General features: G+C 41.4%; 4 protein-coding genes across 6 annotated transcripts in view; 1 reads left to right on the forward strand and 3 right to left on the reverse strand.

The window, feature by feature from the left end:
* Nucleotides 1–5800, reverse strand: part of syt10 (synaptotagmin X) — an 8719-nt gene extending 2919 nt beyond the window's left edge. The window contains exons 1-3 of one of the 2 annotated variants that reach the window (XM_034526371.1): nt 5650–5800; nt 4563–4956; nt 1381–1942 (exon numbers count right to left, since the gene is read on the reverse strand). In XM_034526371.1, the coding sequence (XP_034382262.1) occupies nt 1381–1942; nt 4563–4956; nt 5650–5782 (1089 nt within the window). In that variant the 5' untranslated portion in view covers nt 5783–5800. Of the gene's footprint in view, nt 1–1380; nt 1943–4562; nt 4957–5634 lie in introns of both variants that reach the window. The other variant, XM_034526370.1, reaches the window with a different exon arrangement.
* Nucleotides 5801–39646: 33846 nt separating this feature from the next.
* On the forward strand, nt 39647–63862 carry ppfibp1a (PPFIA binding protein 1a). Of its 2 annotated transcripts, XM_034526774.1 has the most exons (26): nt 39718–39848; nt 47929–47998; nt 49230–49435; nt 51013–51093; nt 51927–52040; nt 52165–52275; nt 53419–53511; nt 54718–54835; nt 56129–56190; nt 56283–56349; nt 56975–57093; nt 57236–57309; nt 58068–58125; nt 58333–58477; nt 58602–58634; nt 59235–59370; nt 59462–59584; nt 59939–60089; nt 60611–60722; nt 60807–60895; nt 61044–61166; nt 61298–61423; nt 61734–61922; nt 62354–62512; nt 62623–62688; nt 62850–63862. In XM_034526774.1, the coding sequence occupies exons 2-26, from the start codon at nt 47935–47937 to the stop codon at nt 62925–62927; spliced, it is 2697 nt and encodes an 898-aa protein (XP_034382665.1). In that variant the 5' UTR covers nt 39718–39848; nt 47929–47934; the 3' UTR covers nt 62928–63862. The 2 variants fall into 2 exon arrangements, with proteins under 2 accessions (XP_034382666.1, XP_034382665.1); XM_034526775.1 differs by lacking the exon at nt 58602–58634 and having other exon boundaries at nt 39647–39848.
* A 653-nt stretch (nt 63863–64515) lies between these two features.
* On the reverse strand, nt 64516–67919 carry LOC117726460 (NADH-cytochrome b5 reductase 3). The gene is made up of 9 exons (XM_034526757.1): nt 67784–67919; nt 67370–67495; nt 67085–67157; nt 66614–66720; nt 66382–66511; nt 66194–66277; nt 65566–65651; nt 65353–65452; nt 64516–65048 (listed from the first exon to the last, which is right to left on the reverse strand). The coding sequence occupies exons 1-9, from the start codon at nt 67802–67804 to the stop codon at nt 64876–64878; spliced, it is 900 nt and encodes a 299-aa protein (XP_034382648.1). The 5' UTR covers nt 67805–67919; the 3' UTR covers nt 64516–64875.
* A 5074-nt stretch (nt 67920–72993) lies between these two features.
* syt1a (synaptotagmin Ia) lies at nt 72994–109477 on the reverse strand. Its single transcript, XM_034526334.1, has 8 exons — nt 109309–109477; nt 99387–99559; nt 95747–95872; nt 90492–90659; nt 88546–88713; nt 85209–85326; nt 76092–76225; nt 72994–73200 (listed from the first exon to the last, which is right to left on the reverse strand). Exons 1-8 carry the CDS (start codon nt 109475–109477, stop codon nt 72994–72996), a joined length of 1263 nt encoding a protein of 420 aa, XP_034382225.1.
* Nucleotides 109478–121896: the final 12419 nt, after the last annotated feature.

Consider the following 121896-nt stretch of genomic DNA (forward strand, 5'->3'; position numbering starts at 1 on the left):
CTGTCCACTGACGGTGGTCAGAGTGGTGATATGAAGATATTGATTGTCATAGAAACATTAAAAAAAGAACGCTCTCAGTGCCTTTTCGGGGAAACTCTGGGATGAAGCGCTTTTCTGCCAGAAAAAAGATGTTTTGAGAATACAGGCTCAAAGGGTTAATGTTGCAAGACTAAAACACGGACAACTTCCAGGCAAGATAACGTTGTGGTAGCGACCTGTCAATCACAAGGTTACCACACCCTAAAGCATACTCTGCTTTACCATCTATTTTAATCTAAGTGGGACCATAATTTACCAAATGAACACTGGAGCTCTAATGGCATGTGACAGAATACGTTCATCAACATTGGAAAGCGTGGGGATTGGATTAAGTGGAGTGGAGCTTGAGACGATCACTGCTCACGGCCGACCACCCAACCAGACCGTCTAGGGAGGAGCTCCGAGATGGAAGCTAACCCAGCTAGGACCTAAGGCTACTCCACTACCCAGCCTACTAAATTCACTTTTAGAGAAACTAAAACCCTTTAAAAAACATTTGAAAGACGATTGGCTAAATGTCTTAGCAGTTAGGTTTTTCGGCAGTAGAGTCTTCATATTATTGTAGTTGTTGGCACATGAAATTATAAATGGTGATTTTAAATATCAATCAAATGTATCACAAGTCAGCAGTGGAATTACTCCCTACATATGCCATACACACTTTCTCTCACACACTTAGTTGAGAACACAGATAATCATCTGTAGTCAGTCTGTGTGCAAAACTGAATATAAAGTTCTTCTGCTGCCTTTAATATAGTCGACAGAAGCGATTGTGACCTTGACAACGATGGCTCAGCGTTTATCGCAAATCAAAACATTCAGAAATTTATCAGAGGCACTGGATTAAACTGTGATGATGTAGAAGTGAAATGCATTCTGGGCTAAGTAACCATGTCATACTGTATGAGGGCAAACTATCTACAGTGCGCAATACCCTAAATATTGTTTGTGTAAATACTTATAAGCTTGAGGGTATGTTGCGGCAGTTCATAACACTTATGATCGGATCGTTTACTTCTGTTGCTATAAATATATCTCTGAGGAATACCCAGTAGTTTCTGGAAAATGTGTGTGGGTGTGAAATGCATTTCCCAAAGCCTTTTAATTATGCAATGTGTTCCACCGCCCATAATTCATGGAACGTTATTGATGGATTCTGGTTATTCATTTTTTCAAGTGATTCAGTGCAATACTGCAATGTGCAATGTTCAGACCTTTCCTAAAAATAGTACGAGTTCCCGGTTGACTCGGTGGCGGCAAAGACGTGCAACGTTTCTTACGTAGAAACAATGACCACGTGTGTGGGGATTTGTCAGTGTGTACGTGTGAACGCCAACTCACTGTAGTCGCTGCATGAATATCTTTCCACACTACGGCCTCCCGGGAAAGATCGGAGAGTTCAAAGAGGTTGTCCACCACCACCTCGCCGATCATATCGTGGCTGGTGAAGCGGTCGAAGTCGTAGACGCTGAAGTGCAGCTTGTGGTTGCAAATCTCATCGTACACCACGGGGAAACAGAAGGTCTCGTCAAACATGGGGTTCAGATTCTTGCGGTGGACGCGCGTCTGGAACTTCTTCTTCCTCTCCGGCAGCAGGTAGATCTTCACGTAGGGGTCGGAGGTGCCCGTGAAGTCTTTGGCAGGCAGCTCCAAGGCCTTGAGGATTCTCACCACCAGAGCTTGCTCCTCGTAGTCGTAACACAGCGAGAAGCTGAGCTTTCCGCAAGTCTCCACGGGCTCTCTGGTTCCATCCTCTGAGTCCACAGATTTCTGCTTGTAGAGTTCGGGCTTTATTCTTCCAATGCTCACTGTGGAAGACTGGCGGAGAGGCACCGTATCCATGTTGAAGTCAACGCTGGTGACATTCATCTGACGAGGCAGGTGGCGGCGGAATGAATTGTGCCTGTTGGAAAAGGGTAAAGGGCATTTGGTAAATGTCTCAAGTGTCAGTGTTATGCACAAGTGGCTTTGTTATGAGGAGGGTTAATGGTTTGTCAGGAGGGGGTTACTATCTGAAAAGCATCATGCATAATAATGAGGTGATCATGGAGCATGCATTGAGACGTTGATGTGTGGTAGATTAGCTCAAAAAAGCGTCTTACATAGTCAGGTAAGAAACGGACATATTCATTGAACAACAAAAGACCAAGACGACACTTACCTTGAGGCATAACTTAATTTGCCTACAATCTGTCATTTCGAGGACAACCCAAGGACACTGTGATCTACTAGAAAGTAAACTCAGCGTCCTTTCTCTTTTTTACTGAACAGTACCAGACAATAACATCACAAGTGGCCACATTTTCTTTCTTTGTCACCACTGACCATGTTTTTTTTTTTTGGGGGGGGGGGGGGGGGGGGGGGGGACAGCATCTGTAGCACCTGAATGCTGCAAATGTCTTTGAAGTTGACATTTTTTGGAGAAGAAAAACCCTGACGCCGTTTGGCTCGCCAATCTTGTCACCTAGCAACTGGCCCTCCTCCTTTCTGACAGTAAGACAAATCACAGCATTCTGACAGCCATGGCACAAATTATATGGCACCGGAATCACCGCTGAAGACCCAATATTCACAACACTTGAGTATTGTAAACAAGGCCAGTGTGTCGTCTAAGAGCGAGAACAAACCTAAAGCTAAAAGGAAAGATAATGCAAAACACATTGAATACTAACTGGACAGAGAATACTCGTAACTATTTGCATTTTGTGGTTATCGTCCTTTTAATCCACTCGAGGTTACACCAAATCCACTACTCACACCAGAGATAAAACCCTTATTTTATAGCTCTTTGTTAAAGTTATAAATATCATAAACAAAAAGGTTGGTGGCAATGCAAGTTTAGCAACATCTTCTTTCTTCCCCACATTCCTAACAATCAGAAAGTTACAAACACATCATTTTGTTTGCAATTTTCCAAAAAACAGATTCTACCTGTTCAAATTACAATATATATATATATATATATATATATATATATATATATATATATATATATATATATTTAAAAAAAAGAAATTGCTTGATATATGAATTCTCTTTATTTATGGATTATATTATATGTTTGGACATGTTGGGTAAGAATCTCCCATCATGATAATCATGCCCCCACTGTGATAAAGACATGTTGATTTAATTGGTTGCAGATCAAATCAAATGCCAAATACTTGCTGATTCCAGCTTCTTGCTTTTTTAAAATAGGCCTTAATTGCAGACCAATCATTGTCTTAATGGCCTGTCTGTAAATTAAACTGTCCGTACTTGCTAATAAATGGAACAACAAAAATTGCACAGTCGTCATAACGCCCTTTGCCTCACTCAGAGGCCATCCACGTCATAATCACACGACTTTCCGAGCAAAGGGAGTCAAGACGGCAGTATCGGGCGTTCCGCCCTCTGCAGCTCAGGTTCCCAACAGTTTCAAAGACATGTCAGAGAACCACAGTGACATTCAGGTAACGTAGAAAACATTGAAGGCTCACTCTAGAGACAGTGTCTGGTTTGAAACATGGCGGTGCGACACGGTGCAGTGGATGGACGTGAAGGGCTCATTCTAAGCTAACGAAAACACAATGATTCATAGTTCCATTATTATTATTCGTTATTATACAGTATATTTCCGCCGGTAAATCCCACTAAATCCTACACACTTGCCCTTTAAAATGAGATTGGCACTGAACCGGTGTTTGGGCTCGAGCTAAGAGCATATTGTCGCTGTTTTTGTCAATCAATCAAAAAGGAAACAATCAGCGATAATCAGGAATTACCGCCAAAGGAGTAGGCGGAAAGGATTAAAACAGTGGGCGTTGTAATCTTTAACCTGGCCTTTCTGCATCCCTCGTGGGTGTATAATTCATGAAGACCGTGGTCGCAATGTAATTGAATTAACGAGCCGAAACGACATACCGAAGCAATTGTCAATAATGGCTTCCTCTGAGAAACTGAGCGCAGCTGACTGGCGTCGCCTCACCAGAAAACCAACCCCTCCGCCATGACAGCTTCTAGCCCACAGCGGTGCTAATTATGGACGATCTAGTTTTAAACAGTGCTGGAAAACAAAGAGGAGCGTGAGCTGGTCGTTTTAATTACTGTGGTTCGCTTACCGCCGTTGCCGCATAAGCTCGACTCGCACATAGAATCAAGAGAGATTACAGGGTTTGAACTGCAGCGAGGAGATTTACTGGCTGGCTGATGTGCCAACAGGAGGCGATTGTTCTTTTTTCTTTTTTCATTTGAACCCTAAAACCTTTTTCTTCTGGTCAGACAGTGCAAGAGACATGCAATTCAACATGTGCCAGCGGTTCAAGGTCAGAGGATATAGCCCATGATGCTCTGCATGACACGTGCCAAACCACCTCAAGGAACGTGGCTGCACTGTGACGAACTGTCAGGACTTTTCTGTTTTTTTTTGTTTCATTGTGCTGGGGGGGACAAACCAGCAAATTATGTGCGTTCAGACATGCGATTGTATCGTAACTGTAAGCACCAGATGCGTGCGTGTAAATAGGGTGGTTCGTCTCAGGTACCTGGAGGAGGAGGTTGGCTCTGTGGTCTGCCTCTGGATCTTAGCCTGCTGGCTGAGCTTCTCCCTCAGGGCTGTTTGCACCTCGGCGGGGATGTCCGGAGACGTCTGGCTGATCTTCATGGCCGCCTCCAGGAGCTTGACAGTGCTCCGTCCGTTGGCCTTCACTTCCAGCGGCCGCTTTTTCTCCAACTCCGCCACTTTGCACTCGGGGACCGGCGGGGAGCTGGGTGGCGGCGCCTCGGGGAAACCCACGTGGGGGCCATTTTCGGCGTGCGCCGACAGAGCCTTGCTCCTCCAAATAGGCCAGCACAGCTTCCAAAAGACAAAGAGAGAGACTACCAACAGGGCGAGGCCACAGAAACCCACGACCACAGCAAGGAGACTAATAGAGATGTCTAGATGTAACCATGGAGAGACCCATAGAGGAGGACAGAGACACATAAGAAGGAGAAGGACAAGCAAGCGAGGGAGGGAGACAACATATGACGGACAAACATGCAAGGGGAGAAAGAGAAAAAAGGAGAGAAAGCCGGCTGTAAGAAAGAAGGGGCAGCATATGCACCTGTTTGATAAAGCAGGACAATATAAAGTCATGTATGGAGCCACAGCATTAAGAGAATCACATGATCAGGGACAGAAGTGAGGACAGAAAACACTCCCATCTGCTCCTGACATTTCCTTTTCTTGTGGATATTTAAACTTTGCACTGTGTATTGTTGTATCATATGTGCAAAGAAGCTGAATGCGCATGCAGCTTTTAAAAAAAAACGTGCACCTTTCAGATGGCCAACTGTCTGTTTTCCACCTGTTGCTATTCCACCAGTCTGGACTGAGCCGCAGCGAGATGCGTAACAGGTAGAGAAAGACTTCAACAGTTCAACCCGATACAACACACACACACACCTATATGAGCTGTAATACAGTTTCAACAAGTGAGAGATGGCTTCTTTTTTTCTTTCAAAAGCTGCAACAAGTCAATCTCTCTCTACCACGGAAACAAACGAAAGTGTATAAACTAAAGGGAATTAGGGGAAGAAAAGAAAGACTTTGTTTGTGTGTGTGGGGGCATTTACCTGCGTGTCCTTTACCTGGTATGTTGCTCTCCAGGGGAAATATGTCCGAACATTTCTCCGGGTCTACGTGTCCCGTGAGACAAAGGTCCGTAACGATTTGGAGAGCCCTTTGGCACAAGGTGATGCTGTCCTCCGTCCGGAGACTCATGTCTCCCCTGTTAAGCCATTGCACGCCGGGGGAGCCTGGAGGGCGGTGGTTCATTATATAGATATATATCTCTATATATAGATATATATGGATATTATTCGCCGCGGAATGCAGCCCGTCTGCGGGAGAGAGCAGTGAGGCGCGCGGCGTCCTGATCCATATCCAGCGCGCAGCGAGGAGCGACTGTGTTGGATGAACAGGCGGCGGGCTGCTGGAGTCCAACCCTCGGCTGCGTCCAACAGCCACGCGCATTAACACGCGAGTGAGTCCTGTTGGTTGGTGGCAGTCAGGGAACAACTTGTTCCAGTAACCACTAGAGTTCCTCGTGAGGGACTGGCGACCCCCGAGCGCGCGCGCACGTGTGTGTGTGTGTGTGCGTGTGTGTGTGTGTCCGCATTTCGTCCAACACATGCAGGTTTATAGATTCCAGGTCCTTCCCAAACCCCCTCCGGCTGGTCTTCGTCCCCTGTGACCCCGGACAGTGTAGACGAGATGAGGGATCATAGATGGATGGATGAATAGGTTTTATTTTATTAATTTTTTTATCCACGAAGATATTAGAAGCACGTACTTGTGTTAGTCCCTGTGACTCACATGGTGCTCAATTGGCCATCAGATCCCCAAATAGCCTAATTGATCCGATGTCAAAGAGCCACGTGATCACAGCTTTACGAAACATGGCTTTGATTATTCATAATGTGGCATTATGTGGTTTCAACAGGTGTCTTCAAAAACAGTTATAGACATGGTGCATTGCTTTAGAAGTGCATATCTAAATTACATTTAAAGCATATATTAAGTGTACGCATATATGCTTATGTGTATATGTTAACATGACGTACTTTCATATGCACATGTATATATATATTCAGACAAATGTAAAATCTTAAATATTGCAGTGAGTATAAGACAGGTTGCAATGCTGTTGTTATTACATGTCAGCTGTGACATGTCTAAATGAATTATTCAGTCTCAAAAGGACAATTTAAGAACAAAAAAAATAACGTTATCATTTTAAACCAATTATTACCGCTTTGGCAAATTTGGAGCTAACACCGTGTGTCATCTTTCACAGTTGCATAGCTAATACTATTTCTTTATTGCACATAACCGCAGATACATGTGATCATCTCTTAACCACTGATGTCAGTTTAAACTATAAAAGTAATCGAAGAACACATAATAAATCTGTGAATTATTACTATTGCATGTCATTATTTCAGGATGCTTTAATAATATATGTACAGGGAGAGGACTAAAATGTCTAATTTGCTTCCCAAATGAACACTATAGACAAGACACCAACAGAAGCTTTGTTAATGTGTCTCCATAAAACTACATTTACTTTATTCTCAACCACAAGATGTAAAAATATGCATAAAACCAGCGAGGAAGCCAGACATTCATAAAGTTCAAAGATCTTTCGATCTGTCACTACAAATGCGACATTGTTGCCTCCACTGCAGTACAACACTTATTCTTTCTATTTTCACTCAGTGCGTCTATCCTACCTTACAATCAATAGCAATGGGGGGGGGGGGGGAGGGGGGGGGGGGGGGGGGGGGGGGGGGGGGCACACCAAACTGTAGCCAAGGGAAACTGGAAATTGCTGTGAAAAAAGAACAACAGCTGCATTGAAAGAGATTCTTACTAACCTGGAAAGGACCCAAGAACATGAACCATGTGAGCATTCGCGTTTCCTTTTTTTTTTCATTATTCATGTCCTCATATTTGGCCAGCTCGTGATTTTGCATTTCTAAAGCTAATGTAAAACAAAAACGCGGATACTTCCACCTCATAAATGCACAAAAAATGGAAATTCTGTGAGTCTATGCTGTATGACCGTGCATATAAAGTGATATATTTATGAATGTTGAACATTTTAAATGAATGTCAAAGCATACTCTTATTAGGATAGTTTTTCTGCAGCTTTTCATTCACCAACTCATTTTGCACTACCAAATACATTACATATATCTGTCTTCAAGAAAAACATATTTTAGAAGAATCATGTCATACCTTTTACGTCCTGAGCCAGACGTACGGATATTCATGGTCTCCAGGGGATGAATCCTAATGACTTTTTGATCCCGTTTTGTCCTATAGCGCCACCGCGGGGTGGACATGTGTGATGTAGAGTGAAATATCTGAAATATCTCTACAGCTCGGACCCAAATGGCCACACATGCGTCGACATTCATGTCGCCGTTTGTTTCTTATTACCTCGTCATCCTAATGTTCAAAATGGTTCCCACTCTCCCAACATTCCTCCCGATGTTTCTCATTTTCTGAGCATCGGTCCCACATCCCAAAGCCAAACGCAGAGGGCTGTTTGGCAGACCTACAGGATTGGGAATTAACCCAACAGAAGGGCAAAATAATTAACTGCTGTTCTGATTGGAGTTGGCTCAGCAGACGAGATTCAATAACGCGCAATTGATATGACGATGTGCATACAGCCAGCAGTTTGGCAGTCCGGGCTGTGTGGACGATAATGTAATCATTTAATATGCAGAAGGACAATACACATCTGATTGGAAGCCACTTGTGGCATTTTGGAGTCATGGATCACTTGAATATCCCAAACGGACTCCATGCAAAACATTTCTTGGACCTTTTTTCAAGCGCTTTTGTGCATCTCTGGTCCTCCCGAGTGTTTTATTTCCCTTGGTGGTTTATTCCCAACTGCGACGTGAATCCATAAGAGGCCGTCTCCTAGACAACACTACATGTGTTGTCACTAAACTGTCTGGGAAATTGGCTTTGTGTCCAAGTTAATGTCCTCAGTTTATGTCCCGAGTTTCATTGTGAAGATAAATAAAGGCTGTGCGTTTGGTGGAGCCCGCTGGGTGGAAAATTAACTCCACTTTAAAACGCATTTTGTAAAGTTGTATATATATTGTTAACGGTTTCTAATTTGAAGGCTGAAAGAAAGGAGTACCGATGACGAAGGGCTAGTGTGTGATTATGGTAATGCTTGTAAACACAAAAGTAATCACTGCCCACGCTGAGTGGATTGCCCCATTGGTATTTTCCACCACACAAAGAGAAAGAAGCAGAAAATGTAAAACACCAACTGTGCATCTTTGCAACTTGAACTATTGAATGTGAATGTGAATTATCCCGTCTGGAGTGATTTATGTTATAATCACGTCTGCATTGAAGTGTTCTCAAACCTAGTTGGGTCAAGATAAACTATGGTAAAATGTTATGGTTTGTTCTTATTTTAGGATCTTTATACTCTGCTAAGAGCAACAAGACATTTAGGACGTAATTATCATGAGTGATGACAGATCAGCCGCGTTTATGGTTAATGTCTCTTTGAGTTATGGCAACTAAAACTACTGAAGTTTAGGGAAATATTGTGATTATTTTAAAAGTGATTGATTACTTTTGTCAGAAAATAGTGGAAAAAACGTCCAGGTGACGTTTTCGATTTGTCCGTCCGTCCGTCTTCTATCAACAATCAGATGACAACGAGAAGCATAACATCCTCACGTTTGAGCTTCCATTAACACGTGTTTGACGTTTTGAATTGAAACAACAGCTTCACATGAGTATGGAAAACACATCACAGACGTAAAAAAATAACTTAACAATCCTATGATCTTCTGGTCAAAAGTCCTGTGTTTGTTTCAGAGGTCAGAGGTCAGAGGTCGGGTTGGTTGGATGGATCAACAACATGGAAGACTTCAACCCAGAAGACCATTGCTCACAGTTTCTTGTTGATAGTCAATGGAGGTTTATTTTCATCACAATTGTTCCTTAACCATAAGTACTTATTTCGCCTCAAACCTTGGTCGTTTGATGCGGAGGATTTGTTTTTTTGCACACGATGCCAACACCACCTGAGACTGAAGATTTCTTTGCAGACAACTTCCAGAGAAAGTGTCTCTGGGAGTTGTGGCAGATAATTCTAATGTTAATCATCCTGCTGGATTCAAATGTGTTTATGAGAGTCGCTTTTGGGGCTTCAGTAGAGTATATTTTAGGCTAATCAGGCAATTGATTGAAAGTAATGCCGGCACCTCTTCATGACTCATGGATTAATACTTCTCTAAATCATTCGTCTCTGAATCTGAAATCATACGCCGGAGACGTCCTTTTATCATTCCAGAAGCAGATGACTGATTAGATAAACGTACTTGGACAATTTGTTAAATAATTAGTCCCTGAGAGACTAAGTGATCTTGTACAAATATTCAGAGATAACATGAATCAAAACACAGAGTTTTTATTAGTTTTAATATTGATATTGATTTTGTATCATCGGTGTGTATGCGTATCCATTATTTCCTATCCACGTATGATTCATTGTTTTATTCATCATCAAAAATGTAAATAGTTTTTCCGATATACACAATCCTCCAATGTGGAACATACAAAGAGTTATGTTTTGGAAAATTACTTTCCGAAAATTGTCGACGCTTTCAATGAGGACCAAACTCAAAATCCCCCCCCCCCCCACCGCCCAGGGTCGGAACACAGAGGACAATATTTCACGCAGTGATGCTGCCGGTAGAGACATATTTGTATAGTTTGTGAGTAAAACTGTTATGAAAAGGTTACATCTCTCTTTCTAAACTTTCGGTTGCGTTTCTGTCTGCCTGTTGCGCGAGGACAGCGTCTGAGAATGTCAAATGTCGTGGTAAATGTCACAGGAGTTGGCCGCCAAGATGGCGGTGTGAAAGTGACTGAGGGGGGACATAATGTTCGGAGTCTTCTGCTTGCGCAACAGGGTGAAACGGTCCAAGTTATATCAAGCTGAGCAAATATGAGAGGAAATATTGTTTGGGGCTTTAAAATCGTCTCTGTACGATACGCGCAGATCGTTTGGCCTCACGGTGTTGCGGCTTAGGAGAGAACCGCTTATCTAATCACCCACAATGCACTTCCTCAGGTCCTCAGCAAAACGTCGCGCTAAGTGTGTCGTGGATGTCGAGGCTTCTCGCTATATTTTCTTCCATTGGCTACAACTGTCAGTACGATACGGGCATCCAGGCTAACTCACGTGGCTCAAAGGTGGCTCAGATACGGACGTTAAAGACAAGAAACTGCTCATTTATCTGGCGACCATAACAGAATCTACCGACCCGAGTTAGCAGACCATCGGACATCGCATTCAAAGGAAGCTGTTCGTCATCCTCAGTGCTACGACGTCGAGCCGAGGAGCCTCGTGGAGACGCACGCGCTTTAGGAACACAGTCGGTTACACCGCCTGACATTAAGGAGCCCCGCCAGTAAGGAGTGATTTCATCATTTACATTCATGAGCGTGAAAAACATGGGTGGCTTCCACGGCGCTGCGCCGCTGCCTAAAACAAAAACAACCGCCAGCGAGCAACAACACCGAAATTGCAGCTGCCAATTGATTGATTTTGGAGACAGTGAAAGGATAATCAGAAATCTGAACGCCTCCGCACAACTCGGCGAAGAGAGACGGTCCTCAAGTGAACGTCGAGCACACTGATGTGTGGGGAGCAGAGGAGCACAAAAACATGTTTTTTTTTTTTACAAGTTGTGTTAGTTCAGCGCGATGTTTGTTTTCAGCATTTCTTAATTGGCCCCCTCCTGTGTCAAGCACAAAGACGTGTGAAGCTGGATTTATTTGTTACTTAACAGGACGCGGTGCGGGAAAATAAGATTATTAATTATTGTCACAACGCTTGAAGTATGTGGAGTGGCATTTAGTGGATTTGAAAGCCTTTAGCAACATGACGAGGGGATTATTTCCCTTTTGTGTTTACACAATCCAGAGAGCCGGCCCGGTCGATACATTTGTTTTAAATGAGAAGCCACTGAGCTGTTTAAACAACAAGACGCAGGGGGAGGGATAGCGCTTAGTCTCAAGCTAGAAGTGGAAGTTTATGTACATTAAACGGCTTTTATACAAGAAGGAAAACAACACGTGGTAATGCGGTGGACACTTAAGCCACTCTATGAAGCTACGTGAAGCTGTTGGCCCATCTTCACGAGCACGTTGTTAATATGAAAGTATTGATTATAGCTGCTGTAAACAGCAAAACATGGTCAAGTGTGGGAAGGAATATGTGTCCGTCCTCTCCATGATCCATTATTGTGTCATGGTGGAACGGAAATAAGCACAAATAGATAGATAACTAGATAGATAGATAGATAGATAGATACTTTATTAATCCCGCAGGGGAACATTTTTGACTGTACACTAAAATATTGTACTTAAATACAACTTTGAATATTACTTTACTTGAGTATTTCCAAGCTATGCTGCTTTATACTTCTGCTCCACTACACCTCAGAAGGAAATAGTTACTCTTCTAACGTGATTTGTGTGAGTACTAGACTGCTACAAACTATCTAAAACCGTCAATAATAAAAATGTCAATAATAAAAATGTCAATAATAAAAATGTCAAATAATACTAATGTACTTTTATTTGAGTAACATTTTGAATTCACAAGGACATAAAGGATCCGAGCACTTCCTCCACCGTAGTCCGTTGTATTAAAACATATAGAGTATTTAGGGTTTTCAGCTGTCAGTGAATCGACACCTAACATCACGGATGCAAAAGAGAATTAAATACATTTCATATTTGAAGAAACGAAACCAATTGTCAGATTTGCATTTAACCTGCTAAAAAGACGTCTTCACTTCCACCGCTCATGCAGCAGCTCTGATTTAATCGCCGGTTACCTAATGGTTCTTTGGTTTAATTAGGACATTGAAAGGTTAACTGGCAGGTTTGCGCCCACATCCACGCCAGTCTCTCACCGCTGTGCTCCTGTGACTCTGGAGGAAATATAGTTCCCCGTATATTTCCATATAGATAATGTGAGTTACCAAAAATACATTCACTGTCGCCTTGCACATTAATGCCTATAACGACGTATGAGTCACACCAGGTCTCTGTAGAGACACACTTTGTTGCACACACACACACACGCACACATGCACACACGCACGCACACACACACACACACACACACGCACACACACACACACATAGGATTAAATGTCATGTATTTAACTGATGCAATAAATAATCAAGCTCCTTTTTATTTTTTTATTTGATCATTAGGTATTTCTAGCATGCGACTTATTTGTATCTATGACATTAGAGAAGGGTTTTTTAAAAATCTTTTTTAACTTTTCTTTGTATTTGATGTTTGTTTTTCTCTCAGTAGATAACATGATATGTCTACCACAGTCTTATCAGTGAACTGAGATGTTGAAAATGGTTTATTATGGTAAATTATACCTGGTAAACATCAGGATGATGTCATTGTGAGCATGTTAGCATGCAGCCGTTAGCATTCAGCTAAGCTACGGCTTCAAAGAGCTGTGAGGGCGACTATAGATTCTTAGTCTTAGTCCTGTTTCATAATTCCACGTATACCTCGAGAGGTGATAGTGAGTCTCAAACCCCGATACTGCTGCAGTCACAGCGGCAGCAGGTGGTCCAACCTGTGTAGCAGCAGCCACATAAAGTGCATTGATCTGGCAGTTAATGCCCCAGTAAACATACACATGTGTCATGTAAACTACAATATAATATAGCAGTGTTATTTTGACCTGCTCCTAGAGGTTCAGTTTGGTTCAGTTGTGCGTTTTCATCACGTTTTGTATTTATTTCTTCATAACCGTTGACCGTAAATGTAGTTATGGACCATTAGTAGAGGTAAAGCTTAAAGAAAAAACATTTTTAAAAAGCCTTAAAGCACCCTGCTAGCCCAATGTTTAATGTAGATATTACATCAAAGTTGAGTTAAGTTGTTTCCTACCTCTCGCTACACTGATGACTAACTCATCCTTACTTACTTAAATCGATTGATGGAGAATAAAAATAAATAATTTTCAATCTTTATAAAGCTACATTTTATATAGAACACCCAGTATGAATTACTTCGGTGTCAATCTTGCCCTCTGTTTCATAATAGAGTGCACACGCACACACACACACACACACGCACACTCCCCCGGGGTGCGTGTCGACTGCTCACCCTGAGAGCGCCTCACTGGGATGTTCGGAACAATTACCTCTGCTTCGCTGCCACTCAGGACCCCTCAGGTGAAGTCATTATCTTAACCAGAGGCTGCTCACTACAGTCACAGTTAATTCACATTAACAGTGGAGCCGGGGCAACCAGGATCACCTGGATGAATGGCGCCAATTAGACTCATTACCGGACAAGGAATTCATTATTGTCTGTAGCACAGCGGCTTTTGGGAGGCTGTGTTATAAAAATGAAAGGTGATGTGGTTGGCGAGCGGTTTTAAGTAACCTTCTCATTCAAAGGCGTTATTTGATTGACTTGCGACTTCAAAACCTCTGGGGGGGGGGGGGAGCTATTCAACAAAAACACATATCTTGTAGCCCTGCGTGTGAGACCTCAACCACTTTTGACAACATGGCCGTTCATTTATATCGTGTTTTTTAATTATTAAATAGCTGCAGATTTGACACTGATTTGCGACTGTTTACGTCCCATGAGATACATCCTCAGTTCATCTATTATTATTAACCTTTAAGAAAGTAGCAAAGAGTCTGCAGCCATGATATCAACTTGTTTCTTTCCCTATGCTGCTGATCAGTTTCCCTTACTTTAATGTGACTTGTCCTACAGTATGTGTGCTGGGCTTAACGGTATTAGCAGTAAAGCCAATGTAGAAGCGCTTTAATCTTGCATTCTCTCTTCGGGCCATTAAGGGGCGACACCTCTGGCTGATTGTATAGAAGTCTGTGAGAAAATGACTCCACGTCTCCCTTGATTTATTACCTCGGTACATTTTTGTATTTTGTAAGTCTTCTTCAATACAGCGTGATGTTCATCTTGTAATTCATGGTCTCCATTTTAGAGCCTTTTTGCTTTTAATCTTCTCGGACTGATTTACTATACATTCACTTAGAAATGGCAGCGTCTGACCTGAGGACCCTGTGATTATGAGAATCAATGTGCCGTCTGCAGCCATATCTCTCTGATTAAATGCTCTGCAGCGAGGCCGAGTCCAAGTTTCAAGTGGCTATTCAAGTGTTTTTCACTTAACCCGTCGGAAAGAAAGAGAGCTTGTGTTCACTGCAGCTTCCGGAGTTTTGAAAGGAAACAAATTACGACTTTAGCTTTCTTCCTCAGTACATTTATCGTAAATAATGAACAAATGGAAAACTTTAGCATCTATATTAGTGGTCATTTGTAATAAAACCATACATGTTCTCCCCTCCCTGAAGCGTGTTCATTGCATCTCATGCGCGGCTGGTCATCTCCTCCACTCCTCTGTCCAGAGATTACTCCAGTGCTTGCATCCACAATTCAGTGGTGCTGGTCTTTGATTGAGCTGTTGTCATGGTTACCTGGATGTTCGACAGATACTGGGATGGACCGAAGAGATGCGCCCCGCCCACACACACAGACACTTTCTCGCAGAGCTATAATTAAACACAATTTAGAGCCGACTGGACAAACTCCTCTGGAAAATAAAACAATGGCATGCTAAAATAAATAGTGATACCGACCTCACAACAGCCAAAAGTGGCATTAATTGTACTCCCCCCCCCCCCCAAGGACAGTTAAAGTAATTTTAACACACACTGTTTCTCATACATTACGTGGAATGAATTAGGATCAGCTTGGGGTAAACATTGATGCTGTGAGCTGCTGCCACAACGTTCAATTATGATGTAAGTCACATTGTAGACATTTCAGAAGATGAACGACTTTATCTGATAATCCCCGAAAGAGAGAGAGAGAGAGAGCCGTGGGGTGGGCGGGGACATGACAATAAATTGTTCATTTGTTCGATGTGCTCCTTCCACAAATAGCTGAGAACAAATCTCCAGAGCAGACGAGACAGGAACACATAATCCCCGATAAAGTCACAAGGCCTTCGCAGACTTTATTTGAATCCTGAGGTACATTTGACAGAAATCGACAGCGCGGACACACAAACAAACAGTGCTGGAGAGATACTCATCGGCTATCTCTGACAGCACGCTACGAAGACCGGATGACCTATTCTTAAACCCTCGCCCACGCACATAATAGAACCATGAATGAAGCTTCCTCTGAAATACCCTTCCGTTTCTTTCTTTCTTCTTCTTCTTCTTCTGGTTCCCAAGGTTATTGAAGGAGATTTTGGTGTTCTAATTAAAAAGGCAAAGCTGAGATGCACAGCGGCGGTTACATAAGGGAGTTGACACTGTGTTACACAACACCTGTTGTGCAGAGTGCAGCACCTGCTGTGATGAACACACGCGATGTGAAAATCATCCTTTTTCACTCCACGAGTCCTGCAAAGAACTGCGGTCGATTGATCCGAGCTGTGCTTCTCGTATGTCTCGGCAAACTTTTTTTTAAATCAATTAATAAACCAAGCAATTTTTTAAAGCAAGGTTTATTTAATTTGCATTGAAATCATGAATTCCATCTTTTTATTCTATTTTCACAATGAAGTCTTCGCAAAAACAACTTTGTCTTAGATCATAAATCGAGCAAAGAACAAAAAAAAAATATATATATATATATATATATATATATATATATATATATATATATTTAAAAAAAAAACAACATCTTCATTTGTTTTCCATATTAACCTCGGACCCTGCATAAAATAATTTTCTCGTTACATTCTTGCAATTAAATACTGAAAAAGTCGCTTTGCTGCAGACTCCATATTTATGATCACTCGTTGGGTCTTATACCTCAAACACAACGTGAGAGCGCCTGTGAAACAACCCGGTTAAAGGGCACACCTGTCTTTCCGCGTTGATCCTATCGGGCCGTCTGCTCGCTGTGTATCGCAGAGCCTACAGAGATAGCGTGCCTATAGGGAGAAGCGGCTCATCAGCACATCACCTGGGACAAAAGGCCAAAGCAGGAGGACGGGATAACACTGTTGAGCAATCAACACTAACAGAGACACGCTTCAGTCTGGGTTTATCTCCTTTGCCTTATCGGACTGGGGGTTAATGGTTTTGGGGAATGGATGGGGCAGGGATGTGAAACCCGGCGCTGCGGGTTGTCGGGTTCTTGTTTATTTCACTTTCAGACTTTTTGCTGTTTTTGAAAGTAATTCAAACTGATCCTCCTTCATGACTCCGATTTACCACTACTCCATATTTTTTATCTTTATGCCTCTGCGACAGCCATCGCCAGATGAAATGTCTTTATATTTGCGCTCAGATCTAACTTGTTGGATATTACAAGTTTGCATCAGGTGAATGTGAACATGTGTCACTCCCTCGCCTCCCTTCCTTCCAGCATACTCAGCATTATTGTGGGGACCAGAAGACAAGAGGAGCCGAGAGGAGACGCTCTGCTCCTGGCCGAAGGAGGAGACGCTGCTTGCCAGGAGCTGAGCTGTCCTCCTCCTGCAGGTTGAAGGCTTCAGTGACGCCAGATCTTTCCGCGGTGGACTGCTCGCTGTTGGAGACCCTGCTGGCGTTTGAGCTGAAGGAGTTTCTGGTGAACCTGCATGATTTTGCCTTTTTTACGAGCATGTAGAATAACTATATAGCCAATTGTGTTGAGAAGACCAAAGGCTTTCCCCTTCCATAACCCAAACAGTTTGAATTGAAAGAACGACACATCAAGAAAACCTCCATTATTGGTGCGAATGGTATGACATTTCAGTCCAGCCCGCGAGCAATCAAGTGTAATCCCCACAAAAGAGTTCCATTACGCTTTCGAGAGCATTAATGAATAGTGGACTGCCTCGACCCTAAAATCCACCTGTGGGTGCACTTTGCTTCACTTTCTCACTCTGAAATTAAATGCGTTCACCTCAAATGTACACCAGTCCGATATGGAGCCACTTGGCAGATCTGTGCTGGTTTGCTAATGACTTGATGGCAGCAGAGGCCCCTCTGAGGCTCCCGTGGAGAGGCTGAGCACTTGAGAGATGTTCTGCTTCAGTAGTAACACCCGCCGGTGAAGAGAGGCTCCAACGACGGAGGGTTCCCGTGTTCGAGATTACCCTCTTGAAAGAATAAACCGTTAGAAAACACTGCACACAACAAGGTTTACTGACTCATAAAAATAAACTTTTCTGTCGGTCTGGCTATGAATACATCACTTTCCGACTGAATGCGCTTTCTTTGAATTTTACCTCAATTACGCGAAGTGCTCCTCACCTCCAGAACTCCTGAAGCCTCTCTGTGTGGTATTAACGAAAATAATGGCTTCAAACGGGTCTTTCAGATTACGTTTGCCAGCATTAGTGGTCGGTAATGCTCGCAGGTTTACACACGGCTGCACACACAGTGTCATAAAACAGGTAATAAATGACATTTGAAGCCTGCTTGCCTGCACGTGTGAATGATCATGCCTTCTTGTCAGATAGGTATGCAGAGCTATCAATTAAATATCTCATTAAACGTCTAATACGGCCCAGTGCAGGGATCCACAGAGGATCAAAGCATTTAGTCTCCTCATTAGACGCTCAAAATGACAATGTCTTTGCCTCTGGCCTTCGTAGTTGGACCTAGAAATAACCATCGGCATAGAAAAGTTCTCCACACACTATATTGATATAACTTTACTTTCCCTGCAATCCTGACTTTGAAAAGATTAATCTTTACCCACTCGGACAGTACACAAGCCGTGCCATCTGGAAGAGGGATTAAAACAAAATACAGTATCCATTTTCCCTTGTAAGCATCGTGACCCCGTTTTAATGTGTTCAAACCGCCACGTTACTCTGCCCGCACACACATGAAGCTTGATGGCTGCCTTTTTGGTGAGGTTCATAAAAAAACAAAAAAATATCGAGGCTGCAGCCGTATGCGTTGCTCGGGATCCTACATGTTTGCGTACATGTGTTCTCGCTCTGAGAGTTATATTGCCCCTTTAATGAAAAAAAAAAATGTCTTTGGCGACAGCTTTGTTGTGTTCAATTGACCCGGCTTAATGTTTTCATTGTCAGAATCTGCAGGTGGTATTTTTGACAGTGTGAAGCACCTGCAAGGCTCTTTCAGCTGGTGTCAGCCAAGTCTTTACACGTGTACTTTCATATCTTGAAATGGTTTATTTTCGTCTTCTTGTCGCCAAATTATATGTTTTGCACTGTTGCATGTGGTAAATGTGTAGTTGCCTCAAGTAAGTCAATAATAAATTCATCCAAGGGCAAAGGACAATGTTCCCAGAGTACGAAAGACATCGAATCAGCTGAAGTCAAGCTGAATGACTAAATGAATCACATTCAAGGTTCGTTTATTTACATTATTCAACACGTTGATGCGCAATGAAAAACATGACAAACAAAATCAAAAACAGTATTTTTCTATTATATTTGCACCATAAGGAATGCAAGCAGCAGCCACAGAAACAAATCTCTGGGCAGATAATACGGCCGACATCTTCACTTTAAAGATTCAACATGAGGAACACATTGTGCATCAACTTTGACTTGAGCACCAAGCATCATGGATGGAAACACAGAGTCCACCTCCTCTCGTCCCACCGGAGTCCACAACGTCATTAATACTCCAGTAATAACCCCCCGCACCCCCCAAAAAAAGGCCACAGCACCTACTAGCACCGCAGTTGCCATTCCTAAAGATCCTCACATACAATGCATTTTTATATGCGGTTATATTATTTCAGAAACAGAAACACTGCCAGAAGAAAAGTCAATTAGGATCTTCGTGGACAAGCAAATAAAATCCATTCCCGTGAATATGGTCATAGCTGTACGACGTAGTATAAACAATGAGAAAGATTTCATATGACGGGCGGACGGGTCAAACCAGGAGAGCGATGAAAAAGAAATCTCCATTTTACAAAATAAAGAAAGCCCTTCTCAATTATTATATATGTGGCGGTGTGTTGTATAGCTCATCTTCCCTGAAGCTCAAACCGCCCAATTACATTAAAAAAAATCGAATCATTCTTTCCGTCGTTTTGCGAAGGCCGCTCATTAATTCAGGTCGAAGAGGACGCCTCTGCTATATAAAAACACGCTGCGGAAAAGCACTGCCGTGTGAAGTGAAATCTCTTTAGACTGATGGAGACAGAGAGTCCACCTCGTTGCTGCATCATCTCCAAATACATACACGGATGAAACACTTCCAACAGTAACTTGTGCGTTTAATAAGAAAGCCCCCCCTCCACCCCTCCACATCTCTCCTAACCTTTACATCCAAATGCATTGCTTCCCTCCTGGCTTGCTGGGTGGTGCTCCTGCTGCCTTAAAGGTTAATAGATTTCTCCTCCCCCCCCCCGCACTGGAATGGGAGTCATCCTCATGTCGTATGCATGTCAAATTTGCAGTGAAAAGCTGTCTGGCATGTGTTTGACAGGAGATCGTGGCCTTCTCTTAGATTGACCCGTGAATGCTTTCCAAACATTTGGACATAATTCACCCCATGGACCGCACACTTTGTTGGCTAAATGTTGTGCAAAATACCCATTTTAAAAACCCAGAAGCCCCATTCCAGCTACTTTGGTGCATTTTGCTCACACTATACTTTGCTGGTTCGTAGCCGCGCTAGTTCGCAACCATGAAAGGACTCCCGCTGCTCAGGTGAACGCACGCCTCGGAGAGAAGAAAGGAACAAAAAAAGGATCGAGCTATCGGAAAAGGGGAAAGGTGAGAACCGACGGGGGGTGGAGGGGTGGGTGGGGGCGGGGGGGAAATAGATTTCTCTCAGGGAGACTGCAGCGCTGAGGATCATGCATCGCATGTTGCGTTACATAAGCATCTCGCCACGGCTAAAGGGAATGACGGACGTACACGGCGCGTGAATCTGAACTCAGGAAATCGGTAGTGACAAGGGTCGGAGCCACGAGGACATCTGGAAACCAGGCGGGAAAACATCATGGAGGGCTCGCTAGCAGCGAGATGCAACATGACAGATGAAATTAATTCATATCCACGACGGTCGGGCTTTCAAACGGTTCTAAACTGTCAATATTTGGTGGCGACGGCTGTATTCAGGTTGATTTTGACATGAATTTAAATGTTCAAACTGCATTCGTAAGTTAAACCTATACACTCATTATGCGTTTCCATAAAACATATATATATATATATATATATATATATATATATATATATAGAAAGATCGCAACGGCCTGGATTCGATCACTATAAAGCAAAACGATACTGTATTAAAAGACGTTAACCCTACACATTACACCACCTGTTTGTTTATGCACAGGTATTTAGTGATTCATCCATTAAGTCACATCACATGTCCGGGGAATGTTTTAGTTTAGGTGAGGATTATCTCAACCTGATGTTTCAAGCTTTTCAAGCTCTGTGAGAAAGTGTCTCAACGAATACCTCAAAGTAAGCTCCACATCTGCTCATTTACTGGAAATCTGGTTGTGGGTTTAGCCTCCAGCATTCCACCAAATGTTGTCAATTTGTATGAATGTGAAAAGATTTCAACTAAAACCTGCTTGTTGCTTTTATTCCCCGCTGCAGGGGAACCAGCTGCAATAAAATTCCTTCTCGACTTTGCCAAAGTGAGTAATGTGCATCCATCACCATGGTGCCGTCAGGTGTTAGGCAAAGCAGCTCCACGTCCTTCTGTCGTCCTCTGACGATCCGACCCGCTTCCTCCGCCTCATTATGTGTCATGAAGGAGGAGGACAGCCGCGTCGAACCATCACGGAGGCTGACGGCGAAGCGTCGATAATCAGGTAAACGTGATGTTCGGTAAAGGAAATGCAACTTAGAAGAAAGATCCGAACGAAACGCACAGAAATCCAATATTCAGTTGCTGCTGTCGAAGTAAATGTGTCCGAATGTGTTGTTAGCGGTTGGTACCTGTGATCAACTCACGACTCCCTGGTGAGCATCGTCAGCCATTTGGGCTCCACAGCTCCGTCTGATGAGTTAAGAGGCTGTGTTTGGAGGCTGCGCTGATTGACAAAATAATCAAACAATCCAGTTCTTCTTCTTTTAGATTGTACCATTAACGGGTCCTATTCTCTGAGGCCATTACCTCTGCACTGACTCACCTCTGATGACGAGCGCGTGACCAAGACAACCAGCAAATCGGTCTGTGGAAAGCGGGATACCTGCTGTTCTCCTTAAAGTTATAATTTTTTTTCATTACAATTTAAATTGAACTATTTAATAATATTAATAATAATAATAATAATAAGATACATCATTTAAAAAGTCCTTGTTGCTTTCTATTTATTATTTCTATTTCTATCTATATTTTAAAAGTTGGTATTGTTACTGCTCATGTTGGGTCTCTGTAAATTGTTTGGATATGTATATGTAAATAAATAAAATTGAACTATACTAAATTGGATTTGAGGGACTTGGGGATGTTGAAAATGCAGAACTGTCAGCATGCTGCCACCTGCTACTAGTTCATGTAAAAAAAATTAGATTAAAGTACTATAGTAACAAAACATATTGAATCGTAATTACATGATATGTATTATAAAGTACTAGTTGAAGGTTTGGTTCTTTTCCGTCCACAGAAAGCTACTTAAGGAAATAAACTGATAAAGATATATATATATATAATAAAGTATGAACGAGTATTTTCTATTACCTTAATAAAAGTCTTCACACATTTTTTTTAAACGGTCATAATTAGATTTTATTGTATTGCACTGATATCCATTTGACAAACATTAATTCCAACATTAATTCAATACCTTAATTTCTTAAAGGGAAGGGTTTGTTTTTGTCTCGTTGATGACTAATTTAGAAAACTGTAACGGTCAATTTAGTTCTTTTGTATTGAAATTGGATTTTTTGTTTTTCTTCTTGTGCAATCATATCATAACTTGTTGATCAGCATAAAGAGAATGAATTCATGCGAGTGCCAACCCGCTCTGATGGGAATAATGCACTGTTGATTTTTATTTTTTTTACCACAGCCAGAAACTCATTCATTAGCGACGGAGTCTTGGTCGATTCGATTCCTCAGCTCGGCACTCTCTCTTAACGTCGCGTTTCGTGCTCATGAATCTCAAATAATCCATCTGTAGCAAAATCAAGTCCATCTGGCAGCATGACGCTAATTCGCAAGAACGAGTCATTTTGTCAGACGTCTTCTTAAATAGGATGTTTTGTCTAATTGTGTCCTCGGATCCTGAGCAATTCCAGCATACAGACAGAGACTCCTTTTTATTTTTTTCCCGTTAAATTTTATAATTAAAAACAAATAAGATGTCAGCGGTTGCATCTTTCTGCACAGCCCTCTATTGCGTACTGTTAATTAGTCAGGCTACTGGTGGCACTGGGATGATATTTGAGCACATTATACCTACTTTACCATCAGCACATTTTCTATATCTGTGATTCACACTCATCGTCGGTCCCATTTACTGTGTGCCGTTTTCTCCAAGCGGGCTGAAACATTTAAAACCCACAGGCCTCTTGTGAGCACATGTAACTTGTCATCGTATCGGGATCAGCGGGTTCAAAGCTGGAGGGGAGCAGGAAACGAACGGCTGAAAGCACTCCCAATGCATTTTTCTATAAAGAATTAAAACCTGACTCCTGAGACACTTCCCCTTTCGTGTTGTCGTTTTATTGTTTCGACGCTCTGTTCCTTGAGTCGGGAACATTGGCATCCCGGTTGCACCATTTGGGCTGTGACAAAGACGTGGAGTGAACTGCATTATCTGAAAAGGTCTTTTTCCTCTGCTCATTATCAGCAAACTCACACTTCATTGTGAATATTTCTGCTTGTAACAGTGATGACAAAATGTATAGGTAAACTGTTATTCCCTCATTGTTGCCTTATCACCGGGATGGAAGGGTAAGGCTCAGGCGCAGAGAGAAATAGTCCAGGCCCGTGAACAAAAGAACTTTTACTGAGAACTCACATGCAAAAAAAAAAAAAACCACAGGCTGGAGAGCGCCGTCACACGGAAGACGAACAACAATCTGGCAGAGGACAAGGGAAAGAATGGAGGTATAAATATAGGGGGGGAAACCACAGGTGTAGGGCATAAGTAATTAAGGAGGCAGAGGAGTGGCTGAGGGCAGGTGAAGGGAATGAGTGATTAGCAGACACTGGGGAGACAGACACAAAACTAACAGGGTCTTACATGCCTTCATTTTTAGTTTGGGAGAAAAATACACCCATTAAAAGTAAAAGTACTGCCTTCAAAACACCGACACAAGTAAAAAAAATAAAAAATATAGATGCACTTAAATGTACTCAGCTCCTGACCCTATGAATCATTTGACGATGACATTTTAATCGTAGGACACAAAGGTGGAAGGAGAGCGGCATCCTCTCCCTTGTTGTCTCCTGCCAGCTGGAAACAAATCAAGTGCGCTGCCATACAAGTCCGAGCTCACCGTCGATACAATTACTGGACGTCCGCTTTCCCTTTTTTCGACCCGTCCCAAATCCATCACGGCCTCCGCAGCCCCGACCCCCTTTCATCAGACCCGACTGCACATTTTGATGGACATAAGGCCGGTTGTCAAGCTAATCAAGGTGTCTGCGTGGCTCCGCTGCTCTTTCTGTGTGCGCCAACATCCTGTCTGTGACCCCCTGTGCAACCCCCCCCCCCCCCCCCCCCCCCCGCCGCCGCCGCCGCCTTCACAAACACCAATGTCAGCAAACAAGAACTTCAGTCGCAGTTTCTCCTGCATGCATAATTGCTAATGAAGTAGCTTTGGCGCTTGCTGGTCGCCCGGTAAACCCCCCTGGAGGCCGATACATTATTGAGGTTAGGGGGTAATTGCGAGCGAGCTAAATATGACAAAGTACATGCTGCAGAATCCCATTAACAGAAGCGAGGCGCGCATATCTGTGCTGACAAGATATGAAACTATATTCATGTCCGGCAAATTAAATAAATTAGTGCCGGTGAAGTAAAGGGAAAAAAAACCCTGCAGTGGGAGTCGGTATAAGAAATGACTGTAAGAGAAAAGCAATTATATATTTAAAGTTCATGAATTGCAAACATGTTGATGATACTATACTGCTTCGCTTGTGGCTTAAACTATCAATAAATTGGTTCCTCTTTGAATAAAACTTTTTATTTAGCTAATTCAATCACCTTTTTTTGTCGTATCTGTGCGTTAGAATTATTGAAGGGACTTTTGTTGTTTATATTTTCCAAATAGTCTCTTGTTATCGTACAGCAAAACTTCTTATTGAGGAGGTTCAGGTGGATTGATGGGCCTTTAATTTGATTGCGTAGTCCATCCTTTTGCATAACATTTCCTACTAGCAGTCAATGTTGATTTCATTTAATAAGCGTTGATATTTCTCTGACCGTAACCGGGAAGTTTTAGATGACAAAACAGTTTAATCTCAAAGGGTAGCTGGAGCTTTGGGTTGCATCACTAGATCTTTGTCAGCAGCTGTAGTGGTAGATGGAGATGTTTCCATTTTTTTTTTTTACTTTAAGCACTTTCTTGACCATACTAGGTTTATTCTTGACGTTAAAACCACAAGATTAATTTGGTGTTTGTTCTGTTTTTATAGTCATTTTATATGTCATTTTGCATCGATTTAATAATGTCAGTAGAGCTGCAGACAGGAAGTGCAGGGACAGAAAGAGGACATGTTGTCCGGTTTTGCTCCATGAACTTGCACAGGAATACAATCAAATGTTTTGGAAAGTGAAAGAAAGAAACGCCTCAAACAAAAGTCAAGACGAGGAACAGGCACCTGAATACGTGAATGCCTCAATCAAGAGTGGCACAGGATGCACAAAAGTCTGCACATCGAATCCTGCTCGAGGAGTTTCTTCACTGCTGTCTGTGTGTGTGTGTGTGTGTGTGTACTGTTGTCAGATGTGCATGTGTGTGTGCGCCAGACATCAGGAAATAGCGTGCTACTTCAAAAAGGTGTCTGTTGAGGGTCCCTGGGGAAAGAAATACTAGGCGTTATGTTTTATTCACAACTCAGGCAGATAAAGAGAGACAGGGGATATGACAATATTTCTCTAAACAAAAACCTTCTTTCTCTCAAATTGTAGGCACTCTCCTCTGTATTGACGTGTCGGTAAGATCCTGTGCACCAAGCTTATAGTAAATGTCGAAGTAAGACGTTCCCATATTTTCACGTCAAGCCATCCCCACGAAAAGCGGCCAAGGAGGCTGTATCTGTGACCACCGCGATTGTTAACTCTGAGGGTGACAAAACAAAATGTATAAATCCAGCTGTGAAAGAAGCTTTATGTGGGGAAGGAGTAAAAGTCAACAGAAAAAGAAAAGAAAAAAGGCAAACGCTATATTCAAAATACTTCGAGGTGTTTTTTCTTTGTTACATGTCAAAATGTGGAACTGTTCTTCACCCCGCTGTATCTGCTGTTTTAGCACTAAAGCTGCTATAAATGGAAAAGCCCAAGGGAACCTCAGCAGGGCATTGACAGGCTGCCACTGTACTGACACGGTAAACCGGAGGCCGATTCCTTTAAAGCATTACAGAGTGAAAGTGTTGCTGACCCCCCCTGTCTGCGTGTCAGATGCTACCGCCGCTATAAGCTATTAATATATAATGGGAGCATGAGATGAATCGGGGGCTCAACCTTCGCCCATCCATACCTCTATGTGGTATTACTTTTTTTCTGGTTGTTGTTTTATGTTATTATTATTATTTTAAATTAAATGTTATATACTTATTCTATCATTATGCATGGACACGTTTTCTCATAAGTAGAATTACAGTTTTACTCCGCCCCCAGAGTATATATTGCGAGGGGTCAAAGGTCAGTCAGTTGTAGGTACAAATGAACACAGGTCAAGTGTGCAATTTAATACAAGAACAAGTGCAATAACAAACAGTATTTAGACCAGCTGTTCACCGGGTCCCATTGGAGGACTGGGACTATGATTTTGCATCCCGACTGCTCCAAGTTCAATGACATTTGACTGGTTTCTCTTTTCTTTGCAAACGATGTTTTGGCCTCGATGGTAGACTGTGATCTGGAGGAAAAAATGTATTCTGTCCCAGTGGAGCGAAGAGTATTGTCAAGACACTTAAATCAAACCTTCAAATGTCATCCTCGAGTCAGGAAATCTTCAAAGGCAGTTGGATTGATCCTCTGGGGGAAGAACACAATAATTAGTGTGGCTCAAAAAACAAGCACAAATGATATTGCTGATCAAAGAACCATGGATTGATTTGTGAACTTAAAAAATCCCTGAAAATATAACGATCGCAAAGACATGCAAAATGACACAAAATGATAAAAAAAATATAGACACAAAACAAAAAAACATACCTACAACCGAGTCATTACTAAGACACACAACACAACAAAATATCGGTGCAAAACAAACACAAATAGACACAAAACGACCAAAAACATACTGTGAGCGACAGGCAAATAACAACTCAGTTACGACAGAGATAAGAATAGGTGCAAATCCACCATAAATAGACAACATTGGTCATTATACACACATCATAAATAGATGCAAAAATGACTGCAAAGAGATAAATGACTAAAAATAGACACAAAAACAACAAGAAATGCAAAGATAATATCCACAAACGACTCCCACAAAGACCTGCAATTAAACAGACGCATAAGGGAAGCACGGTGACTAAAGTAGACTCTTTGAGACTCTTGAGTTTGGCGTAGACAGAGTGGAACAAAAGATAAAAAAAAAATTCTTTGAATTAGAAACCATAAAGAAGTCCTTTCAGATTCAACAGGAGGCCATTCAAATCTTGAACAGCACAATTGACTCTTGAGTCCTGTTTGAATGGTTGAAAGGAGGCTCTGAACTTATATATATATATTATATAAACCGCACTACATGAGGACATCAGCGGGAATCATGCAGCTTTTCTTCCGACACAGCGATCTGGTTTTAGTGGAGCGGGAGCGAGCCGGCTAGACGACGGCTGACCTTTCTGTTGTGATCTTTTGTTGTTGTTGTTGCTTGTTTGTGAATAGCGTAAGGTGACTGGTTACATACCTTGACCTTTTTTTTCTCCAAATAATTTGAAACTGTTTATGCTGTTTTTCCACATTGTTTACATTTACGTTTCCTGAAACTTAAAAACAAAAAAAGAAAGAAAGAAAGGTTTACCTTATTAACGATGCATTCTATGATATTTATTACGAGGACTTTTCTCAATGTATTATCCAGCGGGAATAAAAAATCTAATCCTTTAATAAAATACATCATCATTTAGAAGCCAGACTCTTTGCTTCAGTGCACGAGCCTGTTTGTCAAGTGGGATTTTTGTGCGTTTGTCTTGTGACCTTGACGATAATGATGATGACGATGATGAGCACCCAGCACCACAAGCCAAGAGGCCATGTAAATCCATGTAAGTCAGCAGCCAGGCCAACCACCTGGCACAAAGTTGACACATACAACACAGCCCTGCCTAAATACAGCCCCCCCCCCCCACCCGACTACATTAAAACCCCTTTTTAGTACTTTATAGGTACTTTGAGGACAAAATCAATCCAAACAAACAAACTTATACGCTGCTCAGAAAGACATAAACACAAATGAGGAGGAAATGATGACCTTTGTGGCCATCCTCATCTATATGGAGGTTGTTCTGCTCCCAGCCGTTGAAGACTACTGGGCCATGGAGACCAGGGTCCCTCAGGTTGCCAACCTGATGTCATCTAAGAGGTTCAGGAGGGTGAAAAGGGTTGTCCACTTCTGTGACAACACCGAGATCCCTGGCACCAGTGACCGCTTCCTCAAAGTTCGACCTCTGTTCAGCTCCCTCACTACACATGAGGTGATGCTTGCCTACAAAGGGAAGACAGTCCTGAGGCAGTATGTCAAAAACAAGCCACACAAGCGTTGTTTTAAGTTGTCCATGACATGGTGCTGTACCAGGACAAGACTACCCCGGAGGCCCATGACACCTCCCTGACACCTGAACAAAAAGCCTTGCGTGCCACCAACCAGATGGTCTCTGTCCTGGCCAGCTCCATGTCCTCCCCCCCCCCACTACCACAGCCAAAGACTGTCCCTCGTGGTGCATGTGACTACGTCACTAGTGATGGAAGGACAACAAAACGGTCACTCTGGTGTCAACAGACGTGGGTGTGGAGCCGATGTCCTCGGTCATCAGGTACTGCAGAGAGACCAAGACAAAGGAGCCTGTGAGCTGTCCAGCTGTCTGCTTCTTCAGTTACCGTGAATGAGTGCCCTAATGTTGTTGATGTGTATGTTGACTGTTCCAGTACCAGCACATGTTTTAATCTATTAAAAGTAATGTTATAATGTTATGAAATACATGTTCCTTTCACCTTGTATGTGTATTTCTTGTATCTTTTCTTATATACACTTCTTGGATTTTTTTTAGCACAAACGGGAAAAGAACCAAATATGGTAACTTTGTTGATGTTTATTTTGATAGTGCCCTATAAAGGTTTAACCTGGTTTTCCACTTGTTGCTAGTATGTGTATATGAGTAATATATTCTGTGTTCAGGCGTCTAATCAACCCAGAGAACTTCCATTTCTTAATAATGTCAAGCATTATATCAAATGTATTATCAGAGAAGTTTATTTTCTGTCGTAGTTATAGTCTTTTGGTAAGAATTTATTTATTTTAGGAATTGTTTTAGATGACAAACTGATGATTTATTCCTCAGAAATCACTGGAAAGGAAAATATGAGGCATTCAATGTTACGTTTTGTTGGTTTGTAAAAGGTTTGTTGCTTTCAAAAGAAACATATTTCATACGGTCAAAGCTAATATTGTCTCTTCATCCCCTCGAGAAATGATATAATATTATCACAATGGAGGGCAGAGGTGGTGTTTACTGTACACATGGGTTTATCCCAGTCATTCGGAGAGAGCTTAGGCTGCAGGAGATTTAAAACAGAGGAGAGTCTGAGGAACGCCCACAGCGGGGTTTAAATCAACTGCTCACATCATGTGGTGGTCAAAAAATGTCTTGAATGGAATAATGACCATATTGCAATCAGTTTAATGAGCCTCCAAATCTACATAGACCTGCAAAGTCTGGAGACAACTCTCTTTATTACTATGGGTGACTTTCTTGGCATTATATGTAGGTATTAGATCCATTGTTATCTAGAAATATTGATTCAAGGATCATTTATTGTCCTTGTGGAACTCAACAAACATGACAAAAAAAATAAATAAACAAAAACGAAAGCGGCAGTGCATTTTTTTTTATTTGCATCAAGAGGAATATAAACCGCAGCAACAGAAACACTGTTGCACTCTCTGGGCCGATAACATGGCTGTAATCGTAAAAACATAAAACATCCGGGAAACATTGTCCATCAACTTGAGGCATCATTGAATTATTTATGTTTTTAAACCAGCTGAAACCAGGTTAATGAGACTAATTCAAGACGCTAAATGCTCAGTGGAGCCGAGGGGAACTGCAGAGTCAAGTGATTCTGTGGGTTTGTCACCTTGAGAGACCACTTTTACAAACGCTAAATAATTGTATCTATCGTTAATCCAAAAATATTGATTAGAGGAGCTTTAAGCTGTCAAACGTGCTGTTTTTTTTTTTCTTTCTTCCTATCGTGAGCCACGAAAGGTGCGGTGGCTTAAACTATGTTCATTTTCTCAGCGTTAATGGTTGCCACATAGCAGAGTCAGGGCCGGTGGAGTTTCATCGATTACTCCACCGCTAAACGAGACATTCACCTTCAAGTAGGCGTTCTAGCTGCAATTACGCGCACGAGGTGTGAACGCACGTGCACACAAAATATGAAATGTCTCTTGTTTGCAGAAGGACAAGTCGTGCGGTAATGTGATCAGTCGGACAGACAGGGGAGTGGAGGCTCAATACCAACATAATTACATTTATGACAGAAACTTGCCACATCTCATCAGTCAGAGCAGGAGAGAGAGGATGGGCTGATTCGTTTTGTTGAGCGTCCAGAGAGTGAAGTGGGGATATCACTTCATTCAGTGAATCGGATCAGGTTTAAACCACACCGAGAGTCTCCTCTCCACATCGCCCACTCACACACTCTCATCAACATCATTCACACATATGAAGATGTTCATATTAATTGTTTTGCCGTCTTTGATAGCATCTTCATACATTATTTAGCTCTTTAAAAGGGAGCAAATTGCCTCAGTCATCCTTCATAGTTACAGCGTTGTAGCCTTAATTTTCTTACTTTGCAGGAAAATAGCAATGAACTCCAGAATTAGGTGGTTAATATTCCCTGCATGTGATTACTCTTCGTACTTTACTAAATCCCACCCCCTTCTGGCACAGCCACTGACAACATCCGACGTCTTCGTTCTCGGCCAAATCCTATTGCTCACACAGTGTGATGTGGGTGTAGATTTACTGGTACCAGTATGCAAACAAGCAGAAATAGAACAGCATGTGGGGAACAGCGATGAGCATAAACACGTTTTGATTCACAATTATTATTCAGAGATACTGGATGTTTGTTCAATAAACCGCGATCACACTTAAAAGAAATACTTCACCCACAACACGACAGTTTGTTTACGAACCACTCACCCCGTGTTACCTTGGATTCTGTAAGAAATAATCAGATCCAGAATCTGGAATGAGACGGGCAGACCAGCCACAGTAAAATTAGGTTTTTCCAAAGGGACTCTGGCGCTCGGAAACACTACCGGTTTTGTCCACAGGGGTCGCCAAATTCAACACTAAATGAACATTCCTTTTAGTAGCTTTAACAACAGCAACACTTAATCTATTAAAACATATTGTGTAATCACTGCTTCCTAAACACACACAAACGCACCTTCAGTAAAACCTTTCTATGTAAAACACTTCACATACACAATCTTATGCTTGTGCAGAAGCTTTACTCGTTTAAAATACTTTAGCTTCTATACTTAAGAAGTGCTATGCAGCCAAACTGTGAATACATAACATCTTCTAGCTTTCTTAATTTTGAAACAAACTTTAATTGCCAATTCAGAAGGGGTTAAAGAAAGATGACCTAGCATTGCATTATGGGAAACATTTAGGTGTTTCTGTGTTTTTGGAGGATTTGTCGCCCCCCCCCCCCTTTTCCTATATTTGAACGACACTTTGTCTCATATGAGTCTCCCATCTTTATGGAAGTGCAATACTCAATTTCTTTCTTCAAAACCTGTCAAATCATGTTCCACGATCCCTCCCAAACCTTGCCGTGCTGCGCTTGCCAAGAAGCAGGAACCAAACGTCATGTTTTATCTGCCTCCCTCCAGGATGTGAGTTCTAACAAGGGACTGGAGCGATAAACGCTTCATTCACACCACCGACAAACAAAATAGCTTCGGAAATTGCATATTTATAGTTCAACCACAAAAGGACACAGTTTAACAGATGAACAATTTGCATGGGTGCTCTTAGATTATATGCGGTTGGCTTTGGCTGGCTCCTCCAACCCACAGTGTCACATAAAAAAATATGCTCCTCTGGGTTTGTTGTTGCTGTTGTTGTCGTATTGGAATGATTGACGTGTCGGATTGGGCTCAGGTCAATGTGGTGTGTATTGTGCTTCCCGTTGGCACACTGTGTCCCGTCTACCCAAGTGGTAAGAGAGGGAGGTGAGTGATGCTCGTGCACGTGTTCACATGCATGTGAGTGTGACGATGTCTGTTCCTTGATCATCTGAGAGCAGCGGAGACGAGCTCGGTCTGCCGCAGCCTGTTGCTAGGTTTCCCTGCGCTCCACCTGGCAGGAGATGAACCAAGCAGATGCTTTTGTCTCGGGAAACTGTCCAATTAGTGAGTGACTGAACCAGGTGGTACAGATATTACCATAGTCTGAATATGTTTCATCTCATTTTGAAATGACTTTCCTCCTGTTGCTGCCTTTTTGACCAGGTCGTCATTGTAAATGATGAATTCTGTTCTCGATTGACTTATGTGGTCAAATAAAGGGGTAAAATAAATAAATGAACACCATCTTCTTCTAAAAGAATGTGATATTGTCAAACAGGCGTCTCGTTAATATGAGGTTCTGTTCATGTTATGTCATATTTCATATAGTATAGGCGTGTTTGCATCTGTCCTGTGCCCCTCACGTGCTGTTTAGTCTGGACTGACGGCCATCGTTACAGTCTTTTGTGGACACACACTAATAGTAGAAGTGACGTATAATTTTATGAGAAGAACTGTCTCAATAACATATGCTATTAAACACATCGACACATTTTTGGAGCAAACATAACGTCGTTCATTTCGTCGTGTATTTTGTTGCTGCACTTTTACCTGTTTTGATTGTTATGTCGACAGCAGCGGTGTAAATTGTGAAATAATCCCCAGAAATGTGATTCGTGTACACGGACTTTCCACTTTTTTTTGTGTCGCTCAGCACGACTTTAAAACGCACATTGGGTCGAGGGAAAAACTGCACGGTCAGGCTTAAAATAAGTGTTTTAACTTAGCTTTGGGCGAAAATATCACTTACAAAAAATACTTTCTGAAAATAAACACTTATCGCGACCTCGTGGAAGTCCGTCTTTTGTCCCTGCCCTGATTGAGAGTCTCAGAGGCTTACATTTCATACTGAGCTTTGAAGAAGGCAATTGGCTCTTTATCTGCCTTCCAACATGGCGACCAGTGACACCACATCAAAGTGCTCAGTATTGTCCCGCAGGTTGATATTCTGTCCTCCTTTGTTCTCTCAATCTAAATGCGGTTGAGCCAACGTCAAGCGAAAGTCATCTGGACTTTGCAGCTCATTTGGGTCTCCCTCCCTCGACCTCTTCGCGTTGCCGTGGCCACTCTCCACACCGGATGTCAGGAGGATGTCAGGAGGGCTCTCCGTCGCTGATGGACAAAGCTATTTGTATTGTGTTCCTTTCTTTGGTGGTACAATGTAAACTTAAGAGGCAGAGGTGACACGCAGGGCTGGATGACTCGGACTAGGAATAGAAACTCGGAGCTCGCTGCCTGCAGTCAGTGGTGACGGTCTGCTCGTCTCTCGTCGCGGTACGTAAATCAGTTGTCAAGCGAGGCATAAGATTAACACGCACATACACTTTGTCTATCTCTGTGAAGGCAACATGTGGTGGACGCTGGGCGAAGTGTGCAAAGAGAGAAATAGAAGAATGATAAAGATCTGTTGGGGGCAAGACTTGTTGCAGAGTGAGAAGGTGAGCGAGTGCTGTGATAAATACCATGGATTTGAACCTGTGTTGGAGTCCTGCCACCTGAGCTCCCATGCCATTAATTATCACTCTGTCAGGTGTGTTTCATAAGAAATAAAGTAATAACAAAGGAATGTCATCTCCCGGTCCTCATCAGCGGGGAGCTGAATGATGAAATATAACCGTCTCAGCATCTCTTCCCTCAGCTCTCGGCTAACGAAGGGATCAGTCATCCTTTCAAACTTGATCTTGGGAAATCGTGCGTCCTCCACGACAGTCTAGAGTTTGAATCACTTCGGCTGCACTTCAGTTTCTGCATGGTCACTCCAGACTGAAAAGGAGCTCTTATGGCTTTGAGTCTGAGCCGAGGTTCAGCATTTGTTGGTCTGCAGTAAACAAATCATTAGATGCTCAGAATCAATCAGTCATAGAGCATATCTGATACAGAGAATTAGACAAATACAATCGGTACCTGACCCATATTGCTCAATTGGTAAGTTACAGTTGTTCTTACATATTCCAAAAGAGAAATATTTAAAACAATAGAAATAAATTAATTATGTGCATAATGCTACAATATATGAGAAGGCGACAACCTCCGGTTCTGAAAAGTTAAGCCAATCCTCTCAATTTGTAAAGTATGGTAAATAAGTCTGATTGTATAAAGTGTTTGAGGAAATTACCCTTTTCACTTCTCACTTGATTTAGTCCCTCAGTAAACATATTAAACATGAGTTTATGGTCTCAATCTCATATTCTCAAGCCTTCAGTGATACAGCATGATGTTCATTTAGTAAATTATTGTTGCATTTAGAGTAAAATAGACCATAAAGGAGGTTTTTGTAACCCTTGCAGTCCAAGTAAAGACCCTCCCATTTACTGGTTGCAAAAAAAAAACAAGATGGCGACGGCCACAATGCTCAACTCGAGGCTTCAAAACGGCAGTCCACGAACCAATGGGTGACGTCACGACGACTATGTCCAGTTCTTGCATGTCCAATAATTAAAAAAGATAAATATAAGAAATATGTGAAGCAAACAAGCAAATAATAAAGTGGGATCTTGTAAGCATGTTTAATATAAATACATGAATAGTACAAAGAAGAATGAATGTACTGTATGAATGCAGTATTAATGGCAGAGTAAAGTATCCTTGCAGAACTAACGGGGGTCCATTCACCAAAAGGATCGAGCTGTTCATCTTATAAATGATGATTCTCATCTTTCCCCTTGGGGACACAACCCGCTAAGTCTGGCTGACAGGGTTGACGAGTAGCTGTGTTTAACAATCAAAGTGTAACGGGAGACTTGTATTTAATTTATTGGCGTTGCAATAAAGATTAAGTGAACAAAAAAAAGAATGAATAACCAGCGCTCAAAGCTCGGGATACAAAGCGGTATTTAAACTGTCCCGTGCAACGATGTGACACGACAGATAGTTTTTTGTTGTTTCATTACATTTTCCTCCAGAGAGAAGAGACAGCAGTGGAAATAAAAAGTAAGGCATAACCATAAAAAGGATAGCGAGAGCTGCAGCAGTAGCCAACAACAAAAAAGAGGACTAAGAGGCAATTACTGTGTAAAAAGGGTAGAATCTGGATTTACAGTTTGTGTCCTCGTGCAGCTTATTCAGGCTTTTGTTGTTATTAGACTTCCTACTCCTGCTGACAACAACAGCACGGTGAAGGGTTCAACACGGACTGGACTGTCCTTCTGCTGATGTCCTCCACCATTCTCATGATGGCGTGCTCTATTGCGCCGTGAACTTTTAACATTTATCCGAAAAGTATATCTCTGTGGAAAAAAAATTGCCCGCGTAAACGATTGTTTTCAGTATGCAGATGTTTTTTTCTTCAACGCGTGCACAGAAAGTTGTAGCACAGCTAATGGAAAAAAAATAAAATAAAGAAGCACACTGGGAGATCTATTTCTGACACACAACTCGTCACGTGGAGGTTTCAATGCAGCATTCAGGACTGGCAGGTGACTCAGATATGAATTATGATTTGCCCTGCTAGATATTTTAGTAACCTGAGCGCTTCCACATCCATTAACGTGCACCAACAAGAGCACTTGACCTCGCCACGGAGACCCACGCTCCGGCTTCAATCAGAACAACTTAACACCAATTCAGCCATGTTGGCTTTGAGTCTCTTCTGGCTCCATCACCGTGCACATAAATTAAACATTTATACAGGGGTTGTATAGCATACTTCAAAAGCAGCGAGGTTGCCATGGCCACTAAAATCGTGCTGTGTGATAGGATGCTCTGGGACGTTGTCTCCGGAGATGGGCAAAAACCTCCATGAAGCCAGAATAACACAAGAGGTAAAGCTTTCAGCAGCATTCATGTCCCCTCAAACGTTTCAGAACGCCAATCATCATGCAGGTTTCATCAGCAGTAAGGAATGTACTCAAAAGAAAAAGACGAGGTCGTAAAACATTTTACTGCTGTAATGCTCTATGATGAGGTGGCAGAGGGTGACTGAGGCTCAGAGCACTACATTCTTATGTGTGTCAGTTAACATACATCAGACATATTGATGCAGATGTTTCCAGAGAGGCAGAGGCTGCTATTAGAGGAAAACATATTGTGGATATGGAATGCGTAAAAGAAAAATTAGCTTGAATCTCTAATTAAGTCAACTTGAAGGATTAAGTGTTTTGGGTTCAAGACATTTACCCTTCTCCTTTTTTTGGTCGGCTCATGAAAAATTTACATTTTGCGAATTTCTGATTTTCTATAGAGAATAATATAATATTTATAAGTAGAAGAATATGTATTTATGAATTTGGGGTGAACTTTCCCGTTCATATAATTCTTAGTGTTCTATGTCAGATGCAATGTTTACTTGGATTTCCTTTGAGGTTTGCAAAATCCAGAAGAGTATATATTTGTTTTATTATTATTGGGACCCAAGCTGACATTAAGTGGATTTGGTGTAAGACAGCAGCAAACAATCCACGTAAAATACACATTTTTGTCAATATCACTATGAAATTCTATTATCATTACCGTATGTTTGTTTAAGCCACAGCAAATCCTGATGTCACCTTGCATAAAAAAATGTGCTCGGAGTTGGGGAAAAAAGAGAGTGCTAATATGAGTGGGAATCAGTATTGTTTGATATTTAGATATGATTTATGAACACAAACTGTTTCATCCCGACCTTACATCTACACACCGTCATGATTTCCATGATGAAGATGATCTTCAGTTATAGAGTTAACCTCAGCTGACCACCTCTATCAGTTTATGGACCATTAGAGATCCTCAAATGCAACCATGGGACTGATGCAGGAAAAAGAAGAAATGTCAGATGTTATACAGAAAAAGTTTAGATGGCACAGAAATGTCATCACTTTGCTCCTCAGTAAGTTAGTGCTGTTGAAGCGCACGCTGTCATGTTTCCTCCAGACTGCAGTCAGAGACACGATCCCTTCAGTTGTTCTGCTTCAGGGGCAGTCTTACGTCATGTCTATGGTACACACACACACACACACACACACACACACACACACACACACACACACACACACACACACACACACACACTTGTATAAGAAGTCAAGGCTCCTTCATAAGGTTGAGTTCCTGTAGAGATCATGAGCACACCTCTAACTCCACCTGCTGGTCTGTGTATTTATACCCCCCCCCCCCCCCCCCCCCCCTCCCTCCCTCCCACCAACATCAACCTCCAACTGTTGGAGAGCAGAGAGACTGAGTGAGAGAACATATTAATCAGAAGAATTACAGCTTCAATCAGCCGGAACTGACAGTGTCCAGTATTGTTTTGTCTTCAGAATTATTGAGTTGTTAAAATTTCAGATGTTAGAAATTGGCGAAGCAAGCTCTGTAACGTTAGCTAGCTAACAGCCAGCAAAGTTAATGTTAGTAAAAAGTAATCTATCTCTGATATTATGTTTGTGTGTCAGAAAGGGAGGACGTTGAAGCAGAGGAGGGAAAAGTTAGACACGGTCAAGAACAGCTGAGAAAAGTAAAAACAACAAAAAAAAAACCTCCACGACAACCAAGCCTAGAACTTGAAAACAGATTGAGTCCATTGTCGCAGCATCCTAAATGTCCATCTGATGACCTGGATAAGCAGCTATCTTCTCAAAGCAGGGGAAGAACTGAGAGTAAATGTGAACAGAAAAAGCCGTCTGACTGTGATATGTTTATATTCTGTCCTGTATTGAGTGTTTTTGCAGGTTTTAATATCCTGGTCTTGCTTGTCTTTGTTGCATTAATGACATGATAAGATAAGATTTTAGTGGCACCCAGAGAAATGTGACGAACCATATGAAAAGGATAACACCGAGCAAGAAATATTTATAATAGGGAGATGAAATGCTTCAGTTTTGACAATTTATCTCAATTTAAACATTAACTTGTGTCTGTCATGTGTTGTCTAAAAAAATGCTCTTATTGTCAAATAGTTATTATTTTAATGGTGGAGCAAACACTGAAAAGCCTTTCACCGTGGAGGACACTTCGACATGCGAAACCAGAGCCACATTCGCCCCAAGATAAACTGATAATCTAAGTATCTAATATAATCTAAGAATGGCGAGCAAAGTGTCTAAAATAGAACCCCCAAATTATACTTTGTACAGTACTACTTATATCCCACCACTGATTTTAACATGTATTCATTTAGGGTATAAGCAGAAATTGATTAATTGTATTAAGTGTGTACCTACTTACTATTGGAGACAATTGGGAACTTGTTTAATTTAGTGCAATAATGAAGTGCCATTATCTCTTCTTTAACAATAGAAATTAAATCAAACTGTAAAATGCAAATGAGGAGATGTGGAGAAAATCACCCTAATTCAAAATGAAAAGCACTGAGGCAACTGAGATATGACTGCAGCTCATTGAGGTGATTTCAGGCTTTACAGCTAAGCTCTATGATCAAACTGTTCTTAAAATAAGTACATTGTTAATATTAACATGCGCGTACTTTGTTGTGTGTTAAACGCATGCCCGTGGTATGACACATATTGTTTCCGTTATGGACTTTCAAAATAATGCGGATTTGAGTCTTAAACCTTTACAAAGACGCAATACAAAATTGTGAGAAATATTCCGCACTTCAAAGAAAAATACCCACATTTTCCAAGCTAATTCTTTTTCTTTCAATGCGTTTAAAATAAATAAGTATGGGAAAAACAAACAAATAAAAAGCTTTAAAATTACATAAATTACAGTGGAAACACCTTCATGATTTTGAACCACACTGACTGTCTGCATAAACTAAGTGTTGTGATAACCTTGTCAGGTCTTTATTAGAAGGTATCAGAAATACTGTTACTGAACAGCAAGGGTAAAAGCAAGTGTACTAAAACAGCAGGGACACAATGATGCTGCAGACAATATTGCCAATGACAAATAAAAAAATAAAAAAATATCTTGACAGTTAGGCTGTAAATATTAAATTTCAACACACAGTGTGTATGTTGTACAGCATCGTACCCCAGGACAAACTTCTGATTTCAGGCTGGATTAATAATACAGTTGACTTGACTCATATAGGTTTGTGTTTTTCAACCTTTAAATCAGCTTGTGACCCCCTAACGATCATCACAGTGGGGCCTTAGTATGGAAATGTGAGAATGAACATGATTTTTCCTCCTTAGATCGTTTTACCTACTGTTTTTTTTTTTTTTACCTGTAGGCCTGATACAAACTATAAATATTCAGTATTTACCCCCCCCCCCCCCCCCCCCCCAAAAAAAAAGCACACGGTTGAGGATAACAAGAAAGAAAGAAAACAACGCTTTAAGTTTAAGGAGGTCAGGGTTACGAATATTTCCTCCTTTCCTAAATCTATCTTGGTGAAACACTATTGACGTAGTTTACGCTTTTATTTTGAAGGCCTCCTTCCCCGGTCGCGTGCCTTGCTGCCTGTTTAGCTTGACGCCGCTCGAAATGTCTATTTTAGTTTGGATCCCCACGGTCTGGATGAAAACTTCACTTCTCAGAGAAATGGGACGGCGAAACGCCAAAACCATGAAGCTTCTGTGAACAGTGTTTGGGAGTAAAGCCGCCGGAGACTCCAGGATATCTTCTCTTTCATTTATTGGTCGAAAACTGTAAGTTAAACCGACGTTTAAACAGTTAGTTTGGGGTTAAAATGCTTTTAACTGTCGTAAGTTACGCCGAGTTTAGTGCAGCTCTTTTTTCTTTTTTCCTTGTTCGTAATACTTCGGTTACTTTAACGTCATCTAATATATCATTTATTTCTGTGGGTAACGTTAACGTTGCTCACACTATTACTGGTATTTGTGTTGACTTAAAAGTGATTCCAGTGTAGTAGCTAGTTGCGGTCGATTGTTTAGCGTTATTTCTATTATCGATATAATTACATTTTCTTGCCATGGTATCAGAAGAAATACGCTTAAATCCTGCGGCGCTTTTATTGTTTTATTGTAGCTGCATCACTATTGTTTTCACATTAACACAAATAACAAAAAAATCACAAAAAAAATAAAAAAATATATATATATATAGCATGACAAAGAGCACCCACAGAGAAGAACAAAAAAAAGACAAAGTGTGAACAGAGAAAATAATAATTCCTCAGATTTGGTACATTTATAGTTTCTACAAGTCGAATTGTGCTAACTTTAAAAAAAAAAAATCTTTTTGATTTTTATTCAACCACATCTAATTCATACCTCACATGTCCATTTTTAATGTGCAATCCAAATCATGAATCACAACGGTGAACCTCCAGTTTGGCTCCCACCCACATGTACTGTATATATAAGGCAGCGGCAGCCAACACTTTAAAAGCTGCCTCTGGTCCAGTGTCAACGTCTTTCACCATCCAGCTCAGACTCCTGCAGCCTTTGTTTGGGTATACCTTTGTAGTATAACGTTGTTCAGGAAGAACCTCCCTCCTGAGGCGCTGCATGACCTGCTGGCAGCCCTCCTCTCTACGTCCGATGATGTCTTTGGCTTCTGGGCAGAGAACCTGAAAAAAAGCATAACAAAGGATTTGATTTCCTTCTCTGACAATAACCATATTTGTATGTCGCCACACTCTCATGGCTAACGCTTGGCTGCCCCAGAATATCCGCCGCCATATCTGATGCTCCACTGGACATGTTGGCATATTAAAAACCCACATTTCACATTGCTCGGTGATCGTTTAATAAGACACAAATCCTGGCACCAGTCATCTGGTTTTCTCAGGCAACAGGCATTTATTCATTGCTCTGTAAAGAGGAGGCAAAGTCCACTATTGGCCCTAGTTGGTATTATTGGTATTAGCAGTGAACCTGGCCTGCAGTAAGATCAGCGTGGCACAGGCCCAAACGTTTTCTAGTCCATAGATTGTCATTTTTCTTGAAGCCACATGTCTAGAAATGTGCATTCCTCGCATTCTTGGTACATTTCTCTTGCGTTGGTGTATTTTGAAAGAAGGGAGGTGTCACTTTAAAGTTGATATATATTACATTACATGTCATTTTAGCTGACACTTTTATCCAAAGAGACTTACAACCATGTTACATTCATACACTGTAGACACAGCTACAGGGAACAATTCAGGGTTAAGTGTCTTGCTCAAGGACACATCGACTAGGGCGGGGATTGAACCGCAAACCCCCTGTTTGAAAGACGGACCTGCTAACCACTGACCCACATTGAGATGTTTACATGCTTCATACATCAATTTAAAATCTCAAATTTAAGATGAACCATTTGTCCCACATTTAATATAATTAAAGGACCCAGTCTTATTTATATGAGCTGCAAGTAAAGTGGCTTTATTTTCAGCTTTTAGATTGGTTAGTGCAGGCAGTGCTGGTGATCGCTGGTGGCAAGAGGAAGACGTCTCGTGTGTGTGTGTGTGTGTGTGTGTGTGTGTGTGTGTGTGTGTGTGTGTGTGTGTGTGTGTGTGTGTGTGTGTGTGTGTGTGTGTGTGTGTGTGTGTGTGTGTGTGTGTGTGTGTGTGTGTGTGTGTGTGTGTGTGTGTGTGTGTGTGTGTGTGTGTGTGTGTGTGTGTGTGTGTGTGTGTGTGTGTGTGTGTGTGTGTGTGTGTGTGTGTGTGTGTGTGTGTGTGTGTGTGTGTGTGTGTGTGTGTGTGTGTGTGTGTGTGTGTGTGTGTGTGTGTGTGTGTGTGTGTGTGTGTGTGTGTGCGTGCGTGCGTGCGCGCGTGCGCGCGTGCGCGCGTGCGCGCGCGCCAGGAAACGCTTCCTAACAGGAGTGACGGTCTTCCTGAGTGTTGGCATGCCTCTGTGTTTATGGTTGTCTGCTGCAGGGCTACCTCATTTAGCTTTGCAGTAGTTTACGTCTCGTGTGATTCTCCTTTTACAGCAGCAGCTGCGACATTATGCCCTAAATAAGACTTGAAACTCAGGAAGGGCTGCTTCTCTGCTAAGTCCTTGATAACAAAAGCAGCGAAAGTCCATTTTTCTTGGCGCGCTGTGATTTCTCACTCAGTTCCTCTTGCCCCTGGCACTTTCCACGAGCATTTTCTTATTATTTGTTTCCACTCGTATGTGATTTCTGACGGTGATGTAGGCGAGTTGAGGGGCCACATGGGAGAAAAAAAAACTGCTATAACTTGAGATCAGCGTCGCGGTGCTATCATGTGAGTCTCTGAAAGACAAAGAGTTGTTTGTGCTGTGAAACGGCTGCTCGTTTCTGTCAAACATTGTGACCTCACAGCAGCCCAAACTTAAAGTCCACTGAACCATCTCTCAGGGGCAATGGTAAACAAAGGCATGGTGTTGGGCTGGTGGGCGCCTTTCACGTGGGATAGACTCCCTCAGGTCACGTTACCTCTTCAAGTACTACTTTAACTATTACTGTTGTACTGTACTGCAACTAATTATGGTTAGAGCGGAAATAATTAGTTGATTAATTGGTCGACAACTGTTTTGATAACTGTTTTTTTAATACAAATGAACAAACCTTGTCTTATATGATGGCACAATAATTATATTTGCGTTTTTTTGACACTGGAAAACCTGTCCTTGGGCTCTGGAAGCTTTTGATTTGGCATTTTAATAATACATAAAAATGAGAATAATCAGCAGCTCATGTTTATGAACATGAAGTTGCAGTTACTAGCAGTACTATCTGCAAATAGTATTACTCCTAACAATATTACTGACACCAGGGCTGTCCTCAACCAAAGCCATTCTTAGTTGACCAACACTCATTTTGTGTATACGTGCGCGATGTGTTCAGAAGTTTTCTTGGAAAAAAGCTTATAAACCAAACTAACCGACAAAATAAATCTTAGTTGACTTGAGACCAAACGACCAATGAGACGAATCCACTTGGAGAGGGCGGTCCTAACGGCTACCAAGCCTGACAGTCGATTTATTCATTCAGAAACAGTTCTTTAGGGTCAAAATGTCTTTGGCAAGTTTCTGGAAAACTGTACGATTGGTGTTGTTATTGTTCAGCTAAGGATAGTCGATGTCTTTGCAACTCGGATAGCAAAGCTTTCTATATTAAAACACAACTGCACCGGTGGCTTCTCGATGCAGTAATGAAATCTGACTTTGTTATATTCCTCTCGATAATAAGTTTGATATGGGTTTTAAGCCGCGACACGACCCCGGACAAGCGGCCGAAATGAGCTTCCTCCGTAGGGTGGCCGGGCTCCGCCTTGGAGATAGGGTAAGGAGCTCGGACATCAGGGGGGAGCTTGGAGTCGAGTCGCTGCTCCTTCGTGTCGAAAGGAGTCAGCTGAGGTGGTTCGGGCATCTAGTCAGGATGCCTCCTGAACGCCTCCCATTAGAGGTTTTCCGGGCACGTCCAACTGGTAGGAGGCCCCGGGGAAGACCGAGGACACGCTGGAGGGATTATATCTCCCGGCTGGCCTTGGAACGCCTCGGGATCCCCCAGAATGAGCTGGAAAGTGTTGCGGGTGAGAGGGAAGCCTGGGTCGGCCTGCTGAACCTGCTGCCACCGCGACCCGACCCCGGATAAGCAGCTGATAATGGATGGATGGATGGATGGGTTTTGAGTAAAGGATCAAATATTACTTTAATCAAATGCCAATGGAGGCCAATGGTTTAAGAGGACAATCTGCTGCTGATGTAAAAACAAAAGACACATTGGCATTGAATTCTCATCGTTTATCAGCCAAACTTCTTATCGTTTATCAGCCAAAATCAAGAAAATAATCGTCAGATTCATCGAAAATTAAAAATAATCGTCACTTGCCACTCTGGTTTGTTGAAATAACCGATTTATATGTGTTGAGACTTTTATTCACATTTAAAGAAAGATTACATTTGAAAGCAAGAGTTTGAGTCCTTACTGAAAATATGACAGCTAAACGTAGAATACTCGCAATTAGTTGAAGGCTAATTATTTAAACTTGTTTTGATTGACACTTGTGATTTAAAGCCTCAGACAGATTCCCAAACAATGCAACCTAATTGGACCTTTTATCCAACAAGTAACAAAGTGATCCACCATCCTGTGAGCAGTTAAACAACTAATGCTTCTTCCATTACTATTCTGAGCCAGTTCAATTGGGAAATGCACATCTTTACCACAGCTGGGAGGAAGCTATTGGAGTGTGTGAGGCACCAGCAGAGGCGTGTGTTTGTGTATTTATACGTACACATGTGTATGTGTGTGTATGTGTGTGTATGTGTGTCAGGGCCCGACCACTCAGCATAGGGTCAAGTAATTCCAGCCTATTTTCTTTGCAGATGCAATGCCCCTCCCCCTCCATACCGCCCTGTCTACATCTGGTCGATGTTAAAACCACCTTACAGCATAGTCGAGTTTTGTATTCCTATAAAAATAGACTTGGAAATGTTACTTTTAGATTGATCACATTTGATCCTTTTTTAAACATGTCGGTGTGAACGATCTGCAGAGAATAAGTGAATTGTGAGCAGCACGCCTCAATAAAAGTGCATTCAGAACATGCATCGAGTACAACATCATGGACAAAGAAGTACATTTAATGAAGCTGTCACTGGTCCTTTTATCCCAAGTTGTTGTTCATGTTTATTGCAGAACATTCTTGTCCGATAAGGTTGTCTAATGAGAAGTTATACCTTCCTGACAGGAAGAAGATATATATATATATATATATATATATATATATATATATATATATATATATATATATATACATATATATATATATATATATATATATATATATATATATATATATATATATATATAATGTGTTTCCCTAAAGCATATGTCTACAAGTGTTATTCTGTTTTTAATGTGTTCTCTTAATGTCAACAAATCTCACGAAAAGACCAAAACCATTATCCATTTATTTTTCAATACTTCCACAATCCCATTCATTTCCGAGTGAAGATGCATATCTTGAAAAACAGGTCACGATTTAATAGTTTAATTTATTTATTTCCTGGCCACGGTAGATAAAAGCAAACTTTACTCGAATGGGAGTACTTAATGCCTTTATTGGGGATTAGTTTCTGCGGTGGATTAATACACATGTTGTGCTTTGGTGTGCAATTAACAGCAGCAGGACGATGTAGTGTTGAGTCAAACTAAAATGGTTATGAAGCAACAGTGTGTTAACAGTTCTTGGACAACAATGAATGGAGCTCGATGGCACAGAGCGAACAGTTGCATCAGGCTTTGGCTACTCAACTTATACGCTCAATTCATAGTCATTTTTAGTCTCTTTATTTTTTAGGGTTACCACCACCAGCTTGAATCAAGTCATTGGGGTTATCTCTGAAGGATGCAGGGGGAGGTCAAGAGAGGTCAGCGGGGATGTCAGTACCAGGCGTTAGTGTTTGGTTTTTGGGATAACTAACCTGCTCAGGAATGTGTGTAGTGCTCACTCCTCCACAGTTGCCTTATCAATCATCATTACAGACAGTTCTGCACACGGCTCGGGAGATGGACCCTCATCCGTGGGCTTTTCTCTTGAGGTTTTGGTCAGAAGATTCTTCATGGATGACCTGCTCATCACTGATGCAAAAAAAGAAGTGGAAAATATCTCCCGCCTGGCATTTTAAAGGGCCTCGTTTTTATGAGAATGGACAAAGTTGTGTTCACGTAGCTAGTTTCACTGCCATTTTTCTGCCACACGACCAGCACCGGAGCAAATGTAATTCCTGGTTTATTCGGTCTCTGGCACAAATGAAACCTTAAATTCTAATTGGTGCATCGGCTGATCTTCGTTTTCCACTGAATTGAATTTCTCATAAAAACCCATGATGCTAGTTTTGATGTGTGTGTTTTTTTTTTATCACAAGACAGCAGAGACAGAAGGAGAATCCGCCTCAATCGCGGTGACACACTGGGATTAGTTTTTATTTTTCTAAATGTTTTTCATCCTACTTTTCCCTCCGCCCCTGGATGCACCATGACCAGAAGAGATAGCTTAGTAGAGCACAAGATAGCACACACTGGTGTTTCTCTCTTCATGCCATTTTGTTATTTTCATTTGTTAAGTCCTGTTTTTTTTTGTCCTTTCAGATGACTTCAAATGCTTCACACGCTCATATACGTCATGCGAATTTGGTTCATATTGAATCTTAATTTAACATTTATAGAATGGGATGAATACAAAGCAGCGTGTATGAAGAAATGTGCTTTCTTTTCTGTGGGGTAGTTGAAATCACTTAAGGCCCCTTGTTCTAACAGCTCGTAGTGAGGCCATTGGTTTAATTACACTCTTAATGCCCCCATGTGGTACCCTGCTGGGTGTGACACTGTGACCCCTATGAAGGCGTAATGAAGTCAACCCTGCAGCCCAATGAGACCTCTGAAGTAGAGCCACTGTCTTGTCATGTCATGTCATTTAGCTGACGCTTTTATCCAAAGCGACTTACAATCATGTTACATTCATACACTGTAGACACAGCTACAGGGAGCAATTCAGGGTTAAGTGTCTTGCTCAAAGACACATCGACTAGGGCAGGGGATTGAACCGCAAACCCCCGGATTGAAAGACGGGCATGCTAACCGCTGACCCACAGTCGCCCCGGTTTTAATGTTGATAGGTCTCGACGCACTGTACACCATCTTAAATACGATTTTAGTTTGAAGTGATGTGTGCAAGTTAAAGGATCATTTTGCTGTTATTTTTGTTTTTATTGTGTTCTCTTAATGTCAACAAATCTCACAAGAAGACCAAAAAACATTATCCATTTATCTCTAAATACTTCCACAAATCCCATTCATTTCCGAGTGAAGATGGACATTTTTAATAGTTTAATTTAAAGAAAGCGTAATGTAATTTCCTGGCCACGCTAGAAATAAGGAAAAGAGAATGATGTTTTGAATTCAGCGGTCAGGGGGACACCGTCCCACGTTGTTATGGATGCTTGGGATGCCGAGCATGCCGATGCTACAAGGCCTGAGACCCCTGGGAGAATAGTGCCACTATTCCAGATGGGAGCCCGCCTGACGGCCGGAAATACAGCTTGCTGGGTAATAAGTCCCAGCTTTGTTTTTTGTCTCTTTTTTTTTACAGACTGCAGGGCTAATTTGATGCAGCAGCCATTTGAAAAGGAAGAATTGGAGCTTGTCCCGTAACCGAATTAGTGATGACACTTGTTTTGTTTTTCAAACGTAAAAACTTGCAGGCAGGTTTTTAAGTTTTAAGTTGATGCTCGTACAGAACAAAAAACAATACTTTGAACTTTAAAACCAAAAGGGGACGAGGGCGTAAGCAAATGATTACATTAATTATTGATTAATCTGAGTGTTTTCTTGTCGAATCAGCAAACTGTCCCGTCTCTAAAATATCTGAAAACGCTGACGATCACAATCTCCTCAAACCCACGTTTGCGTCTTAAACTTTCTTGTTTTGTCCAATAAACAGACACAAGACTATTTAGTTTACAATTTAAAAAAAAAAAAAGAAAAGAAGACAATCCTCACTGTTGAGAATCTGGAAATTCATGATCATGATTACCGTCATTATTGGCAGTAATCACTGGAGTTTTGTCTGAAGAGGTTATCGACTGGTGGTTTGCAATCGTGAGCTGTTGCGGTCTTTGGTTTGCTCGCAATTGATGTAATTTAATTGATGAGATAATCTCATCACAAGGTCCTGTTTTAGTGGTTGTTATGGAGTTTTGATCCAATCACACAATCTTCTTTTAGCAGATGTATCTTCATTTATTTCGTCTTCATTCAATCAATTAAAATTCTTCTTCTTCTTCCTCTCTTTTTCCCCCCCAAAAAAAGCACAAGATGATGTCCGACGCCAGCGATATGTTGGCAGCAGCCTTGGAGCAAATGGATGGGATCATAGCAGGTAACCACTTTAAGCCCATAGCACTTTTTTTTTAAGTGGGCATGGCGTACTATGGTGTCCGGCCACATCTGGAAACCATTGAATTGCAAGCTGGGAATTCTACGTCCAGCGGCTGGTAACACAATGTGCCCTTCTCCTTCCACTACCTGCAGCTTAATGTAATTCCCCCTGAATATATACGTACACGTTTGGAATAATGCTGAATGTGTGCCGCTGGATCACCGGCCCCTTTCTGCTTTCACTGCATTCCTCCATTGTGAGAGACGACAGAAAGTTTCCATTGTCCCCGCAGTGACGGAAACTAATGATTATTCAGGCTCCGTGAGTTTGGAATATAAAATCCTGCTCGGAGAACTTTATGGCATCTCTGCAGATGAGCAGAGCAGGCCTCGCTTTCAGAGTCGCCACTTTTCCGCTGATGTGTGTAATTATAGCGCTGACCTTTCCAATGGGAAGCAAGGCGGCTGATCACATGACATCCCCCGCCCCCCACCCCTCCCCAGTCCCCACTGTTTCCTCAGAAACCACAGCCGTCATCGAGCCCCACTCCCTCGCTACTGTGGGGAAGCAGTGCTTTTTGTTGTTGTTGTTGTTGTTTATATACTTATTTAGCCCCTCTTCGTTTCCGCCGGACCTTTTCATTATGGCCGACATTTAAAACCGATGACAGATGGTGAGGCGCAGGCGGTGGGAACGTAATGCACTTGAGTTCAGGCAACGCGCCGCTGCACCATGAAGAATCTGGAAATGTGGTTTCCACAGATACGGGAGAAGATTTAATTGGTTATACTGTGTCACATGATGTTTGTTAAAAGCCCTAGCCTAGGTGTGTGTGTGTTGAATAAATAAATAAAAAAAACAGGAGTAGGAGTAACATGATTGCTCAATGTCTTCGGTGAAGAACAGAGTGTTCTCAGAGGGAGTTAAGTACAATCTTTTAATGAAAACACTTTTCTTGGTGAATAAACAGCAATAATTATCTAAACGACTGCAATGCTCTTGCCAAAGTCCACAAATAAGCAACTCAATTAATGTCTGTGTATCTGATCAATCGTCCGTCTATAAGTTATCTATCCATTAGTCTGTTTTGATAAAAACCTGACAATTTGATTACTTTGATTATTGATTGAAAAACATTAGAGTGATAGCAATTATAATAAAGAGCCGTTTCCGAACTTCCCTGAATTCTTATCGTTATCCCACATCTGACTCTTCCTCTCGGTCTCCGCAGGCTCCAAGGCCATGGACTACTCCAACGGGCTGTACGACTGCCAGTCGCCCACCTCCCCTTTCTTGGGTGGCCTCCGGGTGCTGCACCTGCTGGAGGACCTGCGGGGAGTCCTGGAGCTCATGGACATCGAGGAGAGGGACAACCTGCGATGCCAGATCCCCGATTCCACTGCAGACGGGCTGGCAGAGTGGCTGCAGGGGCGATTGGTAACAAGTCCATTTATGAAAGGCTGTTTTAACATGTGGTGTTTTGCCGCATGCGTTTGAAACAGAAGACACGGTGTTTGTGCATATCGGAGCTTTTCTCACTCTGGGGGCCGTTAACACTTTCGAGTGTCCTGTGTCCACTTGAGAGCCAGATGCGATTTTATTACGTACAAATCTTAGTTTGCAATAATAACAGCTCTGCTCACAAGCTAACAACCATCCATAAACTAACACAAACACATGAATGAATCATATTAAGGCCTCACAAGGCAAGGCAGATTTACAGCGCATTTCCTACGCAAGCACAATGATAACACAATGTTACTTAAACAAAAGAAGGACATTTCAAAAGGAACCTAGTTTGGACATAACCTTGGGCTTATTTATTGTAATGGCAATTAATTCAATCGGGCGGGTGGTCTAAATGATGTTTTGGCAAATACCTTTCTCTAGAATTCGTGATGCTTACATTCTTACTATATTCAAACTAAATATACTCGTCTCCCTTGTCGTTACAACGTTAGCACATCCTCTGGTTTCTATCCAACCCTTTAATATCTTCCACTGGCCGGAGGAATTCTGGTGTTGTTCACCCTTAAGGTTACAAATGGGATGACAACGGGTACTTTTATAAAGTTATTTTTATTTTTTATATCCTACATAAATATCACGTGATGTCATACTTCAGAGCTAATGTTGCCACTTTTGCACCTCTGTTCAACAGTTATTTTAAACCAAGTGGTGTTACACTTTTGTGTGAGCCAGTTTGTGCAGGTCGGCATTTTATATATATGTAGATTTTCAAATATAGCACATTTCTTCCGAACCGTCACATGCATATGACATAACTGGTCAAAAAGGATCTTGTTTAATATCTAATTAAGATATAAGTGCGTGCGTTTGAATGCATGAACGTGGTCGCAGATGCTGCTCTTGCAAAGTTTTTGAGCAGCTCCGTCATTTTTTTAAACCCCTTTTTTTGTTTGTTGCAGCGTCCGTGTGTATTAATGTCGGTGTGTGTGTTTGAGAGAGAGGACTCTTGATCGTGCTCCATTGCCGTGACTCTGTTTATTGTAAAAGTGCTATTATGACATTCTTTATGAATGATGTGAGTTTTCTATAGGGGTCCCGCTGCAAATAGTTTCCATCTTCCAAACTCTCGTCGGCTCTTGTTTTTCTTCCCTCGCGGCCCTCGGCTCTCCATGCGTGAGCTTGAAAGACGAGGCCCCGCTTTGCTTTTGATTAAATTTTCAAATCCTTTTGATGTGTGAACGCTATTGGCCCTCGCATGTTTCTATGAACTCTCATATCTGTTTTATTTTTTTTTCTTCACGTGAAAACCATGTGAGTTCATTGTCAAGGAGGTTATATAGTTATCCACTTAGGGGATAAGCACTCATTAGAAAATCCATGCGGCTCAAGGCTGGTGTGCATTTTCATTTGGACTCCGCAGCCAGAACCCTATTTCAAACCCCCCCCCCCTCTCAAAATAAAATAACGGCGGTGACCCATATTTAAGTCGTGCGACAAAATTTGTGCAGATGGCACAAATGGACACACATTGTTTCTCATTTCAGACCAACGGCCACGGCCCAGAAGCCGTCTACCAGGAGCGCCTGTCGCGGCTGGAGAGCGACAAAGAGTGTCTTGTTCTTCAGGTTAGTGAGCACAACTCTTTATTGGAGCTGCAGCGCAGCAGGATAATTGTGTATTTTCTTTTTTTCACGCCTCTTGAGAAATGACCACGTTCTCAGTGCCATTTGTTGGTTTGTCTGTTTTTCATTTCTAAGAGATTTGCTTGAAGGTTTTGTGGATGTGAGAAAATGATCCGTATTATCACCATGTGACCTTTTTTTTTTTTTTTTTATATAAAGCATGGGTTCCTGAGTTCAAAACAAATTGATAAAGGCTGCACATATTTTCTGATAGTTTGAATGTTTGGTGATCATTTAAAAAAACTTCAAGACCAAATTGGGTGCAGTCTAATTTGCAAGATGAATTAAAGGGTGACATTCTACCTAAAGATGGTGCTACAGCGATTTGATCAAAGTAAAGGTCGAGGCATTCCTCTATTAGTCTCTGTGTGTAGACATCCCATGAAAACAACAACCTGACCTGTCTGTGGCACTCGGCCCCACAGCCACTCCATCATACTGAAGATGAGCATCTCAAGACAGAGGTCACAACAAGTACATAGCTTCTTCTTTTTTTCAAAACAGATGGGAACTTTTGGTTTTTAGCAAACAAAGAAGCTCTGACACATTTATCAGGCTCTGGATACACAGATAATACTGCTTTAGTAGAAAAAACTGTTGATTTGGGCTTTTTAATAATAATACTTGAAACCGTGAAAACATTTTCAGTATATTTGGGTACAGATCTGATTTTTCGAGCAACAGAATCCTATATTTTCAAGGATTATGTTGCCTGAAGGACCGACAGTATGTGTGCTCACAGTACTGATTAATACCAACGTCTCTCCGTTGTCCAGGTAAGTGTCCTCACAGACCAGGTCGAGGTGCAAGGTGAAAAGATTCGGGACCTGGACACCTGCCTGGATCATCATCGGCAGAAACTGAATGCTACTGAGGAGTTGCTGCAACAGGTAAGGAAGAGCCTCTATAAAAGTTACCATCACGTTGACTGTCATCCCAGCCCATTTCAAAATGTTCACCTCTCCACTGAACATCTAAATGCAGCTTTTGCCAAGTGTGCGCCTTGCTCCACAGGAGCTGTCGAACCGGACGACGCTGGAGACCCAGAAGCTGGAGCTGATGACCGAGGTGTCCAGTCTGAGGCTGAAGCTGACGGCCGTGGAGAGAGATCACAGGGACAACGAGGTACGAACGAGTCCTTTAAAATGCCATGTGAGGCGGAGCAGAGGGAGCCTGAAGTTCTCCGCTGCACCTGCAGCTTGTTTCATGCGACGCGTGACTCTGAATCCTGGAAGCCCCCCCCCCCCCCCCCGCCCCGCCCAGTCCCTGTTTTAAAGTCTGGTCTGTCTCACTCGTGGTGCAGGGTGAACTTCTTTAAAGGGTTACAGAAGGGGCTTAAACACCCCCTTGTGCTCCAGCCAGCAGCTGTTTCCTGCCAGAGCCCACCCCCGCCCATACCTCTGCCCCTCCCCCCTCTCTCCCCTCTCTAAGGGGCTAAAAAGGTTGTGGGATTTATAGTTTCCACACACTCTGTCCACATATACTTGGGGAATATTATGTTTCCAGACAGTACGCGTCTGAGTTGAATGCAACTGCGTGTCTTTGTTTTTGTTTCCATCTCCCTCACTAAGCTTTAAATCAAGCGCTGAAGAACGCAGCATGTCAGTCCCATGTAGGTCTCGCTGACGTGTTCTGATATTTGTTTAACCGTCAACACCTGATTTATGCATTTTGTTAAAACCCCCCAAAGAAAACAGACATCACTCATATACTGTTTATGATAAACAGTCGTGTTTAGAGTCTCATTTTGTTAGCTTTCTTCAAAGAGGGTGTTTTTTGTGTGATGTTGGACGAAGCGTGAGTTTTGTTTCTGGGTCTCAACAGTACACTCCCTCTGATCTTGTATGAATACACTGTGTGCGTGGTGCGTTTGTTACATATGTCTACTTGTTGTTAAGATTGCATTAGCAAGTTGTTTACGTTTAAGGCGTTCGTCCTTATTTGTGTTGTCTGAGATTTTTAGAGACTAGGATATCTCATTAAATAAAAACAAGATGTAATAGTTGCGTGTTATCGGCCGTGGACGTCCTTCAATAATGAAGTGGGACATTCTATTCATTAATATACAAACATACGTTTGGAGTTTCCCCTCTTTAATATTTTTGTTTGGGCATTCTTGACTTAAATCTTCCAACTTGTCCGAAAATAACGTTTGGCTGGAATTTCTCCCGCTGACCTCTCTCCCCACACGGTCTCCATAAACCCTCCCCAGTACAGGTTTCTCTCCCAGTTTAACAGGGTAATGGGAGTTCTCTTTCTCCTCCCCAGGGCTTGTACCAGGAAGTAACGGACCTGCGGTTCAGGGTGACTGACATCGAGAACGAACGACTGCAGTGTGAGAAGAAACTCAAAGTTACCAAAGTGAGTGCGCTGAAGCTCCGGCTAGCGGACGCTTCATTCTTTGACATTTGGCTGTGACGGCAGATCAGAAGGATCTTTTGAAACGCTTCATTACAATGTTTAAAACCCTGTGACATCTATTCTCTGCTCCCTTTCCTTACCCCACCTTTTTTTCTTCTGTGATTTTAACATCTCTGTGCAACACGCTAACCTGTCAAGCGTCCGAAGCGGAACAGTGAGCGGTTCACTGGAGACGAGGTGAACGAGGTTTGATCCCCCCCAGCCTGTCCTCTTCTTCCTTTCTGGCCCTTAAGATCCTCTAAACCTGCTGCTTCCCAACTGCTGCACTCTGCTTTCCCGACTTTCTCCACACTCGCTGTAAGTGCTTTCACCTGCACCGGTTTCAGGATTTCTACCCTACCTTTTTTGTATCGCACTTTTAGACTGAAACAGCATATATACATAATCATACAGCTTACTCGGGTGACTAAAAGTACAAACAGTCATCATTTTCTTATTTCATGGCATATTTTTCCAGGCTACACATCTTGTGCAAGTGCGTCGTCTTAATTTCAATCAATTTTCAATCAGGTTGTTATTTGAATCCACTTTTGATGAGCGTTGTCGTGGTAGTTTTTAGATGCATGTCCAGTTTTTCAGTGTGTAGTGAATAGTCGCATTCACAAGTGTGTTAAATAGAAGCACAGAAACTAACAGATCTACTGACGGCCTCGTTCTCATTCATTGTGTGTTAAAGGGGCGCTACTGTTGTATGTGAGCAAATATAAAGTATCTTCTGTGGCGCCGAAGGTTCTTGGTAATTTATTGAAATGTATTAAGCTGACAAACACTCTTGTTCTACCTTCTCAAACCTAAAGATGTGCTGCATTTGTCTGTTTTATATGTCAAAACAAACCTTTGGACTCACTGAACATGCAATGTGCATTTATTTATTTTACTTTGACATTTTATTAACTAAAGAATGGATTTGACAATCCAAGAATAGTCATTAGGGATGATGATATATTGTATTATGAGTGTTGGTCATGGCCTTCCCCTTTCCCTGTTATCTTAAAACATCCATCCGCTAAAAGCTTGTAAATGGGGGGTAAAAAAGAGACGATTCAAAAGCTATTCTGATTGTATCCAAAGTTTTTATTCACACACACACACGCAAGTGAGGAGAATCCCAGAATGATGACTTTCCATCTCCTCTCGTTTTTGTAGGAGGAGCTGCAGCTTCTGCAGAGGCAGCTGGAGGAGCGAGAGGAGGACCTGAGGAGGCTGAAGGACGAGAGCAGGCTGAGGGGGGAGAGCCACAGCAGCTCCGAGGGAGGAGAGAGAGGTGGGGGCTGTTTGGATTAATGTCCGGGAGCTTCACGGAGTCTAATATTACAAAAAGGGTTTGCAGGGATTAGACAAATAGACATTTCACATTCCAACAACACCAGATCCCCCTCCAGCATTCTCGCTGAACAAATAACGGCTGCTTTGCTTCCATCTGGATTTCCTCATTCATTATTTTGTTCACTATCTTGCATTTCACGGACAGTCTGAACTACAATGAAGCGATTTGAGGCCCTCTTGGTTTTTACTCCTTATCTGCCTGTCTGTAGGCTCCATACCGAGCATATCTGACCGGTTTACTCCTTCCTCCCACCGCTGGCCTTATCTAATCCACTGTGGTGGGAGAGGAATGCCATGAGTTAAATGAAGGGGAGTCTCTTCCACATGTCTGCTGTAAACGTGTGTTCGACAGGGTAATCTCATGGGCTTTGTTTAGTCTTCCAGCTCACTGTACAGACACTGGTTGTGTGTTCACTAACGAGATCAAATCTGCAAAGCTCCGCCCCCGACTGGGTCAGACGTCTGCTGTTAAGAGAAAAAAAGACAACTTGACTACAAAACCAATTAGGATTTTTTTAAATCACTTCGACATAGCATGTTCTGCCAGGAAGTTTTGTGAGACACTCATTAGCAACTGAACTTAAACCAAAGTGTGTCAAGCCACCATGACTCAAATACTGAAAGAGAACATTGAGTAAACCCATATTGTAAAGAATATGAAAGAAAATGCACATGTATATCTTCGGTTTTTTCCGTCTCTCTCAGAGGCCATCCTTACTATAAGAACACTAAATTCACGCCGGCTATAATCGTGATCTTAATCTTAATTTTTTCTTTCTCAAAATTATGATTTAGAGTCATACAGAATATTTAAGTATATTTCTCATAAATGTATTAGTTTTTATCCACACTTTAATCTCGGAGACTAATCTTTTTTTCTTGGAATATTATTCCCCTCCCGAGTCTCCCCCAACTCTACTCATCTACCTCAATGTAGTGACAAGTCCTACTGTGGTACTCACACACTTCACGGTTCACACAAGGTTTTCCCTGCAGATAAACATGGTTTGGGTTAGATTAACAAGTGCTTGTTTAATTGTGCCGAGTTTCTGGTAAAACATGCAGAAAGTCTGTGTTTTTGATCATTTGTGCTTATAGTTGAAACAAGAGTTTGTTGCAGCAACAAGCAAACAAGAGCGCCAGTGGGTTCATTATTTCTGCTGTCGGATGGCTGGTTTCAGAGCCAGGGGGAAAAGTATAAAGTGTGTTATTGTGTGTTCATTTCCCCCAGATACCGAAGTGATGAAGATGAAGATGGTGTTGGAGTCACTGGCGTCGACCAACGACGTGAAGGTGCAGTGAGATGTGCCGCTGTGGTCCTCAGCAGCAGCTTTGATTTGTTGAAAGCAGTCGTAACTGGAACATCGTGCGTGGTTTATTTACAGGAACATCGGATAAAGGAGCTGGAGGAGTCGCTCACTAAGTGCCAGAAAGTGCCGGAGCAGGTCAAAGGTCAGTCGGTTCAATGTTACTCGTTATTTATCGACCTCCGTATTTTCATTCCTGTGACTTCATCAATGTCAAGTCAACATTTTTGGGGGGGGGGATTTGTTGTATTTTGCAATTGCTTAGGGGCCTAAAAATCTCTCTTAGTTTGCTGATGCATCACGCAGTTATAACATTATCATCACTGCATTTAAATAACCGTAACAGTTTATTATCAATTATTAAATGCTGCCAGACAGCAACTAATTCTCATCAAAACAAAGTCTGCAGCTCTCATTTTCTCACGATTTGACAAATAGCAGCTGGAAAACTAAAAGTGCAATGAATGCAAAAGGCAGTCTATGAGATTATGTAGAGCATCATTTTATTCATATTAAGGTGTATTATTATAAACAAATAATGAAGTCTAGTAACTGACTTCGCTGCGTCTGTTTATAAGCTGAAACAATGAGAGTATTTTACATCAAATGTTTTATATTCAGAAAAAGAAGAAGAAAGAACCTCCGTTCCTGTAACTTTAAATATACATTTGGTTTATAGCGTGACGGTTTATGGCAGCCTGAAACGGTGGATAAGCTTAAAAAAAGTAAACGGAACATCCCTGATGAGTGTCCCGACTGTCCTCCCTCAGAGAAGTTCAATGAAGACGACTACGACGACATCCCAGACGATCCCTCGCTTTCCGTGTCCATGGACGTGGACCAGGTCACAGCGGCGTTGGAAGGGGAGGCAGGAAGAAGCTCTGGCGAGGTAAACACAGGATGAAACCCAGACTGGAGACTTCCTTTTAAAGAAGCTTCTGTTTTGGGTTTGTATTTGTTCGGCCTGTGCAAACGTACTGCTGTTGGGGAGAAACATGTTCAGTTCACCGTGTTTTCCTCTGTCGTGTCAGTCCATTCCATGTATAGCAGTGCTTTCTGAAATGAACGACCTGGACAGAGAACAACAGTTACAGGCGTCCGGAAGGTAAAACGGATCTTAATTATTGTTCCTACGTGTTATTAAACCCTCTTTTTCTCTGCTTTATTTGAAACTAGATGCACTGAAATGAATGAATGAACGAAATATGAATGAATCCTAGCAGACGCTTTGAATCCCTCTACAGTTTGCTCACTACAGTGCGTCTTGATCAGTTTGATCAGATTTAGTCAGAATACGGTGTGTGGGTGGAAGGATTTGCCTGATATTTAAAGTTAATATAAATAAGAGTTACTCAAATATCGCTCGTGCCTTACATGCTGGCTGATTAGGCCTCTGTGCAGGTTGAAGGTGGGCGTGGCTATGTGAAGTCACCTGACTCTGTGTCGCAATAGGAAAAGCAATGGTGACATCAATCCCAGCCTAGTATCCTCAACAATCTGCACATTGCGTACTATTTCTTTTTACTTTAAGTACATACTGCACATGCCCTTAAAAGGCACCTACTGTTGCATGTAGTATGCATACAATTGGGACATACTGCTTCGTTGTGCCTTGAACTTTGACCCTCTTGCTGATATATCTGACGTATAACACTGCCGTCATCATGCGTCATAGTTTGTCGAAATAATGGGGTCACTTGTTCTCGCATGTAACTTTTTCAGTACATTTCTATGTGAACTTTTAATTACGTGATATGTCTGCAAAGTAACAGTATTTCCACAGTAGTTGACGATGAGGATATTTCCGGACTCTTTAAGCTTTAAACACTCAAATACTTGTTGTTGTTGTTGTTGTTGTTTTAGTTTGTCAGACGTCCCACAGCCGGGCGGCTCAGGCACTGCGAGCAGCAGCAGCGATCAGGTGAGAGCAGATCACCTCTGATGAGAACATGTTGATGACAGAGACCTGCGACTCACTGTATGAGATTGTCCTGCGCTGACACCGAGTGGTTAAATAGTGCAACTACATTTTATTTCTCTTGTACTTCTTGAAAATAAAGACGAAATGGTTCATCGTTGGCCATATCCTAAATTCTCTACACTCCTGTATTTTCCTTCTTTTTAATAGGCCAAAAATAAAGCAGGACCCAGTTCCTCATCTCCTTCCAGAGCAAGTGACGGGAGTTTCGGGACCAAGAAGGCCCGTTCCTCTTTCGGCCGTGGCTTCTTCAAACTGCGTGGAGGCAAGCAGACAGCCAGCTCTCCGAACCTGGGTGATTGTGAGCTCCTCCTAGCTGGGCTGTCCTAGAAAACGCATCACATTTTGTCCATATTTTTGAGATGCGTCGTTATGTCTTGTGACTGATCCTCGTGTTTCTCTCTCTGTAAATTGTGAAGATCGCACCCGGAGTGCCAGTGCACCTGCGTTAGGTACAGTAGAGCAGAGTGGCCTTGTTGGCCTGCAGTATGGCACCTCTGGATTATACAGCTGGATGTGAATAAAGACAGTACTGACGGTGCGGTGTGACCATTTCACGCTCTGAAGTCTGATGATTACATAACGTCCACTTCTTTAAATCGGTGGTTCCCAACCTTTCTGACTCGTGACCATCTTGTCACAGTTGCAACAAAAAATGCTTTTCTATTTAATTTGACTCATATTTAAATGCTTTAAGCACTATTTAACTCGTTATTTCTAGAGTTCCTTGCTCTGGTTTGAGGTATTTCTCTAAATCATCCAGCTGTCCCTTATCCGTGACTTTAAACCATCTGCAATGAAGACGTTCTGTCCGTACTTTCCAGTTTAGTGAAGCGTTTCTCATTCGCTGTAAATGAGAGAATCTGTGAGTTGTGTCGTAGTCCTTTACAACTCTTTTGCATGGGTGGCAGCGGTTGGAATACTTAAATTCCTTATTCTGTAGTTTTAACATCGGGTCGTAGTGGCGCCTCTAGTTGTTATGCTTTAAACTCTAATCTGATCCAGCTGTGTTGAGGTTTGTCACGGTAACGTGGGCGTAATCCCTTCTACAGCTGAGACGGAGCGTAAAGGCACAGATCACCTGGACTTGGCCGGCGTCCCCCCGCGGAAACCTCACGACGGAGCCCTTCTGCCGTCCTCGCCGGAAACCAAAAAGAAGTCCAAAGGCTTCAGGAAGTTCTTTGGCAGGTAACATTCAGGGCTGCGTCGGCTGTACTTCAGAGTAACATGAGACGGGGGGGGATTTCTTTGCTCATTTTAGAATGTGATTCTCCCGCAGACTAAAGAGGAGCCACTCCAGCTCCTTCAACCTCAACGATGACGCGGAGATGGAGTTCAGGAGGGGAGGAGTCAGAGCCACAGCCGGCCCTCGACTCGGCTGGTCACGTGAATCTAAACACAAGTAGGCGTCACCGCGGTGCTCAACTGGCGACGTGTGTGTGTGTGTGTGTGTGTGTGTGTGTGTGTGTGTGTGTGTGTGTGTGTGTGTGTGTGTGTGTGTGTGTGTGTGTGTGTGTGTGTGTGTGTGTGTGTGTGTGTGTGTGTGTGTGTGTGTGTGTGTGTGTGTGTGTGTGTGTGTGTGTGTGTGTGTGTGTGTGTGTGTGTGTGTGTGTGTGTGTGTGTGTGTGTGTGTGTGTGTGTGTGTGTGTGTGTGTGTGTGTGTGTGTGTGTGTGTGTGTGTGTCGCCGAAAAGGCCACGATTGCTTTGTCGAGGTTGCGCCAGTTGATTCATTGTGATCAATGTTCCCTCCGCCAGTGTGGTCGACGTTCCCTTCTCGCACTGGAGTAAAGACGAAGTGTGTGCGTGGCTGCATCAGCTGGGCCTCGGCTTGTACATCCCTCAGGGTCAGAGCTGGATCAAATCGGGCCAGACGCTCCTGAGGGCGTCGCAACATGATCTGGAGAAGGTAGGAATGATTTGCTTCAGGGTGCTTTTGTGACAGCGAGATGTCGTTTTATTTATCCCCAAACTCAGCGTTACAATTATTGTTACACTGTGATCAATGTGAGTACAAAGATGTTATTGAAGACACACAGATTGTAGTTTTTTACCATTGAAATCACATTATTTTTAGCTTTCCAAGCCCAAGTTTTGACGTCCAAAACTTACTGTTAACATCCTCTGACATTTAGGCAACACTATATTAGTTTTGTTAATCGATTTCTGTCATTTTTTGAGACAAAATGATCTGATTCCAGGTTTCTTAAGTGTGTGTTTTTATGTGACGGTAATCTGAATATCTTTTGAGTCGTGGGCAAAACGAGGTATTTGAGAAGGTCATCTTGACTTTTTTCACACATTTTCTGACATTTTAAAGATCAAACAACAAATTGATTAATCATGAAAATAATCGACAGTGACAATAATCCTTTAGTTGCGGCCCTACTCTGCATGACGTTGTGGTTTCCCTCTTGTTCACCTGATCAGGAGCTGTGCATGAAGCACCCTCTCCACAGGAAGAAGCTGCAGCTGGCTCTGCAGGCTCTCGGGTCCGAGGAGGACGACCTGAAGGGCAGACTGGACCACAACTGGGTGACCCGTGAGTACGACGTCACCTTTCTAAATAAAAACATCTGTATTTCCCCCCTCGGCTTTGTAATTCATGACTAAATGTTTGCTTCAGGGTGGCTGGATGACATCGGCCTGCCGCAGTACAAAAGCTACTTTGACGAGGCCCGTGTGGATGGATGCATGCTGCACTACATGACGGTGGTGAGTGGAAACCTTCGTGCAGCTTTTAAAAACTCCTTTTAAACATTCATGTGACACGCAGTTCCTAATAATTCTTTAATATTCTGGCTGAACTTTCCCTCTGACTACATTTCTTTTGTGGTTGTTTGATCCCGTGGCGGTTTCCCAGGAGGACTTGCTGTCTCTGAAGGTGGGCAGTGTTCTCCATCACCTCGGCATCAAGAGGGCCATTCAGGTCCTCCGCCTCAACTGCTACGAACCCAACTGCCTCAGGCGACGACCCTCCGACGAGGTATCACACAGGAAGTCACAACCCATAATACCCTTTCCTTCCTTTTTAGGTTCTAAAGCCTCTTTGTCAGTCTCTGCTCCCGAAAGCTTTTTGGCTTTTCTTTCATTTAAAAGTCTCTTGTCGTTGTCCAGAACAACATGACCCCAGCAGAGATCTCCCAGTGGACCAACCACCGAGTGATGGAGTGGCTGCGCTCTGTGGATTTGGCCGAATACGCTCCCAATCTGAGGGGCAGCGGCGTTCACGGAGGTCTGATGGTGAGAGCATCCGGATTAGATGCAAGATCCTCTTGAAATAATTGTAAAAATATGAAAACAATGAATGAAATGCTGTTTTTATTATTGACGTACATATTATAGTACTGTAACCTGGTAACTTTTTTTTTTTTTGTGGTCGTCTTGTGTGCACCTTTTTTATTTTTGTATTTTTTGCAAAGTATGCTGCAGGCAGCCTCGCTTTATTTTTTTTAAGACGACAACACACACATATTGGCAGGCGCCGCTCTGCGCCAGACGGCGTTCTCCTCTCTGACCCGCTCACCGTGATGTTTTCTCCAATGTCTTGAAGGTGTTGGAGCCCCGCTTCAACGTAGAAGCACTCGCCCTCCTGCTCAACATTCCTCCCAACAAAACCCTGCTGAGACGCCACCTGGCGACGCACTTCCACCTGCTCATCGGCTCCGAGGCGCAGCGGCTCAAACAGGACTGTCTGGAGAACCCGGACTACATCGTCCTCACCGCCACCGCCAAGGTCAAGGTAACTGCCCGTCCACTCAGGGATCAGCTGGCACGAGTACAACTGGTTTTTCTTTTGTCCATTTTCCACACTGAACTAATTGTGTGTCACTCAAATTATAATGACGTTGTTCTTTTACTGATGAGCGTCCACATCAGGAGCGGCTTGATTTAAATTAAATCCTTTTTTCGGTGGTTTTAAACACCTGAACAAAAAAACTAGACCGGTAAATGCAACAAATCTTAAACACTTTATGCCATAAAAAAACCTTCTTTTCCTTAAAAATATTGTTAATTAAATATGTTATATTTATATATAAAAATATTATTAATTAAATATATTAAATAAATATATTAAATAAATCTGCCAAATATATTAATCTAATTAATATTGTTAAAAAAAATATCAGAAAGTAATTCAAGGACTAACCCCCCCCCCCATCCCCCGCGCAGCCGAGACGCCTGTCATTCGGGGGTTTCGGCACTTTGAGGAAGAAACGTCACGACGACGCCGACGAGTACGTCTGCCCCATGAACGTGGAAATGCCCAAGAGCAGCAGCTTCCAGGCGGGCGTCCGGATCTACGAGGAACACCTCGACCACCTGGAGCAGGTACGGAGGCGTTTCCTCACGGAGCATCACCGATCGGAGACGCTTTCAACGCGTTTCCTTTGTTTCGTTCCTGCAGCTCGACCCTCTTTGTGTTTTTCTCTCTTCGGCAGATGGAAGACTCCGAAGGGACCGTGAGACAGATCGGAGCATTTTCTGAGGAAATCAACAATCTAACGGTGACTCACTGACCTTCTCCCGCATGACCGGAACATGACACCTGACATTTATGGGGTAGAAGAATGACCAACAATGAGTACGTTTACCAACCCGAGTTACGAAAGAGTCGAGTTCACCTTTTTTGAGTTTCCTTCGTTCTCTCCGGTTCTCTTTATTTCAGAGCATGCTGAAGGAAGATGAGTCTATTCTGGAGATTTCCGTCGACGCGGCAGAAAGCGACCACAACTCTGGGGTTTGATCGAGGCTTCGCTTTGTGAAGAACGGAACAAACAACAGTCCAAATCTGTGTGTTTTACAGCCATAGCTTTCATGACCATATAAATATAGAATATATATTTATTAAAGCTGTCCAAAATGTAATGCATGAACTGAAAATGCAAGGTGTTATTGCATTAATGTACCTTTTTATTATTGAAACATTTGTATTTTGTTTTCAGTAATCGGCGAGGTATTTCATACTTATGTTTTGAGTGCAGTAAGTTTTCATGCACTCGGCTACAGTCAGATTCCTTTTTGAATGTGGTACGTAAAGCTGCTTTAAGATCATTTCAATAAAATTACAACCATCCTCACATTTATTTCTAGTGGCATCTAGCCACATATAGTTTGGGTTTTTTGTGACGCTCACAGCACTGAAAATGTACTTTAATTGTTTAATAGCAGCTTATCCTCCACAAAGTGTCCTTACACTTTTCAGATCTGTGAGTTATGAACGGTTTCTATTGGCACTATTCTTTTATCGGTGCGTCACGCAGGAACCCAGAACATTGTTACGGTTTTCAATGCTGTGAGCACTTCACGTTATTCCGTTCACCTTCGTGTTGGGGTCAAGGCATACATCTCAAAACCAGAATGAATTGGCTCGATACCGCTAGAGGATGTGAGAAATGCTAATATCTTTAGTTTCCATACCACTCGTAACTGCTTTAGGAAGCTACAACCCTTGATTGAGTGATTAGCTTAGTATAAAAGACCTGAGGCCTGGCTCTAAAGCTCCGCTATTAATACTTCATAATCCAAACACCCCACAAATTGACCAAATGAGACGCATCCTTAGTCAATAAACTCCTGGCTTTAGCGCTATACTAATGAGTATTATTGATCCTCTTGGCGTTTCTCCAAAAAGGTCAAACTCTTACTTTTAAAGAAACAGCGTGACTGAAAAAACATGAAAACCAGTCTTTTTTAAATTTTTGGTAATAAAAGTTTTTTAAAAAGCATTTGTCCTAGTCTTCATTTTTAGTAGAATCCACTACACCAGTTATGGAGATTTAAAAAAGGCATAAAAGAAATTCAGGAGCAATTTTTTAATTTTCATATTGTGTCACTCAAATTATGACGTTTTATATCTTTAGCGGCTTGATTTAAATTAAATCCTTTTTTCGGTGGTTTTAAACACCTGAACAAAAAAACTAGACCGGTAAATGCAACAAATCTTAACACTTTGCCATAAAAAAAAACCCTACTTTTCCTTAAAAATATTGTTAATTAAATATATTATTAATTAAATAAATCTGCCAAATATACCAGTTATGAGGGAGATTTAAAAAAAAAAAAAAAAGGCATAAAAGAAATTCAGGAGCAATTTTTTAATTTTCATATTGCATATCCAAAACACAAGTAGCTGCTGTTGCCAGACTTGCAGCAAAGACTTCATGTCAGTAAACGCATCACAATCACCGAGAACATCTTGTAGCAAAATATTGACGTGACGATAGAGGGGGCGGGTTTCACCAACACATTCGCAACAATGGATTAAATAATACAAATCCATATATATATATATATATATATATATATATATATATATATATATATATATATATATATATATATATATATATATATATATATATATATGAAGCAAGTGATTGCAATGCATAAAAAGAGCGTTGCAAGTGTTAAGGCACAGAAAACAGCCAACAAACCTCAACTCTGACATTGTTGCAAACAGATTTGTACTCATCCTCGTTCCCATACCCGTCTTTACGCCCCGAACACCTCCCCTTCAGTGACACTTACAGATTACCTCAATTGGTCCGCGCTGTGGTGCTGTTGCATGATTAATATATATATCGTAGCATAAATATTGTATACAAAGTGCAATACCCACTTGCAACTGTAAGTGCTTTAATGCTTTCAGGGTCGTGAATATAACAGAGCGCCCTCGTGCGCCCCAAAACCGTCTAGAAGGTGAACCTGCGCTCGCTGGAGTGGCCGACTTTGTCCAGATTGGGGTTGCAGGCGAACTGGATCATAGGCGGAGGTCCACACATCAGGATGAGACTGTCGTCACCCGGAGGTGGCAGGTGTTCCCTCACCATGTCTTCACCGATGAAGCCTTGGCTGTACTCCCAGTCTGACGGGCAGAAAAAGGTGTTGGTGTTGTGACTTTGTGACACAATAATATAATAACACTTTAAACTGGCATCCGATTAGATTTGTCAAATTACACGCATTATGTTTATGGCCGTTAAATATAAATACAAGGGAAATAACTTAATCTTAAGCATAAATGAGTCGATGGTGTGGACAAGTGGTTACAGAACAAGAAACTCAACTTCCTGTTCACCGATACGTGCTCTGCACAAATGCATTTAATACACGAGATGTCAGGGAGACAAACAAAAGCCGTTCTCAGACTCCAGGAAGAGAAACCTCACCTTCAGGTGCTCTGTCCAGCGTGAACCACAGCTTGAACCGGTCCGGGTTGTTGACCTGGATCTCTTCCAACTCCGGTCGCAACAAGATGTCCTTCTCAGTCTGCGATAGGACAAGAAGAAGTTACACCTCTGCTTTAGTATCAACCACTCTTTCCCCAGTTGTAAAGGAACACAAATATATTTTTACATAATACTTCATCCTGTGAAACTGACCTGGTTTGCAAACAGCAGGTAACACACCGTCTGGTCCTGTGGATCCTTCATCACGGCGGTGATGAGCTGCAACATGGGAGTGATCCCTGGAAGGAAACAGAAGAGGCTTCAGACATGGAATTACCTTCAATCTACAAAACAATAATTATGTGGTCATCCATGTGTCCCAACAAAGACAAAATGTGTTACTGTGAAGTATTTCTCTATAGCACCTATGTGGGTGTTTAATCAGATATGACTGAGTGAACCACCAGCACTTCAAAACCAGTAAGAATAAGATAAGAATTTCATAAAAAATAAAATAAAATATAGGGTCATTGAAGTGCAGAAAGTAGATTTTTAAAGTGATAATCATGAGTTAAACAGGAACACACAAGGCAAAAAAAAGGCTCCATTCCCAGCAAGACTTTCTGGGAGAAACATGCATCTGTAATACAGCGGAGAAGGCTCGTAAGGGCAACGGCAGCGAGGGGATTTCAAGAGAGAACCAGATGGAGAATTAAAAAACGTCCAACATGGCAATCGAGCCACGCAAAGAATGGACAAGGTTCGACAGATTGAGATTCAAGAGACATTAAAGGACGAAGAGAAGCTGATCATGACACTTTTAGAGAGGAGTTGCCCTCACCTGTCCCTCCAGCAATCATGCCAACATGTTTAGCCGTCTTGGTGTCAGCCGGGGACTTCTTATCTTGTTGAATGGCACAGACACCTGTGGAGGAAAAAGTTACAACATCAGATCCAGCAGCTGCAGCTCTGTTGCAAACTGAATATCTTGTCCCCGACTGGATTAGGACACGAGGTCACGGCGCTCACCTTTGCCTTTGTAAACAAGCAGACCACTGGGTCCTCTGAAATCAATAGTGTCGTTGATCCTGAGGCTCTCCAGGTACTGACTCATCTTCCCTCCTTCTGGGAATTTAGGATTGACATCTTTAAAGTAAATCTGTTGACATGGGACAGCAGAAGAAAGTGGTTTAGGAAAATAAAAACAATACCTCTACATAAGACACAAAAAATAAATAAATAAAGAAACTACTGGCTGTACCTTCACCACTAAATCCACATAGCCTTTGTCATCATCACTGGACACCGGCGTGTACGGACGGACGACCAGCTTCCCGTCTATTCTCGCAGACAAATAGATATGCTGCCCTGGAAGAGGAACGCACAGAACAACGATGTTCACGTTATGTCAGCAGCTTCTAGTTTGGTCACTACTAACAGCAAGGATACAATATTAAAAAAAAGTCATTTAAAAAGACATCAGCTTATTGCTAGATAATAAAATAAATGATGGTTGCAGCCGCTATATTTCCTTCTTAGTTCAACCGTTTAATTCCTCGGCAGTATGTTTTGTCGTTGTGTTCTTATACACGCTACTTGATTTTGAGTTTTTGGATCGTTTTCAACAAAACTTAACCTTAAAAAACAAACACTTCTCATAATGACTGATTTGTGCTTGTGTCCATACTGTATGTTCATTATTGATATTTAGTGAATGAGTGCACATACTAACCGATGGGGAGACCAAGGATGTGTTCAGGGGAAGGCAGCGCGAAGCGGAACTTCCTTGTGTCATGGCTGACAATCTGCACATTGTAAAAAGCCAATGTCAACGCAGAGCATAAAGGGGATACCTGAACGCACCTGCTGCGTTTACAAACATACGATTTGCAGCAGCAAGCAGTGGCACTTTTTGAACTTGCTGCCACTGTCTAGATTTACACCAACATTGTTTTTGCGAATACAAAATAAAAAAAGTTTTACAGGTTTTATAAAAAATGATAGTTAACCTGGTTACCTGTTTGTCCAACAGCCGCAGTGCATACTTTATAAGGGGGTCCTCTAAGGTGAGAGCCGGCCTCTTCTTGGAGAAGAGAAGTCTGAAGATCAAGTTGATGATGCTGTCGACGCCGCCTCGGATCAACTGCAAACATAAAAAAGGTCAAATCTAAAAACACGTACACGAGAGAATGAGTCAGACCACCAGCTAGCATTAGCTATCAAACCTTTGAGCCCTCTGCGGGGCGTTGACTCGCTCGAGGCATTTTTGTTTAACAGGAGAAATGAGTCATAGCCATGCCTATAGCCAAGGGCCCGAACAACTTGTGGAAACTAACTTAGCGATACATGTAAGCTAATGTAGTCTCAGCTAACGCAGTGGAATTAGCTTAAACGAAACACAGCGGGACTCTTCTCGTTAAGTTGTACTTACACCAATGATGTAGGACAGCATTTTGTGTCAGTCTTTTGACAATGCAGGAGGACCCGATGAGTTTACTGCAACTGCGACGGTGGTACGAGAGCTGTCAGTCATACAAGGCTGTCAAGCTGCGGCTAGCTGGCGCATATATACACATCCGGTTACTGTTTAAAAGAATAAAAGCATTAATTCGTGAAATAAAAATGCGTAAATGTCTTCAAATTACACCAAACAATCCACTAATACCCACAAATATAGTAAATTATACAGGTTATGTATTAATATCGCCTAAAACAATTGTTTTATTAACTGGTAAATACAACTTCCGGTATGATAACCGCTAGTTCTCGTTATCTTGTCGAAGCAGAAGCCTAACCGTCACTTCCACCTGGATTTTCAGAATACAACTAATATAATAATAAAGGAAACGCTCGGACTGTCAGAATAAAAATCCACAATTAACAATTTGCATAAGTGCGTGAGGAGTATTACCAGGTTAGACTTGAGAGGCAGATTACCTTTAATCATAGCAGTGGAGCACTCAGACACAAATGCTATTTCTATTTAAGTTTGTTACAAAGTAGCTTTTATAATTGTTTAGTGCTTCATATTTGCATCTTGTTTTTGAGGTTACCCACCTGTTCTGTTCAAGTTCTTTCTTTTACTTTCCCTGTACAAGGTCAAAAAGGTTTGTCGTGAATCTTGAAACATTCCCTCTACATGTCAAGCAATAGATGTTTTAAATAATGTCTCCCATTGGCAACATAATCAGAAAGTTTTTTTGATAATTAATACCACAGCTTGGCCTATTTATTCAATGATGTGACACCATTTAGAAAAAAATCAGTTCCTTTTCACAAGAAGTTCAAGTCAGAAACTGAACAAAAAATATGATTGTAGGGAAACTAGATTTTAAGGGGTTTAATGACATTATTTACAACAGCCTAAAATGTATAAATCTACAACCCCATGCGGGCTCTCATCATCGAATTCCCTCTGTGGCTCAAATCAATGTGACATCATGCATTTGATGGGAGGACAAACCTGTCCCTGTTTTCTGGCTCTCGACATCAGTGAATATTCACAAATAGAAATTGATCTGTGCATAAATCCAAATGGAAAACATAATGCTTGTTGTGCTCCTACACTGTGGCGTGTTCCTTTGTGTCCTTTAGATGGCAGTAGTGACCTTGTTAACAGGCCCTGGATGGATGATTCACAGCCACGACCAAAGTGTTTAGAAGCAAACACCATTAAAAGCGGAATTTGTCACACGGACACTTCTGGATGTGAAGAGAGGTGCGTGCAGGAGCAGTGACTCATTCTTCTTCTGCCAATCAATACGAGCACTGTAGTGAACGTAATAAAAGCTTGATTTTGTTATTAAAAGCTTCCATTAGAGGCATGTCACGGCTACTTAAATGAACGCTTTGGTGACACATAAATGAAAGTATACGACATGATAAGCTTCTGTATCAACAGGAAATAAAACATTTTTATTGATCATTTGTGTATATGAAGTTATATAACAACAGTCAGAAAACTCCACAGAGTGAATCACTACACAAAAGTGAAACAAAACTGTAAAACACCTCGTCAAAAATGAAGGTATACACAGCAAATATAACTGTCAGCGGCTCGCCGTCACCGCATATGGCAGGAAAAAACACCCCAAACAGTTCTACGAGATTACAGAGAAAATTTCCACACACAAAATACTCAAGCAGGCAGTTGATTTACACAAAGGCAACTAGGATCTTTCTACAGCATCAGATTCTAATACTTTACACAGCTTTTTGTTTTTCAAAGGTCAGTGTGGCTTTTTGTCAGAGCCACTGGAGGGAATTTTAGTTCCTTGTCACAGAGGAGAAATTTGGGGGTTTGATTATGCATGCATACTTTTGGTAGGAAATCACAACAAGAGGAGCATTGCGTTGCAGGTAAAAGGCTTTGTGGTTTTTTTCCCCCCACACACACACACACATCACAATTCGATGGGTTGCGCAATGCTGCCTGTCACTGAATTCCCCGATACACATTTCATTTCTGTTGTAATTCAGATTTTCTTTCAGCTTTGATCGGATATTGAATATCAAATTGCGAAAGGCCATTTAAAAAAAATAAAATAAAGCCTTTACCTTGTACTTTAATCCATTGTTTCCATTTAAATCTGAAGCTGTACAGGAATTCACGAATCTACATATGTAAAACATGTCAAATAAAAATCATCCCCCGATTGAAGAGGGGCTGGGAGTGCAGCTGTATTAAAGTATATTCAGTGATTTTGGAATGCAATCAGTCAGGGGTGATTTTCCCCCAAAAGGGTTATGAAATAAATTCCCACTAGTTGAAAAAAATATAAACAAAGGGACATTTTGTTTCCAACAAAAAGTGCAAAGTACATCTAATCTCACGGTGAAAGTAATCGACACCAACACAGTCCATACTGTACATTCAGAGTTTTCATCTCAAATATAAAAGGGGATTTTGACTCAATAGGGCAGTTAACAAATGAAGAAAAAAAGTCTATAATGAAAATGAAAATGACGATGATGAGATATAGTATATGGACGATGATATTTTGCAGCTGAATAATCATATTCATATCACTTTATATTTATTCTAGATATACATTTCTTGACACAAATATCTAACTATATACACAGGGGATATTTAAATGTAGTGTCTTATTTGGTATTTAACTAATACTCCCTGAAACTTCTGATGCTGGAACTGTGTGCAAGAAGAAAAAAATAAAATAAAATAAAATAAAACTGCGAAAAAAAGGGAGGGAACCCTAAACAGAGGTCGAAAGGTGACGAGCTCCAACCTGTCAGCTGAATCTACCTGTGCTGTGTCCTAACCATTTCACTGGAAAGGAGAAACGTCTCTCTCGACGGGAATCATCCACAAGGGTTAGAATCTTTTTTTTTCCTTGGGCAACACCACCCACGTTAACACTATGGGATGAACATACAAGTATTGCACAGTGCTCAACAAAATGCTGTGTGAAAACGACCCACTCAGATAAAATGTCTTTCTGCCTTTTTTTTTTTTGCTCCGTGGCGTGCAGTCTGGCGACGCCACGCGCGCCACTCTCTCGCTCTCTTTCTCTGCGTGTAGAAGGGAAAAATGGCAGTAAACGCTACAACACCACTACAGAACAGACTGGTTTCGCTACCTACTGATAAGTCTACATCTCTAAGCACACACGGCAGTCACAGTGATACACAAAGCAGTCCTCAGAGACTCCTATGGAATGACAAGTAGCTTTTTTTTTACAATAGTGCTATCAACTACACAATAACATTGAAAACATTTAGAAAGTCCTCCTGAAGCTATAGCATCGAGTATATGCAAGAGGTTCCTCCAAGATAAGAGACTTCATGGTTTTCATGGATTCAAACTTATTCCTTTGCTAATTGGACCCGTAGTAAAGGACATGATGGAGCCTACGCAGACCATTAACTTTACGGTTATTTTCGCAATCTCTTGGTGTAGTCCTGTGCCAACAAGAAAACTAAACTGATGCAACTGCTGTCGGCTGAAACGTGATTTGTCATCATTGCTTTCTTTTCTTTTTCTTTTCTGGCTCCCCTTGCAGGTGTCCTGAAACAAAGCCAGCTCAACAAATTATCCCAAAAGTTGTTTTTTTAAAGTAGTCAACAAGCTAGTTCAAAGACATCCAGTGCAAAACAGTAGCCACATAAAAGTTCAAATTGGCAGTAAAACATGGCTAGCTCTATTGTCACTGTGAGAAGGCAAAACGCAAAGCAAAGACTGCGATTCAGGGCACCATTGCAGCCAAAGACATTGTTCCCAATAAACCAAAGCTACAACCACTAGCAAGTGGGAGTGTGCATGAAGAGAGGATCTTTACATAAGTCACCTCTGAAAATGGCAGTGTTTAGAACTCGGTCAATATAATGATATACATTGACCCAACGTTTAGACATTACTCTGTATTTTTCTTTCCTCTCCTCTGATTGAAGGCAAGGGGATTGTATCAGAAGAGACAGCCCCTGGTGTCAGTAGATCTCCCCCTCGTCCCAGCCTTTAGTAAAGATTGTAAAAAAAATCATGCAGTTTACGAAAAATAGTCAAGACGTTGAATTGCTCTAAAAAATAGTCCTCTTAAAACCAGAGTCCCAACTCTTTTTTCTTCTTCCTCACTTCCTCTCAAAGATCGGACCCCGGCCTAAATGCGCTATACTTCCGACAACGACAAGGCTGTTCAAAGTAAACAGTTAACAAAATGTTGTTAAACGAGCTTAAGGACACAATGGCTACAGCTTGGTGCTTTTTTTCACACGGGGTTAGATTTTTAAAGGTTAAGAAATTAGTCTTTGTTTGGAGGCAATATTTTCTTTTTTTGTGCATCAAGCTAAACATATAGGTCCTCTGATTGAGAAATAAGTACAAAACGTTGTAAGAAATCATGTGCTTATATAATTTCCAGAAGCATCATTTCCCCCTCAGAACCATAGTAGTTAATGGCCTTGTATTTTTGAGTTTTGATTGTATATTCATCTGTCTTTTCCGTGATGATACTTTGCTGAACTTAAAGCCAGATATTGTCCTTTATAATGTGAATATATTTCCACTAGTGTCTTGCAGGTTGGAATTCTCCTTTTTTTCTGGAATGCAATAAGGTAATAAGGTAGAATTTTTAAATCCTGGGATATATAATATTGGCTTTCCTCTATATCTGCATTTACATAATTTAAAATAGAACATCTTATTAAAAACATCAAGATATACACAGATTAGGAAACGGGAAACAACATACAAACACATAAACTAGAAATCATTTTTGTCTGCATACTTATATATACAACTGTGGTACAATAAATTCTTTCAGTCATGCGCTATCTATACAGATCATATTGCTTAAAAGAAGGGGGCATTTGGTTGGGGCGTTGAAGGGCACAGAGATGAAAAACCCCAACTGCTGAATCAGAGAGGAACAAAAAAAAGAAGAGAGAAAGCAAGTAGAGAATATGATAGGGAAAAAAAGCAAAAGGGTGCAAGATTGCAGGAAGTTTGAACAATTAGGATTGTTTGTGATATTAGGAGCAGTGAAGCTGGGTGAGACTGAGAGGCCGGGTAAAGAGAGGGAAGGGGGGAGAGGTGGGGGTAACATGGATGGACCCATATATCACTGAGGTATTTACACATACTGGCTAAAGAGTACTACAAGGCAGGTGCTGAAAGGGCCCTGCCTATTTCTTGGTGGAGAGCTGAGCGTCCACCTCTTCCTCAGGCTTCAGCACATGCCACTGGGCGATGGGTCTTCTGGGGTTGGCCAGCATGTCGGACCAGTGGCGGAGCTCCGTCCCCGAGCTGTTGAGGCCCACAAACACCTTGCCAATAGCATCATTCTTGCCAATCTTGTCATAGTCCAGAACAGTTATAACCACTTGCACTTTCTGTAGAAAGGGAAAAGCAGGCGAGAAATAGAAAACGTGAGTGTAAATCAAGGTTTCGTCAGCATATAGACGGTTAATGCTGATCTCTAAACAGGTGAGGTAGCTTTTGTCAAACGAATAAACTCCACTGTGTTAAGTCAGTGTCTGCTGGTGAAGATTATGTAATAGAGTAAATAGCACTAAATAGAGATTGGTCATAACTGTGCTATTTTGGTTAGAATTTACGACATAAATGTTTATTGTTTTTATTCTGTATTGTATCTCATTGACGTAGCCGTCTTTCTACGGTTAAAATCCCTTTGTAAGTTTTGTTCAGAAAAGTGGTTTATTGTTGGTTTATTAATATTTGTATTATATTTGTGTCGACAGACATGAGCTAAATAAAATCAAGAGAGCAGCACTTTCCAGCACAACAGACATGTTAAGGTCCCCTACACAAATATCACAAGATCTGATAAACTGTACTGAAAGGATATCACTGTCATACATCACACAGGCTGGGCTCTGTGCTCTAAAACACAATATAAATGACAATCTGTGCAATTTCCTTTGTTTCTGCAAAGTTACTCTGTGTGTTGAACTGCAAATGCTAAAGAGGGTTTTTTGATGTATTCCAAACAAACAAGAAATGTGAAAAGCATCATGGTTTGTACAGCTGAGAATTTTCCAGAGAAATATCTACTAGATCCTGAGTAGAAGAGATTATTTAAAAATCCTGGCAAGCAAAGCAAAGTTCGCAACCAAAACATCAGTTACTGTAAAACAGAAGAAAATAACTATATGAAGAACTGCTGGTTAGTACATTAATGCAAAGAATGAGGCAAATGACCAGGCCTTGGTTATTTCCAGAGCCAAACACAGCAGAATGTTTGATTACTCAGGGGTCTAAGACTCAGCCACGGCATGCGTTTATTCAAAGGGACACTGTAAAAGAGGAGTAACATGGGCATTAATCTCTGGCTGAGAATATGAATTAGTGCACAAAGAGCCCTGATTAAATTTCGATCCACTGGCACACCTGCATGAGCTCAGAGCCACTGCTGTAAAAGAGCATGTCTAATACACCATGTAATGAAATACTGAACAAGGTTCCCAGATGGCTGCTTGGGGTTAGTTGGTCTTCAAAGGGCCAGTTCACCTTCAATTTGCTAATTGAATCACAGCTTTCTTATATTCCATATTAGCACACTATTTTGTTAATCGTCACTGACCAGTCAGTATTGCTTTGCTGAGTCTATTCTTCTTGCTGTGATGGATTCACCAATAATGGTCACATTATGGAATATCAATGACTTCACCAACAATCTTGTCAATATTTTAGGAACTAAGCTTATTGAATTGATACCTACTGTATCTCATGAACAAGGGTTTATCAATCTGTCGGTTTTAGTCGAATACAGTAGATTCATCTACAAACTTGATAATACAAAACCTGGTAGTCTGGTAACTGTGATGATAATACGCTGCACTGTGATGTTGTTCATCAAGAACCACATCCTGCATGCAACGTACCCTGAAATCTTAAATTGTTATTTCCACATTTATGTTTGTATACGAATGAAACAAATGAGACACAACGTCTTGAATTGTGAATTTTTGTTCCACTTTGGACAGAGCCAGAAAGGTAATATCATATTCAGAGAGCCTTTTATGTTACCTATGGGCCACTGAATAGTTTTTCAACATGCTTGGAAAAGGTGGAGTAAGCGGAGGGTATCTTGAAATTCATCCTTTTTACAAAATCTTAATCCTAGTTTGTACTTTGTTTCTTACGTACTGTACTTTTCATTTAACGTATTTTGTTCATGATCTAAACACTGTGAATTGGCTTTGGCTTTATCAATTCATATTTATTTGTATACATTTTAAATTTCACAGTTAAGTCATCTCTTAACAACTCAAAAGTTTCATTTTCATTTGTGTTTGTATTTACTAAGGATGATGTGGAACTGCCTCAGTCAATAATACACCTTCTGTTAGTGGAATAGGCCAATTAAAAACACTGATTGTAATTCCCAGAAAATCTCTGAAACAATTAAAAGCTTTAGATTAGTTGAACAAATAGTCCTGAGGTCCAGTTTAACTCAAATTCCACAAACGCCTCTGCAGATTTTCAGCTTTTTCTAAGCATTAATTTGCTATTTCCCTCCAACATATGGGTGATATTGTGGGAGTATGTCTGTAATTAAAGGTCACCACAGCTCTAAGTGTCTTTATTTAAAATCAGATGCAACATAGCCAGAGGCCTGCAGAGCTGATAGTCAATCAGAGTAACATTTAGTACAAACTCTTGAGTTGGACAGTCCAATTAGGTCAATCGAGTATGTTTTAAACTCAGATAATGTTCTCCTGGCTTTAAGGAAATCAGTCAATACACTTAATCAGACCCACAGCCCGTGATTTGTGAGCTGTGACAGGCTTAATCAATTTGATTCAATTACTGTCTTGCATGAAGAGATAATGTAGTTTGTTGCTTTTCCCTTCTGGCAAAGTTTGTGCATTCATTATCCATTCCTTTGTAATGTTCTGGAAAAAGATGGATGCTTTACACATAAGGGTTACTTTGTAGCAATGATTGTAATAGCACCGAGGTACATGCGGCATGCAATAACAAGTGCATAGAATAACATCCACCGAGCAATTGGCTTGTCAAATTGCGAAACCAAGACTGATTTAAAAGGAGGTGCCTTTGATTATTCTGTTGTGATGAAAACCCTCTAAACTGATTATTTAGAAAATGAGCTTCCACTTAAATTTTTCTTTATCTTTTTAAACAATTATTTCTATGCAACCTAATTAGTGTTGGTTCTTACGGCTCAATTTTGTCTCAGTAAAGCAGTTATGAGAATGAATGTTATATAAAACTGCTCTGTGAATGGATGAGATCGTACCTGGATTTGTTCAAACGGGACTTCAAAGCTAAAGGACTCGTTGTAGTAAGGGTTCAGGGTGTTCTTTTTGATTGTCGTCTTCTTCTTCTTCAGCCTCTTGCCGTTTTGCATCAGGTGGATCTTCGCATATGGATCTGCAGTGACAAAGTAAAGAATACCATTTTAAACTTTAGATAATTCTTTTGTTTACTTGACAGACGACAGTGTGCAAATGGGTGGTGTGGGGGTGTGGGGGGTGGGGTAGGTCCCAGGGCCACAACATATCCCAGGATATAGTGGTTTATGGCATGCGCTGTAACCACTTAATCCTCAATTCAAATATTGAAATTGAACGTGTAAGCAAACAATCGCTTATTTACACAACTAGCAGACACACAGCAACATTAGCATTCATTTGAAGACGTGTTTCTGGCGTCCCGATGCATGGAAGTCTAATACTCTCTCTTTTCAGCTCCGTTTTTGGTCTCCACCAACTCCTGAGGGAAATCTCTGGCTCTTTTCTGCCAAATGCTCAATATGTTCCCCGGCTAGTCATTAACTTTGTATCACTGCCATTTGGTGCTGGGAAGGTCTAGTAGTGTATTTATCAGAGGTTTCTGCTGCCTGCTGCAGGCCGTAAAACCATACAATGAGCTGAAAAATCACCGTAGAGCTCAGGGGAACTTCCCTTTGTTGAGCTCATCATTACGAGCAACACTTTATACATTGTTAAAATAAAAATATTCATGTTTTTTCACTTTTATTTATTTATTCATGGGAGTGTCACTAAAAACAATGTTCTCTCTTCCAGGAACGTCCCACTCACATTCACAGAGTTACACACATCAACACCTGGAAGCCATCAGTAAAAACTCTGGTAATAAAAGAATAGTGATTATAGCAGCTTCAAAAGAAAAAGAAAAAAAATTCAAACCTACAGTACCATCCATCTTTGACAAGGTTAAACATGGTTATAAATAAAGCATGGCGATGACGGCCCTGTTTGTTTCCGTCACTCAATTAACCTTCGCGACTCAAGAGCCTCATTTGCGTCTGTCCGAATGCTATCTCAAGTGGAAACCAAGTGGTCTGCTTCATCCACCCTCATCCACTCTCTGGCAATCAGTGTGTGTCGGAAAATCCGCAAACCGCCCATCGCTTTCGTTTATGACTCGACACTACTCCTCCCGATTTGTTTACATTCTACAAATTGTCATCAAAAATAAATTGGAGAAGAGGAGAGTTGGTGTCTTTGTTTGGTTCTCAGAGGGAAAATGACAAAAAAGCTGGGGCCGGCGCGCTATCGCCTTTCTTTTGTGAAAGAAATACCGTGTCTTTTGGGATGTAATTGGGCCATCATAAGGGACACGGTGAGGCTGTTCAATTTGCACAATGAGATCCTAATCAGTCCAAAGTATGGGCAGCCGAAGAATGTAATAACTTCAACTGAATTATTCTGAGGCTTACAAAAAGGATCCAAAAGAAGAATGAGGATTCAATAATAACTGGAGCTCAAAGAATATGCAATATTCTTATTCGCTCACATTTCCTCCCCACTAAATACAATATATCGCTGCGGTTGGTTGGGCCTTATTAATTTAGAATGGGGGAAATGAACAGTGTTACAATCATTTACACGTTACAGAGAGTGAATGGTCATGATTGATGAGGGCGGAAAAAAAAAAACAGTATCAAATGCAGCTTTCTCCTAATATTTCATTGCAAACTTAAATTACCTTTTTCCAGCCTTCCAAAGTAAAAATATGTTAAACTTTAGACAGCAATAACTGTTGCCGGTATTCTCTGCCTATTTTTAGTGTCCTGCTCTCTTCCACTAAAATGATATCCAGTTTGCCGTCTGCCAGATTCCATGTGAATGCAAACTTTATCTTCTCGTGTCCTAAGTGAAACTAGGTTACAGTCGACATTATGCAGTAATCTCCTAACTTTATGTCTACAAAAGTACACACAAAGTATTTATATTCCCTTCTGAGAATGAATGCTGGTCCCAAATAGTTATTTTCCTTTATTTTAGCAGGAAGAAACGATATATTGGTGGCGATTATTTATGATTATTGTTACATTACAGATATGTGTTGACTTAAAAAATGGTAGATTGTCACGACTATGAGCCATGGCTTTTAGTCTTTTAGCCTTTAATCTATATATAGATATAGATTAAAGGCCTATACAAGCTATAGAAGGGAAATTGTTGAAAACCACGTTGTGTCATTTATCATTTAAGACAACACGCTGCTTGAGAAAGAAAAAAAAACAAACAACAACAATCTCAGAGATGCTAATGAGGTAGCCTCTCGCCTGAGGCTAATATTATTATCTCTCTCTACTGAACCTCGGAGCTTTGAAATCAGAGCTTATAATTAGTTGTTGAAAGACTGCTTGCTCTGATCATCTGTATTTATCTCTGGATCCCATATGCACAAAGACTTTATAACATTCAATATTTTTGTCATGCACTTGAATAGATCTATGTATTTAGCTGGAAGATTGAGGGATTTCTAGCAACAGCAAATACTGAACAAGCTTAGCGCCCTTAATCTTTCATCCAATTTAGGGGGATAAGGACCTGATTGGAGACTTGTTCGCCCAGCACAGCTGACATGCATGTATAGAGAAACACAAACAAAGAGAGTAAGAAGGAAGCAGGGAGACTAAATAGATGAGGCATGAGGGAAAATGTAACAGGTTCCTAACAGAGTGGGTGTCCATTATTACTCTCCTGCTGAGACGAGATGGAGTGCTGGGAAGAGTAAAACAGTGTATGACGGTTGCGTGTGTGTTGTCAATATACGGTTTGCACTCAGCTACCTATCAATTTGAACAAAGCTCTATTTCTCAGATTTGTGATATTTTACTGAATGTGGTCTTGCCTTCCTAGGAGCATCTCCAAATTAAAAAAAGGAGGAGGACTTTGTAGAGAGAATCCTAGATGAAATCTGGAAATCGTCCATTGTAATCATCCGCACAACCTCCATATGTGTCAGACATTGTTTGTGTTCATTCAAACATATTTCACAGACTGCATCCAGAATTTCACCCAACCTCTCAACGGTGCAACTGGGACCCAGTCACCCTTATTCAGTCGTTTTGTCCAAAAAAGAGACCATTTTGGGCAAAGGTCTTTGAAACACATGTGTGATACGTCCAAAGACCCAAAACCAAGTGTGGCAGTTTTTGAATAGAGATCTGAATCCAGACCAAATCTCAAGCTTTTACCGAGACATCCCATAATTGGAAGTCTATCTCCCTCCCTTTAAATAGCCACTGGGTTGAGGAGGTAATGGGTCACTCAAAGTTAGAAAAGCTCAGATACACCACTCAGGGCTTGGTTAATATATATATATATATATATATATATATATTTTTAAGTATGGCATCCATTTCTGGTTTACTATAATAATCTATACACAACAAGAATAATAAATAATAATAAAAAATTCGATCGTTGGAGAAACTTTATTGAAAATATTTGAACATGTGTTTTCTCCTTTTTGCCATTCATCTGTATTCTTGAGTTTTTTTTTGAGAATTTAATTATAAATGTATATATATTTTTAACTAGTACGTTTCAAACAGCATATCAGCCCTTCAGACATTTATTTTATCTGTACTCAAAATTGAAATCAAAAAGCCTTAACTTTGTGAATCTTGCTGACTGAAGTTACAATCGTACAATTATCAGTGTTATTCAGTAGTTTCTGCACTGAACTCGCACACATCACCTGTCATAGCTGTCTCACTTATCGCCGTTGGATTATCTGCACGGGTGAAGTTTCTGCAGGTTTCCTTTGTCTGATCAGCCACGGTTGGCTTTCATTGCTAATAGCAATAAAATAGCTTCTTTCAAACTAATCTTGCGTAGGCAGACCTCTGTCTCTGTCACAAAGGTCTAAAGAAAGTGAAGCACTGCGGGTCTATAAAAGGGAGATGGATGATTTCTAAGACACATTGAAAGAACCATTTCAAAATAGGAACATTGGTCACATTTGCAGTTTAAATGAAAATTGTGGTGAAAAACTTATTGTATTTAATTGGCCCCCTGTATGGTCATATTGTGTTAATTAAGTTCGTAAATTCTGTCTGTAAAAAGTGCTATATAAATACATTTGACTTACTTTTTACTTAATTTGAACCAAGATCAGTCCTCATGCCTTAATCTAACCAGTCCAACAAACGAAGGGCGGGTCATGCTTTCGCCATAGTTGACTTCATAATATAGCAACCCGGGGAGAGGTTTAGAAAACTGTGTACTATAATGCTGAATACTGCAACAACAATGATGGCAATGATGTTCAGTACATGTCATGTATCCTCTCATATTGGCAATTGGGCCTGAATAAACACAATACAACAGCCAAATGGGATTATGCAAGATAAAATACCAAATTAAACGCACCTGTGGCGCCACATCACTGTTATCCAGACGCTCTTATCTTTCTGCCCAGCAGATGAGCGTTTGGCATTATTGAGTTTTGGGAGACTCGCCGTACCTCATATCCGGCCCCTTTTACCGCGCCTTATCCCAGACGGATGTAATCTGTACCATTTCATGGATGAATGGCAGCGCTCCTGATACAACGGCGCTTCCTCGCATAATGTGTACGGCAAAGAGACTCGACTACGCAATCATGAGTTATTTCATAACTCCTGGATCTTGGCCAATGGTTTTATGGTCCATACATCTGAGGCTAGAAGCAGGTTTCTGGATAAGTGATGAGCTACTAAAGCTGTCTAATTCTAAAGCGCTTACTTATAGTTTGTGTTTCAAGCTGTGAGTAATTGTCAGCTGTGACTCACTTGGATTATTGTGGTGAGGGCAGTGCCTCTCACAGTGAAGGCTTCACGATATCATGTGCACAGACACACAACGCCGAACAAAGAAGTCGTTTTTTTTCTTCCACAAATATTTCCGTGTTCATCGAGTGTGGTCGCTCCGGGCGCTGGACGAGTTGTGCCAAATGAACACCGATACAAGCGGGGGGTTAAATATAGCCCGGCTGTCATCTTAGCTTTCCTCCCATCGTTTTGGATTTGCCACGGTGGGTGAATCTAGGGGTAACTGTCGGTTTAGTTTGACACACTCAACTCAGCGGTGAATGGCACACATACCACACAGACACACGCGTTCACAGTGGAGCTCAGACCCACATGAACAATGTCCAATTGTACAACGAGAATCCTAATTATCTGAAAGCGTAGAAATCGTCCCGTGACTCCACGTTATCTACATCTGAAAGCAAAAAACATGTGAAAAGAAAATAGACGTTGATAAAGTAACTTTTGCATCCCCGAATCACTTTCAAATTTCGACCCTTTCAGGGGCCCGTTCATCATCTTAATGATCCCTTTGGACCGTTGTTTCACTGACTGGGAGGAAAAACCTCTCAGTAACAACCAGCCAGAGGGAACAAAACAAATAAACCCTGGAGCCGAGAGGCTTGATGGTGAACGGGAGCGCCGGGGTCAGGGGGGCCAGTGCCAGTGCATTACCGCCAATGCCGGCGCCTGTGTGCCATGACAGCATCCCCCACTGTGGGCCATTATCTGGTCATGTGCCGGCCTCACGGTCCTCTGGGAACTAATTCTGCAAGTCGCTTCCAGACACTTAGCCTTCGTGTCCGATAGCCGTCCGGCTCACCTTTTGCTAACAGAAGCTTGAAGCACTGTAAATGAACCATTTCAAACAAGGCAAGAACTGAAATAGTTACATCCGTTTTGTGTGTGTTGAAAGGAGGCATTGCTGCGCTGTCGGCTAGAGAGGGAGAGAGGAAATCAACTTGTCTGGGATTATTTCGAGACGACAGCTAAAGAGTATGGTGCTCTGCGCTTCATCGCACTGAAGCAACAATCATAGGGAGCACCAAAGAAATCAAGAGCACTTAAAAAAAAAAAAAAAAAACTTTATTTCAAAAGTTTTTGAGAGAGACGCAGCGCGGAGGGTTGTTTCACCACGAGCCAATCAAAAGAATTATTTCAGATTATATATTGGTTAATGATAATACCCACATCTTCCTTTGCGAGCCATAATTAGGCATGGTAAACAGGATGACAATAGAGGAGAAGGCTGATCCCAGGCCGTCAATTACTTGTCCTCCTCCTTAAACTCTGGCTGAGACGCCCTGTGGATGGAGGCTAATTATTGTTATTACGGACCTGCCCATTATTTCATCCATCTGGTACACTTTAAAGTCCATTCTCTAAGCGGAAAAGCAGTCGTGATTAACGAAAATCAAAACACAAAAACTGCAATTTAGAGTATACATTCTGCTCGTGTGCAATTAGAAACATGCACCGTTCTCTTAACTGTATGCTAATATAGTTCACCCGGAAACCCACCGACTGGTGCACAAGGATAAAACGTGCTCCAATTAAATGCGACATACAGTACGTGGTGTCAAACTGTCATGGCTTCCCCTGCTATTTGGTTTCTCTGCAAAAGAGAAACCTGGCCTTCAAAGTGAACAGATTAACGCGTCCTTTCACCAGCGGCTCGTCACCGTGTGGCTGACAATCCCCCGATTGCAAATGCTCACAGGTGAGAGTTAATGCCGGGAGCATAAAATGGCAGCGCAGGGGGATTTTTTTTTTTTTTTCTTCCATTTTCTTCTTCCGCCAAATGGCTGCTTGTGCTGGTCTGGTAGATGAAAGGGAACTGCGAGGGCTTTTAATGTGTGCCGTGTTACCGTATACTGCAGGATGTTTCCGGGGGGGGGGGACCGGGGCTGTCAGGCAGAAAGCAAGTGGACACAGGTGTATGGTAATTGAGGCAGAAAAGAGAAGAAGGCGGGGAGGGAAGTGCACGAGGGGGACTTTTAAAACGAAACCACGGCAGAAAAGTCACGTCAGCGGGGGAATGGAAAGAGTCCGGCTGATTGTGTGATCCGTGTGCTCGGGTGTGTGCACGTTGGTCGCTCTGCATGCGAGCGCGAGCGTGTCTCGTATTATCAAAAAGGACCAGGGTCAGTCGATGCCGTCCAGCTCCAGAAGATGTGTGTGTTTTTAAAAGTCAAATCAATGTTTTTTTTTTCAAACGCTGACTAAAGTGCTTTACAGAGATAATTACGATTAAAAAGAAAACAGACATAATTGTGTAACAGATCAATATGACGCCCGAACCGCTGTTATAATGCTGGTGTTGTTTTGTGGTGAATCTTAGTCAAGGCGTCCGTAGATTGTGCAACGACAACAATAATCTTTGCATGTCACACAAAATGGGTCCTGTGCAAACAAGACTATACTCAATTATTTTGTAAATAAAAGACAGAAGGTATAAAGTAAACAAGAAGCCGGAGAGGCTTTTACACAAACCTCTGGGGGAAACTCTCGAAAGAAAATGGAACCAACCAACACATTGTTTACTCCCATCTCAAATACGGCCGCTCGGTCAAACTATGACACTATAGGTAACATGCATGGTCATTACGTGCACGGTGGCTTTTCAAAATAAATCTCTGTGTTCACGGGAAACATGCAGTGTCTGCTCGGTACATGGGTACAGTCTCTTTTCAAAATAAACTTCCAACGAAAGGTTTACTTAGTTTTCTTTGTGCAACAAAACTATTCGGTTCGGTTTAGGGAAATAGCTTGATTTAAGTTTTTAATAAGTATGTTTGTTCCATAAAATAATATGCTCCTTACAAAACTGGCATTAGTTAAGTACAGAAGTTGCGGTTCAAAGAGTTTCGAAAGCCTGGTTACAGACGGTAAACGGTATTTTGGCACCTCCAAAATCCAGTCCAAGACAAACGGTAGTATGTACACGTTTGTGCGCTTGTATCATAATTAATATATGTTTTGATGTTAATCTGTAATATGCACACAGCTGGCTCTGCAATGAACATGTACACACCACATTGCTGATTGGCCTCGACTGGAAAAAATACATTTTTACAAATTGAGATTCCTTCATTTGCACTTCAGACAACATGTAAACCTTCGTGGGGTGAATTTGTGATCGTCCCCGGACAGTGATGAACATCTACCAACATCTCCCTTTATGAAACATTGCTCCCGCTTTGACTGACGGAAATGGAGTCTGCGTTGTTGTCATGAACCTGTGGGTGTTTGCATGTGCAATGATTTCCCACCCCTCTCCCGCCCACGCGAGTGGCACATTCTGTTACCATAACATCAGACCCACTATTCAGACTTGACTGCATTGTGATAAATGTCATCTATTGATCTTAATGCTACATGGGTTTACTGTTGGAGCTACATCACAGCGGGAGTAGGGTTCATTCTTTTTCTGCGTGCCGCATTCATTCGTGGTCGTTTCACACAACATTAAATCTGAACAGTGCGGCTTCTTCTCGATCTGAACATCTTTCAGAAGCCCCGAGAGAGAAAAGTGATGAGATAAAAAATTCTGGAGATTCATTTTTCTAAGTCTGATGTAAATTGTTTTTTCTCTCCTTGTGGACATTTTATTTTTTCATCTTTGAAACAGGTTTGCAGGTTCAATTTATTTTGTGGGATCAAAAGAACCCCCCCACCCACACACACCACATATATTTTGGTGTTCCATTTTCTGTCTGATCTTAATTGTTTTTGTTTTATCTCCAGTGTTTATGACTCATTAAAGGGTGAACAAAATATATAAAATATTTATATATATATAAAAAGATTCATATGGTCTTCCACTTGAGTTTGAATCCATCCATGCACTCATAACACAATGCACATATATTATGTTCGCAGGTTATGTAAATTAAAACATGAAAAACATGAATACTGAGAACACGCCATGTGCTGCACTTCAGTTTCTTGTGCCCGAAATATGTACAACAACAACAACAACAACAACAACAACAACAACAACAGACACTTGTTGAAATGATCTCGACAGCCATACACACTGCGGATCAGACATAACAATGTTTTCGTCACTTGCATCTCAGGTATTCCTTCACATCTGTACAGAAGTTGTATACGATTTTATTATTTTTCAGCTAAAGTCATGTTTATGACAAATGTCATTGTGACCAGTGATGTGTTTGGGTGGTTGTTAAAAGAAAAAGAAAAAGAAGAACACCTAGGAGGGAGAGTGTGTGCATGTATAAATACAGACAAAGGGCCTGTCAGAGGGAAAGTCAGACACCCCGTAGGAATTGTTCTCACCTGACAAGCCTCCCACGTCCATTTTCTTCAGGTTTTTGGCCTCGAGGATGACCACGGTCAACTTGCCAGCGGTGGGAACGTATCGCAGAGAGAAGCAGATATCGCCCAGCTTCTCTTGCTGTTGGACAAACATGGCAGAGGTGAGTTTTAACAGACACTAATGAATCCACATTTACTGCACCACACGCTCACAGCAGATGCTCACTACAAATAGGTCGTCAATTTCCCTCTAAAGCACATTAAAACATGTCCAGTCAACCAAATCTGAAGCTCTAGTTTTTTTTTTTTTTTTTACATGTGTTGTTTATTTGGTTCTGCTCTCCACAAACAGAGAGGAGAACTTTTAATGATTTTTTAATGAACATTTAAAGCAAAGCGTTTCAATGTGAAAAGTGATGGTATTAAAGGTTAAAGTAGAGTACACTGACACTGGGTTATTGAGTTGTTTACAGTAATTACAGAGTCCACTTTGAATAAGGGTGCGTATATGCAGAACATTTACATAAATTAATACATATTTTCTTGTAATAGCTTTAAAGTGCAAACATGTTATGCTTAGTAATTCAGTGACAAAACACTTTAGTATACAATATGAGTAAGTCATATTTGGAGTGAGCATGTGATACTTTTCTTTATTGTAGTTGAGTTGTGACATTAATTATCACGTGGTCTGGAGCAAAATAAATGTTTATTCATTTAAATGTTGTATTTGAATTGACATAATTGACATAATTGACATAAATATATCTTAATATATTTGAAAGCAGTCCGCAGGACACGCTGTTAACAAAGTTAGTCAGCATGTGAGCCAGCTGTCTGTCGTCCTATTGTATTAATATAGATAACATAATATATTATACACATTTCAAAATACGTACAGACAAAAAATAATCACAACAAACACACTTTTAGCCAATTTTTCTTCAACTTAGAAAACTCAGCTGTAGAAGGTTTATAATATCAAATGATGCATTTCATGAGAAAATCCAGAATTTAGTTAAATAAATACAAAAATAATGATCAATCAACTTCATTTAATTCCAATATAAGTACCTAAATAATATAATAAATAAAGATATTCATAAATATGGATCACAAGTGGGAAAAGAAGACAACGTATGTCAAAGACCATGATTCATACGACACTCTGCATCTCATTGCCGATCAATTACACAATAAGTCGCAACATGTTTTCAATCGTTTGCAATGTACTGTGTCTCTTGCTGTGGTTTGAATGCTTTCTACTATTATTGGCCCCCACTTTGGTTTGCCACTCATCTGCTGGAGGAGTCCCGACTGCAATCACTTCACTGGTTCACACATTTCACCATCACAAACACAGTCTCATCGTCACACAGCGAACAGAGCTTGATTCTCATTTACGCCCCGGAGCAGACGCAGTCAACCGCTCACCCTCGGGTCACGCCTGCGTCACGTGTGGCCATTTAAACGGAAACATACAATTCAGAGGCAAATTGGGCCTGAATATCAACCTTTTTGTCTTTCTTCAAGTTCAAAATCAAGACCAACTGCTGCCTTTCAATTTAAAGGGTTATTTTTGGAACTTGCTACTTCATAGATGACTTTCAGAGTAAAAGGAGATTGTGTTACCTTTTTTATTAAATCTTTAAAGATTTAAACCTGAAAGAGTTTAAATCTTATTCTATTATTATTATTATTATTATATATATATATATATATATATATATATATAAATAGGGTTATTTTTGGAACTTGCTACTTCATAGATGACTTTCAAAGTAAAAGGAGTTTGTGTTACCTTGTGTATTAAAGCTTTATATATAAACTTATTCTTTACTCTTTGCATTTGGACTGATATGCGTCCTCCTTTCAGAGCTTTATTTTCTGTGTTTGTGTCTAAAACCAGTGGCTCACTGGCTTTTTGATTTATGACCTCCAAATCACAGGTTGCACATAACTCTGGGGTTTGTGAACAACTCAGAGTGATTTTTCCTCCTCAAACGGTTTGATTTGAATATTTCAAATCAAACAGATATCCAGTATCCAGCAGAGATATGTATTTTTGGGTTGACCTTTAAGCTTGAGGGAGCTGATTGTGAACAGCAACGTCCACAATTTGTTATTCCCCATGTGTGTTCGCCCTCTTTTCTTGTAATCTCTATTCTAATAAAGCCATAACATCCATCCCATTCATCATCCCGTCTCCATTCAAATCAGTTTTTTGTTCCGTTCCATACATTCTGGGTCACACTAACACACTGTTTTTAAAGTAAAATGCTTCAAAGTTGTAGAACTTAAGACCAAATGACTTCCAGGTAAGATGCAACATATTTTGTAAGACAGAAATAAATTATGTTAGAGTTTACTGTTAACTATATATTTATTTTTACTTCATTGTTAAATGTCCTTAATCAGCTACGATCTGGATTTAGTACAAAGTAGGTTACGACGAGCCAGTTTTAGCCAGTTTGGTGTAAGTTATGTGCATCGACTATATCTTGCAACTCTTGTAAAAGAACAAATAAGTGTTTATTTTAACCTGAACACCTACTCAAAACATAATTACTTAGTTTAGCTTGCAATCATCAACAGGTATAATTTCTGTACTGCCAAGACAACGGAGTCCATTTCCCTTTGGCAGGTTAAATTGCAGCTTCAGAGGCCGACAGAGGCACAGAATCTCTGGATCAATATGTTGTTACTTCAATTCATTCCTAATTACCGCTAGTTCGCAGCCGCATCATGATTTGAACATTACATTAATAAATGTAATATCGGTAGGTAAACGGCGTCTCAAACCTTATGTAAAAATGGTCAAGTACAGCTGTGAGACCGAACGCTAATAAGTATCGTGATGCCCTTCAACTCAAACAACATCACCAGCCATTCAACACTGCAATGATTAACCTTTAAATCAAACCAGCGTAATCCTAAAAATGAGGTTCCCTTGGCAACATATGCTATATGCCATGACATTTACCATGAAAATTGAATTTCCTGAACTGCTGCCTGGGAAGTCACACTTCTATTAATTGAAGGGGAAGTGTGGACATCTGATTAAGGGGCATTTCCAGGAGAGATGGATTACTTCAGCCGCGGCACCACATTGGTGTTTTTGAGGCACAACTTCGTGAACACAGCAACAACAATCATTTTTTGATATCACTTATGCAAGCGGCCACAAAAAGAAATACTCTTATTATTAAAAACAGAAGCTACCAGATGTGCAACTGTGAGCCCTGACAGGTGTCAGAAAAAAATGATTTCAAAACCTTCTCATTTCACATTTTCTCGGGAGTGATTGAACTTTCGCGGCATGCGTGTCCGCCTCCAGAGGGGTTTTCACAAGTCTTACCTCCTCCTTCTCAGCGCTCAGCAGATCCCGCCACTCCTCAGTCACGTGGCTGAAGTCCACCTTGTTCATGGGCACCTTGATGTCGCCGATGGCATCGTGTTTGGAGAAGCGGTCAAAATCGTACACCGTCATTATCAGCGTCTTTCCACCGAGCTCCACGTAGGGAACCTGAGGGAGGACGGGCAAGAGAAACGTGTGTCAGAAAGACAACAGACGTGCTTCTCATTTTAAAAGTAAGCAACTGTTTACCAGACAGTTGGAGCATATGTTGTGCACAGTAGAAATGAATGAGCGGAGAGAGTCTACGGCCAATGCTGCTTCCTCTGACTCCAATGTGAGTTATGATGGAAGGAAATAGGAGAAAAAAGGGGAGCGTTGATAAAACATTAGAAGTCACTACATGGAACTTTTAACTGGTTACGAAACAGTCTCAACTGAATACTGATGCCGCTATATGACCGGCGTAAGCAAACTACACCATGAGCAAGAATACTGGCTATTTCCACAGTTATTCTTAGTGCTCGTCGTCGGGTCCAAACAATTTGTGTCACGCAGGTTCACCAGGAACTCCTTCAGCTTGGCCTCCAGCAGGGACCAGCCGGCTGGAGACAGCCTTCAAAATGCAATCGGAGCTCCGGAGGGACACCACTCTAATGGGTATCGCTGGGTCCGCTGGGGGGGGGGGGCAGGGGAGAACCAGGCTACACAGGGCGGACTGTCAGTTTCCTGCTGCAGTGAAAGGAGAGGGACTTTGGAGCTCGGAAACACGAGTCTAAAGGGGGCCGCCAAAATCCACACGACATTAAAGTGTCTCTTTCTAGCTTTAAGTAAACATGACATCATCGTTAGGGGCTTTTAACCACTGAGTGGAGCAAATCAAACCTCTTTTACTTCTACTTATCTATTCACTGAGTTAGCAGGCTAGGCTGACATGTAAGCAACCAGTTAAGCTTCAGTTATGCTTTACGAACGGACAGATCATTTGGATCTTTTATACTCTGTGTAGGTGGAAAACTAATACTCTACCGTAGTGGACAGTTTATAAAAATCTTACAGGTACACCAGTTTTCAGGATAGTTTCCACTTAACCAAATCCAGTGATAACATTTCCTGCAGTAACTTCTATCTATTGTAAAGCTTATTATGTCTGTGACTGACCTTGGAAGAGTCGTTAAAAGTCCTGTGGTATATATACTAAAACACCTTCAGTTTCCTACATTTAATTTTATATTGTCAACCCTGAACCTCCACAAAAGAGTTTCTTCAATTAATTAGGTATGTGTGTGTGTGTGTGTGTGTGTGTGTGTGTGTTTTTGGAGAGAGTGGATGGTGACGTTGTGGGTAGGTGAGCACTTTGTGATCCTTGATTGCTTTACATTTTGGGACAAAACTTATTAAATGTAAATGTTCTGTTGCGGCACACGCGAGGGGAAAGATGAGACTGTCCTTGACATTACCTGATAAAAAAATCTTTTTTTTTTTGACAGCGCTTATAATTTACCTGTCCTGTTTTTCCTCACAGTTTGGCAATTAAGTATTACAGAAAAACTAAACTTAGTATTGAAATGGATATCACACAACATTACGCTTAACTGAACACCAAACACCTGCGCTCTTCACTGTCGGGTGAATAACACAACTTTCCCCACTGCTGAGCTGCACCCATGCATCTATTATGGCTGAGGCAAGTCCAGGGTGTAGCGGTGCATCTGCCTGTATTAATCCCAATCACATTGAGCCTGTGTGTGTGTGTGTGTGTGTGTGTGTGGGGGGGAGATATTCTGTCAGTTCTGTTAATGTGCCAGCTGGTTACTGTCTCCACACCTTTCCAGCATTCATGGCTGCATGCAAATCAGATTGTCAGTGGAACCAAAAGATCTCCAGCTACAAAAAAAATAAAAAGTGGCTTGAAATGAGCTAAAGTGCAGTCGAGCTCTGAAGTGTACCTTGAAAATGAACTGCTCATTGAAGACCGGATTGAGGGTCTTCCTGTGGACCTTGGTCTCAAACTTCTTCTTCTTGTCAGGCAGCAGGTAAACCTTTACGTACGGGTCGGATGTGCCACCCATGTCCATAGCAGGCAGCTCTGCGGCCTGGATGATCCCCACCATGAGCTAAAAGACGGACACGGAAGGGGTAAAAGAAAGTGAGGGACGGCATGTCAAAAAACGTTCCACTCATCCAAATGAACATGACTTCCACCTTCATCCCACCAACATCCTTATAGAAGTGTGTATTGTTAAAGAAATGTCAAGAAACATCTCTGAAAGACTCGAGAAACATGAGGTTTTTCTTGTCTTTTTAAAATCAAGAGCAATCAATCTTCCATAAAGGGGGCTTTGCGATGATTCTGTGTCATTTTATTTCTGGGATTCGTTCGCATTATAAGAAGGTTACGTCTGCAGAGCCTGGCAGCGGCTGAGGAGTTCGTAAAAGGTCAGGATGTGTCAGAGTAGGAATGAGAGGAATGTTTCTCTTCACATACGGCAGGATAATTGATAACCACAATGGAGGGCCCGGGAGGCTGATTGACCTGCCAGTCAGAGTCTAAAACTCAAAGTCCTCTCGGGAGGCCCAGCTAGTCAGTCAATCAACTTCCTATCAGGCAGCCATCAAGCAGCAATCTGGAGGCTGACCAGGGCACTCGGCCATGGAGCTCTGCAGCTGTCGGCAGCTGCATTAGTTTGCCGCGCTGCGCCGCCGGCGACACAGTGGTAAATAGAAAAAAGTAGGAAACAATGACAGTTGGCTGCAGTTGGTAAACGCCGTAAGGCGAGTAACCGACACTATGGAGTACAAACAGTGTCACGGGCTGAAAACCAAAGGTTTATATATGCTTTGATTGCTTGAAAAAACAAGCTCTCGCTATTTGCTTCCACGCATTGCTGTTTAATTTGACTAATGAGATTATTTCTGCCTTCAGAGCCACTCGTCCCCTGTTTACATAACTAAAACTCCAGTGAGCTGAATGTACCTTGCGTGACCCTGCTCTTTATCTCTGTGTTTGAGTATCAACTACCCAACCTCAATGCCATCATTACAAATAGGTGGAATGTTACCATTTTTATTTAATACACAGTATTTGTACTAATATATGTACTGATCTGCATTGGATGTTGGCGAGACTCCAGTAAGGAAAAGTTCAACGTGAGATGGAGTGACACGCACACACACGCACACGCACACGCACACGCACACGCACACGCACACGCACACGCACACGCACACGAGACGAGATCATCATGGAAAGCATGGCGTATCCTCGATTTATTTACTGCTCCCCAGGTTATGCACAACATTTTCTTGACATTTATCTGGAAAAACACACCGAAATGAGATGCTGTCATGATTTCAATGGACCCCCTTGACATAAATATAACGTCCGTGATTGCGCGTCTGCGTGAGGCTCGTTCGTGATCACTCGAAGACGGAAAAATAAAAGAGTCACAATTATTCCGGCTGTCAATTACCCAAACCTAAACGTAAACATGTTTTGCAGCGAAATGCCGTGAAGTGGCACTTGGTTTTTTTTTGAGTGTAGCAATTTTTATCCTTGCATGCTGTCCCTCTGATTTCCACCCATCCATCACCAACAGTCGGTGGCAGACACAGCGTGTCTCGCCCTCTTTACTGGGAGAGGCAATGGTGCTTCAGACGCTTGATAAGAGCAGGGAGCGGTTGTAGATGTGTCGTATGTGTGTGTCTTAACCCCCTGTTGTGTGACCACACACGGCTGACGTTCGAATCCCCAACTCACAAAACCTTTTAATCAAAAACAAACCGAGCAGAGCTGCTCCTGAAAGTTGAATTATGCGCAAACCGTCATTTTCTTTTCTCACATTTGTCTCCAGCTGTGAGTCATTGGAGCTTTTCATATATTCCCTTTTACATCCTAATTATCTTTTTTTTTTTAAATAAGTAAAGGGAAAGACTGGAAAACCGCATTCAATTACAATAACCAAGTAATGCACTGTATTTCTTGTATGCACTGTGTGTAGTTTACATATTCTGGTTAGAGCTTTTTACAACTAGAACATCAATTATTTCCCCAATGAATCATTTCTAGTATTAAATGTGACTTCAGAACACTCATCAAACATCCTCTGAGCACAGGGTGACATCTACTTGTTTTTTTTCTGTCAAAAATATACAATCTACAATTAATTCAAAGAGAAATAATAAACATGCTTAATACCTGAATGGCCTAATTATATGTGCCTATAAGCTGTGAACTATTATTCAAGTGCCATGTTATCCATGTCAACTCCTTCTTTTTGTCTAAGAGTTTTTACTTTTTCAATATATAAGAAAATGTACTGCGACAAGACTTTTTAAGGAAATCCCCACTTGGAGGCTTGACACCAAAAGACATGTTGTCTAATTGAAATGGATGATTTACATTTCATCACGTGGTGCACTTTGGTAATATGTTGTAGCTGAACAAAAACACTTCCTGAATTATTGTCTCCTCTCGCTCAACCAACGCTCTATTTCAGCACTAATTATGCCACGATTTATTTCTCACACCTGAGTAATGACCAACACTCCTTTGAGAGAAAGACTGAATAGATGTAATGTTTGCACATCTGTGTGGGTGTATCTGTTTAACTAAAGACTTAGTCCCTATCACGGCAGACAGAGGGCTGCTGGTCTGAACCCGTCTCTGTCTGTCATTCAGTTCAGTGAACAGCACGCTGTGGATCCGGGATGGGGATCCAGCCTTTGGCAGCTCATCTCGCATCATGGCTCCGCTGTGACCACTTCACACACACGCACACACACAAACACACACACACACACACACTTCAAAAGAGGACCGATACTCCAGTTCATGCCTAATATTGAACGATTTATTTCAGAAATGAACCGTCAAGAGGGCAGGAAAAAAAAGAAAACGTGAATGTTTTGAAATGCATCCCTTCTTAATAATGAGTGCAACATTCACATACTTTGACTGGACGCGATACAATAGGGCTGGTCTTGACCTGCACATGAATATGGTAATGATGTTGAACGTAGGAATGGCATTATGATTCCCTTCCTGCCGTCCTGAGGCGGCTCTTTGTGGTTCATTTGCCTGACGTCGCCGCATCGTCGCTCCCACGAGTGATTTGGATCTTTTACAAAAACCTTTCGTCTCATTAGTGCATAAACTCAGAGTCATCAACACCGAGGGGAAGCAGCCAGTTGTGGTGGTGAACAGACAGAAACAAACCTGGAGCTCTTTGCCACGAGGACCTGACATTAATCTGCATGTTTCCCTCTGGTTTCTTGGCACGATGGAACATTTAGCGGCAGATCTCTTAAGCCATCGAGTGAAAGTTAATAGCGCTTACGGCCTCATCTTAAACGAGGCGTGCTTTTCAAATTTGCGCGTTGACATATCATATCTTAAGATCTAGCTGGATACAGATCCTAAATTACGAGTTACATACTGAATATCACTTCCCAACGCAGAGAGAAGATTTAAACGGGATGATCCTGCAAATCCCATTCATATTTTTGACTTCCTGTTACCTGTAAATATCTGATTTAGTTCTACATCTGTGACTTGCAACGACAGAATAGACAAGGCCAATTACCCTCCACATAAAGTTTTAGTTAAGTAACAAAAACTCTTGCCTACAGTTATAGAAAGATCATCGTCATAGGGTAAAAAAATCACTAAGAATTGCTCTGTGATGGGACTTAAACTGCAGTCTCCAAGATGAGGGTCAAACATGCAACACTCAACCCAACTTCACCACACAAAGGGAAGACTGCTTTCTGCATTGGCGCTGCAGTGTCATGGGCTAATGATGTCTCTTTGAGTCTATCCTTTCGGGCAAAGATATGAACACATTTGACCTTCGATGTGCTCGGACATCACGTTGAGTATTTCAGGCATACTCTGTCCTTAAATCGTGTGCTGTAGAATCGTCCGATGCCAACGTGATTTCTAGGGACACTGGGCTTGAACGATGAAATGTAATCTCGTCAAAAAGTAAGGGATGCACTGAAAAGTGCCATCTCCATGCCTCAGTTGTGATCGGGTATCATCTCTGACTGCAAATTATCCCAAGATAAGACAATCGCTGTTCTCTGTAATATCATCTCTTTATCAGCTGACACGTATTCAGGAATTCAGGCGCAGATTTCTACTTTACAAAGGAACCTATTCCCCCCCCCCCGCCCCCTGTCGGTTCTCCTGCATTGCACAGGCCTCAAAGCCTGAGGATGAAAAATAAACACTTCCTGAAGGCCACTGTGTCCGTCACCGAGCTGAAAGTGGGTCAGATGAACGGCTGCCTCCCTCTGTTGTGAGCTTCGGAGGGGCAATGAGTCACCCATTCATTACACTTTAGCTCCACTGTGGAGCCTATTACCGGAGTAATCAAGAACCTTATGGAGAGACCTGTCATTAACTCCCACGAGATGACACATCCCTCTGTGAAATGTAATATTGTCCACAAAATATCCACTTTTATGAAATGATTCAATACTTTTCCCTCAGGGCTTGGCTGACTGAACACTAATTATTGACTCAACCGTCAAATGGTAATAATTATTGATGATTGAAGGGGACACAAACATGAGAAAATGTGTGTACCGATCAAAGTCTCTTTGTTACTGTAAGCCAGTGTGTGACTCGGTGTGTGTATAGGAGCAGTTTACCTGTCTAATCTCTGGCTGTCAGTTCTGTTCATAATGGGGAGTTAGCTAACCCAGTGAGGGACAGCGCTGTGTTTACGCACCGTGTCTATTATCTGTCACACAACATCTGGCGGCAGGAAGTTGATGTGCTTCCACATTTTGCTTTTTTTTGCTCTTTTTTTTTTAAAACTCAGCCTGCTGGAAAAAAAAATAAAGCACATGGGTTTCTGCAGCGGCTGTTTTCAATCAAGTAGAAAGAAAGAAACACATTCGGAGACTAACTAAATCCCAATAGCCTACTGTATCTTTTACGAAGGCTCAGTAGCGAATGAACAAAGTCGACCACCGTGATATCCCTGTGAGATTGCTCTCAAGCTTCAGTGAGCAAACAGCAGTGGTGACGCAGCAAAAGGGAGAATGTTGTGCAAAACCTGGGTTGGGTCCTGTCTCATCTCTGGGGAGATGAAAAAAGTTGGACCCCCTCAGAAGTTGGGTGTGACCATACTTACGAAGGAGGACCTTTCGCAACAACGACACACACAGAGAGATTCGGAGAACAGACCCTTACCGTATTCTCGGTGAAATTGTAATCCAGGGAGTATTGTAATTTGCCCAGTTTCTGGTCCTCCTTGGGCTCTTCCTCTTTCTCCATTTCAGTCAGCCCTGTCTCCGCATCCTCCTCATCCTTCAAGGCCTGAAGGAGACACCCACCAAGAGTCAGTGTCGCCTGTTTGTCGCTGGTGCTAGCACCCAGCCGGCCGTTCCCCGCCCAGGTCCTGCCGGTGGACCTACTCCTGTAAAAGCTGCCACTTGTTTTATGGTGCAATAAGGGGGGAGGGAGGGGAGGAAACGAGGAAAGCAAGCACTAAAACACCATAGCAGTTAACACCAGGACATGCTCTGTGATGCACTAAAGCGCCGGGCCTGGTCCCCTGAAGATGCTTTTTTCTATCATTCTCTGGGTGTTTCTGTCTAAAAGGAGGAAAGATCAAACGATGTCGCCAGAGATAACAGCAATGGGCAGGCATTAGAAGAGGAAGAGGGGAGGGTAAAGAGAAGGGCTGCTCCCTAAAAGTCGATGAGTCGAATCAACCGTAGGTAAACCCTCAGTCGAGCCATCTTTTTTTATTAATTTGTATGTATATCTATGAAGAACTTTGTGCTCTTGTAAACTATCTAAACGTGAACACACCGGTTGTATGGATATGAATGTTGATTACGCGGCAAAAATAGAAATCACACCCGCAAAGCATTGTAAACAAGTCCGTTTTTTTTGACGATGTCAGGGTTCGCCGACATCGTCGCACTGAGGACAATCCGTCCAGCCCCTCACCGCAGGGAGTGAGGGAAGTCCAAAACAGCGAGCCCGCGTCCGTAACCGTTAGCCTCGTTCAGCCCGAGCCTTTCCAAGCTAAACCCAGAGAGCCAGTCGTGGTGCACGGCCCACTGCGAGGTCCAGCATCCCGGGGGAGAGGGTCCCATGATGGGATCTTCCCCCGAGCTGCTGAATGTCTCGGACAGACAGCGCGGACCCCACCCATTGAGAAAATGTTAAAACATGATCATTATGACACTATGGCGTGCTATTGACATGCCAGTGTGGTCAAAATCATCACTGGAACTCATGCCACTGGATTTCCGGGTCGCCAGATAGTCTTTATACGAATGGCCAAAACCAATTTCAATAAATTCCGACTCGGGTACAGCCCATGTAAAGAGACTCAGAGAGAGGAAAGTTGGAAGAGAGAGAGAGAGAGAGATGCTTCCAGAAAATATCACAGGAAGACAATTCCCTTGATGTTATTTCAGGCAGATAAAGTCTCTGGCAAAAACACATATCAATTGGGTAGAGTCTGAAGTGAGAAGTTGCCCTATCGCTGGCCTGGCACTGAGGGGAAAGTAGCAGGGGGAGGCATTTGTGTTGGTGGGGAGGAGAGGAGGGGTGCTGGTGGGGGTGGGGGAGTTTCTTTTAAGACCAACATGCGATTGAAGAGGCAAAGACTAGTTCTCAAGGGCATTCATTCAGCATCAAAAGTTGCCTTCCAAGATGTCTCTTTCGTTAGGCATGCAGAGCATTCTCTGTCGTACAAACCAGTGCTCTTCATTCCCCAAGTCTGGTAACGCCCTCAAGACATACAGTCGCATTGTCACCATAGCCCCTAATGCTCTTATGTGATCCCCTACGTCGATGGTAGCTAGAAGCATCATGCCAGCAGTGGGTGGGTAGGTGTTGGTAAAAGGGGTTGTACATCGGGGGGGGGGGGCTGCTCCTATTAGTTTGTCAAGTTGCTCATGTGAATGCAAAAAGGCTGAACAACACTGATTATTTTTTATTTTTCTCTTTTTTTTTTACGCTGAGCCACTTTGGTCTTTGCCTTTTGGGAGAAAATCTGAATTGAGTAATTTAATTACATTTTTTATTTTGGCACATAAAAAAAAAGCTAAAAGTAGAGCAGGTAGAATGATTGAGGAAATAAAATCCCCTAATTTATCCAAGGCGTGCATTTATATGATTTCATGAGGTAAATCCAATTTCTGCGCATCCAGGAAAGGTACGATCTGTTTCACCTGGGTTGACAGACGTGAATGCAAATTCTATTGCATGTCATTCCCAGTTTCAAGAGAGCATTTACTTGTAGAGCCTCTCAATCATTCTACGTCCGCCCGCCAGGCCACTTATTTTAAAATGTTATATTAAAGATTCAAAAAGGCAGGAGACTTTAGCTCGGCACAAAAATCAGCATGGTTCAACCTCGTCAATGCGCACCAAGTGTTTCTTTCATACATATATATGTGTGTATGCAGGTTATACACACATATATACAGCAGATATACATGTACTGTATGCATAGTTACATATATTTGGTTCTATGGGAGTAAGTTGTTGTCAAGAGGCCATAAAAAAACAAAAAAACATCAGAGCAGCAGGCTTAAGAAGATCCAACAGCAATTTGGAACCTACCGCCAGTGACCATCCCGAACAGTCATCAGACACAACACAGATAAGGAGGACATAGAAGGAAGAAACACAAATTAAAACAACCACACACAGGAATTAACACACCAGAGTCTTGGGCCCACCAGGAGAAATGACCGCTTGCCTCGGAAGTGGCAGATTCACCGATATCAGAGGGGGCGACCGATTACCGGGGGGGGGGTCTTTTATTTTTTGATTAATGGCTATTTGAAAAAATGGATGCTTCTGAGGTCGCGCGAGAATATTGGAAAATGAATGGGGAAATCTTTTCCTCTAACGAGCACAAGTGATGTGCTGTTTTGGGAGACATCGCTGGCTGTTAAAGCTGCTGTCTGTCACCCGTAGAAAAACAAACGAGTCTTTATCATCCGCATCTTAATTCATGCTTTCTGCTACAATAAGTAATAAAACAATGTCAGTGTGATGTCCGTCTACGCTTTCGGATTCACCTCTAATAGCAGAGGTGTGCAAATTGAACACACTCTGTGCACGATTCCCTGTGCACGAGCGGTGTAATGATGCCCCCCGCCTGTGCAATTAGCGCGCTAACGCCATTTGAAGTGTGTGCGCTGGTGAAAAGGTGGGGTTTAATGACTCGTTTATCGTTTGCTGACGTCATTTCTCTGGGTGGATACCACTTCATTACACGGCAAACGTTACTCACACTCCTCAACATGTGAGCAGGTCCTCATATGACCAAAAGGAACACTCACAGGAACGAAAAAGTAGGAGGAAAAAGAGAGAGATTGAAACACTCTCTCTTCAATCCGAAGCCATTTTAAATGGCTTCCGTTAACTCTCCTGTAATTACACTGAATTCTAATTTTTAAAGTAAGCGGTGGAATATATCATGGTAAGTAATACTGCATGTATATCTTTGGCAACCATTAATACATAAGACATACACAATACATACAGTAACAGCCATTGCATACAAATAAATAGGGAGGTTTCTTTTGATCGTGACATTTGCAGCAACATTATTTTTTACACTTTTCATGTGTTGATGCGACTGCAAATGTGCTCAATCAAATCGGTCATAATTAGAGGCACTAAAAATATAAAAATAATATATAATGTTGAACTTAAAACACTAAACATTAATGGATGTATATTCGGTATATTTCTGGACACAGAAGATCTAGCAAAATCCAAAATGTGTTGGCGGTAATCGCATTATGAGAGGATGTACGCTTCTGGATTCTAAGTGACAAAAGTTCAAAGTCTTTACCTCGGTTTTGGCTCCGTCCTGGACGTCCATCATGTTGATGGCATTTTTGCCCTTGTCTTTGCCCTTCTTTTTGTTTTTCTTCTTGAATATCCATTTTTTGCAGACGCAGAAGCAGCACGCTAACACCAGGATGATAGCCACGAAGGCGATGGAGACAATGGCCCATGACGGCACTGTGGGAGAGACCGAGTTTTTTGGATGAGAACTTTTTGGGAAGAAATAAAAAAAAAAACTGCTGCAGAGAAGAAAACAACATTTCTGTGCAAAAAAAAAGAAATTGGTTCTAGCAACTGACTGAGGTGAGATAAAATGTGTGTGCCTGCAGAGTTTGGGACACCGGATCAGCACCTAAACCAGCGCTTGGGTCCATCAAGAGGTGGCAGACTTTTTAACGATCGGTCCCGACCAGCAGGACAACGCCCGACTCAACAGCTTCCTGCCAATTTACTGGAGGTAACAGATGTTGGCATTTTCCACTTGCCATTTGAACAAAAGATTCTCGGACAGCTGACACTTTCACGGCAATCACCGGCAACACAGAACTTGAGCTGGGACGGAGAGCGGCGGTGCCGGGTGGGCTTGAGAGGCATTAGCGATGGTGCGGTGGCCGTGACAAGCCAATGATGCAGTGAAATCAGACAGATTCACGGCCGTTTGACACACATCGTTCACAAGCTCTCTGCTGCCGCATTACCTTTAAAAAACAGGATGAAATTAGTCCTTTGTGTTGCGATTTAAGGATTTGAATTTCTTACAGAATACAGAGGTAAAAAAAAGCCTAATCTCATTGGTTTAATTAAACCTGAACATTTGGAGTTCAGTTCCAGTGGAAGTTAGAGAACAAGAGCTAGAGGGTTTCTTTAATTTAAAATTGCGTAACCCCACAGGCATGTAATCAATTTCCCAGTAACCATGTCCTGTCAAAATATTTATGTTATGCCCTCCAGCTGAGCCATGTTGTTTTTGTGTGTGTGTTTTTTTTAATATACCTTCAACACAGCTTACAAATCATCGAAGAGTCTTAAATCAAAATCCAGAACTAAGTCTTCTTTTACTTTGGACAATGTCACCTTATTGTGATGTGTTTATGCCAAGGGCCAACTCTCCCTTGATGGTGCATGCAGTTGCTTGCTGGAAGGTTGGAGACACATTTTCATGAATCTATGAGGTGTTTTTTTTCTAACTAAAAGTTATAATTGGACACACAGTCTGGGCTTTAACTTCATCACAGCAGTCAAATGTGGGTTATAATGCACACTTCATCAGAATAGTACACCCGTATTCTCTAACTTCATATTCAATCTCAGTGTATTAACGTACACAACATGTACACACCGGACACAATTAGTTGGATAGGATTTATACACAGAGTAGAGGAGGAGCTAGCATTAAGACCTTCACACACTTGGGGCGGGATGAATAAACAACACTAAAATGCGAAATACTAATATTTTGCGTCAAAAGTTTTCACGATGCAAATTTGAGAACGCCTTTTCATTTAAAGGTTTGACTGAATTTGCAGAGGGAGAAAACTGTCTGAGAGATATTGTAGCTTTATTAAGTTACCTTATAGAAAAAAAAGGCTCTGAATGAATTTGCCTCTGATGAACAGGTCACGGATGTCTAGGGCTTTTATTGTGAAAAGCAAATAATGGAAGGAGTCAACACAAAGGGAGGGGTTATTTTTCTGCATATTATTCCATTTCACGATTATTTGGGCCAAAATAGTTATCAAAACATCATCAAAATATGATTAAAACATCCCGGACTCACTTTATCTTAAATTTAATTTAAAATCACAGGGACACACATCTTTTTTTTTTTGTAAACATCCTGTTTGCTGATAAACAAACAATCCAAAATAATGTCATCCTGAATCATGAGATTTCCCTGAATAAATTAAGGATAGAGATATAACAACAGGGAGTTTCCACAATAATGAATGTAATTTTGAATCCAGGCTCCATTTTTTTTTTTATTTGACTCCTTCCATTACAAGCTAGACAACTTTTTCAAGTTCACGCCGACGATATTTGAAGAACTTTTTAGGAGGAAATGAAAATCAATGCTTTTTAAGACCTTTTCAAGACCTGGAGATACGCAGCTCAGTTAAATAATTATATATAAATTTCTCGTTTCCTCCACCAAATATACCCTACTGTGTTGGACCTGAGTGGGGAAATTGGACAACCGGCAGTTAACTCCGTCACCGACAGACTGACAGAGACTCTACACGCTACAACAGCTTGAAGCAAACACAGTGACACCTTTCTCAACTATAATCAGTGGACAGTTAGTGCTCCCTGGTGCATGCATGCAGCCTCAGTGTGCACCACACACACACCGATGGAAGGAGGAGTGTGTTGCTTTAAGTATCAGAGAGAAGACATACAGTCCAGATGGGCTGAAAATAATGAGAGACCTTCGCAACAGACTTCTCCCTTCAGCACTCGTAATCGCTGCTCCTTTATTCTACTCAGCAGACACCAAACACCTGGGAGCCCACCCTTCATTTTAATAGAGAGGAATAACAGACAAATTAGCCAATTTTGGGGCATAATTATTTTTTTTTTTATCAGAGCTTACTACTCTGAAAGGAAATAGGGAAAGCTTTTGACATCAAGACGACGAGAGGCAAAATGGGAAGAAAAGAATTGTGGGGATACAATTTCTAAATAGCATCGTCGATATTCTTGTAGCTGCTTTAGGAAATGGCGAAAAACTAGTTGACAGAATAATCTTTTTCATAATAATCTTTTTCTTCATCTTTGAAAAGATAATAAAAAATAGAAAAGTTGGGGAAAAGTTTGGTCAGATGAAAAAAAGTTTGTTTTTTCTAAGTTCGATTTTTCTTGCTGTTACATTTTCATGTGAAAATAGGTGCAATTAGTTTTTTGCATATTATTTGTTGTTGTTGGAGGCTCATTGTAATACTCATTTAGGCCACAAGAGGCACACGTACAGCACTATACTATTCGCTACATAGTTTTCTTTCATGTGAGTCTAAAAGTATATTACATGCTAACACACAATATATGTAAATTATATTAACTTACTTTTCACCCGTTTTAAAGGATTAAAAAAGCTTTTTGGGGAACTAAAAGGATTATCCTTGAAAATGTATAAACACGAGAGAGAAAACTATTTAGATCAGACTTCCACCTTCTCACCTGCTTCTCAAGGCCTCCATACGATATCAAATATAAATCTTTTTGCTGAGAAAGACAACATGCAGTTCTCGTCATGGTTTATTTAAGGAAGCAGGCCAACAGTGTTTACCAATCCAACAAACCAAGAGATAAAATAAGTCCTTTGAAGACTATCTAAAGATTTTTTTTTTTTTTTAAAAAGACCCATCAAAACAGAAAAGTATATTACAATTTATCACTCTGGGGTTTTTTGCTCGCCAGCTTTCAGCTGAGGTTTCTTCGGCGAGGTCCGAGGGCAGAGAGAAGAGGGAAATCGATGCTCTGTTGACAAAATCAATAAGCACTCTCCTCCAAGGAAAAACAGTGAGCGATGCTCTAAAATAACTGAAGGATCTCCAGGTTTGGCTTCGCCCCGGAGCAGTGTGCTGATGGAGGTGACACTGGGACTTGTTTACAATGAGCCATCCAGAACTCTTTCCTTTAAACACTTGAAACTACACTGAGAAGAAACTGTGAGAACTGAGAGTTTCTTCCCCTTTAGACATATGAGGACAAGTCAAAGCCAAATTATTGCACTTAAATATATGTAGATTTGTCATACAGATTTGTGGTGCCACTTTTTAATTACACGCAATATATAAAGGGTTTAGAAGTAAGTGTAGCTAATAGCGCTTTTAATGGTTAATACCACATTTACCAATGTTTCATACATTTCCAACATATTAAACTGCAAAGTAGAAAGATTAAATCCCCTTTGTCAACCACTTAATCACATTTATAACTGCAAACTACATTGTGTATTACAGTAGGAAGTATGAGAAAGTATACATTACAGGGTTTATCTTTTAGTTGTTATGTAGTTATACATGCTGGTAATCAATGTATAAATGCTTGAAAATGTTAACACGCTGTTAATAATTTGATTTTAGTCCAGATGCTTTCCAGATGTTATTCTAGAACTAGATTATTTTCTTTTTTAAATGCTTATAACTGACTCATAAAGCTGAACTTAATGATGTATTAACTATTAGATGGGATTAGATTATGACTGGAGATGAAGCCAGAACTTCACTTCAAAGTCTGTTTGTTTTTCTGAACTTTTAAGGAAGGAACACCTCCAACCTTGGACGAAACAGGAGCATTTGTGTCTCATACCTCTGAGCAGACTGCGGCACATCTTAGCTCTGGAACAGCTCATAAACACACATGCAACGTCGCATAAACACATGCAAACACAAGATGACGTAAGCGGACGGTCCTTTAATGGATAAGAATCACCTGAAACCAAATAGAAGCTCTGATTAACGTACATCTCCCACAACCCCCTGAAATGCTCACGTCACTCTGCACTCATGCTGGCATTTCATCAAAGCTCACGACGTCTGACGGAATGCCATTTAGCCAAACAGTGCAGGAACCCAGACCCTTATCTTAGTCATCACACGTGCGTCTTCCAGTGAAAGGCACTTCTGTGCTCCTTCATTAAAAGAAACCTGAGTCTCAAAAAGCAATAAGAGCATCCTCTGATTAACTGCATTGTGTGAGTGTCTTCTCCTAAATGAGAGAGAGAAAGAGACAAAAAAGTGAAAGAGAGGCCGAGAGATATAGTATTGGCAGCGTGCACGCTGCACTTCAACTCCCTGCACTTATCTCTTGTTCATGTCAAGGAAAATTGAGTTCCTCTAATGGGAGGGTCGTGCATGATGAAATCCACGTTTGCTGTTCCTCAAAGCTCAACGGTTCTTTTAAGGACTGTCATTGAAATGACTGTCATTGAAATGACAAAGTAATATATATATATATATATATATATATATATATATATATATATATATATATATATATATATATATTACTTTGTCATTTTAGTGGTTTCTGGTATACCAGTAGAAGAATAAATCCCACTGAATAATGCCAGATCTATATTCAGTAGAATAGAACATATAATTTGTCACAAAACCTCGGGCACGACTGATTTTGTCTTTGGTGCACAGTTCTGGGTTTGGTTTCTCTGACAAGAGCTCATCAGATCTTATTTTTTGACGTTTTGTGTCACTCCATATACATACAGTAAGAAAAAGGAAAGCAATAATGCACATGTAGGTATTTGAGTCATTCCTACAATATTGTGGGACTGTGACATACTGAGAAAAATGCAGATCATCCATTATACACATTTACATCACATGAAATGCATTTCGCCCACAGTTGTCTAGGACAAAGTGTTACTAATGGAAATGATGGCAACAACTCAAACATGAATTATCCTTTATTAGTATTTTAAATTAATTGGATTTAACTTGGAAAACAACCATTTCAGTGCATTACGGCCAAACTAATGAAGTCTCTGCATTGAGTGTTTGCTGGGAATTTATTGTATCCGACATCGATGAGGACTCATTGAGGCGCTCAGAGGATTAAAAAAAACATCTACATCATCTACCTCCATCTATCATTTCCATTATAAATATCTAGTCAGAAGCTACTGAGAGAAGCTTGTACTGAGAGTGTGCATCTTTTCAAGAAAAGTATTAATTCATATCGACTGGGATCAGCATTAGCTTGTCACTTACATTAATGGATACTTTTTAAATGAATGTTATGAAGATTGATGCCAGCGCCATAAGATGTCTCTGCTCCGCCGCTCCATCCCTGCTAATATATCGCACTTTACACTTGACAAAAAGCTTTTATGAACTGGATAGAGTTTGATGGATGCATTTACGCGTGTGGGTAATATTGCATCTGCGTTATATATCCACTTTCAGCAGCCCACACTAATCCAATGTGGCAGGACCCTGTTGGTCAATTAACCTTGACATTAAATCTCGTTACGCTCACGAGAGCAACACTGTGTCCGCGCCCTTTCCCCGCTGTGGCTTGTTTAAGCCAACAATACGTCTGCAGCAGGGAGCATCTCGTAAGTACTGACGATCCTGGAAACTGTCCTCCATAAAGATCTATTTTTGTCGATTATTGAGATTATTATCAGAACATGTAGACGCATCGGCAAGAAATCCGGAGTTGAAGTGACACCGACTACATTAACAGTTGCAGGAGGTGGATTTACAGCAACCGATGACACCAGATAGAACTGGTCTTTTTTTTTTGGGTGCACAAAGAAGCGTGAAGCAGTTTAATAATGTGGATTGGATGGATTTCTATTCAATATTGTCCAGACATTCCTGATCCCTGGAGGATGAATCCTACTGACTTTGGTGATCACTAGAATGTTCTTCTGGCTCCGGCATAAGGAGGATGAACTATTGGATCAATTGCCATTCAATTCTTAATTTAAATATTTCCATTGGTTTGGTTTGGAGGCTTCACCTCTCCATACGCATAAGGACGTTGATATTCCAATAGCCTTCAGCATTTACGCCCAAAAAGCAATGTACAACAACATTTATTCTCAGCTATTCCTGAGTGTTCAGAGATGGAAAACTTTTTGCAAAAACGAGGGCAGAGACCGGGCGGCCGTTTGGCTTGTCGCCATAGCAGCAGGCGGGCGGAGACGATTGGCTCCGCTGATCCACCGCTGTAATCCCCCTTTCCCAAACTCTGCTGTCTGCGAGCAGCCACAAAGTCAAGTTGAGACACATTGAAAGCTCTGATGTATCTTTTCCTGTTTTTCTTTCAGCTCTTTCTTATTCGACCATATTTTTTAGCTGCAACCATCAGCTGTATGACGCTCGTGTCCGTCACCCACCAAAAGATATGCAGTAAAAAAAAGTCAGAAAGATCAGTCCTGTTGCCGGAATTTTTTCGAAAATTAAACTGAATTGAAAATTGATTAATTATGACAGATTGCTGCCCTAGAGGGAAATATATATCTTTTAATTAAACCTTTTTGGAGCTATTCAAATGTTTGTGAGTGCCTTTGGCTGCCTAAAAGCAGAAAGTCGCTGATTAAAACAAACAACAACAAAAAAGATTTATTTTCCTGAAATGTCAATGGCTTGTCTGTGTTATTTGGAGTAACGGCTGGTGGAAGCAACAGTCATGGATCAAACAGCTTCTGTGCTCAGAGGTTAATTGTTATCGGGAAGTAAAGCCTCGGGTGTTTAAATAACGTACGAAGAAATTCAATACGCTGGTTTCCTTTGAGGCAACCTCTTTGCTCGAAAGTCACAATATGGTTTAGTGTGATTACAAAGTCAGACCTCAGTGTGTGTGTGTGTGTGTGTGTGTGTGTGTGCTCATGTTTCTGTGGATGGATCATTCACAAATTGATTAGATGGCTGCTTTTGTGTTAAAGGAATTATTGTACACACAATCGTGTTGATACATTTTAATGACCATTTATTGCCTCTGATTTCCATCCCTGTCGTGGGTGCTTTTCTCTACTTTTTTAATTGTTATTTAATTTAGTTTGTGAGGATTTGGTGCCGTCCTCGGTTATTATATTCTGGTCAAATACGTAAGGTCCCTTATGGTTCCATGTTGTGGATGTATTGAATGAATGACTCTGTAATGTTGTCTTAGTTTAGGAAAACTTCTTTGCTTTTATTCTATTTTATCTCAAGCCAGAGGAAAGTTTTTTTTTTTCTGTGTATGTTTTAATAGTTTAAACTGCTGTCCTAAAATAAATGTAGTTAGCTAAACACAACTGTCTCGTATAGCAACATACCTCACAAAACTGGAATGCAGAATAGGTGAGATAACTGGATGAAATATGCATGCGAACATATTTTTGGGACTTTTCCTTGCAAGATTGAAATTGAAAAAAAAAAGAAGCAAACTCAGTAAATGTAGAAAGGCTGCGATAAAGGCGGCTGTTTTTTATTGGGGATGCTCGAGCCATCAGCCAGCAGCTGAGGCCAAATCCCCGGCTCAAAGATATGTCCTGCAGATCCTGATGGACAGACATTCTGCAGCAAGTTTGGCCAGTCTGACAGCCTCATGGGACCTCAAAGCCTGCGGAGCTTAAACTGGGATATAAGCCCCCCACAAGAAAACCTTCTGCAGCAGCAACAAGCTGAGCCTGCAGCTTCTTCTCTTGCATATTCCTTGTTGACTGACTCCAGACCGTATCGATATTCCACGGAGTAAACCAGACTTGGGGCGTTCATCGCCAGCACCGGGGAGTAAACGCTGCGTTTGATTGAGGGGATGAGGTGAGAAGAAAAAGTCATTTAAAACTCACTATAGCGGACAGCTTTTTTTTTTTTTTTTGCTTTCTTTTTTTTTGAGAACCTCTCAAAAATGGTTTCTGCCCAGGGTATAAAAAAAGATTACAATGTCAAAATGTAGAAGAAGTAATGACTCTTGTTCTTCTCAAGATGATGTGCAAAGGTTGTCAGGCTTGGGATAAATTTTAGTAGAAATAGCAATGCATTAGCAAGACTGCTCCAAAAGGGGACAACGACCTCTCCAACCTCTCTCACCACGAGTTATCGGAATATAAATAAAAGGTACTTTATTTTGTAAATATGAACCCTAGTCCAAATAAACCGTCCTCTGTTGAATGAGGATTGTGTTCATGCACTACTAAACCTCTGGTGGGGTCATTTTGTGTCTTTGCTGAAGAAATACTGCTTCTCCTTTTCACGAGAATAACTTCCACAGGAGCATGCTGATATAGTTATGGTTAGCTTTCTGCTAAATGCAGTTGTTTGTTTTCATCCTCCCGGATGACACAATGGCGACCACATTATGTTCTGTACTTAATACTGCACATTTCTCTAGTCAAAGTTGTTGGTTGGAATTATTGGTGATAAAAGGGAAGGATGTGTTTTATTATGTGGAAATGAAGACACCGTGAGATAGAAAAACTCAAAATCTAACAGCAAATAATAAAGCCAGTTACGCATAATTTATCATTTTCTCATGTCAAACACTTGACTTATTGTTGCCAGATGTTTATCCTCCACTTCATTAAGTCAATTCCATCCGAACCGTTCAGTGCACGAAACTCTTGAATTTGTTGTTGACTCGAGCAACAACATGAAAGATATAATAAGAATAATGTGTTCACCTCATTCATTGAAGATCTGTTATCAAAGCTGAGGACGTCTGACGTCAGCAAAAGTTCACGCACATCTGAACATTTTTGAGTCATGGCTACTCGAGAATCACACTGAATGGATTGAATGGTTTCCAATCAGAGTGAGTGTAATTATGGACACGTCACATGTTGTGGCGCGGTGACTGAAAAACAACCTTCACGAAAAGGTGTAAAGCCTGCAAACTAGTGCTTTTTCCCCCTTTTCTTTCTGAATAGATATTTTTTGAATATTCAATGCAATCATGTCTTTGTGTTTGAATTCTGAGACTTTTCTATTTTGGGGCTTTTTTGGGTGGTTCACCATGCCTGTAATCTTTGTGCCTATCCGCTGTAGTTCTTCCAATACCAGTTTTATACCAACCGCACCACGACAACACGTCTGAAGGACGGAAAGCGAACAAGAAGGTTTTCTTCTAATTTACATTACTAACACATAACCTTTTATTAAGAGTGCATGTGAGATTAAAGCCGGTTATGACGGATGAAAAATAATAAAAAGTCTAGTCATGAACAGAGAAGAGAAAACAATCAATATCAGACCTAGAGAATGGATCTCCATAATTGTTTCATCTTTTATATTTTATTTTATGTTTGAGTCTCAGGGAGAGAGAAAAAAAAGAAAGAAAAGACTACAGCAAAGAATATTTTAGGCATCTTTACTGAAAATAATGAATCAAAATGAATAAAGTTGAGTAATCAAAGAAGTCGCTCTTCCCGTTTCATCTCTACAAATGTCCCACTGAGAAATCCCTGTAAACCTACTCACACGGGATTTTGTTCAGCTCATTCATGAACTTGTCCTTCAGCTTGGAAAAGGCCTCGTCCTTCTCGCCGGTGCCGGCCATGTTGGTGGTGTTGGAGCCGGCCGTGGAGGAGAAGGCGGTGGTGGGCTCGGGCACCGCCGCCGCCAACGCTTCCCTTCGACTCTCGCTCATCGTGACGACGCTGGGCAGCCAGGCAGATGCTGGACGATTGAAGGAAGAGGAAAGACAAAAACAGACTCGGTTAGATTATTTTTTATTACCCCCCCCCCCCCACCGTGCTGTGACAGATGCGTGTCAGAGCCTTGTCAGTTGACTGAGTTGACGCAGACCGTGTGAGCAGCTGCTGGCTCAGCCTGGGTAAACATCAGCTGTGGTCCAGAATGAATTGGCCAGCACGCCGAATTCAGAACAAAGCTACTCACTCATTGCTTAAACTCCAGATTAGCATCACAGAGCAGAGATAAAATGGTTATTTATTACTCTCGTATAACACGGGCAGCACATCTCAGTACTGCTACTGGCTTAATTTAAATTCGAGGCTTTTTAGAAGTCAAGCGAAACAAGTACGGTACAGTAAATAATGTTGCGGAGCACAGAAGATTGCTCGCCCACTATCTTATCACACCGTGCTCTTTGTACACAGCAGGTGTATTTACTTAGGATGGAGGTCTTTTGTCAGCGGGAAGAAGGAAACAATGTGTCTTGTCAAACAGAGTGTGTGTGTGTGTGTGTGTGTGTGTGTGTACTTTATGTGTGGATAGTCATGTGTCCATGCATGTGCAACGCTTTAAGCTCCATTATATAGCAGCATGTTGGTTGTTACATCACTGTCACTGCGGGTGGTTGGTTGAAATGAAGCTTCAATACTGTTTCATGAAAAACAAATAATAAAGTCACATACGATATCTTACAGCTGGGTACCAGGTGATAGAAGTACCAGCAGTCAGTGTGTACTCCATACAGTAAATGTCTGTTGATTGTTGTACAAACACATACAGTTCTAAGCCATCAGGCCTGCAACGGATGTTCTAAAAACAATGAATTTCAAAAGTTTATATGTGTTTTAAGTATTTTTTTTTTTTTTTTGTCCATTTCCAAGAGCTTCAAGTTTCTTGATTTGTCTGACCAGCGGTTCGAAAACCCAAAGAGTTTTAATATTCTATTATACATGACAAAAAAAAAGCAGCAAAACCTCACACTTGAGAAGCTGGTATCATTAAAAGGCTTGATGGTTTATCAAAAATAATTAATTTTTTTGTTTCAGCTCTATAAGCAAAAGAGTTTAAAGCAAACGGTGGAAAAAAAGTATTTGTATTACCGACGCCTTTCATGCTGAGGATATATATACACTATCCTTCCAGTATGTAATTTGTATGAAAATGAAGTGTTTTTTAAGGAAAACACTGGCATCTTTCTTTGTTCTTCCAGTGCTGTGTATGACTTAGTATCATGACACACAACTGTAGAGAAAGGCTGCATCACCATGACAAATCTACTGCAAGAACTATTTATTGTCCACTCTTTCTGTGCAGGTTGTAATTTGGCTCCGTCGCCATTGCAATCAAAGAGGATAATGGCATACAGTTGTAAAGTGTTTCCACCAGTACACACAGTGGAGGTTGGTACAGTCCTCATTAAACTTGCATTTTCCAATCATAGTATTGTTTCATGAGGTTTATTTCACTGGCGTCGCCAAAAAAACTCTTTTAAAGGGTGTGTAATGTAATTGAAAAATCTAAATGTTATCCTCAGAAAAGCCTCTAATGATATCTGTTTCCTCAAAGAGCGCAGCTCAAAATGTGATGAAAAATCATCCTAACAATTATCTTTAAAAGATACCAAAGAAAAGAAAAGCTTCAGAGAGCGGAAATCCAATTCATGTTTCCCCGATTGTATAAAATGAGGTTTTCCAAAAGCAGCGAGGCAATTTTGTCTGAATTACAGCAGAGATATGAAGTGTCTTTCCTATATGTGCTTGTCGGATACAGTTTAGCTGCATCTGGAAACGTCCGTTGGGGGTTTCATTCTCCTGAATTCATCCACACAAAAGCTGATGTCGTACTGATTAAAAGCTTCCCTCTACCTCGGTATTTCTCAGGCTACCATTTCCTGTTTACAACAACAACAATACAAAGAGCTGCAGCGGTTATTAATGGTCCAAGAAACAAGACCACATCACTCCTAACGTGGCTTCCCGTTTATTTCTTGCACATATTTTCAAGCATACACTTCATGTATCAGTCTTTAAGAAGCACTTTGGTGCAACACCTGTTTGCATTTCAGGTCATATATAAAATCAGATAAACCGGAAACTCGCAGCTTCACTGAGTAGTCGTGCACTAGCGTAGTCCCTTGTTTACTTAGCTCTGACTGTAGTTGATGTGGGAGGGAGGATCATTTCTCATTCTCTGTACTCTTCATGATTTCCCAGCCGATTGTCTGACAACCAGCCCACAACCCTGTTTTCATAAAATCTAGTTTATCTCTGCCAGCGACAACTATAAGAGGATTCAAACTATGTTGAAGAACTGATGCTCCATTGACATCAAACTTGGACTAAAAACTGGGAAAGTGGTATTAACAGATGTCAGTTTTTTTTTTTGTGTGTGTGGGGGGGGGGGGGGTATTAGCAAGCATATAGCAACATGACATGAGGGCCATTAATGGACACTAATGCACACTGCAAATATCACACAACAACATCCCAGTCAGCACCATGGACAGCACCATGGATTTAAAAGTAAATGACCAGCAATGACGTCAAACATGTAGTTATAGTGTTCCACCACAGGTTTATGGAGAACGATGTTCAGTCTGTATAATCGTCCAAAAGGTTCAATACATCCAGGAAAGGTGACTCACTAAATACAGTTATCTTTCTTGGTTTCCTGAGTGGAAAAGTTCATATAATTACCAGATTCATACGTCCCAACTATAAGAAGACCATACAAACGGATAAGAATCTCCATAATTAGAGAGACTTTGATACAACGTCCATCCTCCAGGTTATACAGGGGAGACAAAAATGAGTCTGATGATCTGCACCAAATCTTAAAAGAACACTTTTGTTGATTTTGGGGCAAGATCTCAGGCTGCTGCTGATGTTTTGGCACCGGGCTCGCAGCAAAGCATGGTGGTGTTTGCCAAAAAAAGCCGATGCAGGATCATATCCTGGCACAGGCTTAGCCGCTCCAACCGGTTGGACAGGTTGCATGTACAGACTATTTTGGCGATAAAGTTTTGACTCAAAAAGAAACGCTGCTCCATGAGTAGCTGGAGATACTCGGGTATCAAATGTCATTTTTCTGTATACATTCGGAGCTTCAATTGAGCTTCCATTGAATGCCTGTCATCCTATTTCAATACCCTACAAATCATTTTTAAATTCTCAATTTAAATGATTTAATCATTGGATTAAATGAGTAATTTTGTATTAAATCAACAAAGAGAGCTTTTTTTTTGACCACCTAACAGATACGGATTGAAGCCGAATATTTCATTGAATAAAAACATTTCAATAAATGTTGACATCTGGACTTGGAATGATTGGATCACACGCATCTAATCCTATAAATAGCAAATTAGTAAGAATGATGTCAGTGCAGTTTAATCTTTGTCGTTTGAAGAGAATGATGAAACATGGAGAGACAAGAAACCCTTCAGAATGGTGATGCAAACTTCATGAATGAATACACGTGTATACAATATATAATTGGCAATGGGAAGGGCTGTCAGAGGCAGCTGTTGCCAAGAGAAACAAATGACTGCAAGATTTCAAAAAAAACATGCTGTATGATCAGTGATGTCATAACTCTGTAAATCATTTGCACTGTTTAGAACGTAGCCAGGAAGCGACGCTGATATGAATCACTGGTTCAGGATGAAAGTTAATTGTTTTGCACCTCTTGCAACCACACTTAATTGCTAATTGTTCAGTTGTTACATGTTGAAAGATTACATGTAAAGTCAACAGTATTTACACAATTGACGTGATAAGGAGCTTATAGGTTAAACAACAGGTAAACATACTCAATCCCTTCAAATGACTAGTTTGCGGCCTTGAAGATCTCTCGCACATGTAGATGTTGTGGTTGTAATCTTAATTACCAAGGCATGCTATTTCGTGTAATTGTATTGTAATGTTCCCTGAAGCTCGTCATTTCAACAATTTGTCCTATTTCATCTTCTCTGATGTTCACTCCAAACCATACAGACACATTACAGTAATAAACCAGTGGAGAATGACAGTGACACATGGCCTCGTTTAATTATCCTACATGTAAGTAATGGTTGATAATTGGCATTCATCTCCTTATTCAGTTTTCATGTCCTTTGAATTTTCCATTGCTTCAATTGTGTCCATGTGGTGCCACCCAAGTTTTCTTTTATATATATATATCATATTAATTATATTTTCACCACGGTGATACTTGTAAATATGATGCTTGATTTGTATTTGTAACAAAAGCCCTTCTGAAGGTATTCACGATCACTTCATGTACCCCGGCTGCTGCTTCTCTAAATACTGCAACAGCATGACATCCATGCATCCTCCAGCTGTGACTTTAACACTTAGCTTAACACTTGTTTAACATCCTCTTTGTCAGCAACAGGCATGTTCAAGACTTGTCATGGAGTTAGCTGCTGCTGCAAAAATACTTCAGAGGAGAGAGAAGAAGAAAAAAGAAAAATGCAGCAACTAGTTTAAAAATAACTATAATCTGAGCAATAGAGATAATTTATCTTCACGTATGAAACTTCTGCCGCTGTGGAGGAAGCAGCCATTGGTTAGCTCGGCCCTCTCAACCCCCTTTTGTTGTTGCGTGGACACCTACGCATGTCCATGTTCACTCAGCCTCCCCTTGGCCTCCCTTTGAAATGCTCCAAGGTTGGTGTGGGGGCTGAGCCATTGAGAGGCAATGACAGAGATACTTCAACACAGGCGAGGACTTTTACGGAGCACAATGATGCTCCGCAGAGTGCATGTGGGAGGCTTCCTCTATAGTAACATAATTGATCATGCCGTGACGGGGGGGCTTGCACATAGGCTTTCGCTCAATATTTCCAAGTGAGCTCATGTCTGGTTTAAGAGACTCCCCCCAAAAAAAATGTAAATATGATGGCTTCCCAATGCTTGTACAAGGATGTGTAACACACAGGGCGCGACATTTTGAGAAGACAAATAATAGAGCATGAAGAATTCAGCAGGCGGTGGATGCACATTTTTATGCAAACGACACCATTCCTGTGAATTGGAGCCCTTTCAAATTGAGACGTGCGTCTGAAAAAATTAAATAACGTTCAAAGCTTTTTGAATCACATCCTTTTTCCTTTGGATTGTGGGAGGCGGATGCTTCTCGAGCTCCGAATCGAAATGTCAAACGGGAGACTTCCAAATGTGAGCCGTATGTGTCGGGAGGACCACCCGCGAGGCGTGTTATGCCTCTCTCGACGGGCCTCACATCGCTGGCAAAAAATGAAACATTAATTCAGCTCATATTTGCACCTTAATGACTACTTGCCCCTTCAAGGATAAGATGACAACTTCCGTATGAGCTCCGTTGTCTGCAGTAGTTCGCAGCAGGCTTTGAAGAGTTTATGGAAAACCTGAGAGCCTTGTTGACCTTCTTCCCTTTCTTTATTTCTTTCTTTCTTTCTTTCGCTGCAGCCTGTAATCATACTATATATCCACTGCAACGCAGGTGTCAATATCTGCACGGTCACTATTATGACCCACTTGGAAGACAGCTTTAAATACTGTTGCTGTCGCACAAAATGGCCACACTTTGCTCTCACAGTCAGACTGCAGCGTGTCCTTTCCAATCCAATGACATCGGATTTTCCCACATTGTAACCCTTTGAGCAATACAAGCTAATTTGATACAAAAGATGAATGTAAATTGAGGAGAAACTAGGGCATGAGTTGATCTACATGTAACCTATTGTCAACTTTCACAGTCATTACCACCTTCACGACGCCGCTTGTTTCTTGTTTTTTTTGCTCCAACCATCTCTTTGGAGGTGTGCCACTCAGGTGCAAAACCCCAACCCAATTACAGGGCCGCCAGATGGCCCAACGGGTCCCCAATGCAGGAGCGAGCCTGGCACTCAGCTCCCTCCAATCACCTCTCTCTCTCTCTCTCTCCATCTTTCTCTCTCTCCCCCCTCTAACTGGGTCAGCTCCTTCACTCTCTACCTCCTTATACCCTTCCTGCTATCTCCTCTATCATGCTTTAATGTTTTTTTTTTACCCCCTTGACTAATGGATTTTTTTTTGTCTTCCCAATCCGGGCATTTGTAGAAATAATAACATGACCATTACAATGGCTAGAATAATAGCTAACATGGTAACACGTAAACACATTTCTTGAGTCCAGATTGGGGCACCGTGTTGGTATCATGCGGATCGCTCTGCTCCCCACTGGTTCCAGTTTTGGCTTTTCTCAGTGAGCCGGGTTCACGCTGTTAGACGAAGTGATAAAGCTGCCAAAAAGTCAGCCTCACCTCGGAGTAATGCTTCCATTTCGTCATCAAATTCTATATATTTCACAGACCACAGCTCGGCCGTGTGGTAGAGTAAGGAGAGCAAGACACACAGGCGTGAGGCCTTTTGCCAATAACACAACCCTCTTGTCATTTTATTGGGTTTCGTGAGTTAATCACCCAGTAAATCACAAATTAAACCCATTTTATCAAGAATTATCTGCTAATCATAACAAAACGATGTGACAGTTGTTATGTGTCAACCGAATTCTAACCAAATTATCACACGTATGCAGAGACGGCACAGTAAAATATGAGAAAGCTTATCATCTACATGTACAACATGGTTAGAAGCATATGTGTTTAAAACCATTATCTGCCAGTATATGTTTGTTCTAACACTTCCTGAGTGAAAGAGTCTGTATATTTATGGAGACTTAAGAATGAATATAATATACAAAAAAAAGAAAAATAGATAAACAGAAACAACCACTGTCACAAAGCTGCTCTCAAATCATAAAAATGTAACGAGTAAAAATATAACGATTTAATTCAAATGGACTTATAAAAGGGAAGTGTTTTTTTTAAAAACTTTTTAAACAGGAGGAGACCAACGAGTGGCGTAATTGTTGCGGAAAAGACGAAATCAAAAGGCGGTCGTGAGAGTCGCAAATGCATCCGCATGCAGGGATCATTAGGGAAGCGCTTTGAATAAACAAGTAAACAAAGACTCTGCTCTTTAGTCTTAGGCACATACAGGAGCCAGAAATACGTGCACACATTTGATTTGAATCCAGAACCAGTGGTTCATATTCCCTTCATAATAATTAAATGCTAATGAAGTCATATTATGTGCTTCCCGACACTTAACTATTTACCGGTGAACAGTTGCTAAGAGATGTTAAACCATTCGCAGGTGGAAACTATGGGAATTCCTGATGTTTAAAGTAATCGTCAAGACACACTAATAATCATAGCAAGGACACGTCTTTGATCCGAAGGGAACGCGAACTGTGTAATTACAATAAATTACACAAAATAAACTGGAAGCGAATTAAAGCTTGTGTTTGCATGCATAATAAAGTGCCACATCAAACTATTACCATTAGGTATTGAACTTGGGAGATATTCAACAGATATTCATGTATTAAGATGACTTAATAACAAATTAATAATACATTCAAAAGTAATGAAATGCTTTACAGACCATTTCATTATCCAACAGTTATGATTCATGTGATCTCTATTAAATTAAATGTCTGTCTTGTGGGAACTTAGTGTGTCTTAGTCATCAATGCCATCTATTAATGCAGCGTTTGCATTTCATTCTGTTCACTGCTGTATTTTACATTCTGCACTCACTTTACTTTTTAAATAGTTCAATAATAATACAAAGGGTTTGAGTCTCTTCATTCATGTCTGGGTTAGTTCTTTGCAATTGGTTTCTTAATAGCAACCATGCATTTACTCTAAGAGCTTCAGTACAGTGTGAGCCAAGAGCTGGTATACTCGTGCATATAAATGTAACTAAAGAGTCATCTAGGTAGCAAAATCTAAGAAAAGTCAGATTGTATAGAAGTCTATGAGAAAATGACCACACTTCTCACTCGATTTATTACATCATTATACATTGTAAACATAAGATTAAGTCATGATGTTCATTTAGTAAATCACGGTCCCATTTAGAGTCAAATAGACCATAAATCAGGGTACGCTTTAGGGCGTGGCTACCTTGTGATGACAGGTGGCTAACAGGGGCATCGGGAGTTGTTTGTGTTATCGTCTTAAAACTAACCCATTCACAGCGTGTTTTCAGTTCATGAAAAGGTCATTGTGATCACTTAAAAATGTCTTATTCAGCGTTTGGGTTTGTACGCAGTGGCATCCTCTCGTGTCACCAATTGTGGTCGCAAAAATAACAAATAAATGCGACGGACACAACGCCAAACTCGAGGCTTTAAAATCTTTGTTCACTCTCAAGACACAAAAGTCACCAATCATCCATCGTCAAACCATTTGCTATCGATGCAGGTCAAATATCAAACCAATTTAGCCCAATACATTTCTAAGAAAAAACTCCAAAGTACTGTTGCAGGCAGAAAACGATGCAACTAAACGTTGTGTTTGAGGAGGACAGAAGTTAGTGAACTGGTACGTTAATTACTGGCTGTCAGTCAAAAGTATTCACCACAGTCGTTCTCGTCCGGTTAGTATTTCCAGACATTGTGGTCACACACACGTACACACAAGGGGGGAGTTTCCTTTGTATATAATAAGTCACGTAAGTGATTGTTAGGTGAGCTTCCTGCAGTGAACAGAGATAAGAGGAGGCCGAGGAGGCCCCCGTGACCACTTCCCCTTGTCCAGTGCAGCCTCTTTACTCACCTGAAGCCAATCCCACGGGGTAATGGAACTGGAAAAAGTTATTAACCCCGCTTTGCAGCAAGGGCAGGACAGCTCTATTAAGCCACAGAGATTACCCCATTTTCAATTACTGCTTCCAAAGCAGTGAGCAAAGTAAGAAAAAGTAGCCTTGTTGTTTGCCGGAGAGAAAGATCTCAGCAGCTCTTATCATCTTCCCTTGTTCCTCACACAGCGGAGGACTGACACACTGCCGGAGTTGATGGTTCAGTGTATTTATACGACAAACATCGCCCACCCACTGGAAAATGGGTCTTTCAGAGGCTAAAGGGTAGACTGGGGAGTAGAGAGGAGGGCGGAGAGAGACCCACTGAGGTTGTATATTCAGATGCTAACTCTGGCATTAAATGATGTCGCCATGATTTGAATACTGCAAACTATTGTGGCCTTAGAGGATATCTCGATTTTCATTTGAGCGTCAACGGCCAAGGTTACACCGCTCGACTTGTCGATGTGATGTGTGTCATTCGCTCAAGTCTTGACGTATAAACTGTGAAGTCTGTGAGCTCCGAGATTCGCTGTTTGAATCGTGTTAAACACAAAATGTTGCGATTTTGCTGCTTTAAAAAAAAAAAACAACGTTTAATTCACAAAAAAACAAGGGACTTTTATTGGGAATTGTGAAGAATTTATAGCACAATGTGTTCACAAAGAAAAAAAGCTTTGTTCAACACTATTATTGTGAGGAAAGATGTAATGGTTTACCAATGAGTACGACACTACCTGATGTAGTACTAATTTAAGAATCACATCAGAAAAACATCACTTTGACCAAAAACTTCAACAATCATGAGAAAAGTGTACACATCAATACCAGAAAAGTGTTGAGAAAAGATTGTAAGGCTCTCTCTCTCTCTTTTTATTTGAGCATTTAGCTTCGAAGTGGCCATCACAGATCCATTACTCACAAAAGACTCGCTCAGTAACTGCTGTAATGGTCCACTGTTTCTCGGCCCCAGTCTTTATTTAACAAGGATCAAACACTTCAGTTGGCCGGCTAACTTGTTCTGTTTTCTATTACGTTGGCAGATACAGTTTAGAGGACTTTAAAAAACACCTCCCACATTTAGCGACCTTTAGCCCTGGTTGCGTGCTTAGTTGGCTGTGAGGCTAGAGTGTGGGGGGGGGGGGGGGGGGGGGGGGGGGGCGCGGGGAGGTGGTTGAGGACCAGGGCTAATACAACAGCGCCTGGGGAGTCCTGTCTGTTGGCATCAGGCTGATGTGGGAGGCCAGGCCAGGGGGCCATGGTGGGACTACTGGTAGGTGAGTCACACAGATAAAAGGGAGGCCAGTAGCTCAACCACAGGGTCACCCTTCAGGGAAATCTGCCCGGCAACCACTGGCTCTGAGACAAACTGGGAGAGGCACAAAGTGAGAGACGGGGTTTTCGTGGTCAATGAGCGAGACTAACCCTGAAGCGGGGCAATAGATGTAATCCACGGAGTCTAGGACTCTGCTGCTAATACCTACAATAATCTAATCTCAAAATATCTGTATATCAACGTTGTGAATAGAATGAATTGAATGTTTTTGAGTGCTTTATCTCAGGAACAAAATAAAATAAATGCCTTGCTACTTTCATTTTATTTAGCTTCCAGCCTCCGTCGTATTCTTCTTCTTCCCGCCCACTCCTTCACACCTCTCTCCCCAGAAGGACTCAGCCACAGATATCACAACTGACACGGTTTATCAAGGCAAATAATCTGGAAAGGTAATTACTGCGTGAAGGCGTCAACTCAGTTTAGAATACCAAGGGGTCATAAATCACCTCAGGTGTAGGTCTCCACATTTAAAAAAACAAAACTCTTTTGCGTAAATCTCCACCAAGAGGAAGTAACCTGTTCTTCCTTGTTGCCCGTTAGTCGGTTTCTCTGGTCTGTTGTCGTGGCCTAAATTTAAAAACATTTTTATTTCCCATCCCGTCCATGTCAAAAAGACACGTTCCCGCAGCTGTTCTCAAACAGACGGACCTTCAAGTGCTCTTTCCAGGACACTTGGCAGCTGACCTTTTAATTCTGTTTAGAGAGTGGAGTGTGTGTGCAGTTTACTGATGATGTCGCCATGGACCGGCTGGAAAAAAAAAAAGGAATTGCTGAGCACCATTGTGAGTAAGTCAATGAATATGCGCCGTCGTTTTTACGTTTACTACGAGGCGATGGCCTGAATTACGTTAACTTGCACGGCCGTGTGAGTTTTAAGAGTTTATGCCGAGGGGCCGAAAATACATCAGAACCCTTTTGAGTTGGGGGAGAATTTCAGGTCACCAAACATCAGCATTCGACTGAGCGACGGAAGAAAAAAAACCCCACAAACACCCACTTCCTGAATCAAATTGACACTTGCAACAGATCGGTGGTCTGATTTCACATTTGAGTCACAAGGATCTCTAAACCCCTTTTTTTTTTTTTTTTTTTTATACACACCATCACACGTACACACAAAGCTGACAGGTTCCTAATCCCATAAAGGTGCGATGCGAGCGTGTGAAAGGAAGGTGACAAAAAAAAAAAAAAAATATTCAGCTTCAGAAATAACAGTGGAGAGTGGCGGAGCCCAATGAGATGATCGGGACACGAATGCTTTCACATGCTCGCTTTCACAATCCTGACGTTTCCCTAAATTCATGCACCTCCTCATTGTGTCTGTTGCTTTCCCTTTCTCCTTGTACGTCCATTAAAAAAAAAAGCCTTTTTAGAGGCGCCTACAGCCTCTCACAGCGTTTCCACCCACGCACTTTGTTTGGAAAGCAGCATGCCGGCCAATGTCCAACTAGCTCAATAATTATCACAAATGATTAATCTAGCTCAGCACAAAGTGAAAAAAATGTACGTCAAAAAGCACCTGATGAATATCTAGTGAATAGAAATTTGACCTTTTTTGGAGAGGCGGCAACATAAAAAGATGCTATCGTTTTCCATCATTGAACCAGAGTGAGCTATCAGATGGGATCTCACCGGCACTGTCATTTAACACAACAGCCTCCCTAAATCATCCTCCACAGTGCAGAGGGTGACACGACGAGTGAGACTGAACTCATTGACAGTGGCGCCAGCTCGATAGATAACATTGTAAAGGGAGACGTTGAAATAAACTGGCATTTTTGGTCAACAATCATTTCAGCTTATCGTCTGCCATCTAGCGCGAGTTGTGAATTCTCCCCCCCCCCCCCACCCGTTTTGGGAGCGACTCTCATTTGCATGCCGCCGTTATCACCGTGACTTCAGGTTGAGAAAAGCTCCAGTGGCGCGGCGAGGAAAGAGACAGATGTGTCTCTCACACATTTATTTCTAGTGCTTTGATATATCTCATCCTCATAGCTCAGATGAGGGGTACAAGCAGAGGGTGGTGTTGGGTTTTAGCTGCAGAAACCAACATATGGCACACAATTGACAGACAAACTTGATAGCATCAAAGAGATTTCTGTTCCTGTGAGCATCAAGTCGGTAGATTGGCATCAGTGTCATGACAGCCCACCAAATTGGGTTGAAATTGCTCTTAGATACTACAGTCTGCTGTGCAATAGAGAGATGGAGCACTAAGATGGATGTTTGGTGGTAAACAGAGGGTAGAAATTGGACAATATGCTCACTGCCTCCATGCTTACCCAGGTGTCCTATGCAGTTGTTGCTGTTACGGTTTTACTGCTCTTTGCTTTTTCCAAGCAGACAGGAGAAAAACAACTAAGG

This window comes from Cyclopterus lumpus, chromosome 23 (genome assembly GCF_009769545.1).
Source record: "Cyclopterus lumpus isolate fCycLum1 chromosome 23, fCycLum1.pri, whole genome shotgun sequence".
Taxonomy (NCBI): domain Eukaryota; kingdom Metazoa; phylum Chordata; class Actinopteri; order Perciformes; family Cyclopteridae; genus Cyclopterus; species Cyclopterus lumpus.

What these genes read in the sequence shown, in the direction of transcription:
- ppfibp1a (XM_034526774.1), top strand. Translation starts at nt 47,935, where the DNA reads ATGATGTCCGACGCCAGCGATATGTTGGCAGCAGCCTTGGAGCAAATG. An exon ending in AATGGATGGGATCATAGCAG is followed by an intron (nt 47,999 to 49,229) that starts GTAACCACTTTA and finishes CGGTCTCCGCAG; the next exon opens with GCTCCAAGGCCATGGACTAC. An exon ending in TCACGTGAATCTAAACACAA is followed by an intron (nt 59,585 to 59,938) that starts GTAGGCGTCACC and finishes TCCCTCCGCCAG; the next exon opens with TGTGGTCGACGTTCCCTTCT.
- LOC117726460 (XM_034526757.1), bottom strand. Translation starts at nt 67,804, where the DNA reads ATGCTGTCCTACATCATTGGT. An exon ending in TGCTGTCCTACATCATTGGT is followed by an intron (nt 67,496 to 67,783) that starts GTAAGTACAACT and finishes TTATGTTTGCAG; the next exon opens with TTGATCCGAGGCGGCGTCGA. An exon ending in ATGTGGATTTAGTGGTGAAG is followed by an intron (nt 66,512 to 66,613) that starts GTACAGCCAGTA and finishes CCATGTCAACAG; the next exon opens with ATTTACTTTAAAGATGTCAA.
- syt1a (XM_034526334.1), bottom strand. Translation starts at nt 109,477, where the DNA reads ATGAGCGAGAGTCGAAGGGAAGCGTTGGCGGCGGCGGTGCCCGAGCCC. An exon ending in TGAGCGCTGAGAAGGAGGAG is followed by an intron (nt 85,327 to 88,545) that starts GTAAGACTTGTG and finishes TTTGTCCAACAG; the next exon opens with CAAGAGAAGCTGGGCGATAT. An exon ending in TCCCGTTTGAACAAATCCAG is followed by an intron (nt 73,201 to 76,091) that starts GTACGATCTCAT and finishes CCCTTTCTACAG; the next exon opens with AAAGTGCAAGTGGTTATAAC.